Source organism: Salmo salar, chromosome 11, assembly GCF_965601325.2.
Source record: "Salmo salar chromosome 11, fSalSal1, whole genome shotgun sequence".
NCBI classification, from domain to species: Eukaryota; Metazoa; Chordata; class Actinopteri; order Salmoniformes; family Salmonidae; genus Salmo; species Salmo salar.
This window is the reverse complement of record NC_138301.1, coordinates 103,372,556-103,506,503: the sequence shown is the minus strand read 5'-3', so window position 1 is coordinate 103,506,503 and position 133,948 is coordinate 103,372,556. Positions and strand designations below refer to the sequence as shown.

Sequence of the window (133,948 nt, the reverse complement as noted above, 5' to 3'; positions counted from 1 at the left end):
GCCCGACCAAGGGGCCAAACACAACCAGAACTGTTTGAACTACCGGTTGAACCAGCAGATACAGCAATAAGAGACCAGCTGACTGAAGGAGCAGTTGGGGGACCAGAACCACACCCAACCATGGTAGCCCTTTTCCAGCAACTTTTCACCTGCCTTGAGAAGAGGGACGAAGACCTCAAGCAGGAGTTCCGGGTCCTACGCCAATCTATCCTCACAGCTCCTCACCAAGCGGAACTCGTCAGTGAGAGCCCAAGATTGGGTCTGCCAACACCAGGACGACAAAGGCTTGACGCAGCAGGGACTTCAACTCCACAGCAGGATCCCCAAGCAGTAATGAGGCCAGCCCCAGCACCAGGAGACCAGTCCAGCAGTGTTAACGTTCATCTTCCAGCATTCTTGAGGAAGGAGCCAAAGATGCCCTCATACCAGCAGGGGGAGGACATTGAAAACTACTTGCTGAGGTTTGAGCGAATGGCCAAGACGTGGCAGTGGCTGGAGGCAGAGTGGGCCTGCAGGCTTGTCCCATTGCTCACGGGCAAGGCCTTAGAGGCTTACACAGCAATGGATGAGGGGCTGTCCAACGTCTACAAGGGCTTGAAGGAAGCGCTGCTGGTGAAGTTTGACATCTCCCCGGAGACCTACCGTCAACGCTTTAGAGCTGCATCGACGCCATCGGGTGAGTCACCGACAGAGACGTACCACCGCCTCAAGGGTCTCTACCGACGATGCGTTCGACCAGAGGAGAAGACACAGGACGAGATCGGTGAGGTCATCATCCTCGAGCAACTTCTACTAGTTCTACACACGACATTCGAACCTGGGTTCGAGAGCACGAGCCCAAGGACGGGCTTATGGCGGCCAAGCTTGCGCTGCGGTACCTTAATGCACGTAAAGGGGGCCCACCACGACCTGCAGCACCCGCTCCAAGGAGTCTCCGAGACACAAGGGACATCAGAGATACCCGAGATGGTGGAGGTAACTCTGGGGGTTATGTGTCTGGGAGGAGGGAGGTAAGGGATCATGCAGTTCGCTCTGATGGGAGGGGTCTGACCTGTTTTTACTGCCGACAGCAGGGGCACAAGGCTTCAATGTGTCCGCTACGTAAATCCAAGCTCTCAGGTTACTGTTATGTGCCCAGAGAGGGGGATGGTGTTCAGAATAGACAGACTGGGGAAGGGTCAGTCTTGCTACCTGTAAAAGTGAATGGTAAAAGTCTTACTGCAATGATTGACACCGGCAGTTCCCTGTCGTTGATCAGAAAATGTAATGTACCTGTTAATGACATTGATTACGGTCACCAGACACTGATCCAATGTGTCCATGGTGACCAGTCACAGCAGCCCACAGCTGAACTCACAGTGGAGATTCAGGGTCAGAAATACCTCCTCAAAGTTGGGGTAATGGAGAAGCTACCTTTTGAGATGATTTTGGGGAGGGATGTGCCTGTACTCTCTGATCTGTTGGGAAGTGTGGGGGGTCAGCTATATGAGCAGTCAGTTTGCCAGTCTGATGTTCAGGTGTCATGTTCAGTTGTCACTCGTGCCCAGGCCAAAGCTGGTTTACAACCTCTGCCTGACTTGTGTGATAGTCTGTGTGAGGGGAGAACCAAAGGGCCCAGAAAGTCACGCCGCAAGCGGCGTCTTGAGAAGTATGTGGGAACCCCTGTACCTGTTGCTGATGTGTCTGGGTTAGAAGTGCAATGGGAAGTTCCACAAAATTTTGCTACACTGCAGAAGTCTGATGAAACCTTGAAAGGTTTATTTGATAAGGCCTTAGCTGGGGACAGCCAATCTTCATGTGGGGGAATATACACAGTAGACAACCACATACTGTACCTTGGGTCAGAAGCAGATAGCAGGAAGTTAGTGGTGCCATCTACATGTAGACCACTTGTTCTCAACCTTGCACATACAGTTCCATGGGCAGGCCATCTAGGGCAACATAAGACCTATCTTAGGCTAGGCTCCCGTTTCTTTTGGCCCTCCATGTATACTGATGTACAAACATGCTGCAAAACATGCCCCACGTGCCAGAAAACCAGTGCTGTCCGTAGGTCTGACCGGGCTCCTCTATGTTCACTGCCAGTTATCTCTACCCCATTCAAGAGAATTGCAATGGACATTGTTGGACCCTTGGAGAAGAGTAGTGCAGGTTACCAGTATATATTGGTGATCTGTGACTATGCCACCCGGTTCCCAGAAGCCTTCCCACTCCGTTCCATAACCACTCCAAAAATAATCAGTGCTCTTGTTCAGCTCTTTTCTCGTGTAGGAATCCCTGATGAAATCCTGACGGACCAAGGCACAAACTTCACTTCACGACTGATGGTTCAACTCCACCGACAGCTGGGCATTAAAGGCTTGAGGACCACTCCCTACCATCCCCAAACGGATGGGCTCGTAGAGAGATTCACTCAAACGTTCAAGAACATGCTGAGGAAGTTTGTGGCTGACACTGGTAAAGACTGGGATAAGTGGTTACCCTTTCTGCTTTTTGCTTACAGGGAGGTGCCTCAGGCATCGACAGGTTTCTCGCCATTCGAACTCCTCTATGGATGGCCAGTGCAGGGACCACTGAACCTGCTGAAGTGCTGGGAAGGTTCCCCAGTAGCTACCTCAGGACAGGGGATTGTCCAGTACGTTCTCCAGATGCGAGACAGGCTGGAGCGGTACCGAGAGGAAGCTAGGGCAAAACTTCAGAAGGCCCAGAAGCGAGGTTATGACCAGCACGCTCGCCACAGAGAGTTTAAGCCAGGACAGAAAGTCCTGCTCCTCCTTCCCTCGTCTACCAGCAAGCTCCTTGCGCAGTGGCAAGGGCCGTACCTAATCGGGAGGAAGATGGGTCCGGTGACCTACGAGGTGCTGCACCCGGACAAGGGTAAGGAGAAGCAAACCTACCATGTGAACCTCCTCAAGGCCTGGGAGGAGAAAGAGGAACTCTCCAAGGTAAAATCCTTTCTGGTCCGCAGAGTAGAAGAAGAGGACGAATCAGATGGGGTCACAGAGGCATGGAAAGGACGAGCAGAGGTCATATTGGCTCACCTAGAAGACACGCAAGATGAGCTGAAGCAGCTGTTTGGCAAGTATCCGGCCCTCTTCAGTCAGAGGCCAGGAAGAACCAAAGTCCTGGAACACGTCATTCGTTTGAAGCCTGGCCAGAACCCTGTCCGCCAGCATCCTTACCGTGTGCCTGAGAGGCTGGTGGTAGCCCTCAAAGAAGAGGTCCACACCATGATAGAGATGGATGTTGTCGAGCCATCATCAAGTGAATGGAGCAGCCCTATTGTCATTGTCCCAAAGAAGGATGGCTCTTTGTGTGTCTGCATGGACTTCCGTAAGGTGAATGCCATCTCCCAGTTTGATGCCTACCCCATGCCCCGCATTGACGACTTACTGGAGAGAATCGGTAGAGCTCATTACATCACCACATTGGATCTCTGCAAAGGGTACTGGCAGGTGCCCCTGGACGAACAATCCAAGGCCTACACTGCGTTCCGGACACCGATGGGCCTGTTCCAGTTCAAGGTCATGCCGTTTGGCCTTCATGGGGCCCCTGCGACTTTCCAGAGGCTGATGGACAAGGTCCTCCAGGACTGTGATGATTACTGTGCTGCTTACTTGGACGACGTGGTGATCTACAGCCACTCCTGGGAGAAGCACATACAGCATCTTAGCAGAGTCCTGGGGAAGATCCATGATGTAGGCCTCACGCTTAACCTCCTGAAGTGTGAGTGGGCAAAACAGGAGACAAAGTACCTGGGTTACCAGCTGGGTAAGGGTGAAGTTCGACCTCAGGTGGACAAAGTGGAGTCCATCAGGAACAGCCCTCAACCCAGAACCAAGACACAGGTGAAGTCCTTCCTAGGTCTGGCAGGATGGTACCGGAGATTCATTCCGCAGTTTTCGACCATCGCTGTCCCTCTGACCAACCTCACTTCAAAGGTGGCCAGCAACCCTGTGAAGTGGACTGAGGAGTGTGAGGAAGCCTTCATGATACTGAAAAAAACGACTGTGCTCATTCCCTGTTCTCCAGACCCCTGATTTTCAGAAGAGGTTTCTTGTGCAGGTGGACGCTTCGGCTGTGGGAATTGGAGCTGAACTGGCCCAAGGGGAGCCAGGAGAAGAGCTTCCTGTACTGTACCTGAGTTGGAAGCTGTTGCCGAGGGAAACCAGGTATTCAACAATCGAGAAGGAGTGCCTGGCTATAAAGTGGGCCCTAGATAGCCTCCGTTACTACCTTCTTGGGAGGGAATTTGACCTGCACACAGACCACAGAGCACTGACCTGGATCCAGACCATGAAGGACCGGAATTCTCGTGTGACCAGGTGGTATCTGGAGCTCCAGCCTTTCAGGTTCTGTGTCCGTCATAAGGCAGGAAAAGAAAATGTCACGGCAGACTACCTATCCAGGCTCCCGAACCTGGTCGCTTCAGGAGAGGAGGAAGGTAATGTGACGTAGAAGTCTGTCACTGGCCGCGGGCAGCATTTGGTACTTTAACGCACGCACACATTCATCACTCCTCCCTGCTCCGTTATCAGATAAGTTAACAATGTGGGTCGACACACAAGTTAACGTATCTATCTTAGTACATACATTTCACACTTACTTCAGTAACCAGTTAGGGTATAAAGAAATAAAGACAGGTGTTCATATTTAATATAAACAATATTTAGTATACTTATCGATGTTATGGATGAGCGCGGTTGTTTGTTCTGTTCCTCTCTCTCTCCATCTCTATAGCTTACGGGTAAGCTGGATAAGGACCCGAGCTAAGGGAATTGGGCTTACTTTGTAGTGCCTGTCCGGAATGGCTCATTAATGTAAATGGGAATACTGGAAGACACTGTCAGTAGTGATGTCATTTTGTAAATGTTATATTGTGATGTTCCATAAACGTGTTGCAATGTATATATTTTGGTATGTTTAGATAAATGGAAACTGTAGGTTGAATAGGTAATTGCTTAATTAATTAGTGTTAATTGTTCTGAGGGGAGGGGCTACCCCTACAAAAGGAGCCTCTCTTTCAGTTCATAGAGAGGCATTTTTGGATTGAGCTGTGGGTGGGGCAGCATTGTTTTTAAGCTGTCCCATAAGGTATATGTTTGATGGCAGTACTGTTGTTTTTGTTCCGGAATCACTATGTAAATAAACACCTTTGCACAGAAGAAATTTTGCGGCTCCGCCATCTTTTTATTTTTTATAGAGGTTAGGTTTTCCAGTTTAGCCTTCTGGCCTACTCTACGTGACACAATACAGAAATACACTACGGGAAAAGAAGGAACAGCATGTCAGAAATCAGCTCAATGTAACTGAAGAATCCATAGAATCTAACCACTTCTGGGAAAACTCTAAACAAACAACAACACAAAGAGTTAACTATCCAAAATGGAGATGGATGAACCACTTCTCCAATCTTTTGGGCTCTATAACAAAGAATAAACAGAAAACACATATACATGATCAAATACAAATCTTGGAATGAACAATTAAAGACTACCAGAACCCACTGGATTCTCCAATAACATTGAATGAACTGCAGGACAAAATACAAGCCCTCCAACCCAAAAAGGCCTTTGGGGTTAATGAAATCCTAAATTGAATGATCAAATATACAGACCACAAATTCCAATTAGCTATACTTAAACTCTTTAACATCATCCTCAACTCTGGCATCTTCCCTAATACAGTGAGGGAAAAAAGTATTTGATCCTCTGCTGATTTTGTACGTTTGCCCACTGACAAAGAAATGATCAGTCTATAATTTTAATGGTAGGTTTATTTGAACAGTGAGAGACAGAATAACAACAACAAAATCCAGAAAAACGCATGTCAAAAATGTTATAAATTGATTTGCATTTTAATGAGGGAAATAAGTATTTGACCCCCTCTCAATCAGAAAGATTTCTGGCTCCCAGGTGTCTTTTATACAGGTAACGAGCTGAGATTAGGAGCACACTCTTAAAGGGAGTGCTCCTAATCTCAGTTTGTTACCTGTAAAAAAGACACCTGTCCACAGAAGCAATCAATCAATCAGATTCCAAACTCTCCACCATGGCCAAGACCAAAGAGCTCTCCAAGGATGTCAGGGACAAGATTGTAGACCTACACAAGGCTGGAATGGGCTACAAGACCATGGTCAAGCAGCTTGGTGAGAAGCTGACAACAGTTGGTGCGATTATTCGCAAATGGAAGAAACACAAAAGAACTGTCAATCTCCCTCGGCCTGGGGCTCCATGCAAGATCTCACCTCGTGGAGTTGCAATGATCATGAGAATAGTGGGGAATCAGCCCAGAACTACACGGGAGGATCTTGTCAATGATCTCAAGGCAGCTGGGACCATAGTCACCAAGAAAACAATTGGTAACACACTACGCCGTGAAGGACTGAAATCCTGCAGCGCCCGCAAGGTCCCCCTGCTCAAGAAAGCACACATACATGCCTGTCTGAAGTTTGCCAATGAAAATCTGAATGATTTCAGAGGACAACTGGGTGAAAGTGTTGTGGTCAGATAAGACCAAAATTGAGCTCTTTGGCATCAACTCAACTTGCCATGTTTGGAGGAGGAGGAATGCTGCCTATGACCCCAAGAACACCATCCCCACCGTCAAACATGGAGGTGGAAACATTATGCTTTGGGGGTGTTTTTCTGCTAAGGGGACAGGGACTTCAACCGCATCAAAGGTACGATGGATGGGGCCATGTACCGTCAAATCTTGGGTGAAAACCTCCTTCCCTCAGCCAGGGCATTGAAAATGGGTCGTGGATGGGTATTCCAGCATAACAATGACCCAAACCACACGGCCAAGGCAACAAAGGAGTGGCTTAAGAAGAAGCACATTAACCTCTTGGGGCTAGGTGGGACGCTAGCGTGCCACCCGTGGTGCACTCCATCAACAGCAGGTGCATTTCAAGAGCGGCAAATTTGAATCCAAATAAATGTCAAAATTCAAATTTTTCAAAAATACAACTATTTTACACCATTTGAAAGATAAACATCTCCTTAATCTAACCACGTTTTACGATTTCAAAAAGGTTTTACGGCGAAAGCATAAATTTAGAGTATGTTAGGACAGTACATTTACAAGAGTTGTGTGTAATGTTTTGTCAAGTCAAAGACAGGGTCACCAAAACCATAAAACCAGCTAAAATGATGCACTAACCTTTTACAATCTCCATCAGATGACTCTCCTAGGACATTATGTTAGGCAATGCATGCATTTTTAGTTCTATCAAGTTCATATTTATATCCAAAAACAGCGTTTTACTATGGCATTGATGTTGAGGAAATCGTTTCCCTCCAATAACCGGCAGTCAAGTCAGCGTCACAAATTAAATAATTAAAATTAGAAAACATTGGTAAAATATTATATTGTCATTTAAAGAATTATAGATTTACATCTCTTGAACGCAATCAACTTGCCAGATTTAAAAATAACCTTACTGGGAAATCACACTTTGCAATAATCTGAGCACTGCGCCCAGAAAAATACGCGTTGCGATACAGACTAGACGTCATGTTGGGGAGATCTAAAATCGAAAATACTATGTAAATAATCCATTACCTTTGATTCTCTTCATCAGATGTCACTTCCAGGTATCACAGGTCCATAACGAATGTAGTTTTGTTCAAAAAAGCTCATCATTTATGTCCAAAAATCTCCGTCTCGTTAGCACATGATGTAAGCCAGCCGGACTTCTCGTCATGAACGAGGGGAAAAAATATATTTCCGTTCGTTCAAACATGTCAAACGTTGTATAGCATAAATCATTAGGGCCTTTTTTAACCAGAACATGAATAATATTCAAGGTGGACGAATGCATACTCTTTTATAACGTATTGGAACGAGGGTACCCAACATGAACTCGCGCGCCAGGTGTCTAATGGGACATCATCGTTCCATGGCTCTTGTTCGGTCAGATCTCCCTCCAGAAGACTCAAAACACTTTGTAAAGGCTGGTGACATCTAGTGGAAGCAATAGGAAGTGCCAAAATATTCCTCAGCCCCTGTGTTTTTCAATGGGATAGGTTTAAAGTCAATACAACACATCAGGTATCCACTTCCTGTCAGAAAATGTCTCAGGGTTTTGCCTGCCAAATGAGTTCTGTTATACTCACAGACACCATTCAAACAGTTTTAGAAACTTTAGAGTGTTTTCTATCCATATATAATAAGTATATGCATATTCTAGTTACTGGGTAGGATTAGTAACCAGATTAAATCGGGTACATTTTTTTTATCCAGACGGGCAAATGCTGCCCCCTTGACCCAACAGGTTAAGGTCCTGGAGTGGCCTAGCCAGTCTCCAGACCTTAATCCCATAGAAAATCTGTGGAGGGAGCTGAAGGTTCGAGTTGCCAAACGTCGGCCTCGAAACCTTAATGACTTGCAGAAGATCTGCAAAGAGGAGTGGGACAAAATCCCTCCTGAGATGTGTGCAAACCTGGTGGCCAACTACAAGAAACGTCTGACCTCTGTGATTGCCAACAAGGGTTTTGCCACCAAGTACTAAGTCATGTTTGCAGAGGGGTCAAATACTTATTTCCCTCATTAAAATGCAAATCATTTTAGAAAATTTTTGACATGTGTTTTTCTGGATTTTTTTGTTGTTATTCTGTCTCTCACTGTTCAAATAAACCTACCATTAAAATTATAGACTGATCATTTCTTTGTCAGTGGGCAAACGTTCAAAATCAGCAGTGGATCAAATACTTTTTTCCCTCACTGTATTTGGAACCAAGTACTGATCACCCCAATCCACAAAAGTGGAGACAAATTTAACCCCAATAACTACTGGGGGATATGGATCAACAGCAACCTTGGGAAAATCCGCTTAATTATCATAAACAGCAGACACTTACATTTCCGAAGTGCAAACAATGTACTGAGCAAATGTCAAATTGGCTTTTTACCAAATTACCATATGACAGACCACATATTCACCCTGCACACTCTAATTGACAAACAATCAAACCAAAACAAAGGCAAAGTATTCTCTTGCTTTGTTGATTTCAAAAAAGCTTTTGACTCAATTTGGCATGAGGGTCTGCAATACAAATTGATGGAAAGTGGTGTTGGGGGAAAAGCATATGACATTCTAAAATCCATGTACACAAACAACAGTGTGCAGTTAAAATTGGCAAAAACACACATTTCTTTCCACAGGGGTGTGAGACAGGGATGCAGCTTAAGCCCCATCCGCTTCAACATATATACTGCTCAAAAAAATAAAGGGAACACTTAAACAACACAATGTAACTCCAAGTCAATCACACTTCTGTGAAATCAAATTGTCCACTTAGGAAGCAACCCTGATTGACAATACATTTCACATGCTGTTGTGCAAATGGAATAGACAACAGGTGGAAATTATAGGCAATAAGCAAGACACCCCCAATAAAAGAGAGGTTCTGCAGGTAGAGACCACAGACCACTTCTCAGTTCCTATGCTTCCTGGCTGATGTTTTGGTCACTTTTGAATGCTGGCGGTGCTTTCACTCTAGTGGTAGCATGAAATGGAGTCTACAACCCACACAAGTGGCTCAGGTAGTGCAGCTCATCCAGGATGGCACATCAATGCGAGCTGTGGCAAGAAGGTTTGCTGTGTCTGTCAGCGTAGTGTCCAGAGCATGGAGGTGCTACCAGGAGACAGGCCAGTACACCAGGAGATGTGGAGGAGGCCGTAGGAGCGCAACAACCCAGCAGCAGGACCGCTACCTCCGCCTTTGTGCAAGGAGGAGCAGGAGAAGCACTGCCAGAGCCCTGCAAAATGACCTCCAGCAGGCCACAAATGTGCATGTGTCTGCTCAAACGGTCAGAAACAGACTCCATGAGGGTGGTATGAGGGCCCGACATCCACAGGTGGGGGTTGTGCTTACAGCCCAACACCGTGCAAGACGTTTGGCATTTGCCAGAGAACACCAAGATTGGCAAATTCGCCACTGGCACCCTGTGCTCTTCACAGATGAAAGCAGGTTCACACTGAGCCCGTGACAGATGTGACAGAGTCTGGAGACGCCGTGGAGAACGTTCTGCTGCCTGCAACATCCTCCAGCATGACCGGTTTGGCGGTGGGTCAGTCATGGTGTGGGGTGGCATTTCTTTGGGGGGCCGCACAGCCCTCCATGTGCTCGCCAGAGGTAGCCTGACTGCCATTAGGTACCGAGATGAGATCCTCAGACCCCTTGTGAGACCATATGCTGGTGCGGTTGGCCCTGGGTTCCTCCTAATGCAAGACAATGCTAGACCTCATGTGGCTGGAGTGTGTCAGCAGTTCCTGCAAGAGGAAGGCATTGATGCTATGGACTGGCCCGCCCGTTCCCCAGACCTGAATCCAATTGAGCACATCTGGAACATCATGTCTCGCTCCATCCACCAACGCCACGTTGCACCACAGACTGTCCAGGAGTTGGCGGATGCTTTAGTCCAGGTCTGGGAGGAGATCCCTCAGGAGACCATCCGCCACCTCATCAGGAGCATGCCCAGGCGTTGTAGGGAGGTCATACAGGCACGTGGAGGAGAAACACACTACTGAGCCTCATTTTGACTTGTTTTAAGGACATTACATCAAAGTTGGATCAGCCTGTAGTGTGGTTTTCCACTTTAATTTTGAGTGTGACTCCAAATCCAGACCTCCATGGGTTGATAAATTGGATTTCCATTGATTATTTTTGTGTGATTTTGTTGTCAGCACATTCAACTATGTAAAGAAAAAAGTATTTAATAAGATTATTTCTTTCATTCAGATCTAGGATGTCTTGTTTAAGTGTTCCCTTTATTTTTTGGAGCAGTGTATATCAACGAAATTGCGAGGGCACTAGAATAGTCTGCAGCACCCGTCCTCACCCTACTAGAATCTGAAGTCAAATGTCTACTGTTTGCTGATGATCTGGTGCTTCTGTCCCCAACCAAGGACAGATTCAGTCAGACCTGGGCCCTGATAGTAAATCTCAGTAAGACAAAAATAATGATGTTCCAAAAAAGGTCCAGTTGCCAGGACCACAAATACAAATTCCATCTAGATACTGTTGTTCTAGAGCACACAAAAAGCTATTCATACCTCGGGCCCAAACATCAGCGCCACAGGTAACTTCCACAAAGCTGTGAACAATCTAAGAAACAAGGTAAAAAGGGCCTTCTTTGCCATCTAATGGAACATCAAATTTGACATACCAATTAGGATCTGGCTAACAATGCTTGAATCAATTATCGAACCCATTGTTCTACAACCACCTAAAATGATTCCCAAACCTTCCATAACAAAGCCATCACCTACAGAGAAATGAACCTGGAGAAGAGCCCCCTAAGCAAGATAGTGCTGTGGCTCTGTTCACAAACATAAACAGACATCACAGAGCCCCAGGACAGCAACACATTTTGACCCAACCAAAAATCATGAGAAAACAAAAAGATAATTACTTGTCACATTGGAAAGAATTTACAAAAAACAGAGCAAACTATAATGCTATTTGGCCCTAAACAGAGAGTATACAGTAGCAGAGTACCTGACCATTGTGACTGACCCAAAATGAAGGAAATCTTTGACTACGTACAGACTCAGTGAGCATAGCCTTGCTAATGAGAAAGGCCGCCAAAGGCAGACCTGGCTCTCAAGAGAATACAGGCTATGTGTACACTCATAAAATGAGGTGGAAACTGAGCTGCCTAACCTCCTGCCAAATGTATGACCATATTAGAGACACATATTTCCCTCAGATTACACAGACCCACAAAAATATTGAAAACAAATACAATTTTGATAAACTCCCATATCTATTGGGTGAAATACTACAGTGTGCAATCACAGCAAGAAGATTTGTGACCTGTTGCCACAAGAAATGGGCAACCAGTGGAGAACCAACACCATTTTAAATACAACCATTTTTGTTTATTTATTTTTCCTTTTGTACTTTAACTATTTGCACATAATATGACATTATTTTGGAACTTTTGTGAGTGTAATGTTTACTGTTCATTTTTGTTGTTTAGTTCACTTGCTTTGGCAATGTTAACATATTTCCCATGCCAATAAAGATCTTAAATTGAAAAAATGGAACTGAATTGATGGCGAAAGAGAAGAGAGTGTGAGACAGAGGGAGAGGGAGAGAGAGAGAAAGAGAGAGAGTTGTCAGGGAATGGAGAAGGAAAGAGGGTGGGGGAGAGATGTAGGAGAGACAGAGTCTCCAGAGAGAGAGAGAGAGAGTCAGCATGACATAATGTAAGGAAGATGTTGAATGACAGTTAGTGCATACACACCAAACAGAAGCACATACCGTATGCAGAGATGTTCCCCTACTTATACGACACACTCTCCTCACACAGAGATAAGTGAACGCTCTACAGTCCCAAAGGTGTGTGTGTTTGTGTGTACGCGTGCACGCACGTGTGTGTGACTCACAGCGCATGGCGAGGATGCTCCTCCCGAGGTGACAGCACATGCACCTTAAGCACTCTTTTTCCTCCATACAGACAAATACACTTCTCTCTCTCTCTCTCTCTCTCTCTCTCTCTCTCTCTCTCTCTCTCTCTCTCTCTCTCTCTCCACCTCTCTCTCCCCCACTCTCTGCCTCTGAAGGACAGTCAGATGGATGGGGCGTGAGCGCGACAGATACATTGTAGCTCATCTTAGAACATTAACTGAGGAGAGAGGTGGCTGCATGGTTTCTTTCTTCAGCTTCTCTCATTTTCTCTCCTGAGCCTCTCTCTGCTTCTCTGTTTCTTTCTCCTCAGCCTCTGTCTGCTTCTCTCTTTCTCTCTCCTCAGCCCCTCTCTGTTTCTCTCTTTCTCTCTATTCAGCCTCTCTCTGCTTCTCTGTTTCTCTCTCCTCAGCCTTTCTCTGCTTCTCACTTTCTCTCCTCAGCCTCTCTCCGCTTCTCTCTTTCTCTCTTCTTCATCTTCCCTTTCCCAGTCGATCTCATTCCCTCCCTCCCTCCCTCCCTCCCTCCCCCCTCCCTCCCTCCCTCCCTCCCTCCCTCCCTCCCTCCCTCCCTCCCTCTCTTTTCCTCTCTCTCTTTTCCTCTCTCTCTCTCTCTCTCTCTCTCTCTCATGAATGTCACCTCTGCTGATGGTTGCTACTGGAATTCACAGACCACTCTCACACTCTCACACTCACCCGTGGGGGGCGGCGGGGGGTTAGTTGAGGGCTGTGTGGAGAGAGAGAATGCCAGAAGAGGAGGAAGATAAATCTTTCTCTGTCCATCCCTCTGTTCCGTTCCCGGATTCATTCTTGGGAGTCCGTCACCATCCCGCCTGCTGTGCTGCCTCTGGATCTAAGTCTGCTGGATTACGGCTCCATTTCTCCGCTCATTATTCCTGACGCTTGCATTTCCATGGCAGGCAAAGTTGGGCATCCAGAGACTATATGTTGACTGCCTGTTCATTTCCTCTTGACTTTGTATGCTGTTTGAGCTTCAAAATGATTTCACTCTTCACTGGAAGAAGTGTGATTTTTATATGACAGAGAAAAGAGCTCCGTCTCTTTTTTGGGGATTGTTTACTTATAGGATAGGCTAGTGATTTTGCTATATTTTGAACTTCGTTGTTGCTGGTGATTTGGTGGGGAGGGAGGTTAGAAATGTAGGAAATGTCGATGTCTTTACATGTTTTATTTTTATCAAACAGACATTCTAACCTCACTCACCCGTCTTTCTTTTTTACTGAAGATGTGACCTTAGTGGTCTCTGTTTTTCAGTGTTTTTTAGTGTTGGTGCATTTATTTCTCGTCACACTGGAGGGTCCGCTTTGGATGTGTGACTGCACTTGAACTCTCACCTCCCTTGCTCTTCCCTTTTCCAGGGAGCTCTTAACCTAGACCCTCTCTTTTAACCCTGAGTAAAACCCCTCTCCCCTCTCTGGGGGCTCTCTCTGGACCTTCCGACCATTTTCTGTTGCTTGAGGACACAGACAGCCCCGCCTGAAGAGGGGCTGTTGGGTAGGAAGACACCCCCCTCCCAAAGGTGAGAGGGGGGGGGAAGATGGCAGCTCTCGCCAGCTCTCTCATCAGACAGAAACGGGCAGTCAAGGACGACAGACAAAACCGACCGGTAGCCAACAAGAGGAAGCCTTGTCCCAAGAGCAACAAGTCTCTGTGCCAGAAACAGATCCTAGTCCTTATCTCTAAAGTGCGGCTATGTGGGGGTCGAAAAAGTCGAAAAGAAAAGAGACCGGGTGAGTCATCTCTCTCTTCTTCCTCTTCCTCCATCTCCTCCTCTTCCTCTCTGCCAAGTCATTGATTAGTTGTTGGAATGGTGGTCACATGAAAACACAATATATACTTTGAGGGGTAAACTTTTTTAAATGTATTTTTTATTCATAATTTATATAATGTAAAATTTGTGGATGTTCCTGTTGGAATTAATTGGCAGAATGTTAATGCATGATTGATTTGAGAATGAGAAGATATGCAAGAATATAGAATTTGTTTGTTTGGATCAGTTCATGTCAGAATAAAAAGGAGTGCCTTATTCTGAGCCCCTCGTTGTATTATGTATTCCCTAGTCCTAGAGAGGGAGGATGCATAGAGAGACAACAGAGCTTAATGAGGAGTAGTTAGAAGGACTCTCCCCTCACACTGCAGTCAGCCTTCCTCTAAGCCTTAGTGTTCCCATCCTGGGTAGTACACAGCTGCTGGGTTCCCATAGAGACAGCATTAGAGTTCCCATCCTGGGTAGTACACAGCTGCTGGGTTCCCATAGACACAGCATTAGAGTTCCCATCCTGGGTAGTACACAGCTGCTGGGTTCCCATAGACACAGCATTAGAGTTCCCATCCTGGGTAGTACACAGCTGCTGGGTTCCCATAGAGACAGCATTAGAGTTCCCATCCTGGGTAGTACACAGCTGCTGGGTTCCCATAGACACAGCATTAGAGTTCCCATCCTGGGTAGTACACAGCTGCTGGGTTCCCATAGACACAGCATTAGAGTTCCCATCCTGGGTAGTACACAGCTGCTGGGTTCCCATAGACACAGCATTAGAGTTCCCATCTTGGGTAGTACACAGCTGCTGGGTTCCCATAGACATAGCATTAGAGTTCCCATCCTGGGTAGTACACAGCTGCTGGGTTCCCATAGACACAGCATTAGAGTTCCCATCCTGGGTAGTGGCTAGTTGGGTAGTGGGTATGTCCTGTGAGGTGGATTTTTACTCTGTCTGACCATGACCACATGTTGTAGTAGACAACATAGAGAAAGCACACATCCCACATGCATACACTATTCTGAGTTCTTTGCACCTTTTAGACCTGTCTTTGGGGAGGTAATTAGAGCCACTTATTACTGTGTGTGTGTGTGTGTGTGTGTGTGTGTGTGTTTTGTGTATATTCCAGGTGTGTTGGTAATGTGCACTGTAACTACACCTACTGTTAATATTCAATTAGGTTGAAGATCCTTCAACCCTTTCCTCCCACACTCCAGATGATTAATGCATTTTAGATTGAGACCAATCTAACCTGTGTTCTAATCTACGTAACCTTGCCACTGGCAAAAAATACAATGTTAACAACATTGTTCTTTTCCATATCCATTTGATGGCCTTTAAAATGTCTGGTTTCTATGAATTCTTCTGTGCTTCTGGATAGTGAAGAGTTGAATGTAAAGGATAATAGCAGCCGCCATATTGAAAATATAACCTGTAGTGTAATTTCTATTTTAGTCTCTCTGTTTGGAGAATCATACATTTTCTACCAAGACTATAATGTCTCCAACGTGATAATGCTGTCTACCAGATGTTGTTGTATGGTGTTGCAGAGTCAACAGGTGTAGCTTTGGGACACAGTTAGGAAATGTCAGACAGGGCTCACAATAGAAAGCTCTATGTAATCCTTGTTACTTCCTGTGGCCATTGGCGTTGCATTATGAGAGACATTGATTTTGCTATGGCATCTCATCTGTTGTGTCAGCTATAAGTTATTATACATGACATGCATTTCCTGTGTGTCTTGGTGATTGTTTGTAGATCAGAATTGACATACAAGTGTGTTGAAGACTGCTTGTGTGTGTGTGTGTATGTGTGCGCACGTCTGTGTATATACTGAGTGTGCAAAACATTTACCTTCCTAATGGTGAGTGCACCCCCCCTTTTTGCTCACAGAACAGCCTCCGTTTGTTGGGGCATGGACTACAAGGTCTCAAAAGCGTTCCACAGGGATGCTGGGCCATGTTGACTCCAATGCTTCCCACAGTAGTGTCAAGTTGGCTGGATGTCCTTTGGGTGGTGGACCATTCTTTATACACATGAGAAACTATTGTGGATCGAGAAAAACACAGCAGCGTTGCAGTTCTTGACACAAACCGGTGCGCCTGGCACCTACTACCATACCCCGTTCAAAGGCATTTCAATATTTTGTCTTGCTCATTCACCCTCTGAATGGCACACATACACAATCCATGTCTCAATTGTCTCAAGGCTTAAAAATAATTATTTAACCTGTCTCCTCCCCTTCATCTACACTGATTTAAGTGGATTTAACAAGTGACATCAATAAGGGATCATAGCTTTCACCTGGGCTGTGTATGTCATGGAAAGAGTAAGTGTTCTTAATGTTTTGTTCACTCAGTGTACTGTATATGTACATGTGTGTGCATGCGTGTGCGTGTGTGTGAGTGAGTGCTTTCCTACCATATGTATTTGTATGAGTTTATGTGTGTGTTTATGTCTCTGTGTGCCAGTGTGTGAAAGCCCCTGAGTAATGGATGATAACAACCTCTCTATGAGCCTGAAATAGCACAGTGCTGTATGCCTATTCCTTCAGTAGCTACAGAGTGCACTGCCATGCCTCAAAGCTTTGTTATGTTAATGTACATTGATGTTGCAACTGTGTGTGACAAAACAACAGTGAAAAACAACAGGAAAGCTCCGATGCTCTCACATATTTCGGAGTATTTGCGTAACACAGCTTCAGGCCCCTAAATGTCTCATAGTTGGGTTCACTTTAAGGTACTCACTTTGTTCAGTGTTTGTGTCTTTCATTTTGGGGGTGTGAGGAGAGTATTATATAAGTGATCCTTCGTCACTTCCCTTTTTTTAAATGCATATTCGTTTATTCTTCTCTCAAGCCATCAGTATCGTCATGGTAATACTTTTATCTTTTATAATCACATAAGCAGCTATATTTACTAGGGTCATGACAACAAATATTTTCAGTATACAAATGTCCTATAATGGTGGTAGGTGTCTAGTGCTAGGGATGTCATGTTACCATCAACCATATGTGATAGTTGCAGAATGCAGCATCAGCCTCTGTTCCCACTTTGCCTCCACCTCTTCCTGTCCTGGTCCCTTTTAAGATGGCCGCCGCCGGCCCACTAGATGAAAGCGATGAAAGCTCGCTCCCACTGTCAGTGATCTGCAGCGATTCTCCCTTCTCCAATCGATCCAGCTCACTAATTTATACTGATTAATCAATAATCACCCTCTTAGTTTGTCCAAGGAGGAATTCGACCTGGGAAGGGTGGGATATCGAGTAGTGACGCCGTTCTCCCCTCACACACCCCCTCTAACATTCTCTCTCTCACTCACACACACGCACATGCGCTCTCTCTCTCTCTCTCGCTCTCTCGCTCTCTCGCTCTCTCGCTCTCTCGCTCACACACACACACACACACACACACACACACACACACACACACACACACACACACACACACACACACACACACACACACACACACACACACACACACACACACACACACACACAAACATGCACGCATTCACACACGCATGAATATGCACGTAAACACACACCTACAACCCGGCCAAATGACACCTGGGCAAGATGAGAATGAGACAGTATAATGAACCGAAGCCAAAGAGAAGTGTTTGATCTGCAGTTAGCATTTAATGACAGTCACACAGACAGGAAGTGTAGTATAGTCCCAGACGTCTTCTAGTGCAGAGGTGGTAGGGTATGAGCAGGCATCATTAGGGCCAATCGGCTGCACTCGGGAAAAGTTCTTTGGGTCACAAATCTGGGCCCCTATCGGTGAGCAGGAGACCAGGTCACGAGATGAGATCCAGATGAGGATAGCATTAAGCTGACCACAAGAGATCAGGGCCCTAAAGTCGCTTACTAGACAACATCTGATCACACTGTGCAGTGTTAGGTAGCCCTGCGACAGGGGTCAGAGAGAGAGAGAGAGAGAGAGGAGGGAGGAAGACAGAGAGAGAGAGGGAGAAGGAGGGGGGAAGACAGAGAGAGAGGGAGAAGGAGGGAGGAAGACACAGAGAGAGAGAGAGATAAACAGAAGAAATAAAAATGGCAGTACAGATACAGAGCAAAGAAGAGACTGAGTTAGACCAGGGGAGGATGGAGGATATGGCGATGGTGATCTGAGATAGACCAGGGGAGGATATGGGGATGGTGATCTGAGATAGACCAGGGGAGGATGGAGGATATGGGGATGGTGATCTGAGTTAGACCAGGGGAGGATATGGGGATGGTGATCTGCGATAGACCAGGGGAGGATGGAGGATATGGGGATGGTGATCTGAGTTAGACCAGGGGAGGATAGAGGATATGGGGATGGTGATCTGAGATAGACCAGGGGAGGATGGAGGATATGGGGATGGTGATCTGAGTTAGACCAGGGGAGGATATGGGGATGGTGATCTGAGATAGACCAGGGGAGGATGGAGGATATGGGGATGGTGATCTGAGTTAGACCAGGGGAAGATATATGGGGATGGTGATCTGAGATAGACCAGGGGAGGATGGAGGATATGGGGATGGTGATCTGAGTTAGACCAGGGGAGGATATGGGGATGGTGATCTGAGATAGACCAGGGGAGGATGGAGGATATGGGGATGGTGATCTGAGTTAGACCAGGGGAGGATATGGGGATGGTGATCTGAGTTAGACCAGGGGAGGATGGAGGATATGGGGATGGTGATCTGAGATAGACCAGGGGAGGATATGGGGATGGTGATCTGAGATGGATATGGGGATGGTGATCTGCGATAGACCAGGGGAGGATGGAGGATATGGGGATGGTGATCTGAGTTAGACCAGGGGAGGATAGAGGATATGGGGATGGTGATCTGAGATAGACCAGGGGAGGATGGAGGATATGGGGATGGTGATCTGAGTTAGACCAGGGGAGGATATGGGGATGGTGATCTGAGATAGACCAGGGGAGGATGGAGGATATGGGGATGGTGATCTGAGTTAGACCAGGGGAGGATATATGGGGATGGTGATCTGAGATAGACCAGGGGAGGATGGAGGATATGGGGATGGTGATCTGAGTTAGACCAGGGGAGATATATGGGGATGGTGATCTGAGATTGACCAGGGGAGGATGGAGGATATGGGGATGGTGATCTGAGTTAGACCAGGGGAGGATGGAGGATATGGGGATGGTGATCTGAGTTAGACCAGGGGAGATATATGGGGATGGTGATCTGAGATTGACCAGGGGAGGATGGAGGATATGGGGATGGTGATCTGAGTTAGACCAGGGGAGGATGGAGGATATGGGGATGGTGATAGATAAAGAGGGAATCGACAATGGAGAGAAGGAGAGAGAGAGTTTGATAAAGGAGGAGGGGGATGAGAGAGATGTGAGTGATCCTGTTACTGAGACCATGACGTTGAAGGACCACTGTCAATAGCAAAATGATGTATTTCTACAAGCTAAGTCCTTCTTTTCCATTTTGACAGACTAAAGCATTACAACAAATACTATCACATAGCATCTGACAGCACTATAGTCTACTGTACTTCCAACAGGCTGTTGTGATAGCCATCACATCTGCACACTGATTAAAACGATTACGTGCTTATATCACCAGTAGACCATATGCAATCCTGACTTTAAGCTTGGTGTTTTGTTTGAGATAAAAAATGTATTTAGCCATGAGAAACCAGGTTTAAAAATAACATTTTGTATCTATTTTTAGAGTATGGAATAAAACCCATCAAATTAACTGTATTGGTCACATACACATGTTTAGCAGATGTTATTGCAGGTGTAGCGAAATGCTTGTGCTTCTAGCTCCGACAGTGCAGTAATATCTAACAACTAATATCTAACATTTTTACAACATACAGTTGAAGTCGGAAGTTTACATACACTTAGGTTGGAGTCAATAAAACTTGTTTTTCAACCACTCCACACATTTCTTGTTAACAAACTATAGTTTTGGCAAGTCAGTTAGGACATCTACTTTGTGCATGATACAAGTAATTTTTCCAACAATTGTTTACAGAAAGATTATTTCACTTATAATTCACTGCATCACAATTCCAGTGGGTCAGAAGTTTACATACACTAAGTTGTCTGTGCCTTTAAACAACTTGGAAAATTCCAGAAAATGATGTCATGGCTTTAGAAGCTTCTGATAGGCTAACTGACATAATTTGAGTCAATTGAAGGTGTACCTGTGGATGGATTTCAAGGCCTGCCTTCAAACTCAGTGCCTCTTTGCTTGACATAATGGGAAAATCAAAAGCCAGACCTCAGAAAAACACATTGCAGACCTCCACAAGTTTTGTTCATCCTTGGGACCAATTTCCAAATGCCTGAAGGTACCACATTAATTTCTACAAACAATAGTACGCAATTATAAACACCATGGGACCACGCAGCCGTCCTACCGCTCTCCTAGAGATGAACGTACTTTGGAGGGAAAAGTGCAAATAAATCCCAGAACAACAGCAAAGGACTTTGTGAAGATTCTGGAGGAAACAAAAGTATCTATATCCACAGTAAAATGAGTCCTATAACGACATAACCTGAAAGGCCGCTCAGCAAGGAAGAAGCCACTGCTCCAAATCTGCCATAAAAAAAAGCTACACTATGGTTTGCAACTGCATATGGGGACAAAGATCGTACTTTTTGGAGAAATGTCCTCTGGTCTGATGAAACAAAAATAGAACAGTTTGGCCATAATGACCATCGTTATGATTGGAGGAAAAAGGGGGAGGCTTTCAAGCCGAAGAACACCATCCCAACCATGAAGCACGGGGGTGGCAGCATGGGGTGCTTTGTTGCAGGAGGGACTGGTGCACTTCACAAAATAGATGGCATCATGAGGCAGGAAAATTATGTGGCTATATTGAAGCAACATCTCAAGACATCAGTCAGGAAGTTAAATCTTGGTGGCAAATGGGTCTTCCAAATGGACAATGACCCCAAGCATACTTCCAAAGTTGTGGCAAAATGGCTTAAGGACAACAAAGTCAAGGTATTGGAGTGGCCATCACAAAGCCCTGACCTCAATCCCATAGAAGATTTGTGGGCAAAACTGAAAAAGTGTGAGCGAGCAAGGATGCCTACAAACCTGACTCAGTTACACCAGCTATGTCAGTAGGAATGGGCCAAAATTCACCCAACTTATTGTGGGAAGCTTGTGGAAGGCTACCCAAAACGTTTGACCCAAGTTAAACAATTTAAAGGCAATGCTACCAAATACTAATTGAGTGTATGTAAACTTCTAACCCACTGGGAATGTGATCTCAGAAATAAAAGCTGGAATAAATCATCCTCTCTACTTTTATTCTGACCTTTCACATTCTTAAAATGAAGTGGTGATCCTAACTGACCTAAGACAGGGAATTTTTACCAGGATTAAATGTCAGGAATTGTGAAAAACTGAGTTTAAATGTATTTGGCTAAGGTGTATGTAAACTTCCGACTACAACTGTGTACCCAAAATACACGTAAATCTAAGTAAGAAATGGATTAAGAGTATATACATATACGTCAGAGCGGCATTGGACTAAGATAGAGAGGCATAGTATAGAATACAGTATATACACATATGAAATGGGTGATGCAATATTTACACACAATTAAAGTGACTAAGATACCGTAAAATAGTATAGAGTACAGTTTACACATATGAGATGAGTAATGCAAGATACAGAGACATTATTAAAGTGGCTAGTATTTAATTTCCTTAAAGTGGCCAGTGATTCCTAATCAATGTCTATAGGCAGCAGCCTCTGATGTGCTGGAGATGGCTGTTTAACAGTCAGTGGTGTAGTATAGAATACAATACAGTATATACATATGAGATGGGTGATGCAATATGTAAACAGAATTTAAAAGTGACTAAGATACCGTAGAATAGTCTGGAGTGCAGTTTATACCTATGAGATGAGTAATGCTAGATACGAAAACATTATTCAATTGGCTATTAATCCATTTCTAAAAGTGGCCAGTGATTCCTAATCTACAGTGGCAAGAAAATGTGAACCCTTTGGAATTACCTGGATTTCTGCTTAAATTTGTCATACAAATTGATCTGATCTTTATCTAAGTCACAACAATAGGCAAACTGTCACGTCCTGACCAGTAAAGAGGTTATTTGTTAGTGTAGTTTGGTCAGGACGTGGCAGGAGGTGTTTGTTTAATGTGTTTCAGGGTTTGTTGGGCAATGTTCTATGTTAGTCTATTTCTATGTCTGTCTAGTTTATCTAGTTCTGTGCTTAGTTTATTGGTTTGACCTTCAATTGGAGGCAGCTGTTTCTCGTTGCCTCTAATTGAAGGTCCTATTTAGTAGGGGTGTTTTTTCATGGGTTTTTGTGGGTAGTTGTTCCTTGTGTAGTTGTGTTCCTTACAGGACTGTTTCTCGTCGTTGTTTTTTTTGTATTAAGTGTTTTGTTTCGTTTTCTTCTCATTAAATAAAGAAGATGAGCAGACACATTCCCGCTGCGCCTTGGTCCAATCCTTACGACGCCCGTGACAGCAAACATAGTCTGCTTAAATTAATAACACACAAACAATTCTACGTTTTCATATCTTTATTGAACACACCATGTAAACATTCACAGTGTGGAGGGGGGGGGGGGGAGTATGTGAACCCTTGGATTTACTAATTGGTTGACCCTCCTTTGAAAGCAATAACCTCAAGCAAACGTTTTCTGTAGTTGCGGATCAGACCTGCGGTCAGGAGGAATTTTGGATCATTCCTCTTTACAAAACTGTTTCAGTTCAGCACTATTCTTGTGATGTCTGGTATTGTTGAGCAGTATTGTGCGGCAGTATTGTGCGGCAGAATTGTGCAGTAGTATTGTGCAGTTCTAAGAGTTCACACTGTGGCTATGCTGTGTGTCCCTGAGTGTGCACTGGGGGTGAGGGTGTTTGTGTTGCCACTGTTTGTGTTGCCACTTATTAACTGTCACCCATCTCAGCTGAGGCAATATGTATGCACAGGAAGCACCTTTTTGCCTTCTCTCTCCCTAAAGATATCGCAAATGACAAAGAACGCTATCATAGCCTCCCAAATATAACAGCTGAAATTGAATTTGTGGATACTTTGATTAAACCTGACAAGGACAGATTGAGTTTAACCTCTAACAAGAGAAAGACAGAGAGAGGTGGGTGGGGGTGGATGACAGACAGAGAGATAAAGATGGAGGGTATGTGAAAGAGAGAGAGGGGTGTAGAGAGAGAGAGCAGGAAACAGAGGGGGTGTAAAGACATATGGGACAGTTACACAACCCTCCTATGACTGCATCCAGGTATCATTCCTGTCCATCTGGATTACGTTAATCTAGGTGTATAAGCAATGTGTAAATGTGCTTGTATTTGTCTGTGTGTGCAATTTTGTGTGTGTGTGTGTGTGTGTGTGTGTGTGTGTGTGTGTGTGTGTGTGTGTGTGTGTGTGTGTGTGTGTGTGTGTGTGTGTGTGTGTGTGTGTGTGTGTGTGTGTGTGTGTGTGTGTGTGTGTGTGTGTGTGTGTGGGAGTACATACGTATGCCCATGCGCGTCTGTGTGTGTGAACTGTACTTCTGTGTGGTTAGTATTTATTGACTTTGTGTCAGCTGTACTCTATCTCAGGCAATGTTGTGTCCCCCAGGGATCCATGGCAACACAAAAACAACACAAAACCCATTTTATATCACAACACTAGCGCTATCACCATGTTGTCACACTACTTCAGTTCCTCTACGCTTCAACAATCTACCCCTAGAAAACTATATACCAACTCTAGTACCAACCTGCATTCTTCATAATGTTCATTTAATGTACACTACACCATATACACTGGCCTGTTAGCATGATATTGTGCTTCGAACACTAAGGCCCAAACTCCTGACTGAACACAGTCCTCCAGGCCACCAAGGTTAACGCAACTCCTCAGTTCTCCAGGTTGACAGATTGTTCCCCTTACACACCACGCTAAGCACTGCTGTAGAGGGACGAAAACCTTCCTTTTGTAGTGAGTAGGAACACCCATGGGACAGCGTTTCTCTTCTCTGGTACATCAAACAGAGGCTGAACTTGTGTGGGAATGCACACGTGTGTGTGTGTTTGTGTGTGTGTGTGTGTATGCGTCCACGTGTGTGTGTATGTGCATGCGTCCACGTGTGTGTGCATGCGTCCATGTGTGTGTGTGTGTGTGTTGGGCGGTTCAAGGGAATGCACACAGTAGATGAGGTTTGAGGGTCATTGGAAGCTGTTTGATAGGACTCAAGGGAGAGTGAAGAGTGTGTATGATGTTGGACAGTTCTCCTGCTGCTTAGAATGGGTTCTCTTCACCTGCCTCTGGTCCTTATTTCTCCAAGTAAGCAGGGTGGAGGCATTAGAGTCTACAGCTAGTTGTTATGGAGAAAGGAGGTATGGATGTAGTAAGAGCGGTCCGTGGGGTGCAGTAAGCTGCTCCCTTTCTTTCTGAGCTGACAGCACCTCAGACTGTCTTCAGATGACAACTTTATTGCTAATTACTAATGACACAGACCTGTCAGAATGCCAATGAGGCAGATATTAAATATGTGCATATTTAATGTGTGTCAACTAGGGAATAGGTAGGGGATCTGTTTGGGCTGCTGTGTGTTTGACATGTCCTTGTCAACATCATTAATAAGCAGTAACTCTCGCCTGTCTGGCTGGCTTAGCTGGCTGGATGGTTGGATGCCTTGCTGCCTTGCTGCCTGGCTGGCTGGATGGCTGGCTTGATGGCTGGCTGGCTGCCTGGGTGGCTGGATGCCTGGCTGGATAGCTGGATGCCTGGCTGGATGGCTGCCTGGATGGCTGGATGCCTGGCTGGATAGCTGGATGCCTGGCTGGCTGCCTGGATGGCTGGATGCCTGGCTGGATAGCTGGATGCCTGGCTGGCTGCCTGGATGGCTGGATGCCTGGCTGGATAGCTGGATGCCTGGCTGGCTGCCTGGATGGCTGGATGCCTGGCTGGCTGCCTGGGTGGCTGGATGCCTGGCTGGATAGCTGGATGCCTGGCTGGATGGCTGCCTGGATGGCTGCCTGGATGGATGGCTGGCTAGATGGCTGGCTACTGTGTAACCATTTTACTGTGGTATAAGTGACAGTGAGAGAGGAGTGTTTGATTGGCAGATGAAAAGGTCATTAACAATGCCTTTCTCACACTAATACCGTATGATTTACCCAATCTACCTCTCTCTTCCTCCTAATGTTTCATCCTTTCTGTTATCCCATTCTCATATCATACACACATCCTTCTTCTTCTCATCTTCTCTCTGTCCTCTATCTTTTACTTTCTTCATCATCCTCTTCCCTGCTTCCTTATTGTTATCTGGTTTTTTCTTTCTCACACACTTTCTCTCTCTCTCGCTCTCTCTCGCTCTCCCCACGTAGCATTGATAATTACTAGCGATACTCCAGAGCGCATGGCCCAGTTTGGAGGAAAAAAAGATAGAACCTTTTTCTCTTTTCATTTGAAGTAGGATTTAATACTCCAGCACACACACACACACACACACACACTCACAAATTCACTCCCAATCTGGTTGAAAGAGGAAGACCGAGAGCGAGGACTTGAAAGAGAGAGGGAGAATGATGAGAGGGAAGAGGTCGGGAGTCCATCAAATGAAAGGAGAGGGAAGCCCCTGCAGTTTGGCCTCGGTCACAGAGCAGAATGCCCTTGGCTGCTCAGTCAAGCAGTGCTTGTGATTACCCTCCACATTTATCAAGATGAGGTAAGCCACAGAGAACCCCAGAAACCTACAGCTCCCAGGGAGCAAGACAGTAAAACAGCATGGCAGACACACTCACTAACATACACACACACACGCATGAAGACACACAAAAAGACACTTGCACACACACACTCGAACACACACACACGAACACATACAGTACACACACAAGCAAACACCCCAATCTATACACTACAGTAGTTAAGAAGCACATAGAACAAACATGTTAGTTCTACAGGGGTTCATTAATCCACATTACGTGGAAATTGCTTTGCTACCTCACTGCACCCTATCCAACTTGACTTCAGCACAATGTGTTTTTCTGAGTAATAACATTCCTGTACTGCCAGTGATTAAAGTGCCCTTTATGTCCTCTATTTGTGCTGGTGTTTGGCGGCGGTGTGAGTGTGTCTGTGTTTATAAAGGATCATCTTGTGGTTGGGTTGCAGTGTCTCAGGCTTGGGTCATGAGCCAGAAAGATGCTATATCTATAAGAAAGCTTCTCCACACTATGCAGAGCTTCAAGTTCCTCGGTGTCCACATCACTAAGGATCTATAATGGTCCAAACACACCCACACAGACGTGAAGAGGGCATGACAACGCCTCTTCCCCCTCAGGAGCTGAACAGATTTGACATGGGCCCGTTAGATCCTCAAAAAGTTCTACAGCTGCACCACTGAGAGCATCTTGACTGGCTGCATCCCCACTTAGTATGGCAACTGCTTGGCATCTGACCGTAAGACGTTTTAGAGGGTAATACGTACGACCCAGTACATCATTGGGGCCGAGTCTCCCTGCCATCCAGGACCTCTATACCAGGCGTTGTCAGACGAAGACCCTAAAAATGATCAAAGACTCCAGCCACCCAAGTCATAGACGGTTCTCTCTGCTACAGCACGGCAAGAACCCTGAACATCTTCTACCCCCAAGCCATAAGGCTGCTATATAGTTAGTCCGGATAGCTATTGGTTAACTATTTAACAATCGGCATTGACCCTTTTTACACTCCGTTCTTTGACTCATCACATACGCCGCTGCTACTGTTTACTATCTGTCACTTTCTTTTGAGTTATTTGTACATATCTACCTCAATTATCTCATACCCCTGCACATCATACAGGTACTTCTTGTAAATAGCCAAGTTATCCTTACTCATTGTGTATCTATTATTACTTGTATTTTATTTCTCTATTTTCTTTCGCTCTGCTTTATTGGGTAAGTACACACCTCTTGTTTACGAAGCATGTGACGAGTAACATTTGATTTGAACATACAGCTGCAGAACCATAGAGATCCTACTGATATTCCATCATATGTGTGGAACACACTGGGAGTTCTGCAATGTACATGATAGTCAGCCTGGGGTCTGTTTAGCTCGGACGTCACACTGGCATCCATGTTTGATGACGGCACATGCTCTGTATGACTGCCCTCACCCTGGACTGGTGTGGAATGGTGATGAAATAGTGATGGCTCAGCCTATTGGTGCCAACGAGGGGAGCAGTGTGAGGAACATGCATCCGAAGTGTTGGTTTCCTCTTTAATTGGCTCACACTGGGGAAGCAGCGAGAAGGAAGCAAAATGAAACAGCAAGGAAATAATATTATATTAATTAAAGGGTATTGATGCGGGAGAGTAAATTAGACAGAGCTAGTGATGAAAAGAAGATTATTGTGGGTAGAGAGTGTGTTTGTGTATGTAGGTGAGTGTTACCCTGTCTGATGAATGAAATTAGCATGGATCTGTTACCGTGGTGATTCTGGCTGTGTTCCAAATATCCATACTTGCATTTTAAATAGTAGGCAACTTGAGTATGCAAACATAGAACCTTTTAAAGTGTGTGAAATTTCAAAATTAAGTATACTTTAAATGCCAGGATGTCATACTCGTTTCATCTTTTCATGTAGTACAAATTCGCTGCATGCTATTGAGGAAGAGAATCATAATTTCAGAGCCACGTGTGTATGACAGCAGCTGATAATCAGGCTTGTATGTTAATATTTGATGCTTATTGCGTACATATTTACAAAACAGTATGTTCTAAATAGCATGTAGTATGACTAGAACATAGTAGGAAGTTTTAGGAAGTAGTAGGCAAGACAGATTTCGGACACAGCCAGTGTGACTTGTCTGTTGTGGCACCGAGGCTCTCACACCTACCCGTATGCTACCACAGCATTAGCTAGGATGACAGTGTGTGTGTGTGTGTGTGTGTGTGTGTGTGTGTGTGTGTGTGTGTGTGTGTGTGTGTGTGTGTGTGTGTGTGTGTGTGTGATGTATGTAGTGGTAATGTAGTGCATGGCTGCAGTATCTTGTGACAGGGAGTCAGTGTTATGATTCTGCACTATATAGTCTGCTGTCTGTTTGACTCTCACGTCAATGTCATTGCGCAATATGTCCAATCAAATGTGTGTGTGCTCATATGCCTTTGCTGATGCTGGATGAAGTTTTGAGGGGAGCTCGTAAAATGGCTAATGAGCCATTCAGGGACGGCTAGTCCATATTCAGGGACGGCTAGTCTTTCAAGGGCCCTAAGCGAGATTTGGTTGCGAGGCCTCCCCAGTAAGCGGCAATTTTGTTTTTGTAGTCCCCCTTTTGATGGTGGAGAGAATAATGCAAGTTTTATTAGAGTACATTTTCTGTATTTTACACATTTTGCCATGGGGCGTAGAGAAAATGTTGCAGTGTTTAAGCACGTTTTCTACAGTTCTACACATTTTGCCATGGGGCAGAGAGAAAATGTTGGAGTGACTAACAACATCAGTGGTGGGCCCCTGGAGGTCAGGGTCCCTGCGTATTTGGCCATTTTCACCACAAGTTTAGATAACTGACTTGACTAACTTACCAATCAAAACATTGTTAGCTGTACTTCTGATGCACAACCAAACTTCAAACTTACAACTTGTGTATTCTAGTATTCTAACTTTCAACAGTATGTTGAGATCCTGACTGAGGTCCAAAAAAATATATGTTGGGGGGGGGGGGGCCCTAAGCGACCGGAGGACCTAAGCGACCGGAGGCCCTAAGCGACCGCTTATGTCGCTTATGCCTGGAGCTGGCCCTGCCTATATTGGTGAACATATCGGTAGATGGTAATTGGGAAAATAACATTTGTGCCTACACTGAGATAAACTAAGAACTATCCTAGCCATCCCTTCTGGTCCTGCAGCCTCCCAGCCATCCCCTCTCCCCTCTGGGCCTGCTGCCTCCAAGCCATCCCCTCTACCCTCTGGTCCTGCTACCTACGAGACATCCACTCTCCCCTCTGGCCCTGCTGCCTCGCAGACATCCCGTCTCCCCTCTGGTCCTGCTGCTTCGCAGACATCCCCTCTCCCCTCTAGTCCTGCTGCCTCCCAGCCATCCCCTCTCCCCTCTCCCCTCTGGTCCTGCTGCCTCCCAGCCATCCTCTCTAGTGTCTCTCCAGGGTTGCTCTGCTCTGGGGGAGAGTGAGTTGTGACATAATGGCCATCTGTAACAGGCCTGTCTGGGATTGGACGCTCACCTCGACACAGCCTACCCCACACTCATCTCTCTCTCTCAGTAAAGAGCTCCCCTGGGACAGCTTTTTCTCTCTTTCTCTAGCCCTAACTCTCCCTCTCTCTTCAGCTCTCTCTTCTCTAGCCCTAACTCTCCCTCTCTCTTCAGCTCTTTCTCTCTTTCTCTAGCCCTAACTCTCCCTCTCTCTTCAGCTCTTTCTCTCTTTCTCTAGCCCTAACGCTCCCTCTCTCTTCAGCTCTTTCTTCTCTAGCCCTAACTCTCCCTCTCTCTTCAGCTCTTTCTCCTCTTTCTCTAGCCCTAACTCTCCCTCTCTCTTCAGCTCTTTCTCTCTTTCTCTAGCCCTAACGCTCCCTCTCTCTTCAGCTCTTTCTTCTCTAGCCCTAACTCTCCCTCTCTCTTTCTCTCTTCTCTAGCCCTAACTCTCCCTCTCTCTTCAGCTCTTTCTCTAGCCCTAACTCTCCCTCTCTCTTCAGCTCTTTATTTTTCTCTCTCTCTCTCTCTCTCTCTCTCTCTCTCTCTCTCTCTCTCTCTCTCGGACATGCAGGGGCAGATGTATTTTCTCTCTTTCTCGCTTTCACTCTCATGCCCTAACTCTCTCTCTCGCTAGCTATAGTATAAAGAGGCCACGAGAGCTGCCATGCTATTTCCATTGATGGATGTAGAAAATTAACAGAACAACACTGGAGACTTAATGGCGCCTGGGAGATTCTCAGTGAGAGATACCCAGTGGTACTTCTGATGCTTGCTAGAGTTGGTAAAGGCCACAGTGGCAAGTCTGGTACTCAGTCTGGTAAACAGTGAGTTTACAAAACATCAGGAACACCTTCCTAATATTGAGTTGCACCCACTTTTGCCCTTAGAACAGCCTCAATTCGACAGGGTATGGACTCTACAAGGTCTCGAAAGTGTTCCACAGGGATGCTAGGTCATGTTGACTTCAATGTCATGTTGACTTCCCACAGTTGTGTCAAGTAGGCTGGATGTCCTTTGGGTGGTGGAGCATTCTTGATACACACAGGAAACTGTTGCGTGTGAGTCAACATGGCCCAGCATCCCTGTGGAACGCTTTCAACACCTTGTAGAGTCCATGCCCTGACAAACTGAAGCTGTTCTGAGGGCAAACTCAATACTGGGAAGGTGTTCCTAATGTTTAGTACACTCAGTGTATTTCTGGTACAATGAGGAGTTGTTCTGGCTCTTGTCTTCCATTTGTTAACAGCAGCCTTTGTGTACATTACAGTATGTTTGGACAGTGGACCCTGTTCAGTGTGGGAGTGAAACATCAGATCTATTGGCCAAGACAGACATCAAGCAGTGGTGTTGATTAGTCCCATCTTGCATGAGCTGTCTATTGAACGTCTGTCTAATGAACATCTGTTTCTTCAGCACACATACAGCCAACTGTCCTAATAAAATGACACTGTCATCTCTCTCGCTCTACAATCCCTTGTTGTTTCTCTGATTTCCTTGTCGTCACCCCCCCCCTCCATTCTCACACATCCGCAGGGACATGTAATAAACGGCCTCACTTCTCTGATTGGGTGATGTATGGTGTTATTGGATAGGATGAAAGCCCACATAACTCAAAGGATATGGGATAGAGAGAGAGAGAGGGGATAGAGAGAGAGTGATAAAGAAAAAAAGGGAGACATTAGAGGGAGAGAGGGAGAAAGAGAGAGCCTTGTAGCTACACAATTGTAACCATGGGAGTCTCTGTCACATTGTTACTGATGTCCTGACCCTGGCTCTGTTCCTATGGGAAATAATAGCCCTTCAAATCACATACCCAATCACATACCCGCATCATGAGCACACACACACACACACACACACACACACACACACACACACACACACACACACACACACACACACACACACACACACACACACACACACACACACACACACACACACACACACACACACACACACACACACACACACACACACACAGTCCTGAGTGTGAGGAAAAAGGCGAGCAGATTGCGCAGTGCCCTGCCTGCCTGGCTCTCAGGGGAGGCTGGCGGAGGAGGAGGAGGTTAGAAACATGGGAACTCCCATCTGACCCTCAGTCCTCCAAAGGTTTCCTCACAAACCCCTCACTCATCTATGTTTCATCCCTCTTATTAAAGCTGCATTGTGGAGCAGAGGCAGCCTGCTAGCTGGTCCAGGCTGTTCCCTCTAACTGAGAGTGACTGAGCATTAAGGCACGGCACCACGGCACCTGCAGACTCCTGCTGGGGGATTGTCAACTAGGAGCCCCACAGAGCAGGGGGAGGGTAAGTGAGGAGGGGAACTTAGATTTGGAAAGGAAGAGGTTGATGGAGTGAACCGGACCAGACTCAGCTGGCTGGATGCCTCTGAGCTGCAAGGATTATCTTTCTGTCGGTTTCTTAAATGAACACAAAGTAGACTGCAGGGATCCTGCTCATGAAACATTGAGTTGTTCTATTTCTCCTCCTCCTCCTCCTCCTCTTCTCTTGCCCATCACAAATACATGTGTGATGCTGATGTATATTTTATGGAGCAGAAGACAGGCTCGTTCTCTCACTTGACTTAATCCTCCAATGACCCAAAACCTTGCTGAAAACAGCACTGGCAAAGACAATGGGCAGAGAGAGATAAGGTGCTGGCGGGGGCTCTGTTCATGCCATCAGTTTGTCTATTTTTGTCTTTAGCTTTTATTAAACTTTTATTCATCATTATTAGATGTTGCAAATATTTCAAATCAAAGTTCATTGGTTGCGTATTCAGTTTACAAGATACTTTAGTGGGTGAAGCAAAATACTTCTGTTACTATCTCTAAACATTACAGTACAATGCTTCTATTAGTATCTCTAAACATTACAGTAAAATGCTTTTGTTAATATCTCTAAACATTGCAGTGAAATGCTTCTGTTACTAGTCTTAACATTGCAGCAAAATGCTTCTGTTACCATCTCTAAACATTGCAGTAAAATGCTTCTGTTACTATCTCTAAACATTACAGTACACTGCTTCTGTTACTATCTCTTAACATTGCAGCAAAATGCTTCTGTTACTAGCTCTTGACATTGCAGTAAAATGCTTCTGTTTCTATCTCTAAACTTTGAAGTAAAATGCTTTTCTTACTAGCACTTGACATTGAGGTAAAATGCTTCTGTAACTAGCGCTTGACATTGCAGCAAAATACTTCTGTTACTAGCTCTAAACATTGCAGTAAAATGCTTCTGTTACTATCTCTTAACATTGCAGTAAAATACTTCTGTTACCAGCTCCAAACATTGCAGTAAAAGGCTTCTGTTACTATCGCTTAACATTGCAGTAAAATGCTTCTGTTACCAGCTCTTAACATAGTAACATAATCATTTTGCTGCAATCTCTAAATATTGCAGTAAAATGCTTCTGTTACTTGCTCTTAACATTGCAGTAAAAGGCTTCTGTTACTATCTCTTAACATTGCAGTAAAATGCTTCTGTTACCAGCTCTTAACATAGTAACAGAATCATTTTGCTGCAATCTCTAAACATTACAGTAAAATGCTTTGTTACTATCTCTAAACATTGCAGTAAAATACTTCTGTTACTAGCTCTTGACATTGCAGTAAAATGCTTGTTACTAGCTCTTAACATTGCAGTAAAATGCTTCTGTTGCTATCTCTAAACATTGCAATTAAAATGTTCTGTTACTAACTCTAAACATTGCAGTAAAATGCTTCTGTTACTAGCTCTTGACATTGTAGTAAAATGCTTATGTTACTATCTCTAAACATTGCAGTGAAATGCTTCTGTTAATAGTCTTAACATTGCAGCAAAATGGTTCTGTTACGATCTCTAAACATTGCAGTAAAATGCTTCTGTTACTAGCTCTAAACATTGCAGTAAAATGGTTCTGTTACTAGCTCTAAACATTGCAGTAAAAGGCTTCTGTTACTATCTCTAAACATTGCAGTAAAAGGCTTCTGTTACTATCGCTTAACATTGCAGTAAAATGGTTCTGTTACTAGCTCTTATTAACACAGTAACAGAAGCATTTTGCTGCAATCTCTAAACATTGCAGTAAAATGCTTCTTTTACTAGCTCTAAACATTACAGTAAAATGCTTCTGTTACTATCTCTTAACATTGCAGTAAAATGCTTCTGTTACTAGCTCTAAACATTGCAATAAAAATGTTCTGTTACTAACTCTAAACATTGCAGGAAAATACTTCTGTTACTAAGTCTTAACATTGCAGTAAAAGGCTTCTGTTACTAGGTCTTAACATTGCAGTAAAAGGCTTCTGTTACTATCTCTAAACATTGCAATAAAAATGTTCTGTTACTAACTCTAAACATTGCAGTAAAATGCTTCTGTTACTAACTCTAAACATTGCAGTAAAATGCTTCTGTTACTATCTCTAAACATTGCAATAAAAATGTTCTGTTACTAACTCTAAACGTTGCAGTAAAATACTTCTGTTACTAACTCTAAACATTGCAGTAAAATACTTATGTTACTATCTCTAAACATTGCAGCTAAATGCTTCTGTTACTATCTCTTGACATTGCAGTAAAATGCTTATGTTACTATCTCTAAACATTACAGTAAAATGCTTATGTTACTAGCTCTAAACATTGCAGTAAAATGCTTATGTTACTAGCTCTTGACATTGCAGTAAAATGCTTATGTTACTATCTCTAAACATTACAGTAAAATGCTTCTGTTACTAGCTCTTAACATATTAACAGAAGCATTTTGCTGCCATCTCTAAACATTGCAGTAAAATGCTTCTGTTACTAGCTCTTAACATTGCAGTAAAATGTAAAACAAGTACATAAATAATTGACCCCCGACAAAATAAAAAATAAGCAATGAAATGTCGTAACGAATCTAATTAACAACTCAAATAGCACTGTAACAGTAATTCAATTGCAAAATCTATATGTATATACACCTGATACATATATATGTATAGTATGTGAATGGTGTGTATAGACAGCATGAATAGAAAAGGTGTGGATGGTAGTAGTTTTATAGGATTAGTCATGAATAGATTACAGTATTTACATATAAAGTGGATAAAAAAGTATGTAAACATTATTAAAGTGACCAGTTTTCGTTGACTCTATGTACATAGGGCAGTAGTCTCTAAGGTGCAGGGTAGGGTAGCTAGTGGTAGCTGGCTAGTAACAGTGTCTAATGTTCAGGGCAGGGTACTGGGTGGAGGCTTGCTAGTGATGAATGTTTAACAGTGTGATGGCCTGGGGACAGAAGCTGTTCATCAGTCTCTTGGTCCCAGCGTTGATGCACCTGTACTGTCTCCGCTTTGTAGATGGTAGCGGGGTGAACAGGCAGTGGCTCGGGTGGCTGAGGTCCTTGATGATCTTCTTGGCCTTCCTGTGACACCGGGTGCTGTAGATGTCCTGGAGGGCAGGCAGTGTGCCCCCGATGATACGTTGGGCTGACAGCACCATACTCTGGAGAACCCTGCGGTTGTCGGCGGTGCAGTTGCCGTACCAGGCAGTGATACAGCCCGACAGAATGCTACATTCTTAGAAAAAAGGTTATTTGGGATTCTATATAGAACCGTTTGGTTCTTTGGATGAGATTAAAGAACACTTTACTAAAAAAGGTTCTGACTGTACATGCTCTTTCCATGACATAGACTGACCAGGTGAATCCAGGTGAAAGCTATGATCCTATGATTTGCATTTGATTAAGGATCCCCCATTAGTTTCTGCCAAGGCAGCACCTACTCTTCCTGGGGTCCAGCAACATTAAGGCAGTTATATACAATTTAAAATATTACATTTCATAACACTTTTCACAACATACTAAGTGTGTGCCTGTAACGGGCGTCATAAGGATTGGACCAAGGTGCAGCGGGAACGTGTATACTCATCCTCTTTATTAAATCAAAAGAAGGAAAAACAAACAAATCACGTATACAAAACAACGAATGACACTAAACAGTCCTGTCAGGTGCACAGACACAAAACAGGAAACAACTACCCACAAACCCCCATAGCACAAACACCCCTATACATAGGACCTTCAATCAGAGGCAACGAGGAACAGCTGCCTCCAATTGAAGGTCAATCCTAAACATAGAAATAGAAAGACTAGACAGAACATAGAAGTACACTAACATAGAACATAGACCAAAAAACCCCGAACCACATAAAACAAACACCCCCTGCCACGTCCTGACCAAACTACAATAACCCCTTTACTGGTCAGGACGTGACAATGCCTCCCATAGTCTGTTCTGGACTTGGGGATTGTGAGGAGTGGGGTCTTGTGGGGTATGGATGGGTGTCCCAGCTGTATGCCAGTATTTTAAACAGACACCTCCTGCTGCTCTTCATTGTTTGTTACTTTTATTTCTTCTTTTTTGGGGGCTATTTTTCTTAAAACTGCATTTTTGGTTAAGGGCTTTTAATTAAGTATTTTACTCTACTCCTGTTGTATTCGGCGCATGTGACCAATACTATTTTATTTTATTTTATTCAGCATATCAACCCTTCTTACAAAAACAAGTAGTGATTAATTATATATCTCCTTCACTTTGAGCCATGAGAGATTTGCATGATTATTATTGTTAACACTTCGTGTACATTTAAGGGCCAGCCGTGCTGCCCTGTTCTGAGCCAATTGTAATTTTCGGAGGTCCCTCTTTGTGGCACCTGACCACACGACTGAATAGTAGTCCAGGTGCGACAAAACTAGGCCTGTAGGACCTGCCTTGTTGATAGTGTTGTTATAAAGGCAGAGCAGCGCTTTATTATGGACAAACTTACATTTACATTTACATTTAAGTCATTTAGCAGACGCTCTTATCCAGAGCGACTTACAAAATGGTGCATTCACCTTATGATATCCAGTGGAACAACCACTTTACAATAGTGCATCTAAATCTTTTAAGGGGGGGGGGGGGGGGGGTTAGAAGGATTACTTTATCCTATCCTAGGTATTCCTTAAAGAGGTGGGGTTTCAGGTGTCTCCGGAAGGTGGTGATTGACTCCGCTGTCCTGGCGTCGTGAGGGAGCTTGTTCCACCATTGGGGTGCCAGAGCAGCGAACAGTTTTGACTGGGCTGAGCGGGAACTGTGCTTCCTCAGAGGTAGGGGGGCCAGCAGGCCAGTGGTGGATGAACGCAGTGCCCTTGTTTGGGTGTAGGGCCTGATCAGAGCCTGAAGGTATGGAGGTGCCGTTCCCTTCACAGCTCCGTAGGCAATCACCATGGTCTTGTAGCGGATGCGAGCTTCAACTGGAAGCCAGTGGAGAGAGCGGAGGAGCGGGGTGACGTGAGAGAACTTGGGAAGGTTGAACACCAGACGGGCTGCGGCGTTCTGGATGAGTTGTAGGGGTTTAATGGCACAGGCAGGGAGCCCAGCCAACAGCGAGTTGCAGTAATCCAGACGGGAGATGACAAGTGCCTGGATTAGGACCTGCGCCGCTTCCTGTGTGAGGCAGGGTCGTACTCTGCGAATGTTGTAGAGCATGAACCTACAGGATCGGGTCACCGCCTTGATGTTAGTGGAGAACGACAGGGTGTTGTCCAGGATCACGCCAAGGTTCTTAGCACTCTGGGAGGAGGACACAAGGGAGTTGTCAACCGTGATGGCGAGATCATCGAAGGGGCAGTCCTTCCCCGGGAGGAAGAGCAGCTCCGTCTTGCCGAGGTTCAGCTTGAGCTGGTGATCCGTCATCCACACTGATATGTCTGACAGACATGCAGAGATGCGATTCGCCGCCTGGTTATCAGAAGGGGGAAAGGAGAAGATTAATTGTGTGTCGTCTGCATAGCAATGATAGGAGAGACCATGTGAGGATATGACAGAGCCAAGTGACTTGGTGTATAGCGAGAATAGGAGAGGGCCTAGAACAGAGCCCTGGGGGACACCAGTGGTGAGAGCGCATGGTGCGGAGACAGATTCTCGCCACGCCACCTGGTAGGAGCGACCTGTCAGGTAGGATGCAATCCAAGTGTGGGCCGCGCCGGAGATGCCCAACTCGGAGAGGGTGGAGAGGAGGATCTGATGGTTCATAGTATCAAAGGCAGCAGATAGGTCTAGAAGGATGAGAGCAGAGGAGAGAGAGTTAGCTTTAGCAGTGCGGAGAGCCTCCGTGACACAGAGAAGAGCAGTCTCAGTTGAATGCCCAGTCTTGAAACCTGACTGATTAGGATCAAGAAGGTCATTCTGAGAGAGATAGCAGGAGAGCTGGCCAAGGACGGCACGTTCAAGAGTTTTGGAGAGAAAAGAAAGAAGGGATACTGGTCTGTAGTTGTTGACATCGGAGGGATCGAGTGTAGGTTTTTTCAGAAGGGGTGCAACTCTCGCTCTCTTGAAGACGGAAGGGACGTAGCCAGCGGTCAAGGATGAGTTGATGAGCGAGGTGAGGAAGGGGAGAAGGTCTCCGGAAATGGTCTGGAGAAGAGAGGAGGGGATAGGGTCAAGTGGGCAGGTTGTTGGGCGGCCGGCCGTCACAAGACGCGAGATTTCATCTGGAGAGAGAGGGGAGAAAGAGGTCAAAGCACAGGGTAGGGCAGTGTGAGCAGGACCAGCGGTGTCGTTTGACTTAGCAAACGAGGATCGGATATCGTCAACCTTCTTTTCAAAATGGTTGACGAAGTCATCCGCAGAGAGGGAGGAGGGGGGGGGGAGGGGGAGGAGGATTCAGGAGGGAGGAGAAGGTAGCAAAGAGCTTCCTAGGGTTAGAGGCAGATGCTTGGAATTTAGAGTGGTAGAAAGTGGCTTTAGCAGCAGAGACAGAAGAGGAGAATGTAGAGAGGAGTGAGTGAAAGGATGCCAGGTCCGCAGGGAGGCGAGTTTTCCTCCATTTCCGCTCGGCTGCCCGGAGCCTTGTTCTGTGAGCTCGTAGTGAGTCGTCGAGCCACGGAGCAGGAGTGGAGGACCGAGCCGGCCTGGAGGATAGGGGACAGAGAAAATCAAAGGATGCAGAAAGGGAGGAGAGGAGGGTTGAGGAGGCAGAATCAGGAGATAGGTTGGAGAAGGTTTGAGCAGAGGGAAGAGATGATAGGATGGAAGAGGAGAGAGTAGCGGGAGAGAGAGAGCGAAGGTTGGGACGGCGCAATACCATCCGAGTAGGGGCAGAGTGAGAAGTGTTGGATGAGAGCAAGAGGGAAAAGGATACAAGGTAGTGGTCGGAGATTTGGAGGGGAGTTGCAATGAGATTAGTGGAAGAACAGCATCTAGTAAAGATGAGGTCAAGCGTATTGCCTGCCTTGTGAGTAGGGGGGGAAGGTGAGAGGGTGAGGTCAAAAGAGGAGAGGAGTGGAAAGAAGGAGGCAGAGAGGAATGAGTCAAAGGTAGACGTGGGGAGGTTAAAGTCACCCAGAACTGTGAGAGGTGAGCCATCCTCAGGAAAGGAACTTATCAAGGCGTCAAGCTCATTGATGAACTCTCCAAGGGAACCTGGAGGGCGATAAATGATAAGGATGTTAAGCTTGAAAGGGCTGGTAACTGTGACAGCATGGAATTCAAATGAGGAGATAGACAGATGGGTCAGGGGAGAAAGCGAGAATGTCCACTTGGGAGAGATGAGGATTCCAGTGCCACCACCCCGCTGGCTCGATGCTCTAGGGGTATGCGAGAACACGTGGGCAGACGAAGAGAGAGCAGTAGGAGTAGCAGTGTTATCTGTGGTAATCCATGTTTCCGTCAGCGCCAGGAAGTCTAGGGACTGGAGGGTAGCATAGGCTGAGATGAACTCAGCCTTGTACTCAACTTCTCCCCATCTTAGCTACTGCTGTATTAACATGTTTTGACCATGACAGTTTACAATCCAGGGTTAACCTAAACAGTTTAGTGACCCCAACTTGCTCAACTTACACATGATTTATTGCAAGATTTAGTTGAGGTTTAGGGTTTAGTGAATGATTTGTCCCAAATACAATGATTTAATTTTTGAAATATTTAGAACTATCTTATTCCTTGCCACCCATTCTGAAACTAGTGTTGCAGTGATTTAACTTGTTGTAGTAGCTGACGTGTTGAGTCATCCACATACATAGACACACTTTACTCAAAGCCAGTAGCATGTCATTAGTAAAGATTGAAAAAAGTAAAGGGCCTAGACAACTGCCCTGAGTAATTACTAATTCTACCTGAATTATGTTGGAGAGGCTCTGTGTTCTGTTAGACAGGTAACTCTTTATTCACAATATAGCAAAACAACCATTAGTAAACGTTTGGAAAAAATTGTGTTTGACCAGATACAATGCCATTTTACTGTAAACATATTAGCAACAGACTTTACGGATGCTTATATGGGAGGACATTCAACTAGCACGGCACTTGCACAAATGCCTGATGATTGGCTGAGAGAAATTGATGATAAATGCTAATTAGAAGCATGAGGAAATAATGTTTAATTAAAGTGTACACTCTTAGATAAAAAAAGGGGTTCTATATAGAGCTTTTTGGTTAATTCAAAAGGTAACTGCCATTCCGATTCAAAAAACAACTGCCAATCCATTCCAGCATGACGACACAAGAGGACAGTGGCTGAACTAACTTGCAACTAGCCTATGAGCATGTTATTTTTCAACGTATTAAGGTAATCAAAGAGTATCATTTAATTGAAATACATGAAGCCAAAGTTGTATGATAGGCTATAACGTTATTAGAATTTGAGCATTTTTGTAAGGTAACTTAGCTAGCTAAACATAAAAAGCTAGGCTACTTTAATTAGCCCCTTTACAAGCCAGCCAGCTACAGTAACCCTTTCAAATAAACATTATTTTCTATTATGGGATATGTCAAATAGAGCTACAGACCCAGCCTGACGTTGGCAAATAGCAAATTGTTTATTTTATTTCAGTCTGGAGTCAATTGAGGGGACTAACCTATATTTCATGAAGCCAATAGAAGACTGTTGCTGACTGAGAGGAGGTAAGTTATGTATAAATGATTTATAATAAATTATGTATTAGAAGTCTTGGTGATTCAATAGCCTTGTTAATCATTACATTACTTTTAACACACTATTTATCTTTTTCTCAAGTCTGGCAGTATCCCAGAACTATCAGAGGATCTCTCTTTCTGTCACAACTGTCGAAAAGATCGGACCAAAGTGCAGCGTGGTTGTAGTTCCACATTTTATTAAATCCATGAAACTTTGCAAAACATAAATACATAAACTGAATTTACAAAACAAACCGTGACGCAGAGAGAAACAAACACTACTCAAAAGATAATCACCCACAAAACCCAGGAAGAAAAACCGCTACTTAAATATGATCTCCAATCAGAGGTAACGAGGACCAGCTGCCTCCAATTGGAGATCAACCCCAAAAAAACAGAAATAGAAAAACTAGAACTTAAACATAGAAAAACACAAAACACCCCCTGTCACACCCTGACCTACTCTACCATAGAAAATCACATCTTACTATGGTCAAGACGTGACAGTACCCCCCCCCCCCCCCCCCCCCAAAGGTGCAGACTCCGAATGCACCTAAAACAAATAGAACCACAAAACAAAAGGGAGGGTAGGGAGGGTGACAATTGTCCATGGCGGCTCAAATGCAGTCCACATAACCTTAACCTCCAAAAGAGGAGGCGGCGCCGGTTTGGGGCGTACTCCCCGCTCCACCCGCTGATCCTTCTGCTTTATTACCACCTGACCGTGGATCGTCGTCGAAAGAACTGGACTGTAGACCACTGCTGGAGGTTCGGGGCTGCAGGCCACCACTGGAGGCTCCGGGCTGGGGAGCGTTGCTGGAGGCTCCAGAATTGGTTTGTGCAAGATTGGTTACACGCACCTCAGGTCAGGGGCGGGGAGGAGGCACAGGACGAATTGGGCTGTGGAGGCGCACTGGAGGCCTGATGCATGGGACCGGTACAGGTGGCACCGGGCTGATGACATGCACCTCAGGGCGAGTGCGGAGAGGAGGCACAGGGTATACTGACCGTGGAGGCGCACTGGAGATCTGGAACTTATGGCTGGCACAACCCGTCCTGGCTGGATAACCTCCGTAGCCCGACAAGCGCGAGGCGTTGTGACAGATCGCACAGGTTTGTGTTGGCGAACTGGGGTTACCGTGCGTAGAGCTGGCGCAGGATAACCTGGGCCGAGAAGACGCACTGGAGACCAGGAACGCTGAGCAGGCATACTCCTTCCTGGCTGAATGCCAACTCTAGCACTGCAACGGTGGGGAGCTTGCACCGAGCGCACTGGGCTGTATCTGCGCACTGGCGACACAGTGTGCATCTCCGCATATCATGGTGCTTGCACGATCACTCGCCCCCCCACGGTAAGCACGGGGAGTTGGCTCAGGTCTCCAACCTGACTCTGCCAATCTCCCCGTGTGCCCCCCCCCCCCCCAATTTCTTGGGGGGGGCTGTCTCTCGCACTTGCCTAGTGGTTTGTACAGCGCCTCATAATAATGCCGCTCCGCTTTAGCTGCCTCAATCTCCTCCCTCGGATGGCGATACTCCCCAGCCTGCCTCGAGGGTCCTTTTCCGTCCAGAATTTCCTCCCAGGTCCATCTCTGTTGCTCCTGGGCACGCTGCTTGGTCCTTTGATGGTGGGTGATTCTGTCATGGCTGTCAAAAGGATTGGACCAAAGTGCAGCGTGGTTGTAGTTCCACATTTTATTAAATCCGTGAAACTTTGCAAAACATAAATAACTGAATTTCCAAAACAACAAACCGTGACGCAGAGAGAAACAAACACTACTCAAAAGATAATCACCCACCAAACCCAGGAAGAAAAACCCCTACTTAAATATGATCTCCAATCAGAGGTAACGAGGACCAGCTGCTTCCAATTGGAGATCAACCCCCCCAAAAAACAACAAAGAAATAGAAAAACTAGAACTTAAACATAGAAATAGAAAACATAGAAAAACACAAAACATCCCCTGTCACGCCCTGACCTACTCTACCATAGAAAATCACGTCTTACTATGGTCAGGACGTGACACTTTCGGCTGCTGCTGACATCAACTGCATGTAAATTGTTATTCTACATCATAATAATTATATGTCTGCACGGTATTTTTTGTGCAGATTAACTTGTTTATTTCTGAATATTAACTTGTTTTTGCTCCTTTGGACCTGTGGCAGGAGTTGGGACCTGTGGCAGGAGTTGGGACCAGTGGCAGGAGCTGGGATTTGTGGCCAAAAGGTGGCCGGTTCAAATTCAGGGGTGTGTGCTGTGATATAAATGGGCGGAATTGATCTGACAACTTGAAGGCTGCTGGGTTCACATCCTCAAAATATTCCCTTACTGTTGGGGCCTTGAGCAAGGCAATTAACTACACAACATGCTCTTAAACCAGGGGCGTGGCATGCATCTTGAACCTGTACTTGTCTCAACTGTATGTGTGAGGTCTGCTGTATGGGAGGGTGGTTGAGAACGGAGAAGAAGACACATTTCTGTTGTTCACTGTAACCAATGGACAAAGTATTGTATTGTATTCTGAAGAAGTCAGCCAGAGTTGACGTGGGCCATCATTCAAACAAAGAGATGCCTCCATAGCCACCAGCGCATATTTCCAAACTATGTATGCATATAATGACAATAAATTCTCAAAACTATGCTGTTATTCTTCTGTCCATTATTTAATTGTTTATTAATTATATTCTTAGATCAAAATATTACTATTTAAAAGTAGTAGCCATAAATCTTAAATAGCACCATGCAGGGTTCTATATGGAACCAATTTGGTTCAGTGAAGAAGAACCTCCAGGGTTCTGATCAAAGAACCCTATTAAAGGGTTCTATATATGAAGCAAGCGATAGACCATTTTTGCTTCTATAAGGAAATTATTTTTCTAAGAGTGTATCAATGGTGCATCTGTAGAAGTTTGTGAGGGTCTTAGGGGCCAAGCCAAATGTCTTCAGCCTCCTGAGGTTGAAGAGGCCGTGTTCCACCTTTTCACCATGCTGTAGGTGTGAAGGGACCTCATTGATGTGCATGCCATACTGTAGATCTTGAAGATTTTTACCCTCTCGACTACGTCCCCGTTGATGTAGATGGGGGCGTGCTCTCTCTGCTGTCTCCTGTAGTCCACAATCAGCTCCTTAATTTTATTGAGGAAAAGGTTATTTTCCTGGCACCACTCCGCCAGGGCTCTCACCTCCTCCCTGTAGGCGGCCTCGTCGTTGTTGTTAATCAGGCCTACTACTGTTGTGTCGTCAGCAAACTTGGTGATTGATTTGGAGATGTGCGTGGCTACTCAGTCATGGGTGAACAGGGAGGGGGCTGAGCACTCACCCCTGTGGGGCCCCCGTGTTGAGGATCAGTGTGGCGGAGGTTTTGTTGCCTACCTTCACCAACTTGGATTGGTCCATCAGGAAGTCTAGGACCCAGTCGCACAGACACAGGGCCCTGAGCTTAGTGATGAGCTTGGAGGACACAATGGTGTTGAAGTCTGAGCTGTAGTCAATGAACAGCATTCTTAAATAGATATTCCTCTTGTCCAGGTGGGATAGGGCAGTGTGCAGTGCAATGGCGATTACGTTGTCCGTGGATCTGTTGGGGCGGTATGTGAATTGTAGTGGGTCTAGGGTGTCGGGTAAGCTGGAGGTGGTATGATCCTTAACTAGCCTCTCAAAGCACTTCATGATGACAGAAGTGAGTGCTACAGAGCGATAGTCATTTAGTTGAGTTACCTTCACTTTGTTGGGTACAGGAACAATAGTTGACATCTTGAAGCAAGCGGAGACAACAGACTGGGATAGGAAAAGATTGAATATGTCTGTAAACACTCCATTCAGCTGGTTTGCACATGCTCTGAGGATTGTCAGTAAGGAAGCAGAACAATTATTTTGATAGTCTGAGTTTACAACACACACAACCAAATATGGCCTTTAACCTCTCTAGGGTAGGTGGCACCAAATCGTCCCACCTACGTAACAGCCAGTGTAATCCCGTGGCGTGTTATTCAAAAACCTAAAAAATGCAAAAACTTCAATTTTTCAAACATATGACTATTTTACACCATTTTAAAGACAAGACTCTCATTAATCTAACCACACTGTCCGATTTCAAAAAGGCTTTACAACGAAAGCAAAACATTAGATTATGTCAGCAGAGTACCCAGCCAGAAATAATCAGACACCCATTTTTCAAGCTAGCATATAATGTCACATAAACCCAAACCACAGCTAAATGCAGCACTAACCGTTGATGATCTTCATCAGATGACAACCCTAGGACATTATGTTATACAATACATGCATGTTTTGTTCAATCAAGTTTATATTTATATCAAAAAACAGCTTTTTACATTAGCATGTGACTAGCATGTGACTAGCATTCCCACCGAACACTGCCGGTGAATTTACTAAATTACTCACGATAAACGTTCACAAAAAGCATAACAATTATTTTAAGAATTATAGATACAGAACTCCTCTATGCACTCGATATGTCCGATTTTCAAATAGCTTTTCGGTGAAAGCACATTTTGCAATATTCTCAGTAGATAGCCCGGCATCACAGGGCTAGCTATTTAGACACCCAGCAAGTTTTGCACTCACCAAAGTCAGATTTACTATAAGAAAAATGTTATTACCTTTGCTGTCTTCGTCAGAATGCACTCCCAGGACTACTACTTCAATAACAAATGTTGGTTTGGTTCAAAATAATCCATAGTTATATCCAAACAGCGGCGTTTTGTTCGTGCGTTCAAGACACTATCCGAAAGGGTAAATAAGTGTGACGAGCATAGCGCAATTCGTGACAAAAAAATTCTAAATATTCCATTACCGTACTTCGAAGCATGTCAACCGCTGTTTAAAATAAATTTTTATGCCATTTTTCTCATAAAAAAGCGATAATATTCCGACCGGGAATCTGCGTTTAGGTAAACAGATGAAAGAAAATAAAGCATTCGGTCGACTCGGACACGCGCCTATGCCCATAGTACTCTGATCGGCCACTTGCCAAACGCGATAAAGTGTTTCAGCCAGAGCCTGCCTCGATATCGTTCAGCTTTTTCCCGGGCTCTGAGAGCCTATGGGAGCCGTAGGAAGTGTCACGTTATTGCAAAGATCCTCAGTCTTCAATAAAAAGAGCCAAGATGAAACACAACTTGTCAGACAGGCCACTTCCTGCATGGAATCTTCTCAGGTTTTGGCCTGCCATATGAGTTCTGTTATACTCACAGACACCATTCAAACCGTTTTAGAAACTTTAGGGTGTTTCTATCCAAAGCCAATAATTATATGCATATTCTAGTTACTGGGCAGGAGTAGTAACCAGATTAAATCGGGTACGTTTTTTATCCGGCCGTGTCAATACTGCCCCCTAGCCCTAACAGGTTAAAAGGGTATATAAATGACTTAGTTTTCAATGCAATAAAGCACACACACAGATTATAAAGGGAAAGACAGACACGTCTGGGCCAGCAGTCTTGTGAGGGTTAACACGCATAACACGCTTGTCTTACACACGTCAGCCGCGGAGATCAGGAGCACACAGTCCTCGTGAGCGGCGGGGGCACACATCGGTGTTGTTTTCCTTGAAGAGGGCGAAGAAGGTGTTTACCTTGTCCGGAAGAGAGGTGTGTCCGTTATTTGCCTGTCTTTCCCTTTATAATCTGTGTGTGTGCTCTATTGCATTGGCAACTTAATCATTTATATACCCTTTTAAAAGCCATATTTGGTTGTGTGTGTTGTAAACTCAGACTATCAAAATAATTGTTCTGCCTTCCATACTGACACGCTTCGATTAACCCTTTCTATGCAATTTCAAGTTCCTCTCGCCCCTAAATATCTATTACACTACTATTCTATCGGCCCCTGTCCATGGGCCCTATCTGTCTCTGTCCACGGGCCCTATCTGTCTCTGTCCACGGGCCCTGTCTGTCTCTGTCCACGGGCCCTTTCTGTCTCTGTCCACGGACCCCGTCTGTCCCTGTCCACGGGCCCCATATGTCCCTGTCCACGGGCCCCGTCTGTCCCTGTCCACGTCCATGGGCCCCGTCTGTCCCTGTCCACAGGCCCCGTCTGTCCCTGTCCACGGGCCCTGTCTGTCCCTGTCCACGGGCCCTGTCTGTCCCTGTCCACGGGCCCTGTATGTCTCTGTCCACGGGCCCGGTCTAATAAAGCTGTGTGTTAACTGTTTTCACTGCAGAGCCCCAGTTGAAAGGCATCGTGACCAGGCTATACAGTCAGCACGGATACTACCTGCATATGCATCCGGATGGCACCATGGACGGCACAAGGGACGAAAGCAGCTCCTTCTGTAAGTGTGTGTAGCATGGTTGGTGTGTGTGTGTGTGTGTGGCATTGTTAGTGTGTAGTGTGTGTGTGTGTGTAGCATGGTTGGTGTGTAGTGTGTGTGTGTAGCAGGGCTAGTGTGTAGTGTGTGTGTGTTTGTGTGGCATTGTTAGTGTGTAGTGTGTGTGTAGTGTGTGTGTGTAGCATTGTTGGTGTGTAGTGTGTAGCATGGTTGGTGTGTGGTGTGTGTGTGTGTGTGTAGGATGGTTGGTGTGTGGTGTGTGTGTAGGATGGTTGGTGTGTGGTGTGTGTGTGTGTGTAGGATGGTTGGTGTGTGGTGTGTGTGTGTGTGTGTGTGTGTAGGATGGTTGGTGTGTGGTGTGTGTGTGTTGGATGGTTGGTGTGTGTGGTGTGTAGTGAATTAAATAATGAAAGAGTGAATAAATTACATTTTATTTTCATTTCAAATTGCCAATTGGCAACCGATCCCTTAAAGATTAAAACTTCTTCAGGATTGGTGGGTCCCCTGCAGGACGGTTGAGCTAACATATGCTAATCGCATTAGCCTGAGGTTGTAAGTAAAATTTCCCAGGACATAGACATGTCTGATGTTGGCAGAACGCTTAAATTCTTGTTAATCTAACTGCGCTGTCCCGTTTACAGTAGCTACTACAGTGAAAGAATACCATGCTATTGTTTGATGAGAATGCACAGTATTGAACATGGAAAGTTAATAATAAACAATTTAGGCACATTTGGGGGGGCTTGATACAACGTTTTGAACAGAAATGCAATGGTTCATTGGATCAGTATAAAACTTTGCCCATACGCTGCTGCCATCTAGTGGCCAAAATCTAAATTGCACCTGGGCTGGATTAATACATTATGGCCTTTCTCTTGCATTTCAAACAGGATGGTACAAAGAAATACAAAAAAAAACAGTTGGTTTTTTTCCTCTATTATCTTTTACCAGATCTAATGTGTTACATTCTCCTACATTTCCACAAACTTCAAAGTGTTTCCTTTCAAATGGTACCAAGAATATGCATATCCTTGCTTCAGGGCCTGAGCTACATGCAGTTAGATTTGGGTATGTCATTTTAGGCGAAAATTGAAAAAAGGGGCCCATCCTTTTAAACCCGCTCTGGTACAAAGAGAAGATTAAAGCGTGAGACATATTGGCCTTCACTCAATTTATATACATACGTGCACTTTGCTATATGTCTGGATTTAATTAAATGTAATTATAGGTCACCCTTTTTCTTTTATTCCAGGCTTTATAAAAAATTAAGCAAACAGAAATACACAATGGACAAAAAACCATTTCAATTTCTCCTCATGGCTCAGCCACATAATACCAGGGCATATCTGGTTGGCTTTCTGGAAAAAGGATAAGCGTATATATCGTGATAGAAAGGGCAATAGAGGATGAAATTAATTTAATTCTCTATCTCCTCGAAGTCACAATAGTTAGTTACATAGTATTTCCTCTTCCATTTAACCATTATACTGACCTGTTTCAATAAGCAGGGTTAATATCCCTGATCTTACTTACCTGTGCACATAGTGATCTCTTGCTTTTAGGTAGGTTATACATAATATATCCCTCAAACACAAATTCACCCTTAATCAAACAAAAGGTTCTCAATTTGGGTTTATGTTTAATATCCTCCACCCATTTATTTTAATATGGCATCATCAGTTGTCTTTTAATAGCATCTATGTCTCCCTTAATTTGGTTTTCGTACAAATGTTCACAGTCAGACTGTTGGAAAAGGTCAGACATTTCAGTTCTCAGGCTCCCCCGATGGAGAGATCCCATTGAAAACTTTGCTGGCTGTTCTGACAGTTGGCATATCAGTCTATTCAAAAGTCTCACCATACATACCTTCCATCTCATCTCACAGGGTTCCCAGCCAATGTCTTCAGTTATTGCCAATATAGGTGCAAACTTGTGGATGCCTAAAACAATAACGTACTGCTCTGTTATGTTTTTGAGATACCTCACAGCACCACACACTCATGCTGAGTAGTCCAAAACAGGACACTCGCATGTCTGATACAATTTGGAATATGTGGCATAGCCAATATATTTCAGTGTTTTGTTTTTCCTATAACTTCCCCAAGAGCTCTATTTACTGCGTCGTCCAGGGCAGATGTACTGTATAGAAAGGTCAAATGTTCAAAAATAAAGACCCAAATATTTATAATTGCTAGTAAACTCAAGAATTTCTTTACCAAAACCGAAAAACATGAGAATGGCTGACCAACAAAAACTTCCAAAACGACTAATTCGAAGTAAAAAGGAGGTGGTGAACTCGACAAAAAAAGGCAGTGTGATTTATTTTTGCTCACTTTAATCAATTGTACAGGATGTGAACAGATGACTAACGTTTTTACATTTTGTCTTCCTCAGAATTAGCCTTGTTGGTAAGCCATTCTCATTGTTAAGCACCCTTCATTTATTTTGTTTGCTGATTCACGAAGGCCCACTTGAAAACTGATAAACACTTCTCCTAGTACCAGGTTTACTAAAATGCATTGTGTTTTTTCTATTCACACCAATTGACTGCAAATAACATTTTCTGCAGGCCTTGTTCAGTTTCTGCCATCAAAATAATATCAGCATATAAGAGTATACTTAACATTTCATCATCATAGCTTATTCCAATATTTAACTGTTTAATTTATTTCGCCAAATCATTAATAAACATAGCAAACAGAGTGGGTGATAATGTGTCTCCTTGTTTACACTCGGGGGCGTGGGAAACCAATCTGTACGATATTTTTAACACGCACACAGGCATTTGGTGCTTTGTAGAGAGACTAGATTAGGTGATAAAATTTCATCAACCCCTGTCTTTATCAATCTATAGGCTAAAATACTTATTTTCTGGAAATCAATGCAACATGCAAAAGTAGGCTTATTTTCCTGTAATCTATTTCTGACTATTGTGCAGACCGAGAAGATACGGTTGATACAGACTCTGGATTTATGACAACCATTTTGTTCTTCCACCAGAATGTTTAGATCTGCCAAAAATGTATTAACCTGCTGAATATAATTTAGAGACTGTATTTAGTAAACTCATGTGTTACGAATCCCTTTGGCCCTGCAGTCTAGGGGGGATGGAAACGAGACCCGTAACATAACTCATGCAAATCATAATAGTGAAAAGAAACAGTGAGAACTAATAACCACAGACAACTTAAATTTATCATCAAACACTATTGGTTTATTTTTAAGTGTATTTAGACACTGTTTTCCTACGTGTAAGGTAGGCCCATGGGCGACTGGTCTTGGTACCCCTTTTTGCCACCATCAAACAAACAGTCAACACTTTAACAAAACTCACAGGTACCGGACAAATGTCACATGTAGGTGCAAAACAAAAGAGAGATCTCTGCATACAAAGAGAGCAATTGAATGACAGAGATTGAGCCACAGAGAGATCGAGCTCCAGAGAAAACAACTGACTAGGTTTTTAAACCAAGGGAAAGGGATGTGATAGGGTAATGGAAAAGGAGCAGGTGTCTTCTGATTGATGACTGATTGGTGACTGATTGGGGAATGATGATTGTCACCTGTGAGGGGAGAAGGAGAGAAAAGAAATACACACTGTCATGACGTTGGCCTCTTTTGGTACAGGGAGGACAGTTGACTCCCCCCCAATCCACCCTGTGTGTAAAGGGTTGTAAAAACTCTCAAATTCCAGGAGAGTCTCTGGCCACATGGCCCATAGAGAGACACAGGAAATTCTTCCAACTCATAGAATTGGAGAGCCAAGCGACATTTTGTGTGTGCTGGAGAAGGTATAGAAGATTGGTGAAGAATCCAGCTACGAACTGATCCGCTTGGTACAATTTTGTGATACTCAGAAGAGACAATATAGCCATATTACCATAAAACTGTTTATATAATAGCATCATAATGGTTGTATAGAATGTATTAATAAGGATAAAGCTTTTGTAAGACATTGAGATGCTATGTACTGATGTAATGTGATAGAATTGTATTTCTGTAACCAAATCTAACTCAGTCATAGGCACGGCCCCAGGGACCCATACAGGACCAGGCGTCATTTGACAAGCCTGTTCTATGGGCACTATAAAACACCCCCTGATTTACATTTCTTCAGACCAGGCCTACACTCTATGGCCAGAGGTTTGACCAAGTACTCTACTGAAAGTGAACTATACCACGTGGTTAACTTTTAGACTATCGAGACCGACAGAATAAGAACAAGTCTTTGATATTAATTATTAGTCTGCAGTTAAGTAAATTATATCATCGAACGCGAAGACCAACGAAACAACCATTCTATGACGACATTAATGAATGTCGCTCTGAAAGATCCATTCTAACCGAGAGAGAGAGAGAGAACGCGGACAAAACTCCCCAACAGAACAGAACTCTCGAACAAGGATCACGACGACACACTGAGCGTAAATATATATTGATTGCAATTGTTCCCGAATGAGTGAGCCTTCAACTGTCAATTGTTAATATTAATGAACTCTGTGCAACTTCTCAGCTGACCGTTTATGACCCATTGTTCAACAGGCCGACCTGCCTGTTTAGCCCACAAGGGCACATTCCTCTACCAATCCTTTGTGACGATAATTACTGTTTGTATGTTTTTCTGTTAATTACTTAGTGTAGTAAATAAATGATTTTAAGACAATTGATGTATGGATGATTTTAGTAAAGACTGGGTTCGTGCAGATACAACAATTTACGACGTTTGGAATGAGACTGGACTCGAGGTAAAATACACCATTTAAACCAGAAGATAATCGGCCTATACTATAATAGAATATAATATTATAGTACAGGAAAGTTATATTAGGAAAATTATAGCTTTGTAATCTGAATATTCTCCTTGGTGCCCCGATCTCCTAGTTAATTACAATTAAACGATTAATCAGTTTAATCGCGTGATAATAATTACAGGGAGCTAATTGATAAACATATCTTCCGTTTAATGGTACCCCAAAGACACGACAACACACACACAGGATACACACTCAGGATACCTGTATCCGTAACATCATGCCTTTATAGTTCAGTTGCACTCTCTTTTGAAGATTTGGGAATGGGATTCACTATAGACTAACTCTATACCAAGTGGATGGCAGTATACTGTATTCAAAACACATTTGGAGCAAGCAATTTATAACTTCAATTAATTGAGTGGCTTTTAAAACATCATTAAGCAGTTCAACAATGCCAAAAGCTTTCCCATTTTTTGCAGCATCAATCGCCTTCTTAACTTCTACCAAAGACAACTCCTCACTTAGGTATGGGTTGCATATATTTTGTTTTCAAGTTTAGTTTTCAGGGAGCATGTCTTTATAAAAGTATTCCTTAATAAAATATGCCATATTTTCCTTACCTGACAACAAACTTGCAAACCCCTTCCCCCACTCATGAAGTATCTGTGTGATATCGGAGTTCAACCCCTGATGCTCTTCCCTGACTTCCATTGGAATTGTCTTATGACGTTTTGGCCCCAACTTATTTATTTGGTTCCAGAACTTTGGAGGATTTCTTGTCTGTATCTCCTCTCTGATATCTCAGTTTGAATAGACCGTCTATTATCTTAAATAACTTTCTAAAATGTTATCTTGTATTCCAATCTTTACAATGTAGAAATAAGTGCTCAGCCTTGCGAATTACAGACCATAGGTCCCTTAAGTCATCATGTCCATGTCTAACAGAACACAGAGGGTGTTCTTTAATGGAAGAATCAGGAATTCCCTAAGGCAGCCTTCTAGGCCCATTACTTTTTCCAATCTTTACTAATGAATTGCCACTGGTTTTGAGGAAAGCCAGAGTGTCTATGTATGCGGAGGACTCAACACTATACATGTTAGCTACTACAGCGACTGAAATGACTGCAACACTTAACAAAGAGCTGCAGTTAGTTTCAGAGTGGGTGGCAAGGAATAAGTTAGTCCTAAATATTTCTAAAACTAAAAGCATTGTATTTGGGACAAATCAATCACTAAACCCTAAACCTCAACTAAATCTTGTAATAAATAATGTGGAAATTGAGCAAGTTGAGGTGACTAAACTGCTTGGACTTACCCTGGATTGTAAACCGTCATGGTCAAGACATACTGATACAACAATAGCTAAGATGGGGAGAAGTATTTTTATTAAATGTTTTATTTCACCTTTATTTAACCAGGTAAGCCAGTTGAGAACAAGTTCTCATTTACAACTGCGACCTGGCCAAGATAAAAGCAAAGCAGTGCGACAAAAACAACAACACAGAGTTACACATAATCAAACGTACTGTCAATAACACAATAGAAAAATCTATGTACAGTGTGTGGAAATGTAGAAGATTAGGGAGGTAAGGCAATAAATAGGCCATAGAGGCGAAATAATTACAATTTAGCATTAACACTGGAGTGATAGATGTGCAGATGATGATGGGCAAGTAGAGATACTGGGGTGCAAAAGAGCAAGATGTCCATGATAAGGCCCTGCTCTACCTTCTTGACAGCACAGTCAACAAGGCAGGTCCTACAGGCCCTAGTTTTGACTACTGTTCAGTCATGTGGTCAGGTGCCACAGAAAAGGATTTACCGTAAATTCCGGACTATAAGCCGCAACTTTTTTCCCACGCTTTCAACCCCGCGGCTTAAACAATGACGCGGCAAATATATGGATTTTTCCCGCTTTCAATTAAAAAAAAAAAAAAAAAACATTCTGTGACGTGCTCAGTTTTTTGGCGGCATGAAGCTTTCATTAGACCAATGAAATTGCCGAACGGGTTAAGGTCAAACAACTTTTTTGTTTACTGTTTAGATTAAATCGAGCGCTCTCAAACTTCCCATCATTCTGATTACAGTAGTCATTTTGTCACCCTCATCATGGCAAAGACATGGAGAAATGCATATGATGCAGCTTTCAAGTTGAAGGCGAGTAATCTGGCTGTTGGAAAAGGAAATAGAGCTGCTGCACGGGAGCTTGGTCTTAATGAGTCGATGATAAGACGTTGGAAACAGCAGCGTGAGGATTTGACTCAGTGCAAAAAGACAACTAAAGCTTACTGCTAATTTTTTATTTTTTGTTACAAGCCTTGTTTCGTTAAAGCCTATTTATTTTTGTTACAAGCCGTGTTTCGTTAAAGCCTATTTATTTTTGTTACAAGCCGTGTTTCGTTAAAGCCTGTGTAAAGTTAATTTGTTTCAATGTACCGGTAGGCACCTGCGGCTTATTTATGTTCCAAATAATTTTTTTTATTTAATTCAGTGGGTGCGGCTTATATTCAGGTGCGCTTAATAGTCCGGAAATTATGGTAGAAAAATTGCAATTGGTTCAGAACAGTGCAACACGGCTGGCCCTTGGATGCATACAGAGAGCTAATATTAAATATGCATGTCAATCTCTCCTGGCTCAAAGTGGAGGAGAGATTGACTTCATCACTGCTTGTATTTGTGAGAGGTATTGACATGTTGAATGCACTGAGCTGTCTGTTTGAACAACTGGCGCACAACTCGGACAACCATGCATACCCCACAAGACATGCCACAAGAGGTCTCTTCACAGTCCCCAAGTCCAGAGCAGACTATGAAAGGCGCACAGTACTACATAGAGCCATGACTACATGGAACTCTATTCCACATCAAGTAACTCATGCAAGCAGTAAAATTAGATTTAAAAAAACAGATAAAAAAATACCTTATGGAACAGCGGCGACTGTGAAGCAACACAAACACAGGCACAGACACATGCATACACACACGACACGATAGAATACGCACTATACACACACGTAAACATGGATTTTGTACTGTATATATGTGGTAGTGGTGGGGTAGGGGCCTGAGGGCACACAGTCTGTAAATGTATTGTAATGCTTTTAAAATTGTATAAACTGCCTTAATATTGCTGGACCCCAGGAAGAGTAGCTGCCTTGGCAGGAACTAATGGGGATCCATAATAAACCCCAGGAAGAGTACCTGCCTTGGCAGGAGCTAATGGGGATCCATAATAAACCCCAGGAGGGGAGTAGCTGCCTTGGCAGCAGCTAATGGGGATCCATAATAAACCCTAGGAGGGGAGTAGCTGCCTTGGCAGCAGCTAATGGGGATCCATAATAAACCCCAGGAAGAGTAGCTGCCTTGGCAGCAGCTAATGGGGATCCATAAAAATACAAATACAAAAATTCCAATAAGGCTTGTTCGGCTTGTAAACTTTCCTGGATTTCGGGGTGTAGTCTTTAGTCACATCCTTTTTTAACCATTTCAGAATATATGATATCACAAAATGTTTCATACCAGAAGTATATTACATTTTTGTCTCTTGACATTTTTGCAGAGTTTCTATGAGTTCTGACAGAGCTCTGCGTGACATTTCATAAAATAGAAAATCATTTGGCACAGTTATTTTCTTACATTTAGGCTTATATGGGGGTATGGATAATTTGCCCTGAGTGATGCACAGTAATACCTGTTTGTGAAAGTTCATGGCCAACAAAAAAAGGTCATAAATAAAAGAGAAGATCAGGTCATATTTTTATATTCAATTGTGTGTGTGTGTGTGTGTGTGTGTGTGGGGGTGTGTGTGTGTGTGTGTGATATGTAGTGGTGTGATGTATAGTGTCTGTGTTTTTTGGCACATTCTGACCAGCACCCACGTATTGTATATTTCTCTGTGTCTGGTCACTGGCACCAGTTGATTGCTCATTCAACAACTCCTGATCAAGGCTATAGGTGTCTGTGGCTGATGTACCTATTCTCTTACAGCGATACTAGATACTGGTATACTGCTGTGCCTGCGGACATATCTACACCTTACCCACAAAGACAACACACAACTCAATGTATCACCCATCACTCCATTCACCATTGACATCAATTCATGCAGTAGATATACTATTCTATCCATGTATTCTTCAGATATACTATATATTCTATACAAATACTGTCCATAATGTCTATACATCCCATCATGTACGAATACATGTCTTTACATACACTTAGGTTGGAGTCATTAAAACGTCTTTCAACCACTCCACAAATTTCTTGTTAACAAACTATAGTTTTGGCAAGTCGGTTAGGACATCTACTTTGTGCATGACACAAGTAATTTTTCCAACAATTGTTTACAGACAGATTATTTCACATATAGTTCACTGTATCACAATTCAAGTGGGTCAGAAGTTTACATACACTAAGTTGACTGTGCCATTAAACAGACAGGAAAATTCCAGAAAATTATGTCATGGCTTTAGTAGCCAATTGGAGGTGTACCTGTGGATGTATTTCAAGCCCTACCTTCAAACTCAGTGCCTCTTTGCTTGACAACATAGGAAAATCAAAAGAAATCAGCCAAGACCTCAGATGAAAATCTGTAGACCTCCACAAGTCTGGTTCATCCTTGGGAGCAATTTCCAAATGCCTGAAGGTACCACGTTCATCTGTACAAACAATAGTACGCAAGTATAAACACCATGGGACCACGCAGCCGTCATACCGCTCAGGAAGGAGACGCTTTCTGTCTCCTAGAGATGAAAAGTGCAAATCAATCCCAGAAGAACAGCAAAGGACCTTGTGAAGATGCTGGAGGAAACAGGCACAAAAGTATCGATATCCACAGTAAAACAAGTACTATATCGACATAACCTGAAAGGCCGCTCAGCAAGGAAGAAGCCACTGCTCCAAAACCGCCATAAAAAAAGCCAGTCTACGGTTTGCAGCTGCACATGGGGACAAAGATCGTACTTTTTGGAGAAATGTCCTCTGGTCTGTTGAAACAAAAATAGAACAGTTTGGCCATAATGACCATCGTTATGTTTGGAGGAAAAAGGAGGAGGCTTGCAAGCCGAAGAACACCATCCAAACCGTGAAGCACGGGGGTGGCAGCATCATGTTGTGGGGGTGCTTTGCTGCAGGAGGGACTGGTGCACTTCACAAAATAGATGCCATCATAAGGAAGGAAAATTATATGGATATATTGAAGCAACATCTCAAGACATCAGTCAGGAAGTTAAAGCTTGGTCGCAAATGGGTCTTCCAAATGGACAATGACCCCAAGCATACTTCGAAAGTTGTCGCAAAATGGCTTAAGGACAACAAAGTCAAGGTATTGGAGTGGCCATCACAAAGCCTTGACCTCAATCCTATAGAACATTTGTGGGCAGAACTGAAAAAGCATGTGCGAGCAAGGAGGCCTACAAACCAGTTACACTAGCTCTGTCAGGAGGAATGGGCCAAAATTCCCCCAACTTATTGTGGGAAGCTTGTGGAAGGCTACTTGAAATGTTTGACCCAAGTTAAACCATTTAAAGGCAATGCTACCAAATACTAATTGAGTGTATGTAAACTTCTGACCCACTGGGAATGTGATGAAAGAAATAAAAAGCTGAAATAAATCATTCTCTCTACTATTATTCTGACATTTCACATTCTTAAAATAAAGTGGTGATCCTATCTGACCTAAGACAGGGAATTTTTACTAGGATTAAATGTCAGGAATTGTGAAAAACTGAGTTTATGTAAGGGCTGTCTTCAGGAATGGACCAAAATGCAGCGGAGTTAGTATTCATCTTTCAATTTAATTAGAAAGAACACTATACAAAACAAAAACAAGGAAACTGACAGCCAATAGTCCTGTCAGGTGCAACCACACTAAACAAGAAACAATTACCCACAAACCCCAGTGACAAACAACTCCTACATATGTGACTCCCAATCAGGAACAACGATTCCCAGCTGTTCCTGATCAGGAGTCACAAGACACACACCAGACTGCCACGTCCTGACCCCCAAACTACTACACCAGCTCCATCTGCTGGTCAGGACGTGACAGTTTAACCTCTTGGGGCTAGGTGGGACGCTAGCGTGCCACCCGTGGTGCACTCCATCAACAGCAGGTGCATTTCAAGAGCGGCAAATTTGAATCCAAATAAATGTCAAAATTCAAATTTTTCAAAAATACAACTATGTTACACCATTTGAAAGATAAACATCTCCTTAATCTAACCACGTTTTACGATTTCAAAAAGGTTTTACGGCGAAAGCATAAATTTAGAGTATGTTAGGACAGTACATTTACAAGAGTTGTGTGTAATGTTTTGTCAAGTCAAAGACAGGGTCACCAAAACCATAAAACCAGCTAAAATGATACACTAACCTTTTACAATCTCCATCAGATGACACTCCTAGGACATTATGTTAGACAATGCATGCATTTTTAGTTCTATCAAGTTGATATTTATATCCAAAAACAGCGTTTTACTATGGCATTGATGTTGAGGAAATCGTTTCCCTCCAATAACCGGCAGTCAAGTCAGCGTCACAAATTAAATAATTAAAATTAGAAAACATTGGTAAAATATTATATTGTCATTTAAAGAATTATAGATTTACATCTTTTGAACGCAATCAACTTGCCAGATTTAAAAATAACCTTACTGGGAAATCACACTTTGCAATAATCTGAGCACTGTGCCCAGAAAAATACGCGTTGCGATACAGACTAGACGTCATGTTGGGGAGATCTAAAATCGAAAATACTATGTAAATAATCCATTACCTTTGATTCTCTTCATCAGATGTCACTTCCAGGTATCACAGGTCCATAACGAATGTAGTTTTGTTCAAAAAAGCTCATCATTTATGTCCAAAAATCTCCGTCTCGTTAGCACATGATGTAAGCCAGCCGGACTTCTCGTCATGAACGAGGGGAAAAAATATATTTCCGTTCGTTCAAACATGTCAAACGTTGTATAGCATAAATCATTAGGGCCTTTTTTAACCAGAACATGAATAATATTCAAGGTGGACGAATGCATAGTCTTTTATAACGTATTGGAACGAGGGTACCCAACATGAAGTAGCGCGCCAGGTGTCTAATGGGACATCACCGTTCCATGGCTCTTGTTCGGTCAGATCTCCCTCCAGAAGACTCAAAACACTTTGTAAAGGCTGGTGACATCTAGTGGAAGCAATAGGAAGTGCCAAAATATTCCTAAACCCCTGTGTTTTTCAATGGGATAGGTTTAAAGTCAATACAACACACCAGGTATCCACTTCCTGTCAGAAAATGTCTCAGGGTTTTGCCTGCCAAATGAGTTCTGTTATACTCACAGACACCATTCAAACAGTTTTGGAAACTTTAGAGTGTTTTCTATCCATATATAATAAGTATATGCATATTCTAGTTACTGGGTAGGATTAGTAACCAGATTAAATCGGGTACATTTTTTTTATCCAGACGTGCAAATGCTGCCCCCTAGACCCAACAGGTTAAATATCTTTGGCTAAGGTGTATGTAAACTTCCGACTTCAACTATATATATATATATTAAAAAAACAAAAAACAAATAATAGTCCCGCTGTCTAATGTCCATTGCTCATGTTTCTTGGCACAAGCAAGTTTCTTCTTGATTTTTGTGTCCTTTAGTAGTCGTTTCTTTGCAGCAATTTGACCATGAAGGCCTGATTCATGCAGTCTCCTCTTAACAGTTGATGTTGAGATGTGTCTGTTACTTGAACTCTGTGAAGCAGTTATTTGGGCTGCAATTTCTGAGGCTGGTAACTCTAATGAACTTATCCTCTGCAGCAGAGGTAACTCTGGGTCTTCCTTTTCCACGGCAGTCCTCATGAGAGCCAGTATCATAGCGTTTGATGGTTTTTGCGACTGCAGTTGAAGAAACTTTAAAAGTTCTTGACAGTTTCTGGATTGACTGACCATATCTTAAAACCTCTCTAGGGTACGTGGGACGGTAACGTCCCACCTGGCCAACATCCGGTGAAATTGCAGAGCGCAAAATTCAAAAATACTAAATTCAAATATTTAACATTCTTGAAAATATATGTGTTATACATCAAAATAAAGCTTAACTTTTTGTTAATCCAGCCGCCGTGTCAGATCAAAAAGGCTTTACGGCGAAAGCAAACAATGCAATTATCTGAGGACAGCGCCCAGCATACAAAAGCATGAAAATCATATTTCAACCATGCAGGTGCGACACAAAAGTCAGAAATAGCGATATAAAATATGCCTTACATTTGATGATCTTCTTCTGTTGGCACTCCAAAAGGTCCCAGTTACATCACAAATGGTCCTTTTGTTCGATAATGTCCTTCTTTATATCCATAAAAACTCAGTTTAGCTGGCGCGCTTCAGTCAATAATCCACTCAGTTTCCCTCCATCAAAATGCATACAAAATGAATCCCAAACATTACTAATAAACTTTTCCAAACAAGTCAAACAATGTTTATAATCAAACCTTAGGCATCCTAATAGCAAATAAACGATAAAATGTAAGACGGAGAATAGTATGTTCATTACCGGAGATAAATAAGAAAGAACGCGCTTTCCTCCACGCGCTTGGAAACACTACAGCCAAAATGGGAGCCACCTAGAAAAACTACAATATCTGGGTCATTTTTCCCAAAACCAGCCTGAAACTCTTTCTAAAGACTGTTGACATCTAGTGGAAGCCCTAGGAACTGCAATCTGGGAGGACTTGGCCTTATTATTAAAATACTAGCCATTGAAAATAGTGGTAAGCTGAATTTTTGGGGGGGATGGTTTGTCCTCGGGGTTTCGCCTGCCATATCAGTTCTGTTATACTCACAGACATTATTTTAACAGTTTTAGAAACTTTGTTTTCTATCCAAATCTACCAATTATATGCATATCCTAGCTTCTGGGCCTGAGTAACAGGCAGTTTACTTTGGGCACGCTTTTCATCCGGATGTCAAAATACTGCCCCCTACCCTAGAGAAGTTTAAGTATTGATGGACTGTCATTTCTCTTTACTTATTTTAGCTGTTCTTGCCATAATATGGACTTGGTCTTTTACCAAATAGGGCTATCTTCTGTATACCACCCATCCCTTTTCACAACACAACTGATTGGCTCAAACTTTTTAAGAAGGAAAGAAATTCCACAAATGAACTTTTAACAAGGCACACCTTTTAATTGAAAAGCATTCCAGGTGACTACCTCATGAATCTGGATTGAGAGAATGTCAAGAGTGTGCAAAGCTGTCAAGGCAAAGGGTGGCTACTTTGAAGAATCTAAAATCTAAAATATATTTAGATTTGTTTAACACTTTTTTGGTTACTACATGATTCCATATGTGTTATTTCATAGTTTTGATTTCTTCACTATTATTCTGTAGAAAATAGTACAAATTTAAAATAAAGAAAAACCCTTGAATGAGTAGGTGTTCTAAAACTTTGACCAGAATATATATATATATATATTATAATCAAGACTCTGACATTGCTCGTCCTAATGTCGTCCTAATATTTCTATATTTCTTAATTCCATTCTTTTACTTTTAGAGTCGTGTTCATTGTTGTGTATTGTTAGATATTACTGCATATTACTACATCCACAATAACATCTGTTAAATATGTGTATGCGACCAATAAAATTGTATTTTATTTTATTTGACGGTACATGGGCTATGGTAAAAGAACACAAAAAACACACTTCCCACTGAGCACAGACGTCATTTGATGTAATTTTGATGGAGTTGTCAACTCACATCAATTCAACGTGAAATCAACAAAGAACATTCACCATGTCATTGGATTTAGGTTAAAAGTTGGGTGAAAAAAACACAAAATTCTCTTCCGTTGATGACTATGCAAAATTCAACGTTATCACATAGATTTTTTGTTGTTGAAATGACGTGGAAACATCAATCAGTTTTTGCCCAGTGGGTTAGCACACAATTTGATACACTGAATCATTCAGTGTTACACTCTCAATTTGAAACACTGAAACATTCAATACTACACTTTCAATTTGAAACACAGACATTAAGTGTTACTCTCTCTCAATTTGAAACCCTGAAACAGTCAGTGTTACACTCTCGATTTGAATCACTGAAACATTCAGTGTTACACTCTCGATTTGAATCACTGAAACAGTTAGTGACAAGCTTAACATGACAAGGTGCAAATCACTCAACCATGAAATCCTACATACAGTGAGGTCATGTGCAGAGAAGACAGAGGGAAGTAGAGAAAGAAAGAGAGTGAAATGGAGCAATAGAGCAATAAAGAAATAGAGATGGAGGGGAGAGAATGGATCAGAAAGAGGGGGAAGGGAGGGGCTCAGAGAGGGATGTGTGTCTGTGTTCGAGATGACTGGGCCTGTCCTCAGCTCTCCTCCAGCCCAGCTGTCTGTCTGTGTGAGCCGAGTGGAGTGGAGCGTGTGGAGGAGATAGACTAGTCTTTGATTGGGCTGGAGGCTGTTATAGGGTTTTGGCCCGTGGCGACTACGACACCACAGAGTGATGAGTATGAAAGAGAGTGGACAGTAGCATGGCGAGGTAGAGATCCCAACAACAGAGACGTATAGATATGGCTACTTTGTTGATATACTATGACACCATTCTGCAAGAATATAGTGGTTATGCAATAGGTGAATAAATAACCACTTGAGACATCCTCAAGGACCACTCACTTTGCAAGTTTTCATTACTTGATTGTATTGTTTATTGACTTCTAATATGGATTTGAATTATTTAATGACTTTCAATATTAAGTATTTATTTGACAAAATTCTGTTCAAGTATATTTAGAGATTGGGAAGCCAGTTGCCCCCTCACACACAGCAAGATCTGCAAATAAACAGACAACCATCACATGTTGACAAAGACATTGTGCTCCTTATTGCAATAGGTATAGGTTTCAGAATAGGTGTGAATTTGATCATGATATTTAGGGGGAACATTTCAAAGTATATGGAAGCAATAATTGTTCCCTTTTCTCTCTCATCTCTACCTTCTGTTTTCCACCCTATCTGTCTTCTAATCTCTCCTCTCTGTTCTCCTGTTCTGATGGTTGCATTGGTCTCTTTGTAGAAGAGCTCAGTAACACTCCTGAAACCCAGCACACCTCAGAGAGAGTGAGAAGAGACAGGCTAGATAGAAGATAGGCTTGTCCTTTCTCTTCCTTCCTCGCTTCCTTCCTCCCGTCTCTGCCCCTTCCTGCGGTCTATTTCTGCCATCTGTCATTCAATCCTCTCTGTTGTTCACGCTCTCTTTCATCTTGGAGAGATTCTCTCTTGTTTTCTCTCGCCATCTCTCCCACACGCTTTCATTCTCTTCCTTTGTGTTTCCCTTGTCTTTCCTCTTAGCTGTCTTTAGTGAGGTGTTGCACCCTGAGTAAAGTTGGAGTATGGTAAAGCTGAGGTGATATGATGACAGCACCTCACTCCTATAACACTCCACATCAGCCACATAGCTCATGTCACTCTGGTTAAGGTTCAGTGAGGTTGCGACCTTTGTGCCTGGGAGGGTTATTTATATTTTTATATTTTTATTTCACCTTTATTTAACCAGGTAGGCAAGTTGAGAACAAGTTCTCATTTACAACTGCGACCTGGCCAAGATAAAGCAAAGTAGTTCAACACAAACAACAACACAGAGTTACACATGGAATAAACAAATGTACAGTCAATAACACAATAAAAATATAAACTGTGTGTGCAAATGGCGTGAGGAGGTAAGGCAATAAATAGACCATAGTAGTGAAGTAATTACAATTTAGCAAATTAACACTGGAGTGATAGATGTGCAGATGATGATGGGCAAGTAGAAATACGGGTGTGCAAAAGAAGTAAATAAAAACAATATGGGGATGAGGTAGGTAGATTGGATGGGCTATTTACAGATGGGCTGTGTACAGCTGCAGTGATCGGTTAGCTGCTCAGATAGCTAATGTTTAAAGTTAGTGAGGGAGATATAAGTCTCCAACTTCAGCGATTTTTGCAATTCATTCCAGTCATTGGCAGCAGATAACTGGAAGGAAAAGTGGCCAAAGGAGGTGTTGGCTTTGGGGATGACCAGTGAGCTGAGATAAGGCGGAGCTTTACCTAGCAAAGACTTATAGATGACCTGGAGCCAGTGGGTCTGGCGACAAATATGTAGCGAGGGCCAGCCGACGAGAGCATACAGGTCTCAGTGTTGGGTGGTATATGGGGCTTTGGTGACAAAACGGATGGCACTGTGATAGACTGCATCCAGTTTACTGAGTAGAGTGTTAGAGACTATTTTGTAAATGACATCGCCGAAGTCGAGGATCGGTAGGATAGTCAGTTTTACGAAGGTATGTTTGGCGGCGTGAGTGAAGGAGGATTTGTTGCGAAATAGGAAGCCGATTCTAGATTTAATTTTGTATTGGAGATGTTTAATATGAGTCTGGAAGGAGATTTTGCAGTCTAGCCAGACACCTAGGTATTTGTAGTTATCCACATATTCTAAGTCAGAACCGTCCAGAGTAGTGATGCTAGTCAGGTGGGCGGGTGCGGGCAGCGATCGGTTGAAAAGCATGCATTTCCTTTTACTAGCATTTAAGAGCAGTTGGAGGCCACGGAATGAGTGTTGTATGGCATTGAAGCTCGTTTGGAGGTTTGCTAACACAGTGTCCAAAGAAGGGCCAGATGTATACAGAATGGTGTCATCTGTGTAGAGGTGGATCAGGGAATCACCCGTAGCAAGAGCGGGTTATCCAGAGGTGACACATATTACTTCCTATAGAAGCTCTGTTTGATTCTCTCTGGATCGGTCTAATCTCCGTATCATGTTCTAACGTTTATATCTCCTCCCTCCCTCTTTCTGTCCCTCTGCAGCACAGTTCAACTTGATTCCTGTGGGTCTGAGGATCGTAGCGATCCAGGGGGCGAAGACAGGGCTTTACCTGGGCATGAACAGCGACGGGTACCTTTATACCTCTGTGAGTCCACATGCTCAACAATACATAAACCAAAAGCAATACTGGACAATACATCTCCTATAGTTATGTTCAGGAAATGACTGTGTGGCAATGGGCCAGCGCCAGTAATAGAGACACTCCGTGAGGCTTTGAGTTGACTCTCTAAATGACAGTTATAATGACAATGTAACGGCTGGAACAGCCATATCAGGAGTCGACCGCTGTTGCTAAATCTCCTCAATTATTGTCTGTGTTGTTGCTGTCCGTGGTGCAGAACTCTGTTCCAGGAGAAATATGTTGCTGTCTATGGGGCTGAAATTGACTTCAATCTGGAGTTGCATATCCTGTGCCATGGGCTTGGATTCCATGGCGCAGTTAAGACACTTAGATATACTGTTGTTTTTTGTGCTTCATGTCCCTGTAGCCTGCAGGCGCACATTTGTGTTGAACCTGCGATGTGCAATTTTATGGGGTTGAGGACAGTGTGTATATCAGTGGAGGCTGCTGAGGGGAGGACGACTCATAATAATGGTTGGAACGGAGCAAATGGAATGGCATCAACCACATGGAAACCATGTGTTTAATGTACTTGATACCATTCCACTGATTCCGCTCCAAACATTACCAGGAGCCCGTCCTCCCCAACCTCCTGTGGTGTATAGTACAGGGTCTGTGTACACGCTGGAGATGTAATGTTCAGTGTTGTCTCTTTACCAAGCTGAGTACTTGGGTAATAGGTTATACTGTAAGCTCTGTGTGTATTTAAGGATGGAAGGATCCTGTGCTTTGAGTGTCTAGACAACATAAAAACATCTGAATAATAACAAGAAAGTAGCCAATTACAGTACCTACACTGTGTTTGGTGCTACTTTAAGGGGCGGCAGGTAGCCTTGTGGTTAGAGTGTTGGGCCAGTAACTGAAAGGTTGCTGGATCGAATCCCCGAGCTGACAAGGTAAAAATCTGTCATTCTGCCCCTGAGCAAGGCAGTTAACCTACTGTTCCCCGAGCACTGAAGACGTGGATGTTGATTATGGCAGCCCCCTGCACCATTCTGATTCAGAGGGGTTTGGTTAAATGCGGAAGACACATTTCAGTTGAAGGCATTCAGTTGTACAACTGACTAGGTATCTTTCCCTTTAATGGACATAGAGTAATAGTATTAGCACACAGAGTAGGTGGAACATTCACTTTCTCGCTGCGTGTTTGTTTGTGTGAGCATGTACATAAGTATTTTTTTTTACCCTGCCATACTTCATACATAAAGTCTGTCAGCATACAGTGCATATAGGGCAGAAACATGAAAGTGTGGTGTCACGGTGTCACGTCCTGACCAGTAAAAGGGGTTATTTGTCATTATAGTTGGGGGGTGTTTGTTTTGTGTGTTTGGGTATTGTGGGTTTAGGTTCTAGTTTTCTTATTTCTATGTTTAAATCTAGCTTTTCTATTTCTATGTGAGTTTTGTCAATGACCTCCAATTAGAGGCAGCTGGTTGTTGTTGTCTGTAATTGGAGGCCATATTTAGTTGTGTTTGTTTTCATTGGTGTTTGTGGGTGGTTGTTTCTAGTATAGTCTGTGCATCTTACTGGACTGTTTTTGTCGTTTGTTTATTTTGATTAAGTGTTTTCTTTAATAAAAAAGAAGATGAGCACTTTACCCGCTGCGTTTTGGTCCACTCAATACGACAGTTGTGACACACGGAAAACAATAATTTGTTAGTTGTTGGAGCATTGGATGTGTAAGGGTGTAACAGCTACGCCACAGTGTGAGTGTGAGAGAGAGAGAGAGAGAGAGAGAGAGAGTGAGTGTGAGAGAGAGAGTGTGAGTGAGTGAGTGAGTGAGTGAGTGAGTGAGTGAGTGAGTGAGTGAGTGAGTGAGTGAGTGAGTGAGTGAGTGAGTGAGTGAGTGAGTGAGTGAGTGAGTGAGAGAGAATATCCCAGAGCTGGCAATGAGAAGGCTTTTGTCTCTTGTCTCTGTGTGAACAGAGAAGATTTCGAAGGGAAACTATGAGATCTTATTGCTGTACTTCCATGCAAACATCCAGTCAGTGTCTTCCCTTAAAATCCACACACAGACACACAGATGTCTATTTAACCTTGAGTTGACTGGGTGTCTTTTATATGAGTAGTGTTTTCATGCAACATTTTCATGAGTGTGTGATGTTATGCTGATGATGTGTAACCTTATATGTATGTGTGGGGTGTGTTACAGTCACACACTGGTAAGCTGATGTGTGTGAGTGAGGATGAATATGTCATGTATTCTGTTGAGTGATTGTGTGTGTGTGTGTGTGTGTGTGTGTGTGTGTGTGTGTGTGTGTGTGTGTGTGTGTGTGTGTGTGTGTGTGTGTGTGTGTGTGTGTGTGTGTGTGTGTGTGTGTGTGTGTGTGTGTGTGTGTGTGTGTATGTACAGGTGCCTGCACATGTCTGTCTGTCTGTCTGTCTGTCTGTCTGTCTGTCTGTCTGGTCTGTCTGTCTGTCTGTCTGTCTGTCTGTCTGTCTGTCTGTCTGTCTGTCTGTCTGTCTGTCTGTCTGTCTGTCTGTCTGTCTGTGTTGTAACAGCTGGAGATAGAGGGGGGATGGCACCTCAGGAGAGTGCATGACAGTGCAGACAAATGTTCTGACCGGTGACAAACAAGCTCATCACTGTCACAGAGGCTGAGGTGAGTGACAGCAAGAGACACAGAGGACACTGCTATTGGGGAAAACCTCTGCAGGGCTCTTCCTCTCTCTCTCTCTCTCTATCTCTCTTTCTCTCACCTTCTCTCTCCTGCTGTCCCTCTCTCTACGGTTGTCCCTCCCGTTCTCCCTGTCCCTCTCCCTTTACCTCTCTCTCTCTATCTCACCCTCTCTCTCCCTAATCCTCTCTCTCTCCCTCTCCCCATCCTCTCTCTTTCCCTCTCCCTCTCTTTCTCTCCCTCCACCCTCTCTCTCTGACTTTGATTTGTTGTCCTCTTCAATTCAAGTCAGCTGTTCATTGCAGTAAAAGCGTAATCAGCCAGCCTTGTCAGACTAGTGAAGTGCACATAGAGCCCAGGAGAACAGTAAGGAGCTAATGACAAGGAACTCCATGACACTGCTCTGTTGTCTCAGCTATGAGCCTCAGCCTCAGCTTCCCTATACCTGTAGGAGACTCCAGGAAAATGGCTTCTTTTTTTGTAAAAAATAGTACTCAGCTCTGTCCTGACCCATTTTATTGTCTGTGTGCTCTGGAAAACCCTCCTGGGCCATGAGAGGGGGGAGATGTGTGTGTAAATGGGGCAATGGTGCGTGCGTGCGTGCGTGCGTGACAGACAGACAGACAGACAGACAGACAGACAGACAGACAGACAGACAGACAGACAGACAGACAGACAGACAGACAGACAGACAGACAGACAGACAGACAGACAGACAGACAGACAGACAGACAGACAGACAGACAGACAGACAGACAGAGATGGTGGGTGGGATTGAGAGATTCTAGATTTTACAGATGCAGGTTCCATGCATGCCAATCAGGCCTCTGAAATTAACCGCGATGATTGCCTTTTTAATGGGTGTGTTGATGTGTGCATAGTATACAGTAAATTGCTTGTGCACACCTTGAATTATAATGCCTATGATACTATAGTACACTATGGTACAAATACTATAGTATTCACTGTACTGTTTTTGCAGACTAAATAATGTAGTATTTACTGTAGTGTACTGTAGTATACTGAAGTATTTACAGTTAACTATAGTATAAATACTTCAGTAAAAGAAAACTGTAGTATATGCTATAGTAATTAATGTAATGTTTTTTTTCGGACTGTAGTATTTACTGTAATGTTTTTGTTTAATTATCTTTGACATAGAAGAGGAGGTAGGTAGGTAGGTAGGTAGGTAGGTAGGTAGGTAGGTAGGTAGGTAGGTAGGTAGGTAGGTAGGTAGGTAGGTAGGTAGGTAGGTAGGTAGGTAGGTAGGTAGGTAGGTAGGTAGGTAGGTAGGTAGGTAGGTAGGTAGGTAGGTAGGTAGGTAGGTAGGTAGGTAGGTAGGTAGGTAGGTAGGTAGGTAGGTAGGTAGGTAGGACTGAGGTCTAAACGGATAGTTCAGACCTTCTGCTCTTTTCTATAACCTGTAGGGAACACAATATATGGTCTATACTTGACATGTAAGTTTCTCACATTTGGGTGGGACCAATTGGGATATTGGGGAGGGGAATGGGCAGGGTATATGCAAATTAAATACTGTAGTAGTTACTAAAGTAAAAAAAAAAAAGGGTTGTGTTTTTGCGGACTGTAGTGTTTTTGCGGATATTACCGTAGTCTTTACTACAGTGTTTTTTTTGCAGATAATACTGTAGTATTAAGTATAGTATTCTACAGTATACTACAACATTCTACAGTAAGTACTACACATGATCGAGGGATACTACAGTGTGTAGTATAGTATTCTTGTCACGGTTGTCGTAGGATGAAGGAGCGGACCAAAGCGCAGCGTGTGTATCGTTCCACATATTTTATTGAACTGTGAAACTATGCAAGATACACAAATAAACTAAAGAACAAAAACAACAAACCGTGATGAAGAGGTGCAACATACACTAACTCAAAAACAATCTCCCACAAACCCAGGTGGGAAAAACACCTACTTAAGTATGATCTCCAATTAGAGACAACGATGACCAACTGCCTCTAATTGGAAATCATCCCAAACAAAGCCCAACATAGAAATACAAAACTCGAACATAACAACATAGAAAATCTAAACTAGAATAAATACCTGTCACGCCCTGACCTACTCTACCATAGAAAATAACAGCTTTCTATGGTCAGGACGTGACAATTCTACAGTATACTACAGTTTACTATAGAATTCTATAGTAAGTACTGTAGTATTATATAGTAAAATGTAGTTTTTTTTCATGTGGGGTAATTTACACTGAGTGTACAAAACATTAAGAACACCTTCCTAATATTGAGTTGCACCCCCTTTTGCCCTTAGAACAGCCTCAATTCATCAGGGCATGGACTCTACAAGGTGTCGAAAGCGTTCCACAGGGATGCTGGCCCATGTTGACTCCAATGCTTCCCACAGTTGTGTCAAGTTGGCTGGATGTCCTTTGGGTTGTGGACCATTCTTGATACACACAGGAAACTGTTGACTGAAAAACCCTGCAGCGTTGCAGTTCTTGACACAAACTGGTGCGCCTGGCACCTACTACCATACCCCGTTCAAAGGCATTTAAATATTTTGTTTTAGCGATTCACCCTCTGAATGGCACACATACACAATCCATGCTTCAATTGTCTCAAGGCTTAAAAATCCTTCTTTAACCTGTCTCCTCCCCTTCATCTACACTGACTGAAGTGGATTTAACAAATGACATCAATAAAGGATCATAGCTTTCACCTGGTCTGGCTATGTCATGGAAAGAGTAAGTGTTCTTAAATCACACGTTATCAGAGTGCGCAGCTGAACACTGTATGCTGGAAAACACCCTTTTTGTAATTTTTGATTAAAACAAAACCGCTATTGATTAAATGAAATAAGAATACCAAACTTGTTTTCGCGTGGATTCCACAACTCGTTTAGCTTTTAATAGCTAGGAAACACCGCTAACCAAACAACAGTGCTAGGTGGCTGTACTACAGACACTGGTTGTTGTCGTTTGATAGACGCATTGTTAAAAACTTTTGAAAAACAACTGGTTGCAGTAAAGAGCAAAACTGGAGACTAAGGAGGGAAATCGAAGAGTACCAACAGCTTTACGCTATGGAGGAACAACATACTCCATCATGGAAAGATCCGACTACCTCACAAAATAACTTTAACCCTACAAAGAAAATTAAAACAGATTAATCTACAGACACGGACGACTTACTTACCGTTGAAGTAGAGGCTAGTGCTCTGGCTGGAATCCATGCAACACTGGAAAAGTTGTGTGAGGAGGTAGCAGGGCTGAGGGGGAGTTTGGAATTTAGCCAGAGTGAAATTCTCACGCTCCAAGGAGAGAACAAGGCACTCACAGCAAAGGTAAAAATCCACGATTCTAAAATGGATTATCTACTCAGGGAAAACAGGGTGATGAAGGAGTCGCTGCTAGACATACAAAGACGTAGCATGTGTGAAAATCGAATATTTCTGGGATTCCTGAGGACGCATCCAATAATCCAGAGGGAGCGATCAGAGAATTCATGCAATCCGCCTTGAAACTTCCTCTAGATAATGTAAACAAGGTGGCTTTCCACCGTGCACACAGACTTGGAGCTCAGAGCGACAAGACCAAGGGTCCCCAACCGATCACCGCAAAATTTGAACAATACCAACAAAAGGAGCTGATCAAAAGCAGGCGAAAGGAGCTTAAAGGGACCAAATTCGGGCTCAATGACCAATTTCCACAGGAGATAAATGAACATCGCAAGAGACTGTATGCTGTACAGAGGCAACAGAGGGAGAGGGGTAAGCGTGCCTTTCTCATTGTGGACAAACTCTTTATAGATGGACAGTTATTCCGAGACAGCTCCATAACACCATGGCTTTACTAAATTCTACGATTGGAACTGTAAAAATATCTGAACACTATGAAGTGGATATGAACACACATGTACTCAGTTACATGTTCACTTACACATACAGACTAATACATACACATACACACTTGATCTCGCGCTCTTCTCTCACTCTCTCTTTCTCTCTTTTCTCTTCTCTCCCTCTCTCACCTCTCTCTCTATTGTCGAGAACTGTTCTATAATTTTATATGTTTCTTGTTTGTTTGTCTTTTCTATGTATTTGTCTACGTGTTTATATATGTTTATAACAAGCAAGGGGAAGATATCAGAATAGGGACATTGGGGAATAATAACATATTGTACGGGACACATTTGTACTGTAGTGAAGCCGTCTCTATAGTAATGCAATGTCTCTTTCATGATCACGTGAAACGTCAATTGCTAGGGACATGCTGGGATGTGTTTTTCAATTATGTTAAAGGTAATTATGAATCAACTATGATGGTGATATGATATGGATTACAATTATCATCATGAATATTAAGGCTATACGCACTACATGTTACACACATAGACACTCAACCATGCAAATTGGCGGGGTTATTATTTATTTGGACATCACACATTACAGTCTTACTCTTATACAGACAATGTACACACTCTCACTAAATCACATCCAATATCATACACATTAACTTACTCAGATTTACTACACACATAATATCTTGTCTCTATTTTCAAACATCTGTGGCATTGGCTCACAGGTAAACAGGCAAGGGAATAAAACATATATTGCTTGAAACTATTTATTCAATCCTAAATAATAGACGTTTGAAAGCTCTAGTTTTGACCGTCATTAATACCTCTGATGGCAGTAGCTTTACAAGCACTAATTATGGTAAATTTAGACTGAGAATAGTATCTAGTTATGGTAAGGGGTGAAATAAGTATAGCCAGTTATAATTGTATCAGTTTAGCAGATTATAAAAAAAGATCAGTGTTTACGTGGCTAAAGGAAAAGGAATATAACATACAGTTGAAGTCAGAAGTTTAGATACACTTAGGTTGGAGTCATTAAAACTCATTTTTCAACCACTCCACAAATTTCTTGTTAACAAACTATAGTTTTGGCAAGTTGGTTAGGACATCTACTTTGTGCATGACACAAGTCATTTTTCCACAATTGTTTACAGACAGATTATTTTACTTATAATTCACTGTATCACAATTCCAGTGGGTCAGAAGTTTACATACACTAAGTTGACAGTGCCTTTAAACAGCTTGGAAAATTCCAGAAAATGATGTCATGGCTTTAGAAGCTTCTGATAGGCAAATTGACATCATTTGAGTCAATTGGAGGTGTACCTGTGGATGTATTTCAAACTCAGTGCCTCTTTGCTTGACAACAAAGGAAAATCAAAAGAAAAAAAAATTGTAGACCTCCACAAGTCTGGTTCATCCTTGGGAGCAATTTCCAAATGCCTGAAGGTACCACGTTCATCTGTACAAACAATAGTACGCAAGTATAAACACCATGGGACCACGCAGCCGTCATACCGCTCAGGAAGGAGACGGGTTCTGTCTCCTAGAGATGAACGTACGTTGGTGCGAAAAGTGCAAATCAATCCCAGAACAACAGCAAATGACCTTGTGAAGATGCAGGAGGAAACAGGTACAAAATAATCTATATCCACAGTATAAACAAGTCCTATATCGGCATAACCTGAAAGGCCGCTCAGCACGGAAGAAGCCACTGCTCCAAAAACCGTCATAAAAAAAGCCAGACTACGGTTTGCAACTGCACATGTGGACAAAGATCATACTTTTGGAGAAATGCCCTCTGGTCTGATGAAACAAAAATAGAACTGTTTGGCCATAATGACCATCATTATATTTGGAGGACAAATGGGGAGGATTTCAAGCCGAAGAACACCATCCCAACCGTGAAGCATGGGGGTGGCAGCATCATGTTGTGGGGGTGCTTTGCTGCAGGAGGGACTGGTGCACTTCACAAAATAGATAGCATCATGAGGTAGGAAAATTATGTGGATATATTGAAGCAACATCTCAAGACATCAGTCAGGAAGTTAAAGCTTGGTCGCAAATGGGTCTTCCAAATGGACAATGACCCCAAGCATACTTCCAAAGTTGTGGCAAAATGGCTTAAGGACAATAAAGTCAAGGTATTGGAGTGGCCATCACAAAGCCCTGACCTCAATGTTTTTGGCTAAGGTGTATGTAAACTTCCAACTGTATACTGTTTACAGGAAACTCACTCTACATCCTAAGATGAAGTTGCATGGAAAAAGCAATGGGGTGGTGAAATCATTTTCTGTCATCGACAAAGGAAGTCAAAAAGTGTGATGATATTAATTAACAAAAATTTCGATCTGAATGTGCAAGTAGTTAGGAATGATTCTCAAGGAAGATGGATCTTTTTGAATATGAAATTGGACAAGAAAGAGATTTGGCTCATTAATATTTATGGTCCAAATCAGGATGATCCACACTTCTTTGAAAATATTTATATCAATTTATTGAACCTACAGGCAACAAATGATCAAATCATTATGGTAGGAGACTATAACACAGTGTTAAGTACCTCAATGGAATGTAAAGGAAATCACTCTACAAACTATCATCACACAAATATTATTGACACATTAGTGGATATTTGGAGACTAAAAAATCCCGACCTAGTGAGATATACATGGAGGAGATTTAATCAAGCTAGTCGTCTTGACTACTTTCTTGTCTCTTTCTCTCTTGCGTCAATGGTTAAAAAAGTTTCAATAAGAGACAGAATGTAATCGGATCATCATCTAATTGGCCTTCACATAACTCTTATTGAATTTCCACGTGGATGGGGATATTGGAAATTTTATCAAAGTTTACTCGAGGACAACTTATTTTTAACTAAGACAAAAGAATTTATGACTGAATTTTTCAAGTATAATATAGGAACAGCAAATCCAGTTATTGTTTGGCATACCTTTAAATGTACCTTCAGAGGTCATTCAATTCAATATTCATCAATAATAAAAAAGCAGTTTCTGGCTAAAGAGACAGGACTAACAAGGGAAATACATGATAAAACAGGTAGATAGCAATAAAAACTATACTACAGAGATACAAAATAAGTTAGTGGAAAAACAAAAAGAACTTGAGAAACTTATTCAAGAACGATCTAATGTAATCTATTACAAAAATAAAGCAAACAGGATGGAATATGGAGAAAAATGCACAAAATTCTTCCTGAAACTCCAACACAGGAACGCTAACAAAAAGAATTTGCGAAAACTCATTACTGAAGACGGAGTCATCTATGATTCTCCTAATTATACACTGCTCAAAAAAATAAAGGGATCACTTAAACAACACATCCTAGATCTGAATGAAAGAAATAATCTTATTAAATACTTTTTTCTTTACATAGTTGAATGTGCTGACAACAAAATCACACAAAAATAATCTATGGAAATCCAATTTATCAACCCATGGAGGTCTGGATTTGGAGTCACACTCAAAATTAAAGTGGAAAACCACACTACAGGCTGATCCAACTTTGATGTAATGTCCTTAAAACAAGTCAAAATGAGGCTCGGTAGTGTGTGTGGCCTCCACGTGCCTGTATGACCTCCCTACAATGCCTGGGCATGCTCCTCATGAGGTGGCAGATGGTCTCCTGAGGGATCTCCTCCCAGACCTGGACTAAAGCATCCGCCAACTCCTGGACAGTCTGTGGTGCAACGTGGTGTTGGTGGATGGAGCGAGACATGATGTCCCAGATGTGCTCAATTGGATTCAGGTCTGGGGAACGGGCGGGCCAGTCCATAGCATCAATGCCTTCCTCTTGCAGGAACTGCTGACACACTCCAGCCACATGAGGTCTAGCATTGTCTTGCATTAGGAGGAACCCAGGGCCAACCGCACGAGCATATGGTCTCACAATTGGTCTGAGGATCTCATCTCGGTACCTAATGGCAGTCAGGCTACCTCTGGCGAGTACATTGAGGGCTGTGCGGCCCCCCAAAGAAATTCCACCCCACACCATGACTGACCCACCGCCAAACCGGTCATGCTGGAGGATGTTGCAGGCAGCAGAAAGTTCTCCACGGCGTCTCCAGACTCTGTCACGTCTGTCACATGTGCTCAGTGTGAACCTGCTTTCATCTGTGAAGAGCACAGGTGAAAGCAGGTTCACTGCCTGCAACATCCTCCAGCATGACCGGTTTGGCGGTGGGTCAGTCATGGTGTGGGGTGGCATTTCTTTGGGGGGCCGCACAGCCCTCCATGTGCTCGCCAGAGGTAGCCTGACTGCCATTCAGCATTCAAAAGTGACCAAAACATCAGCCAGGAAGCATAGGAACTGAGAAGTGGTCTGTGGTCTCCACCTGCAGAACCACTCCTTTATTGGGGGTATCTTGCTTATTGCCTATAATTTCCACCTGTTGTCTATTCCATTTGCACAACAGCATGTGAAATTTATTGTCAATCAGTGTTGCTTCCTAAGTGGACAGTTTGATTTCACAGAAGTGTGATTGACTTGGATTTACATTGTGTTGTTTAAGTGTTCCCTTTATTTTTTGAGCAGTATATTTTAAAAGAGGAAGCTAAATATTTTAAGTAGGTGTTCCCTTTTCCGTCTCATCCTCTCCCACTGAATGAAGATTACGGTAAGGAATTCTTTCGAAATAATAAAAAAATAGAAAATTAACAAATGTACAGAAAGATCAGTGCGAAGGCCAAATTACAGAGGAATATCTTTTTGAGGCTATTAAATCCTTTCAGTCTGGAAAAACTCCTGGGCTTGATGGCTTACCGGTAGAGGTATATCAAGCATTTTTGGATATACTAAAAACTCCATTGTTAGATTGTTTTAACTACTCCTATAGAAATGGTAGTCTGTCAGGTACTCAGCAGGAAGGTCTGATTTCACTATTATTAAAACAAGACCAAGATGGAAAATATAAACATCCAGTCTATCTAAAAAACTGGAGGCCCCTTACACTTCAATGTTGTGATGCAACAATACTAGCAAAATGCATAGCACTCAGAATTAACCTGTTGGGGCTAGGGGGCAGTATTTTCACGGCTGGATAAAAAACGTACCCGATTTAATCTGGTTACTAATCCTACCCAGTAACTAGAATATGCATATACTTATTATATATGGATAGAAAACACCCTAAAGTTTCTAAAACTGTTTGAATGGTGTCTGTGAGTATAACAGAACTCAAATGGCAGGTCAAAACCTGAGAGATTCCTTTACAGGAAGTGGCCTGTCTGACCATTTCTGGAACTTCTTTGCCATCTCTATCTTTTACAAAGGATCTCTGCTCTAACGTGACACTTCCTACGTCTTCCATAGGCGCTCAGAGCCCGGGAAAAAACATAATGTCGTCATCCCAGCCCCAGGCTGAAACACATTATCGCCTTTCTCAAGTGGCCGATCAAGGGACTGTGGGCTTAGGCGCGTGACCTGGCCGCCCCCGTCTTTGTGATTTTTTCCTCTGTTTGCCGAAAAGGAGATTCCCTGTCGGAATATTATCGCTTTTCTACGAGAAAAATGGCATAAAAATTTATTTTAAACAGCGGTTGACACGCTTCGAAGTACGGTAAAGGAATATTTAGAATTTTTTTGTCACGAAATGTGCCATGCGTGCGACCGTTATTTACCATTTCGGATAGTTTCTTGAACGCACGAACAAAACGCCACTATTCGGATATAACGATGGATTATTTGGGACCAAACCAACATTTGTTATTGAAGTAGAAGTCCTGGGAGTGCATTCTGACGAAGAACAGGAAAGGTAAGACCATTTTTCTTATAGTAAATCTGATTATGGTGAATGCTAAACTTGCTGGGTGTCTAAATAGCTAGCCCTGTGATGCCGGGCTATGTACTTAGAATATTGCAAAATGTGCTTCATCCGAAAAGCTATTTTAAAACTGGACATATCGAGTGCATAGAGGAGTTCTGTATCTATAATTCTTAAAATAATTGTTATGCTTTTTGTGAACGTTTATCGTGAGTAATTTAGTAAATTGTTAGCGAATTCCCCGGAAGTTTGCGGGGGGTATGCTAGTTCTGAACGTCACATGCTAATGTAAAAAGCTGGTTTTTGATATAAATATGAACTTGATTGAACAAAACATGCATGTATTGTATAACATCATGTCCTAGGGTTGTCATCTGATGAAGATCATCAAAGGTTAGTGCTGCATTTAGCTGTCTTCTGGGTTTTTGTGACATTATATGCTAGCTTGAAAAATGGGTGTCTGATTATTTCTGGCTTGGTACTCTGCTGACATAATCTAATGTTTTGCTTTCGTTGTAAAGCCTTTTTGAAATCGGACAGTGTGGTTAGATTAACGAGAGTCTTGTCTTTAAATAGCTGTAAAATAGTCATATGTTTGAGAAATTGAAGTAATAGCATTTCAAAGGTTTTGAAAATCACGCCACAGGATTCAACTGGCTGTTACGTAGGTGGGACGAATTCGTCCCGCCTAGCCCAGAGAGGTTATAAGGGTTTTACCAGATATTGTTCATCCTGATCAGACAGTTTTTTTTACATGAACAATACATTGGAGATAAAATACAACAACTTCAAGAAATAATAGGACAACATGAAACATCTAAGAAGCCAGGCCTGGCATTTACGGATTTTGAAAAGGCATTTGATAAAGTAAGACTGGATTTTATTTATAAATGGCAATTTTGGTGATTCTCTTTTAAAATGGGTAAAAGTAATATATAGCAACCCCAGGTGTAAAATAGTAAATAACAGCTACTTCTCAGAGAGTTTTGAATTTTCAAGCGGAGTTAAACAAGGGTGTCCGCTTTCACCATATCTATTCGTTATGCCCATTGAAATGCTTGCTATTAAAATCAGATCCAATAACAACAGAGGATTAGAAATCCAAGGCTTAAAAACAAAGGTGTCCATATATGCCGATGATTCAAGTTTTATATTAAGTCCACAAGCTAGATCCCTGCAATGTCTCATTGAAGATCTAGATAACTTTTATGGACTCTCTGGACTAAAACCTAATTATGATTAAGTTTACAATATTACGTATTGGATGTTTAAAATTTACACATTTTACATTACCCTGCAGTTTACCCATAAAATGGGCTGACTTGGTATTCATATCACAAAATATATAAATAAGCTCTCCACAATGAATTTCAATAGAAAACCTGTAAAAATAGACAAGATCCTGCAACCATGAAGAGGTAAATACCTGTCATCTATTTATGGCAAAAAATGCCCTGATTAACTCCTTAGTCATATCTCAGTTTACTCACTTACTTATGGTGCTGCCTACTCCTGATGATTCATTTTTCAAATCATATGAGCAAAAAATATTTATCTTTATCTGGGACGCTAAACCAGACAAAATAAAGCATGCCTATCTATATACTGTAATGAATATGAATTGGGTGGGTTGAGATGATTAAATAATAAAGCACTAACGTCTCTCTAAAAGCTTCACTTATTCAAATGTTTTACTTGAACCCTAAATGGTTCTCAAGTGAATTACTATGAAAAGCTCATCCATTGTTCAAAAATTGCCTTTTTGCCTTTGTGCAGATTGCCATGTCTCATTTTCGATTAATTGAAAATGATACTTTTTTCAAAGTATTTATCTTTTTCAAACATGCATTGCAGAGCTGGCTACAATTTCTATTTCATCCCCTTGAAAAGATAGAGCAAATATTACAACAAATATTATGGCTGAACTCAAATGTGCTGGTTGATAAAATACCTGCATTTATGGGAAAGATTTTTGAAAAGGGTATTTTATCATTTTTTAAATGATATTGTAAATTGGAATGGTTAAGTCTTTTATGGACTTATCAAAATTGTACAGGAAGGTCTGCTCAATCCAAGAGTACAACCAATTGATTACAGCAGGTGGCAGTGGAGGAGGTAGGGAACAGGTCTGTCTGCCCAATATAAAGGATCAAAACTGATGGAGGAATAAAAATAGCATAAATTGGAAAGTATACCAGTTTCATTTGAGGACCAGTATGTTGACAACTGTGCCATACAGATTGCAAAATAGTTGGGAAGAGATTTTTGATGTACCGATTCCATGGTACAGGGTGTATGAGTTGATGTATAAAATGACACAAGATTCAAGACTTTGTGCTTTTCAGCTAAAATTATTATGTAGAATTCTTGCCACCAACAAAATGTTGAATATTTGGGGCATAAAATCATCGAAGCGCCACAGATTTTGATGTGAGGATGCAGAATCAATAGACAATTTATTCTGATATTGCCCTCAGGTTTCCTGTCTCTGGTCTCAGGTTCAGCAATGGCTAAAAATGCATAACATTGATCTAAAATTGACCCCAGCAATAGTACTGTTAGGAGATCTGGAGAGACTGGGTCAGTCAATTATCTTCAACTCGCAATCTATGGATTCTATTCGATTAAATAGACTGAAAGTGTACGTTAAACATCACAGCATAGTTGAAAGATATATGTTGTTTAGAAATCCGAAGAGGGTGGCCTACAGAGATAGGTGGGATGGGCTGAGGGAAGCTGAGGGTTGGGATGTGGAATTGGAGACAAGTGGGAGTGGAGTTGCTGGGCAGGAGATAGAATGATGGTCAAAGATAAAGTATAAAAAATAAATTCAAATAAAACAGAATAAAAAGTAAGTTTGAATGACACTGAGGGGCAGGGTTTTTACAGCTAATGCCGGTTTGCCTGAGGCTGATGCTGGTGTTTGTACACATGCATATACACACACTTTCATTCAAATACAGACATACACGGACACACACATATGTAAATAGTGCCAGACATACACTCAAACATTGCTGTTATGATTTTAGTTGTCCTTGATGTCTTTGTTTTTTTTGCATTGTTGTTTTCTGTTTTCTTTTGTCTTTTTCTTTTTTGTCATGAGTTCATTTTCTTGGTTCATTTTCGGGTTCTTGGGTATGGGGAATGGAGTTAATTATCTTTTTAAATATTTTATTTTCTTTCAAAAATATTGGGGGGGTGACTGTGGGATGGGTCTCAGATGGTTGAGGGACAGCTATGAGGAACTGTGGGGGGGGATCTTGGAGGGTTCGCGTTCTCGTTTTTGAGGGGGGGCCTTGTGGGAGATCTTTCGATGTGCCTATGAGCAGTGCGTTGACCCTGGATACTTCTGTGTGTTGCTCTGAATGAGAGTCTGTTGGATGATTGCTGTGATGTAGTTGTTGAGCGGCTTCATTGCACGTTTTGGATATTCCATAAAAACATTTTTTTAAAGTGTTCTTAATGTTTTGTACACTCAGTGTATATTTAGTGCTTTTGTGTATTTGTGTAGTGGTTGTTGTTGTGTGTGGGTTAATAGTGTTTGTGTATGGTGTGTGTGTTTGTGCTTGTATGAGTAATTGTTATTGTGTTTGTAAATATAAATCACTGTGTTATGTGGTGTTCGTGTTCGGGCATGTGGACGTTTGTTTGTATGTGTGTGTTCGTGATAGAGAGACAGAGAGAGAGAGAGAGGGAGGGAGAAGGAAAGGCGGAGAGAGAGAGAGAGAGAGAGAGACCTTTCCTGATAAATGGCTGTGTAGTACATTCGTCACCTGTGAGGGTTGCATTGAGATGCAGGACAACACAGCCAGCCAGATAGCATCATCTCCATCACAATGGAGGAGAAAGAACAGGAGAGAGAAGAGAAGAGTAATCGGGCAAAACTGCAGGGATAGAGAAAGAAGGGATGAGGTAGAGAGAAATGGAAGGGAATAATACAGAGGGAGACATGTTGCCAGCCAGGCAATTAAGTGCACTTTGCTAGAAGTAATACTGTCTGCAGGCAGGGTTCCTTCTTTCTAGTCATTTATCATTAGTCCAGCACCAAGGCTCTCTGCTAAGATAGTAAGTACAAAGTAAGAGATGTAGACTTGCCTGCAGCACCAGTGACAGCCATTGTTCTAGTCTTTGTGATAGTCTTAGGTAAATTCCACAGCCCTGATACATTTGTCAGCAATGCTCTTTGTTCACAACACACACGCACACACACACACATACACACATACACTTAAAAACCCAATACACATGCAGAGAAGTACACCCTTTTTTATGAAACACAGAAACGTCACAATTACAATATCTCTCTATCTTAATCCCGCTCTCAATCTCCCTCCGCTCTCTCTCTCCCATAAACGGGACATTGAGCAGGGGATGACAAATGGAGGAATAAAGGGATGAGAGGTCGGTGCGTGGTCACAGCTGCCACCCCCCTCCCACGTGAATCACATCAACAGATTCTCCACATGTCAACCAACCCAGAGACGGCTGTACAGTAGATAAGCCAGTAGACATCACTACACATCCCCTAGACCCCACCCACGCTGCTCAGTTGTCACACACACATCATAAACCATTAGAGAAGGGCCATGTGGTTAAGCCCTTAGACCACAATATCTACTAAGCTAACATATGGAATTGTTTTAAGACGGTCATAAAATGTATCATTTAGCTATTTTATTTGGAATTTTAGGACCCTGTAGGTATATAAAGCATTTATATAAAAAAATGTGGCCTTTACTGCTATAGCCCTTAGAAACGCATTGAATAACACATTTGTACATGGCAAAGCAGACAGTCCAAAAGGAAGAAGGTTTTGAAGTGTCTGTCCTATATATGAACGATATAAGAAAACTGAAGATGTTTGGTCACGTTATTCGTGGAACTTTTTACCTCCTATGCACGTTCTGCCATTTTTACAGCCCGTTACTGGGTTACCTTCAGATGACTCCCCTGAAACTTGTGTGCGTCGTGGAACAAAACAACTGATAGTCTCTCGATGGTGGTGACTTACTCGTTTGTAGCTCTAATGGTTTGGGTTTTACAGACATTGTTGTGACGATTTTCTTGTCCAGATCCTCTTGTGTAGAACGGGGAGCTATTCAATATTCAAAATGGCTTAACCGTGTGACGCACGGGTGCATCAAACAACTCTAGGTGTTAAAAGTGCCTTATTGACTTATGTAATGTGCCATGTCACAGAACATCTGCACCTGGTTCTAAACAACATCAACAACATGTGCAGGTGTCCCCCGCTTCTGCACACTTCGAAACACACACACACACACACACACACACACACACACACACACACACACACACACACACACACACACACACACACACACACACACACACACACACACACACACACACACACACACACACACACAGCCAGAGGAAAGACCCATTAGGAGAGTCAGTGAAAGTTGCGATCTGAAGGGGGTTGCTGCTGCAGCGTTAATGCAGCAGCATGGAAACATGGCGGGATTACTGCAGATAGGCAGATTTCACAGCATATCCTAGGCCTTTTCTTAATTGGATTTGCTCAACTCCTGTGTCCTCTACTCCATCCTCTCTCTTTCCTCTTTTTGAAAAATGTCAAAGGTAATCGAGGAGAGCCGGCACGGAGAGAGAGAATGTGGACGAAAATGTGCTTGTATGAAATCAGGCAGTTGAAGTTTACATTGGTGGAGCCCAAAATAAATGTGTAAAGTGATAAAAGCAAATTAATTAGCTGTGCAAAAACATTTTCTAGATCAAACTATAAGTAGCATATTGTTTTTAAACGTATGCTTTTCTCCTCTGACAAAACACAAGCTGATTCAGAGGGATTTTAAAAACTCTTCCGCGAAGGACCTAGGTAGGATACACATGACTATCCTCGATGAAAGATGGCTATGGAGGAGGACACTCTTCCGTTCACCTACTAACGAATTGACACTCTCCTCGACCACTTGACCAATTATCGATTTCCGGGTTGCAGAGGATGGAGGAGACAGGGAAAGGGAAAAGGCCCTAGATTACCCAGGGACTGCTGGGAGTGGTCAACAGACACAGGCAGGACTGCCTAATGTGTCACCAAGACCCCTGGTGGCAATGTAGAGGACTACGCCAAGGAAACAGTACCTCAGTCTAACTATTTGCTAGGGAACAGGCATTTGAATAATTTCACTATTCGAACAGTATCATACATTTTTGTTGGATATCTAGATATTCAAAATACATATGTTTTTTTAGGTACGGTTTTAACTTGAGCACTGCTGTGCGAGGGAGAGAGGCTGACGCTCTATTGCTGCAGCTGTGAAGGGGCCGGTGTGTGTGAGATGGGAGGAGCAGACAGAGGGAGAGATGCAGTAGCCAAGGCAACTTGGCTACAGCCAAGACTAGCTAACTTTGTATCATCCCATACAGTATAACAGTGCCTGTCTTGACTCTTTGATTGGCAAACATAAACAACAAGCTACACATGTGAAGGCTACCGGGCGGCTACCGGTCTTTTAATGGGGCGCATGTCATAAAACCTACATAGAAAAGTTTGTTGTTTTATTACATTTATAATTTTAAATGTCATGGTATATCTTTGTATGTAATAATGTCACATTGACATTTTAACTTAATTTAGAAACAGCTTTTTCAGTGTTAAAATAGGCCTCAAATTAACCTCTTACATCTAGACGTTCCGCTAGCGGAACACCTGCTCCAATATCCAATGATGGGCGTGGCGCAAACTCCTCTAAAATCCGAAAACTTCCATTTTTCAAACATATGACTATTTTACAGCATTTTAAAGACAAGACTCTCGTTAATCTAACCACACTGTCCGATTTCAAAAAGGCTTTACAGCGAAAGCAAAACATTAGATTATGTCAGCAGAGTACCCAGCCAGAAATAATCAGACACCCATTTTTCAAGCTAGCATATAATGTCACAAAAAACAAAACCACAGCTAAATGCAGCACTAACCTTTGATGATCTTCATCAGATGACAACCCTAGGACATTATGTTATACAATGCATGCATGTTTTGTTCAATCAAGTTCATATTTATATCAAAAACCAGCTTTTTTACATTAGCATGTGACGTTCAGAACTAGCATACCCCCCGCAAACATCCGGTGAATTTACTAAATTACTCACGATAAACGTTCACAAAAAACATAACAATTATTTTAAGAATTATAGATACAGAACTCCTCTATGCACTCGATATGTCCGATTTTAAAATAGCTTTTCGGTGAAAGCACATTTTGCAATATTCTCAGTAGATAGCCCAGCCATCACGGCTAGCCATTTAGACACCGACCAAGTTTAGCCCTGACCAAACTCCAATTTACTATTACAAAAGTTTGATTACCTTTGGTGTTCTTCGTCAGAATGCACTCCCAGGACTGCTACTTCAATAACAAATGTTGGTTTGGTTCAAAATAATCCATAGTTATATCCAAACAGCGGCGTTTTGTTCGTGCGTTCAAGACACTATCCGAAGTGTAAATAAGGGTCACGAGCATGGCGCAATTCGTGACAAAAGATTTCTAAATATTCCATTAATGTACTTCGAAGCATGTCAACCGCTGTTTAAAATCAATTTTTATGGCATTTTTCTCGTAAAAAAGCGATAATATTCCGACCGGGAATCTGCGTTTAGGTAAACAGACGAAAGAAAACAAAGCATTCGGTCGACGCAGGCACGAGCCTGAGTCTCACAGTACTGTAACCAGCCACTACCCAAACGCGCTACTTTTTTTTCAGCCAGAGCCTGCAAAGCCACGATTCAGCTTTTTGCCGCCTTCTGAGAGCCCATGGGAGCCGTAGGAAGTGTCACGTAACAGCAGAGATCCTCTGTAATGGATAGAGATAATCAAGAAGGGCAAGAAATTGTCAGACAGGGCACTTCCTGCAAGGAATCTTCTCAGGTTTTGGCCTGCCAAATGAGTTCTGTTATACTCACAGACACCATTCAAACAGTTTTAGAAACTTTGGAGTGTTTTCTATCCAAAGCTAATAATTATATGCATATTCTAGTTTCTGGGCAGGAGTAATAATCAGATTAAATCGGGTACGTTTTTTATCCGGCTGTGAAAATACTGCCCCCTAGCCATAACAGGTTAAAAGCGGGATAGAACTCTCACACTATGAACCTGCATGAATGGACCTCGGCTGGAGAAGAGGTACCAGTTACACCAATTGATCTGAAAGGTTGTGTAAACATTGTTAGGTGTAGCTAGTAGCTACCTGGTGTGCTAGCCCCTGGTCTGAGTCCCTGGTGTTAGGAGTTAAGCTTCCTGGAACAGGTAGAATAGATGTAATCAGACACAAGGGCTGGCTGAGGGAGAAGGAGGTAGAGGAGGAGAGAGGGGGAGGGGAAGGTAGGGATACTGCTTTGCATGATAAAGAGGTTCTACCCATCCTCAGGATTCTCTGCACGGACGCTGGATATTACCTCTCTCGCAGGCTTTCATTAGAATTCATTCTGGCTGGTGATGAAGGGAAAGGAACCCGCCTGAGTCAGTCAATAAGTCACCAGTGAAGGATGAGATTTTTATTTCATTTTATACTTTAGTCCAGGCACACATCTTTAAATGAAAATGTCCCCCTTCTGCACTTAAAAAGGGTGACCCTCCCTGTCAGGTTCCACACACACCCAGGAGTTATTTACTCAACTGGTTCTTAAGGTGGGCTCAAAGGTAGAGGCTAAATCAGTGGAAGTTTGAAGGTCAAGTCGTGGGGAGTCCTCTACCATCCTGCAAAGATAGATAGTGGGTTACCTTGAGGCTGAGTCATGGATTAAAGGCATGGTAATTACAGAAACTAGGCTGTGTGAGTTAGATATACTGTAGCAGCCATGGTAGCTGAGTTGGGGGTTATCAGGATGATTAGTTCAGGGGTTTAGCAGTCAGTTATGATCAGGGTAATTCCTCTCTGCTGACATCTTGCCAGGAATCCTCAGGAGACGCCTGGCTAAAGAATGCTGTTAGATAGATGTTATAATGAGGAAGTGGGTTATCATAAGGATCATTCCACAGAATTCATCAAGGATTATCAACATGGTAATGTTCAGAAGTTGCCTTGTGGGTTTTTCTGAAGGTATAATTTCCGAGAGCGAAGTTTGTTACCATGAGGGTCATTTCAGAATTGAAAGTAATCTAGTTCTTCGTGATGGGTTATAATGCCTGGTGATGATCAGAGGTTTAGTTTTGGGTTATGGTGACACAGAGGTCAGTGGTGGGGTCCTGGGTTATGGTGATTGGAGACTCATTGAAAATTCCTTCGTGCACTGCTTTCCCCTGCAGGTCCAGGGGAGCAGGCCTCTCTTGCCCAGACATTCTCTCTCCCTACCTCTCCTTCTCTCCTTACCTCTCCCGCTCTCTCTCCCTACCTCCCTACATCGCTCTCCCTCTCTTCCTACCTCTCCCTCTCTCTCCCTACCTCCCTACATCCCTCTCTCTCTCTCCCTCTCTCCCTATCTCTCCCTCTCTCTCCCTACCTCCCTACATCTCACTCTCTCTTCCTCTCTCCCTACCTCTCTACCTCTCCCTCTCTCGTTTCCTCTCTCCCTCTCCTCCAGCCTGATTAATAATGAATGAAGCAGATCATGTATTGATCTCCTCTGGTGTGTGTGAGTGCAGCTGAAGATATCAGACTTGTCAGAAGATCTATAAATAACTCTGTGATGTAGAGGTGGAATGTGCCTATAGGTAAGCAGGGCTGGGATGGTACCGGGGTACGATAGAGAACAGGGGTGGGGCTGGGGTGGTCTGGAGGTACGATAGAGAACAGGGGTGGGGCTGGGGTGGTCTGGAGGTACGATAGAGAACAGGGGTGGGGCTGGGGTGGTCTGGAGGTACGATAGAGAACAGGGGTGGGGCTGGGGTGGTCTGGAGGTACGATAGAGAACAGGGGTGGGGCTGGGGTGGTCCTCGAGGTACGATAGAGAACAGGGGTGGGGCTGGGGTGGTCTGGAGGATACGATAGAGAACAGGGTGGGGCTGGGATGGTACCGGGGTACAATAGAGAACAGGGGTGGGGCTGGGGTGGTCTGGAGGTACGATAGAGAACAGGGGTGGGGCTGGGGTGGTCTGGAGGTACGATAGAGAACAGGGGAGGGCTGGGGTGGTACCGGGGTACGATAGAGGACAGGGGTGGGGCTGGGGTGGTCTGGAGGTACGATAGAGAACAGGGGTGGGGCTGGGGTGGTCTGGAGGTACGATAGAGAACAGGGGTGGGGCTGAGGTGGTACAGGGGGTACGATAGAGAACAGGGGTGGGGCTGGGGTGGTCTGGAGGTACGACAGAGAAGAGGGGTGGGGCTGGGGTGGTACAGGGGGTACGACAGAGAAGAGGGGTGGGGCTGGGGTGGTACAGGGGGTACGATTGAGAAGAGGGGTGGGGCTGGGGTGGTACAGGGGGTACGATAGAGAAGAGGGGTGGGGCTGGGGTGGTACAGGGGGTACGATAGAGAAGAGGGGTGGGGCTGGGGTGGTACAGGGGGTACGATAGAGAAGAGGGGTGGGGCTGAGGTGGTACAGGGAGTACGATAGAGAAGAGGGGTGGGGCTGGGGTGGTACAGGGGGTACGACAGAGAATAGGGGTGGGGCTGAGGTGGTACAGGGGGTACGATAGAGAATAAGGGTGGGGGGGGGGGGGGGGGGGGTATGGTACCATGTGTAGACGCAGCACGTGATTGGCTTTCCCAGACATGCATGCCACAGCACCTTGAAGGTGAGGGGTGATGATCTGTGTATGTGTGACCATGGAGCTCCTTCATCCCTGATGAGTCCTCCATCTCCACCAGTCTCCCTAAGTCACAGAGAAAGTATCCAGTCAGCTGTTTCTGCCCTGCTGCTCTCACTAAATCAATCATGCAGATTGGGTTTGCTCTCTGACAGGGGAAGGACCCTGATGGTGACTAAGAGAGATGTATACCTGTCGCTAGTGGTTACAATCACCAGGCAACATTCTGCAGGGTTTAATGGTCCTTATGTCAGTGCTAGAGGTAGGAGGGTTAAGCACTGGTGTGGGTACTGGAGATATGTGCTAACAGCCAATAACTGGGTTCTAACTGTTGGAAAGATTTAACTTTGGAGGGCGTGGGTGCTGCTGTGTGTTCACTGTCACCTAGTAGGACAGTGTGAATGCTCTGGGTTGAATTTTGGAATTTGAAGGTTGAAAGTGACTTCCATTTCTTCTGCCTCTGAACTTTCATGTACTTCCAAAATAACTTAATGTGTGTATATTTGTTAATTTGCATACTATGTGTTTGTATTTGTAGGTGGATTTTCCAGTGGTTTCTCTCTTCCTCTGTACCTTAGGGGGCTGTGTTAAGTTTGTACCACTGATGCTATCATTTCATGCCTCACTATGAGTGAAATCACTCCACAATCTTCTTCCCAAAGACCAGGATGTTCTTGCTTTCAAAGAAACATGAATACACATAGAATCCCAGCTTTCCCTTCGATTCCCCTTAGACACAACTTTCATAATTCATCTGTTTTTCACTGAGCTTGTGCGTGCATGCGTACAGTATGTGTGAGCACATACTATGCATACATTTGTATAAACGTCTGTTTGTGTTTCAGGGTTGGCTGAATGTGTACAGCAGTTCCTCTCATGATGTTTGTTTTAGTTTGCTTGTTTGTTTGTTAATGTGACAGTCTCTTTCTCTCTCTCTATCCTTCTCTTTAGGAACACTTCACTCCAGAGTGTAAGTTCAAAGAGAGTGTGTTTGAGAACTACTACGTGACGTACTCCTCCATGCTCTACAGACAGAGCCAGTCGGGCCGCTCCTGGTATATCGGTATCAACCGCGACGGACAAGTCATGAAGGGCAATCGGGTGAAGAAGACCAAAGGTGCTGCACACTTCCTGCCTAAGGTTCTAGAAGGTTGGTCACATGCCCTCCTGTCCACGCTGTGCTGAATGTTTTACTAAACAGGGATATATCAGAAACGTATAAAGTTATTATAGACGTTGCATGATGCTTATGTTCACCATTGGACACTTCAACTGTTTCTCTTATCTGCCCCACAGTTGCCATGTATAAGGAGCCATCGCTACACGAGCTAGTCAACGAAGAGAAAGAGAAAGAGCAAGAAAAAGAGAAAGAGAAAGAAGGCCCTGCCCGGAAGACAGTGAAGACGTCAGAAGAACGTCATGAAAGAACTTTCTCCATCAAGATCTGCAGGAAAGAAAAAAAAGCCCCCAAGGCTGATGCCTCGTAGCACAGGGGACTGATGGTGGGGGAGGGGCAGCAGTGACACTGAGAACTTAATAGGGACTTAATCGCCCATCATGCACTTGGGCTGGCTGGAGGAATGGCCCCCTTTCGCTAGAAGTGCACTGGGCTACACCATGATGAAGTGTCAGGGGTCAACAGCCCATCAGGTCTGGGTCTCGGAGGAATTCCTCTCACCTGCCACCAGAGAGGAAGATGGATTAGGGCCCAAGTCAGCACCACCACCCTTCCTCCCTGTCAATCACCTTTACCCCTTCTCCTCTAGCACAGTCACTACCAAAGGCACAGCCTGTATAATCTCTCTGTCATTCATCTACTGCCTTCCCATCACCTGTCCTAGTGTCCAGAAATCCCCTCCACTCGCGCTCACACTTTAATTTCTAATTGTTATATTTTCATGTGCGAGTGTGATTGTGTCTGTGTGTAAGAGAGAGGTGTGTAACAATAATCACTTCATGTCATCATAATTACTATTCTCGAGTCCACTCTTCTAATTAATGGCAATCACCGTGATGAAAGTGTGACTATGCCAGGCCTCCACCATCTGCCCACCTGCAAATCACACACCTCACAGCTGGAGGCGGGACATCAAAATGATGTTTTATTGGACAACATTGGGGGGATCTATTTCTATATGATAGCAGGGCTGTCTGTTGAACTGCAGTCAGCAAATCAATTTCAAAAAAGCCAAATCATCTGTTGAAAGAGACAAGTCAAGCAAGCCCTTTTGGGATCAGAGTTATATCTACAGGCTACAAGATTACCTTTTCTATCTCCCTCTTTCAAAGGTCATTTCTCTAACGATCAATCACAATGAGGAAGGTAATGATGGAGGGAACTGAAGAAGTTTATGATAATAAATCATGAGGATGATGATGATGATAATAATAATAATGAAAATTACAATGGTTACAGTGATTATGGTGATAATGATGATTCAACTACTGTATAACTTTGCAATAATCTCACAGACAGAAATTTCAGGGTATTCCATTATCTGAAGTGAATAGCCATTTGCCCTTCTGGAGCCATGAAAGCACCATGTCCAAAATACTATGAGAGCCCCGACTCGTACATGACTGCCATGTCTGGCCCACATAACAGTAGCCTGACAGAGATGATTTCAGTTTGTGTGCAGCAGGCTGACTCTGAGCATGTGAGAGAGTGATGGAGCTAAATACCCTCTGGGCCCAAAATGAGGCTATGTTATTATGATGTAACTCTTTGAAGGTTCTTTCCAGGGGTTTTTATGGAATACATCCATCATTGCTTGAATTATTCACCTACATTTATGTAAAATGTTCTAACTAGTCTCTGCAATATTTGTACAGTTTTGAGTCTCTTTAAGAGCTGGGCTGTGTTAAAAGAGAAAGTCAGCTTTTTTGCAAGTGTGTGAGATAGTTACTGAGTGAGTGGTTATGAATGCACCTGCTTAAAAATCTCCCAATTTGCCAGCCTCCCTAACTCAGCTTGTGGTGCTCTTTTTTGTTGACCATAATGCACCAAAATACAGTATTTCAGAGAAATGTTAAGGATTGGATTTAAAGGAATGCTACTGTGTTAAATTGATTAGATTCTCTGTCACCTGAAAGGTAATGCTAGTGATTGTTCAGTGTATCCTTTGCTTGGCAACTGTTGTCGACATAAAGCCGAGTTTAAAGCTGACATCAAAGCCTGAGGAGGCTCTGAGCTGGAGCACCTACTTACTATTCTACAGACGTCTCACTCCTTATCCACTCACCAGCCTTATCAAATCACCACAGAGGAATCCACTCGCAAATATGGATTTCTTTGTGTGCGTGGCTGTGTGTGATTGTGTTCTTCCCCCAGTGTAGCGATGTTTGTGGGAATGTGTGAGTTTATTTTGGGAGTGCATTGTGTGTGTATGCCTGTGTGCATGTGTGGGTTTGTGTGCGTGCGTGCGTTTGTTTGTTTGTTTGTTTGTTTGTTTGTTTGTTTGTTTGTTTGTTTGTTTGTGTGTGTGTGTGTGTGTGTGTGTGTGTGTGTGTGTGTGTGTGTGTGTGTGTGTGGTGTGTGTGTGTGTGTGTGTGTGTGTGTTGAGTGGGAGGTGACTTCTGCAATGTACTTCATCCTGGACATAGGGCACTGGGAGGGGTCTCTTTGTGATGTCCTTCTCTGGGGAGGTGACATTTGTGGGGCAAATGGCCACCTTTCAAACACAGCACTGTCACGGTATTGTTATTGGCCTGAGAGTGCTGCAGGTATCACTGGGCAATAACATCTAAAACAAATTGTGGACAACAGCACAGCACAACATACACAGGAACAGCCCAGTGCACAGAAGGTTGCTTTCTAGGCATGGGGATATGTACAGTAAAATGCCGAAAGGCATTTCTGACCTTGTACATAGCAGCGTAGCATGTTCCTGCCATGGCGACTATGCTGTTAGAGTGAGCTAGCATGCCATTGTATATTACAGAGCAACACTGCACTGACCTTCTTTAATATCCAGCCAACGTGGAGACTTATACCACTGTCTCTTGGAGAATTCCGCTTAGAAAAAGCCAGTCGCAGTGGACTGCCTTTAAATATGTTGACCAACATTACAGAAGATGAAGAATGCACACAGAGAGGGAGAATAGATACAAATGTTCCAGAATGTACAGACTGTGAGATGGATGTTTTCTGCATGTTATTAAGGATGAGAGTATGTCTGAGATGGTCAAGAGCAGTGGATCCCAAACCTTTTATAGTCCCGTACCCCTTCAAACATTCAACCTCCAGCTGCGTCAGGGTCAGCGCACTCTCAAATGTTGTTTTTTGCCATCATTGTAAGCCTGAAACACACAAACTATACGATACATTTATTAAACATAAGAATGAGTGTGAGTTTTTGTCACAACCCGGCTCGTGGGAAGAGACAAAGAGCTCTTATAGGACCAGGGCACAAATAATAATAATCTATCATTTTGCTCTTTATTTAACCATCTTACATAAAACCTTATTTGTTAATGTAAAATTGTGAATAACTCACCACAGGTTAATGAGAAAGGATGCACATAACTCTGCAATGTTGGGTTGTATTGGAAAGAGTCTCAGTCTTAAATCATATCCCACACTGTGCCTGTATTTAGTTTAGTTTTCATGCTAGTGAGGGCTGAGTATCCACTCTCACATTAGGTACATGGTTGCAAAGGGCATCAGTGTCTTAACAGCGCGATTTGCCAAGGCAGGATACTCTGAGCGCAGCCAAATCCAGAAATCTGACAGTGGCTTCTGATTTAAATTAAATTTTCACAGAACCGCTTGTTGCAATTTCGGTGAGGCTCTCTTGTTCAGATATCAGTAAGTGGACTGGAGGCAGGGCATGAAAGGGAATAATGAATCCAGTTGTTTGTGTCATTCGTTTCAGGAAGGTACCTGTTTAATTGCTCACCCAACTCACTCAGGTGCTTCGCTATATCACATTTGACATTGTTCGTAAGCTTGAGTTCATTTGCACACAACAAATCATACAATGATGGAAAGATCTGTGTGTTGTCCTTGTTATTGCAGACAGAGAAGAGCTCCAACTTCTTAATCATAGTCTCAATTTTGTCCTGCACAATGAATATAGTTGTGGAGAGTCCCTGTAATCCTAGATTCAGATCATTCAGACAAGAAAAAAACAACACCCAGACAGGCTAGTCGTGTGAGAAACTCGTCATCATGCACGAGGTCAGACAAGTGAAAATTATGGTCAGTATAGAAAACTTTAAGCTTGTCACTCAATTAAAAAAAACGTGTCAATACTTTGCCCCTTAATTACCAGTGTACTTCTGTATGCTGTAAAAGCGTTACATTGTCGCTGCCCATATCATTGCATAGTGCAGAAAATACACAAGACAAAGTTTTAACAAAGTTAAACATTTTCACTGTAGTGTCCAAAACGTCTTTCAAGCTGTCAGGCATTCCCGTGGCAGCTGGAGCCTCTCGCTGGTTGCTGCAGTGTACCCAAGTGGCGTCGGGAGCAACTGATTGCACGCCCGTTACCACTCCACTATGTCTCCCTGTCATGGCTTTTGCACCATCAGTACAGATACCAACACATCTTGATCACCAAAGTCCATTTGATGTCACAAAGCTGTCCAGTACTTTAAAAATATCCTCTCCTGTTGTCCTGCTTTCCAGTGGTTTGCAGAAGAGGATGTCTCCTTAATTGACCCCCCATAAACATAAAGGACATATTCCAGGAGCTGTGCCAGGCCCACCCACATCTGTTAACTCATCCAGCTGTAATGCATAGAATTTCACTGGCTTGTATGTGAAGCAGTAATTGTTTCAAAACATCTCCTGCCATGTCACTGATGCGTCATGAAACAGTGTTGTTTGATGAAGTAATTGTCTGTATAGTTTTTTTTTGCCTTTTCCCCCAGCATTGTCCCAGCCATATCCGTGGCTGCAGGAAGAATTAAGTCCTCCACAATAGTATGGGGCTTGCCTGTCCTAGCCACTCGGTAGCTCACTGTTTTAATTCTCGCTCAAAAAACTCTTGTGGCTTATTTTTCAAATTGGCATGTTTGCGCAAGTGTGAAGGTTTCATCGAGTTGTGAGATAGTACTTTTGCACATATAACACACTGTGGCTGAGGAATGGCACTACACCCAATATATGTGAACCCCAAATCAATGTAGTTCTCATCATATTTGTGCCTCTTCGATGGTCCAACGTCACTGTCTGTTGTTCGGTGCTTTTCCGGGTAAGGGTGCAGTAGCTCTTCGGGTACATCAGATTCACAACTGTCAGTGTCCATGCTAGCTGGGCTAACAACAAATGTAGAATTACTGATGCTAACATTGGATGTGCTCGTGGAAGCTTTTTTTTAACCATTTATCCATTTTCGTTCAAACGGAATGAGCAGCAGCTACATTTGGCTACATTTGGCTACATACGGACCGTTAGTGGAATTCCCACGAGAGAGTAACGGTTAATGTGATTGGATGTTAATTATTTGACTAGGCTACCTGTATTTGCAGTGAAAAAAATCCCACCGAAATGTATAGCCCCGTTGGAAAATATAAATGGACTGTTTGAAAATGTGAAGCTCGCTTTTCATTTTTTTATTAAAATATGTATATATATTTATTTATAAATATATTGCCCCAGTTTGGGAATACCTGGTCTAGAGAATGTTCTAAGAGGATCAGAGTATGTAGGCAGTCGTTGAGATATAGTCATGTTCTAAAATATCAAGCTTGTTTTGGTCGTGATGTTCATTATCGGAGAAGGTTCTGTGGTTAGGCTTAATATTAGGGACTGAGCGTTCTTTGCTGATTTATAATGTATGAGGAAGAAACTGTATTAGTTCGGAGATAGAATGTGAGACAGAAAGTTCAATAGTTCTGAGATAGAATGTGAGACAGAGAAAGTAATGTGAGACAGAGAAAGTTCAATAGTTCTGAGATAGAATGTGAGACAGAGAAAGTTCAATAGTTCTGAGATAAAATGTGAGACAGAGAAAGTTCAATAGTTCTGAGATAAAATGTGAGACAGAGAAAGTTCAATAGTTCTGAGATAGAATGTGAGACAGAAAGTTCAATAGTTCTGAGATAGAATGTGAGACAGAAAGTTCAATAGTTCTGAGATAAAATGTGAGACAGTGAAAGTTCAATAGTTCTGAGACAGAATGTGAGACAGAGAAAGTTCAATAGTTCTGAGATAGAATGTGAGACAGAGAAAGTTCAATAGTTCTGAGATAGAATGTGAGACAGAGAAAGTTCAATAGTTCTGAGATAGAATGTGAGACAGAGGAAGTTCAGTTGTTCTGAGATAGAATGTGAGACAGAGAAAGTAGTGAGAAAGTAAGACAAAGTTGTGAGTTAGAATGTGAGACAGAGAAAGTCCACTAGTTCTGAGAATAAGAAGCAAAGAAAGGTCACTAGTTCTGATATAGAATGTGAGATGGAGAAAGTTCAATAGTTCTGAAATATAATGTGAGGCAGGGCTCTTAGGTTCTGATATTGAGAGTATGCCAGAGAGATCTTTACCTGGTTGAGGCAAAAATAAAAACACTGGTAGCGTTCGCCAGCTTAGAGTACTTAGCACCTCTGAACAGACTGCCAGCTGTAATTTTCAAACAGAGTGCAAACATGTAGAATCGCTGACTGCCGCCCACCATCAAGTGGTCCCTAAAACCAACCCGGCAAATGAACGGCAGATCAATATTTGGTGAGGTGTATGCCTAAGACAGAGCAGGTCCCATGAAGGGAGGGGTAGTGACATTGAGAATGTGGTTCACACATGCCCTCTCATATGTGCTTGGAAGTCACGCTTCATTTCCTGCTCAATCTCTCTGTTCTATGTGTCTACTGCCCAGTACCCTTCCCTCTAGCACACTATGTGTGTGTGTGTGTTTGTACATGTAGGTGTGTGTAAGAGTGACTGAGTGAGTGTAATGACCTACCTGTATGTGTGTGTGAGTGTGTGAGAGAGAAAAAGGAGAGAAAGAGAGAAGAAAAGATAGAAAAAGAGGGCATGAGAGTGACGATCAATAGACTCAATAAAAGCCAAGCTGGAGAGCAATAGCCTAGCGTTGAGAGCAATAATTTCCCTTAGGTGCAGAGGGGGGAGCAAACCATGTTTGTTGATAATGAACTCAGAGCAGTGTTGTCCGATTCCAACCTGTAAACTGGACAAAGTGGCCTCTTTCACAACAGCTGTGGAGGGAGATATTCTTCCATCTTATGGAACACTTTAGAGACCAACAGCCCAATAGAACTGGACCATTACCACTGGCCAGTGTGATCTGGCCATGCATTGAGCTGCCTGGTTTTTCTATACTTTACCGTCCTTTTCTGAGACAGTGGGGCCTTTGGTTGCAAAGTTCCAGGCACTTTGGTCCAAGTTTCTGGTTGGGAAAATCAGGGAATGTTTTCAAAGTTCACTGCTATAGAACTTCACTAGAGTGCACTCTAGATGTTTGAAGGACCTTGGTCTTAGGTTCTAATCAAAACTGGGGTCAAACGGGGAACACCACTCTCATAATACAAAGACAAAAGAGTGGCTAAACGTTATAATAATAATGAATGCTTATAGGGCTCTTCTGAAGGACTTGACTGTACTGCCAAGACCAAAGTCTGGCTTAACCATTGTGATTTAACAGGGATGTTTAAGGTATAGGGGCTGTCAGTCTACTGTACACAAATTGGATTTAGAACAAACTTACCCTTTGAATGGTGCTCTCCTGGCTCATTGTTTCATATAAATATTACTATATAGCTATGTCTGTATATAAAACAATATCTGTGAAATGTGAGGTCTTGTGTTGATATATTTTCAGAAAATATCTTGAAGAATGAATGTGATGAAAATGTTTCTTGTTGTGTTTTCTTTTGTTCTGCTTTGTCATGTTTTTCTGATTGAGACTTAAGGGAGGGAGGTTTTTGCAATCCTCCCTTCAGTGTGGTTTTGTAGGTGAACAAAAGTTTTGTGGTGGGGTGAAGTGGTAAGGACACTGGTTCATCATTCCCACAGAATGCTAAATGATGCACTCACTGAATCCTACAGTGTGATTGAGTTACACAGGGTGCAAGAGATTTAACACTAAACTGTAAATGTAGTCAGAGCAAAACAGTGCGTGGAAACATGCAAAGGGCCAGATAGATCTGGCCTCCTAAAGCCAGCACCTGTCTGTCAGTCCCTCCCGGATTCCGTGATCGCAAATCTTTTTGCAAAATCAAGAATTCCCTGCATATTATTTGACCAATCACAGCACAATTTCCTCATAAAAGAGTCAAATCATTGCATTATCGCATAAAACAGACTTTTTCCCTCGTTAGCGCATTTTCACAACAAATTGGACAAAATCACTGCATATTGCCATGCAAAATATCAGAATTGCCACAGCGAAATAAAACATTTCCCCCACAAAAATATCATAAAACATCCCTGCGAAATCCTGGAGAGACTGGTCTGTCAGTCAGTTATGACCATTCCCAGCAATGACCAGACTGTCCCAACACCCACTGGGCTCAGGGTTAGGGTGACACAAGTCTTCCAAAAACGAACCACGCCATCTCCTTTCTCCTCTCGGCTCTTGGTTGATCTCAATCCTTTCCTCTTGTCTTCCAAAAGTTACAGACGTCTTCCAACAAGAGCCATACGTAATAAGATGCCTTGGCACAGATGGAGCCAATGAAAGAAGGGCTGACTCCTTTGACCCCTCCCACTGTTCCCAGGGGACAATGAACACAGGTGCGACTCTACATGGCGATAGAGCGGAGATGGATCTACTAACTCTACAGCCACAACAAAAAGACTAGAGTGTAATAACAATGCAACGAGGACTAACAATCTGCCATGGGGACAACCAACTTGCAAGGACGACAAACAGTCTTCAGCAAGGATTAACAGCCAGCAAGGAGGACTAACAGGCTGCTAAGTCCAGAAGTCTGCAATAAGGACAACAAGTCCAGGTTGACATGATCATTTTTTCATAACATGCATGCACCACCATTTATCAACTCCCACGATAAGGGATGACTCATCCTCTTCAGTAACTAGAGACACACAGGCCCCTCTCCTCGCCCTCTCTGAGTTTACCATCAGACCTGTGTACATTTCTATAGTATGTCACACCTGACTGGAGGAGAGGTGCTTATCAGACCTGTGTATATTTCTATAGTAACTCACACCTGACTCAAGGGGAGATGTCTTACTATAGAATATTATTCAATAAAACAAACAGAAATATTTGTATGATTGTACGTATTGTCCCTTGGAGATTATTGTTGTGTGACGTGCAACATTACTTACAGCTTAAAGCTAAGTGATTACAGGTACTAGTTGTGTGACTGCTGACCAGTGAGACTTCAAGACCTCAAAGTGAAGAAAACACAAATATGTCTCTCTCTCTGTGTGTGTGTATATATATATGTGTGTGTGTATATGTATATATATGTGTGTGTGTATATGTATATATATGTGTGTGCGTGAGTCAGATGGTAATGACAGCTGCAGGTGATTGGAGAGAGACAGGTGACAGAAGCTCCTCCTGGCTGAGCACTGAGCAGGGCAGCCCTGGAAACTACGCGGCCCATCATCACAGCCACATAACCCTGCTGTGTCTCGTTCTCTCTTTCACACACACACACACACACACACACACACACACACACACACACACACACACACACACACACACACACACACACACACACACACACACACACACACTTTAAACGCCCTATAGACAAAACAGATTGGATTGGCTTAGACTGTTGACAACATGTAAACTACATTTCAGTGTTCAAATGATTATTGAAAACATAAATACATTTGCACAATCAGCTCATGTTGTCTCTCTCTCACACACACACACACACACACACACTCACAGCCTCATTCATGTATTTTTTATGTATTATCTTTATTTAACCTTTATTTAAGCAGGGAATTGTGCTGAGACAACAGTCTCTTTATCAGATGAGCTCTGCATGAGCACATCAATAAACAACAATTATACCATACATACAGTGCTTTCAGAAAGTATTCAGACCCCTTTACTTTTTCACATTTTGTTACGTTACAGCCTTATTCTAAAATTGATGAAATTGTTTTTTCCCCTCATCAATCTACACACAATAGCCCATATTTACAAAGCAAAAACAGGTTTTTAGAAATGTTTGCCAATTTATTAAAAATAAAAAACTGAAATGTCACATTTACATAAGTATTCAGACCGTTTACTCAGTACTTTGTTGAAGCACCTTTGGCAGCGATTACAGCATCGAGTCTTCTTGGGTATGACGATACAAGCTTGGCACACCTGTATTTGAGGAGTTTCTCCCATTCTTCTCTAACAATCCTCTCAAGCTCTGTCAGGTTGGATGAGGAGCGTTGCTGCACATGGTCTCTCCAGAGATGTTCGATCGGGTTCAAGTCCAGGCTCTGGCTGGGCCACTCAAGGACAATCATAGACCTGTCCGGATGTCACTCCTGCCTAGTCTTGGCTGTGTGCTCAGGGTCGTTTTCCTGTTGGAAGGTGAACCTTCGCCCCAGTCTGAGATCATCCCCACAGCATGCTGCATGCTGCCACCACCATGCTTCACCGTAGGGATTGTGCCAGGTTTCCTCCAGATGTGACGCATGGAATTCAGGCCAAAGAGTTCAATCTTGGTTTCATCAGACCAGACAATCATGGTCTGAGAGTCTTAGGTGCCTTTTTGGCAATCTCCAAGCAGGCTGTTATGTGCCTTTTACTGAGGAGTGGCTTCTGTCTGGCCACTCTTCCATAAAGGCCTGATTGGTGGAGAGCTGCAGAGATTGTTGCCCTTCTGGAAGGTTCCCCCATCTCCACAGAGGAACTCTGGAGCTCTGTCAGAGTGACCATTGGGTCATTGGTCACCCCTCTAACCAAGGCCCTTCTCCCCCGATTGCTCAGTTTGGCCAGGTGGCCAGCTCTAGGAAGAGTCCTGGTGGTTCCAAACTTCTTCCATTTAAGAATGACGGAGGCCACTTGTCATGCCTGCTCCCGCTCTCCCTCTCTGGCGCTCGAGGGCACCAGGCTGCCCTTCATTACGCACACCTGTCACCACCATTTTCCGCAGCTGCGCAATATTGGACTAACCTGGACTCCATTACTTTGGTGATTGCCCTTCTTCATCTGTCTGTTCCTCAGTTGGTTCCCTGTGTCAGCATTATTGTCATTATGTCATTTTGTTCCCCCTGTCCGGACACTGTTCTTGTTTTGGTTTGATGTCCGTTTTCCTGTAAATGTTCACTCCCTGTACTTGCTTCTCGTCTCCAGCGTCGATCCTTACACCACTGTGTTCTTAGGGACCTTCAACGCTGCAGAAATGTTTTGGTACCCTTCCCCAGATCTGTGCCTCGACACAATCCTGTCTCGGAGCTCTACGGTCATATTGCTCATGGTTTGGTTTTTGCTCTGATATGCAGTGTCAACTTATACAGACAGGTGTGTGCCTTTCCAAATCATGTCCAATCAATTGAATTTACCACAGGTGGAGTCCAATCAAGCTGTAGAAACATCTTAAGGATGATCAATGCAAACAGGATGCATCTGAGCTCAATTTCGAGTCTCATACCAAAGGGTCTGAATCATTATGTATATAAGCTATTTCTGTTTTTATTTTTAATAAACCTGTTTGTGCTTCGTCATTATGGGGTATTGTGTGTAGATTGCAGATTTAAAAAAAAACAATTTTAGAATAAGGCTGTAACATAACTAAATGTGGAAAAAGTCAAGGGATCTGAATACTTTCAGAAGGCACTGTATCTACGGTATATACACATCAATTACACAATACATGAAAAGCAAACACAAAACACTAAACACAAAACAAAATCATATGAAACAAACACATTTTTTAGAAAAAAGTATGCCAAACATCCTCCTGTGTTGCCCTAGAGGGGTGGTTCCCAAACTTTTTATAGTCCCATACCCCTTCAAACATTCAACCTCCAGCTGCGTACCCCCTCTAGCACCAGGGTCAGAGCACTCTCAAATGTTGTTTTTTGCCATCATTGTAAGCCTGCCACACACACAGTATACAATACATTTATTAAACATAAGAATGAGTGAGTTTTTGTCACAACCCGGCGCGTGGGAATTGACAAAGAGCTCTTGTAAAACCAGGGCACAAATAATAATATAATAATAATCAATCATTTTGCTCTTAATTTAACCATCTTACATAAAACCTTATTTGTTCATGTAAAATTGTGAATAACTCACCACAGATTAATGAGAAAGGATGCAAATAACTCTGCAATGTTGGGTTGTATTGGAAAGAGTCTCAGTCTTAAATCATATCCCACACTGTGCCTGTATTTAGTTTAGTTTTCATGCTAGTGAGGGCTGAGTATCCACTCTCACATAGGTACCTGGTTACAAAGTGTATCAGTGTCTTAACAGCCCGATTTGCCAAGGCAGGATACTCTGAGCGCAGCCAAATCCAGAAATCTGGCAATGGCTTCTGATTAAATTCAATTTTCACAGAACCGCTTGTTGCAATTTCGATGAAGCTCTCTTGTTCAGATATCGATAAGTGGACTGGAGGCAGGGCATGAAAGGGAATAACAAATCCAGTTGTTTGTGTCATCCGTTTCAGGAAGGTACCTGCGTAATTGCTCACCCAACTCACTCAGGTGCTTCGCTATATCACATTTGACATTGTTCGTAAGCTTGAGTTCATTTGCACACAACAAATCATACAATGACGGAAGACCTGTGTGTTGTCCTTGTTAATGCAGACAGAGAAGAGCTCCAACTTCTTAATCATAGCCTCAATTTTGTCCCGCACATTGAATATTGTTGCGGAGAGTCCCTGTAATCCAAGATTCAGATCATTCAGGTGAGAAAAAACATCACCCAGATAAACCAGTCGTGTGAGAAACTTGTCATCATGCAAGAGGTCAGACAAGTGAAAATTATGGTCAGTATAGAAAAATTTAAGCTCATCTCTCAATGTAAAAAAACGTGTCAATATTTTGCCCCTTGATAACCAGCGCACTTCTGTATGTTGTGAAAGCGTTACATGGTCGCTGCCCATATCATTGCATAGTGCAGAAAATACACGAGAGTTCAGGGGCCTTGCTTTAACCTCTCTGGGAAATGTGGGACGCTAGCGTCCCACCCGCAGGACAAACTATTGAACAGCCAGTGAAATAGCAGGGCGCCAAATTAAAAACAACAAAAATCTCATAATTCAAATTTCTCAAACATACAACTATTTTACACCATTTTAAAGATAAACTTCTCATTAATCCAACCACATTGTCCGATTTCAAAAAGGCTTTATGGCAAAAGCATAGAATTAGATTATGTTAGGACAGCACCTAGACAAGAAAAACCACACAGCCATTTTCCAATCAAGGAGAGGCATCACAAAAAACAGAAATACAGCTAAAATGAATCACTAACCTTTGATGATCTTCATCAGATGGCACTCATAGGACTTCATGTTACACAATACATGTATGTTTTGCTCGATAAAGTTCATATTTATATCCAAAAACCCCATTTTACATTGGTGTGTAATGTTCAGAAATGTTTTGCCTCCCAAAACTTCCGGTGAATGAGCACATCAATTTACAGAAATACTCATCATAAACGTTGATAAAATATTAAACTGTTATTCAAAGAGTTATAGATACACTTCTCCTTAATGCAACCGCTGTGTCAGATTTCAAAAAAACTTTACAGCGAAACCACACTTTGCAATAATCTGACTACAGCGCTGAGACGAAACCAAACCCGCCATTTTGTGGAGTCAACAAAACTCTGAAATAACATTATAAATATTCACTTACCTTTGATGATCTTCATCGGAATGCACTCCCAGGAATCCCAGTTCCCCAATAAATGTTCATTTGTTTCGATAAATTCCATATATATGTCCAAATACCTCCTTTTTGTTCGCGCGTTCGGTAGAGTACTCCAAATGCACTGTGCACGCGCAGTTAACCTCTATGGGCTAGGTGGGACGCTTGCGTCCCACCTACTCAACAGCCAGTGTAATCCCGTGGCGCGATATTCAAATACCTAAAAAATGCAAAAACTTCAATTTTTCAAACATATGACTATTTTACACCATTTTAAAGACAAGACTCTCGTTAATCTAACCACACTGTCCAATTTCAAAAAGGCTTTACAACGAAAGCAAAACATTAGATTATGTCAGCAGAGTACCCAGCCAGAAATAATCAGACACCCATTTTTCAAGCTAGCATATAATGTCACATAAACCCAAACCACAGCTAAATGCAGCACTAACCTTTGATGATCTTCATCAGATGACAACCCTAGGACATTATGTTATACAATACATGCATGTTTTGTTCAATCAAGTTCATATTTATATCAAAAACCAGCTTTTTACATTAGCATGTGACTAGCATGTGACTAGCATTCCGACCGAACACTGCCGGTGAATTTACTAAATTACTCACGATAAATGTTCACAAAAAACATAACAATTATTTTAAGAATTATAGATACAGAACTCCTCTATGCACTCGATATGTCCGATTTTAAAATAGCTTTTCGGTGAAAGCACATTTTGCAATATTCTAAGTAGATAGCCCGGCATCACAGGGCTAGCTATTTAGACACCCAGCAAGTTTAGCACTCACCAAAGTCAGATTTACTATAAGAAAAATGTTATTACCTTTGCTGTTCTTCGTCAGAATGCACTCCCAGGACTTCTACTTCAATAACAAATGTTGGTTTGGTCCCAAATAATCCATTGTTATATCCAAATAGCGGCGTTTTGTTCGTGCGTTCAAGACACTATCCGAAAGGGTAAATAAGGGTGACGAGCATGGCGCATTTCGTGACAAAAAAATTCTAAATATTCCATTACCGTACTTTGAAGCATGTCAACCGCTGTTTAAAATCAATTTTTATGCCATTTTTCTCGTAAAAAAGCGATAATATTCCGACCGGGAAATCGTTTTTTATTACAAAGAGAGTGAAAGTAAAAGCATGCTATCCCCTCATGCACGAGCCTCAGTCTAATGGCCCTCTGATAGAGCACTTGCCAAACGCGCTAATGTGTTTCAGCCTGGGGATGGAATTACATCGTTCAGCTTTTTCCCGCCTTCTGAGAGCCCATGGGAGCCGTAGGAAGTGTCACGTCATGCCAGAGATCCCCTGTATTTGTTAGAGATGATCAAGGAGGGCAAGAAATGGTCAGACAGGCCACTTCCTGTAAGGAACCTTCTCAGGTTTTGGCCTGCCAAATGAGTTCTGTTATACTCACAGACACCATTCAAACAGTTTTAGAAACTTTAGGGTGTTTTCTATCCAAAGCCAATAATTATATGCATATTCTAGTTACTGAGCAGGAGTAGTAACCAGATTAAATCGGGTACGTTTTTTATCCGGCCGTGCAAATACTGCCCCCTAGCCCCAACAGGTTAAGTTCAGACAAAAAGTCAAAAAAGTTATATTACAGTTCATAGAAACATGTCAAACGATGTATAGAATCAATCTTTAGGATGTTTTTATCATAAATCTTCGATAATATTCCAACCGGACGATTCCTTTGGCTTCAAAAAAGAAAAGGAACACAGCTAACTCTCACGGGAGCGCGCGCCACTGAGCTCATGTCATTTTCTCAGTCATCTGACTCCAGGACCTCTTATTCTCTTCCCATTCACAGTAGAAGCATGAAACAACGTTCTAAAGACTGTTGACATCTAGTGGAAGCCTTAGGAAATGCAAAATGACCCCACAGACACTGTATACTCGATAGGGAATCACTTGAAAAACTACAAACCTCAGATTTCCACACTTCCTGGTTGGATTTTCTCAGGTTTTTGCCTGCCATATGAGTTATGTTATACTCACAGACATCATTCAAACAGTTTTAGAAACTTCAGAGTGTTTTCTATCCAAATCTACTAATGATATGCATATCCTACCTTCTGGGCCCAAGTAGCAGGCAGTTTAACTTGGGCAAGTCATTCATCTGAATTTCCGAATACTGCCCCGTGTCACTAAAAAGTTAACAAAGTTAAACATTTTCACTGTAGTGTTCAAAACGTCTTTCAAGCTGTCAGTCATTCCCGTGGCAGCAGGAGCCTCTTGCTGGATGCTGCAGTGTACCCAAGTGGCGTCGGGAGCAACTGCTTGCACGCCAGTTACCACTCCACTATGTCTCACTGTCATGGCTTTTGGTAAGGACATCTACTTTGTGCATGACACAAGTAATTTTTCCAACAATTGTTTTACAGACAGATTATTTCACTTATAATTCACTTTTTCACAATTCCAGTGGACCAGAAGTTTACATACACTAAGTTGACTGTGCCTTTAAACAGCTTGGAAAATTCCAGAAAATGATGTCATGGCTTTAGAAGCTTCTGATAGGCTAACTGACATCATTTGAGTCAATTGAAGGTGTACCTGTGGATGTATTTCAAGGCCTACCTTCAAACTCAGTGCCTCTTTGCTTGACATCATGGGAAAATCAAAAGAAATCAGCCAAGACCTCAGAAAAAAAATTGTAGACCTCCACAAGTCTGGTTCATTCTTGGGAGCAATTTCCAAATGCCTGAAGGTACCATGTTCATCTATACAAAGAATAGTATGCAAGTATAAACACCATGGGACCACGCGGCCATCATACCGCTCAGGAAGGAGACATATTCTGTCTCCTAGAGATGAACGTACTTTGGTGCGAAAAGTGCAAATCAATCCCAGAACAACAACAAAGGACCTTGTGAAGATGCTGGAGGAAACAAGTACAAAAGTATCACACAATAAATGGCATCATGAGGTAGGAAAATACGTGGATATATTGAAGCAACATGTCAAGACATCAGTCAGGAAGTTAAAGCTTGGTCGCAAATGGGTCTTCCAAATGGACAATGACCCCAAGCATACTTCCAAAGTTGTGGCAAAATGGCTTAAGGACAAGGTATTATAGTGGCCATTACAACGTCCTGACCTCAATCCCATAGAAAATTTGTGGGCGGAACTGAAAAAGAGTGTGCGAGCAAGGAGGCCTACAAACCTGACTCAGTTACACCAGCTCTGTCAGGAAGAATGGGCCAAAATTCTCCCAACTTATTGTGGGAAGCTTGTGGAAGGCTACCTGAAATGTTTGACCCAAGTTAAACAATTTAAAGGCAATGCTACCAAATAATAATTGAGTGTATGTAAACCTCTGACCCACTGGGAATGTGATGAAAGATATAAAAGCTGAAATAAATCATTCTCTCTATTGTTATTCTGACATTTCACATTCTTAAAATAAAGTGCTGATCCTAACTGACCTAAAACAGGGATTTTTTTCTTGGATTAAACGTCAGGAATTGTGAAAAACTGAGTTTAAATGTATTTGCTTAAGGTGTATGTAAACTTCCGACTTCAACTATATCCTCTCCTGTTTGCAGAAGAGGATATTTTCCCCCATAAACATAAAGGACATATACCAGGAGCTGTGCCAGGCCCGCCACGTCTGTTGACTCATCCAGCTGTAACGCATAGAATTCACTGGCTTGTATGCAAAGCAGTAATTGTTTCAAAACATTCTCTGCCATGTCACTGATGCGTCGTGAAACAGTGTTGTTTGATGAAGGCATTGTCTCTATAGTTTTTGGGGCTTTTTCCCCCAGCATTGTCCCAGCCATATCCGTCGCTGCAGGAAGAATTAAGTCCTTCAAAATAGTATGGGGCTTGCCTGTCCTAGCCACTCGGTAGCTCACCATATAAGAGTCTTCTAGCCCCTTCTTATTAATGGTATCTGTTGCTTTTTTACATGTCTTACTACTCGAAAGTTGTCTTAATTCTCGCTCCAAAAAGTCCTGTGGCTTATTTTTCAAATTGGCATGTTTTGTTTCTAAATGTCTGTGCATGAGTGAAGGTTTCATCGAGTTGTGAGATAGTACTTTTGCACATATGTGGCTGAGGAATGGCACTACTCCCAATATAAGTGAACCCCAAATCAATGTAGTTCTCATCATATTTGCGCATCTTCGATGGTACAACATCCCTGTCTGTTGTTCGGTGCTTTTCCGGGTAAGGGGGCAGTAGCTCTTTAGCTTCATCAGATTCACAACTGTCAGTGTCCATGCTAGCTGGGCTAACAACAAATGTAGAATTACTGATGCTAGCATTGGATGTGCTTGTGGAAGCAGAACATCTTGTGTCATCGACAGGTGCAGGTGTAGTTACTGCTGGTAGTAGCAGTACTACCAGTAGAGCTGGTATGTGTCTCTATGGACGTGGGCCTTCATTTTTTTAACCATTTATCCATTTTCGAGCAAACATAATGATCAAAAAAGCCCTGTGGCTTTGGGCGTACCCCCGTTTGGGAATACCTGCCCTAGAGGCACCAACTCCACCAACTTTAAGGACTTTGAGTACATTCCACATGTGAGGCGCAAAAAAAATTAAAGCAGGTTTACCTAACTTGGTGGAGATTGAAGGGATCTCCAGGGTTAGTCATCCCTGAGTCCTAGTCTGGTATCTTATTGGCGTGGTAAACCATGTTTGTTTTGGATGTGACTGACTTTTTAAGTTAACGATTCAGAGTGAGAATGTTTTGTGACACACAACATCATTCAGAGTTTAATGCATGAGAGATTAGTAAATTAGCAGTAATCCGTTGTGGTAAAAAAAAAAAAGCTGTGAAAGTTCGAGATTATCCTCAGGGCTGAGATTACACACACTCATCTCCGTCTGATCAACTTTATAAATCAGCCTGCATTTCAAAAGCCAGCAGATGATTAAGAAACACATTAGAGAGATGAATAGCAGCAATTATTTATCTTTGGCTACTCCAGGGTTGGTGAGACGTCCCAGTCTCTCAGCTATAACTGTGGTAACCAGATGACGGATTAGAAGCAGTGGGAGAAACATGAATTCTGTTTCTAGACGTCTGGCACCCCAAGTTGGGGATCTAGACAGAATATTCCGATGGACTATCTCAAGTCATGCCCTGAAGAAGGCACATTGATGCCAAAATGTTGGTGTTTTTTTACCCAATAAATTACTGGGAGGTTATACATATGGAGTATGTGACTCTCTTTGTTTTAATAGTCAATGATTTTCTAAAATACTGAAAATGGCCTCTGACCTTTTGAGCTCTGTCAAGGTCAGCTGTCCTCTGGTGACAGCTACCCAGGTGACTGTTGGGTAGATCATAGGCATAATTTTTTCCCCCAATGCAGTAGCCATGTTTCAACGGGTTTAATCAAGCTGTGCTACGGTTGATTAATACAGTGAATATGGATTCAAGCATTTCAATATGAATATGAGGCTATGGTCATTGGTCATATTTGAGGTAACCCATCACCAGAAATATTAATCTGCAGATAACACGTAAGCTTCAAAGCAAAGCCATGACAAACATGCTATTCAGGCTTTAAGTCATACATTTCATCTTCATAAATGCACACGCTGAGACATAAATACGTAGTGTTTTTTTCTTACCGCTGGCTTCGTATTCACTGTAGAGAAGCGATCTGTTAAAAGTAATGATTCATTCATAAATGATTGATAATTCCTCCCTGGAGGAGGGGAGAGTGGGGGAGGGGGACGTTGGTGTCAGGAGACACACCTTGCATGCTGCTGAGTTTCCTCATTACGTTAACCATCTGGACCCAGAGCTGGGGTTTCCCTTACAAACCATTCATTACACACACACACACACACACACACACACACACACACACACACACACCTATTCCTGCACACACACACACACATTCTTACACTCAAATCGTTTACACACATCTCCACCTCTCCCCTCACATATGTCCTTATCTCTTGACCTTGACGAACACTCACTGAGGCTGAAGACCCAGACCTTCTTTCTCAGATGGGTATTATCACTCCATGTAACACACACTTACACACTAACACACACACACACACACACACACACACACACACACACACACACACACACACACACACACACACACACACACACATGGTTAGCATGCAGCACTCATCCCATGAGGTCCATACTGCAGTTGCTCATCCTTTTAATGAGATTGATTGCCTTCTATATTGCTGTCTTCTGCTGCCCTCTTCTGGATTTATAAACACACCATCCGTTTCCTCAGAAACCAGCACTTTGGGTCAATCACAGCCGTCAAGGTTTAAAGATGTTGAACTTAATTGGAAACTTATGCATTAAGAGGCATGAAAGGCCATGCCCCAAGAGTCCATGGGGAGGAGATAGCAAGATACATTGTATCTCAGGTCAGCAACAAAGACAAAGAGACAATAAATCTGAGAATCCTATATAACATCTGTTGTTTGGATTCAAAATCTGAGTTGTTGACCAATAGCATTACTGTTGAGTTAACTTCCAATCAGATATCAGACCTACAGGATGTTATCACAACAGAACCTCACAGATGTGTGACAGAATGGGGGACGTGGAGAGAAGCACAGAGAAGGCTCAATTCCTGAGAAGACAATAAAACGTATTGCATACAGTTGATAAGAGTCACACACACACACACACACACACACACACACACACACACACACACACACACACACACACACACACACACACACACACACACACACACACACACACACACACACACAGTTTTTCCCTGACAAATGTGTCACTGTTCATTTCCCCTTTATCGCTCTCCTCTCCTCTCCTATCATATCATATCCGTTCTGCTCTCCTCTCCAGTCTCATTCTCCCTATTTCAGCTCATGTTCTCATTAGGATGTAAATGTGCTTTATTGTTGAGCCCAGAGTGACTGACAGAGGGGAAAGAGTGAGGGAGAAGAGAGAAAGGGGAGGGGGAGAGGGGGGGTTACAGCTCATGGACACCGTAATGATGTTCGGCATTCAGAGACATGATAACAGCAGCAGTTTTACAAAAGACGGAGCATCTCTCCCTCCCTCCCTCCCTCCCTCCCCCCTCCCTCCCTCCCTCCCTCCCTTGAAGCTGGGTTGTCCCTCCTACCATTTCATTCACTCTTCCGACTGTCCATCAACTCCTGGCTGAACCCTATGTCACAGCCACTGCTTACAATCGTTACATCATAGCACAGCATGAGAGAGTGGTTTCACTACCGTAGCACATTTGGAGATCGATTTATAGCCATTAATCTAAAATAATGAATAGATTTGAAACATAAACATTTTTCTGTTTGTCATAGACACACAATATTAATGAAATGAAAGGCAAGTTCATAACTAGTTCAGGAAGCCAATCTAGAGCTCTGTGAGACGTTCACAGCAATGGAGGCAGGCATTTTGATCAAGAGAGACCTTTTGAAAATAGGCACATTTTCTCTTACACTAAACATACAAGTATGTACTGTATTTTACAGTTATAAGGAAGGTGAAATCTTATATTTAGTCATTTTATAATTTATCATAATACTATATTTAAAAAGCATATAAGTTATTTCAAACCTTATTCATCCAGTTTTGTTGATTAGGAAATACATCAGATCAAATATTTCATATTTTCACCATATTTGTACTGTGTACTTGAGCTTGTGTCCTCAAAAGTGGCTATACCTCAGCATTTTATCCTTATACATTATAATAGCCAATCTAATGACTTATATTGTAAATTAGTGCCTGTCATATGTGTTCCCCTGAATCAACACCTACCCAACAGTAAGTGTTAATTACTGTTACAGGGCTCCAGACTAACATTTTCCCCTGGTGTCACTGGTGCCGCTAACTTTTACAGTTGGTAGCACCAGCTGATGATATCGTCAGTAATCATCTTTTAAAGTTATTCATAGCACTTTATTAAAAAATTTAATAAATAGACTACTGAGGTTTAAGAAACATGTTGTTTCATCTAACACGTCCCAAGTAAGAATGTATGACAATATATTTTGATGTGCAACTTAATCCAGTGACTGACATGAATTTTGGGTTGACAAAAAAAAAAAAAGACTATAGTTTCTATATTTTACTGTCGAAATAGGACTCTAAAATGTCCTTTATTTTAAATTTTATAGAGATTAATTACATACAGTACCAGTCAAAAGTTTGGACACATCTACTCATTCAAGGGTTTTTCTTTATTTTTACTATTTTCTACATTTTAGAATAATAGTGAAGACCTCAACACTATGAAATAACACACATGGAATCATGGAGTAACCAAAAAAGTGTTAACCTCTCTGGGCTAGGCGGGACAAAATCGTCCCACCTACGCAACAGCCAGTGTAATCCCGTGGCGCGATTTTCAAATACCTTAGAAATGCTATTACTTCAATTTCTCAAACATATGACTATTTTACACCATTTTAAAGACAAGACTCTCGTTAATCTAACCACACTGTCCGATTTCAAAAAGGCTTTACAACGAAAGCAAAACATTAGATTATGTCAGCAGAGTACCAAGCCAGAAATAATCAGACACCCATTTTTCAAGCTAGCATATAATGTCACAAAAACCCAGAAGACAGCTAAATGCAGCACTAACCTTTGATGATCTTCATCAGATGACACACCTAGGACATTATGTTATACAATACATGCATGTTTTGTTCAATCAAGTTCATATTTATATCAAAAACCAGCTTTTTACATTAGCATGTGACGTTCAGAACTAGCATACCCCCCGCAAACCTCCGGTGAATTTACTAAATTACTCACGATAAACGTTCACAAAAAACATAACAATTATTTTAAGAATTATAGATACAGCACTCCTTTGTGCAATCGAGGTGTCCGATTTTAAAATAGCTTTTCGGTGAAAGCACATTTTGCAATATTCTGAGTACATAGCCCAGCCATCACGGCTAGCTATTTAGACACCCACCAAGTTTAGCCCTGACCAAAGTCAGATTTACTATTACAAAAGTTTGATTACCTTTGATGTTCTTCGTCAGAATGCACTCCCAGGACTGCTACTTCAATAACAAATGTTGGTTTGGTCCAAAATAATCCATCGTTATATCCAAATAGCGGTGTTTTGTTCGTGCGTTCAAGACACTATCCGAAGTGTAAATAAGGGTCACGAGCATGGCGCAATTCGTGACAAAAAATTCTAAATATTCCATTACCGTACTTCAAAGCATGTCAACCGCTGTTTAAAATCAATTTTTATGCCATTTTTCTCGTAAAAAAGCGATAATATTCCGACCGGGAATCTGCGTTTAGGTAAACAGAGGAAAGAAAACAAAGCATTCGGTCGATGCGGGCATGCACCTGAGTCTCACAGTACTGTAACCAGCCACTACCCAAACACGCTACTTTTTTTCAGCCAGAGCCTGCAAAGCCACGATTCAGCTTTTTGCCGCCTTCTGAGAGCCTATGGGAGCCGTAGGAAGTGTCACGTTATAGCAGAGATCCTCAGTCTTCAATAAACAGAGGCAAGAAGAACGAGACCTTGTCAGACAGGCCACTTCCTGCATGAAATCTTCTCAGGTTTTTGCCTGCCATATGAGTTCTGTTATACTCACAGACACCATTCAAACAGTTTTAGAAACTTTAGGGTGTTTTCTATCCAAAGCCAATAATTATATGCATATTCTAGTTACTGGGCAGGAGTAGTAACCAGATTAAATCGGGTACGTTTTTTATCCAGCCGTGTCAATACTGCCCCCTAGCCCTAACAGGTTAAACAAATCAAAATATATTTTATATTTGAGATTTTTCAAAGCAGCCACCCTTTGCCTTGATTACAGCTTTGCACATTCTTGGTATTCTCTCAACCAGCTTCACCTGGAAGGCTTTTCCAACAGTCTTGAAGGAGTTCCCACATACGTTGAGCACTTGTTGGCTGCTTTTCCTTCACTCTGCGGTCCAACTCATCCAAAACCATCTCAATTGGGTTGAGGTTGGGTGTTTGTGGAGGCCAGGTCATCTTATGCAACACTCCATCACTCTCCTTCTTGGTCAAATAGCCCTTACACAGCCTGGAGGTGTGTTGAGTCATTATCCCACTGGGATGGTGTATTGCTGCAGAATGCTGTGGTAGCCATGCTGGTTAAGTACGCCTTGAATTCTAAATAAATCACTGACAGTGTCACCAGCAAAGCACCCCCACACCATCACACCTCCTCCATGCTTCACAGTGGGAAGAACACACACGGAGATCCGTTCATGTACTCTGTGTCTCACAAAGACACGGCGGTTGGAACCAAAATTCTAAAATTTTGACTCATCAGACCAAAGGACAGATTTCCACCGGTCTAAAGTTCATTGCTTGTGTTTCTTGGCCCAAGAAAGTCTCGTCTTCTTATTGGTGTCCTTTAGTAGTGGTTTCTTTGCAGCAATTCGACCATGAATGTCTGATTCCCACAGTCTACACTGAACAGTTGATGTTGAGATGTGTCTGTTACTTGAACTCTGTGAAGCATTCATTTGGGCTGCAATTTCTGAGGCTGATAACTCTAATGAACTTAACTCTGGGTCTTCCTTTCCTGTGGAAAATGAGAGCCAGTTTCATCATAGCGCTTGATAGATTTTGCAAATGCACTTGAAGAAACTTTAGGAGTTCTTTAAATTTTCCGGATTTCCTGACCTTCATGTCTTAAATTAATGATGGACTGTCATTTCTCTTTGCTTATTTGAGCTGTTCTTGCCATAATATGGCTTGGTCTTTTACTAATTGGCTCAAATGCATTAAGAAGGAAAGAAATTCCACAAATGTACTTTTAACAAGGCACACCTGTTAATTGAAATAGCCTTCCCTGTAGCTCAGTTGGTAGAGCATGGTGTTTGCAACACCAGGGTTGTGGGTTCGATTCCCACGGGGGGCCAGCACAGAAAAAATAAAAAAAAATGTATGAAATGTATGCATTCACTACTGTAAGTCGCTCTGGATAAGAGCGTCTGCTAAATGACTAAAATGTAAATGTAAATTCCAGGTGACTACCTCATGAAGCTGGTTGAGAGAATTCCACGAGTATGCAAAGCTGTCATAAAGGCAAAGGGTGGCTACTATAAAGAATCTCAAATATAAAATATATATTTGATTTGTTTAAAGATTCCATATGTGTTATTTCATAGTTATGATGTCTTCACTATTATTCTACAATGTAGAAAATAGTAAAAATAAAGAAAAACTCTGGAATGAGAAGGTGTGTCCAAACTTTTGACTGGTACGGTACATCTTTATGTGCACTAACTAATATCATAGGCGAATTCATTTGGGGTTAAACACCTGAGAAAGTAGAAACTCAAAACACATTAACTAGATCGCTAAGTCTAAGTATAATAAGCTACCCACTACTAGTAGCCATGAATTCATCCAACAGTAAATCTAATCAACAACATTGTAGTTTTACTACTACCCATGAGACCTACAGGCCTATGCCCTCGCAATGGGAAACTGACAACAACCTAATCAGTTGTACAACTGAATGCCTTCAACTGAAATGTGTCTTCTGCATTTAACCAAACCCCTCTGAATCAGAGAGGTGCAGGTGGCTGCCAATATCGACATCCACACCTTTAGCGCCCGGGGAACAGTGGGTTAACTGCCTTGCTAATGGGCAGAATGATAGAGTTTTACCTTGTCAGCTCAGAGATTCAATCCAGCAACCTTTCGGTTACTAGCCCAACGCTCTAACCACTAAGCTACCTGCTGCCCAATGGCTGGTGCAAGAGTGGATAGCTCATCACAGGAAACAGGCACAAGGGTCAGGGAAGACACTTTCATTACAGGAATCATGAGGATAATGAACTTTACTGTTTGACCAAATCATGGTTTTAGTAAGGTGACAATGTAGAATGTGGTCTTTCTACGTTTATAGGCACGCTTTTCGTTTTTCACAATCCATGATCTTGGCTGTTGCCCACTGATCAAGAAGGGTCTATTGCACTGATCAGCCAAAGGCTCAATATAGATTAGTATAACAGAGATATTGAGCAAAAATCTTTTTAAAAAATAGGCCATGTCATGTTTTTTAAATAAAAAATGTGTTTTGCTGTGTGTCAATTTTGACCATCTGTATCACACACACCCCTCTTCAAAATGATGTACCTCTAAAGTGACTCCGAGAGTAAATGTGTGAGTGTGTGTGTGTGTGTGTGTGTGTGTGTGTGTGTGTGTGTGTGTGTGTGTGTGTGTGTGTGTGTGTGTGTGTGTGTGTGTGTGTGTGTGTGTGTGTGTGTGTGTGTGTGTGTGTTGTGTGTAAGCTCGAGTGCAAAATGTCTCACATGACTGAATAAACCTGTTTGACTGGTAACACCACTCCCTCCGTAAGAGAGTAGGCTAGCAAAAGGGGAAATGGCAGGTGCATAAAACCACAGTTGAGTATGTAAACATGTCACAGAATGAATCATTTTCCCTATTCATCTTTTTTATTTAACCTTTATTAACTAGGCAAGCCAGTTAAGAACAAATTCTTGTTTACAATGACGGCCTACCAAAAGGCAAAAGGCCTCCTGCGGGGACAGGGGCTGGGATTAAAAATACAAAATAAATACAATATAAATATAGGAAAAAACACACATCATGACAAGAGAGACAACAGAACACTACATAAATAGTGACCTAAGACAACAACATAGCAAGACAGCAACACATGACAACACAGCATGGTAGCAACACAACATGGTAGAAGCACAAAACATGGTACAAACATTATTTGGCACAGACAACAGCACAAAGGGCAAGAAGGTAGAGACAACAATACATCACACAAAGCAGCCACAACTGTCAGTAAGGGTTTCCATGATTGAGTCTTTCAATGAAGAGATTGAGATAAAACTGTCCAGTTTGAGTGTTTGATTGCAGCTTGTTCCAGTCGCTACCTGCAGCGAACTGAAAAGAGGAGTGTCCCAGGGATGTGTGTGCTTTGGGGACCTTTAACAGAATGTGACTGGCAGAACTGGTGTTGTATGTGGAGGATGAGGGCTGCAGTAGATATCTCTGAAGGGGGGAGTGAGGCCTAAGAGGGTTTTATAAATAAGCATCAACCAGTGGGTCTTGCAACAGGTATACAGAGATGACCAGTTTACAGAGGAGTATAGAGTGCAGTGATGTGTCCTATAAGGAGCATTGGTGGCAAATCTGATGGCCGAATGGTAAAGAACATCTAGCCACTCGAGAGCACCCTTACCTGCCGATCTATAAATCACGTCTCCGTAATTTAGCATGGGTAGGATGGTCATCTGAATTCAGGGTTAGTTTGGCAGCTGGGGTGAAAGAGGAGCGATTATGATACAGGAAACCAAGTCTAGATTTAACTTTAGCCTGCAGCTTTGATATGTGCTGAGAGAAGGACAGTGTACAGTCTAGCCATTCTCCCAAGTACTTGTATGAGGTAACTACCTCAAGCTCTAAACCCTCAGAAGTAGTAATCACACCTGTGGGGAGAGGGGCTTTCTTCTTACCAAACCACATTACCTTTGTTTTGGAGGTGTTCAGAACAAGGTTAAGGGTAGAGAAAGCTTGTTGGACACTAAGAAAGCTTTGTTGCAGAGCGTTTAACGCAAAACCCAGGAAGGGTCCAGCTGAATATAAGACTGTGTCATCTGCATATAAATGGATGAGAGAGCTTCCTACTGCCTGAGCTGTGTGGTTGATGTAAATTGAGAAGAGCGTGGGGCCTAGTATCGAGCCTTGGGGTACTCCCTTGGTGACAGGCAGTGGCTGAGACAGCAGATTTTCTGACTTTATACACTGCACTCTTTGAAAGAGGTAGTTAGCAAACCAGGCCAAAGACCCCTCAGAGACACCAATACTCCTTAGCCGGCCCACAAGAATGTAATGGTCTACCGTATCAAAATCTTTGGCCAAGTCAATAAAAATAGCAGCACAATATTGCTTACAATCCAGGGCAATGGTGACATCATTGAGGACCTTTAAGGTTGCAGTGACACATACATAACCTGAGCGGACACCAAATTGCATACCCAAGAGAATACTATAGACATTAAGAAAGCCAGTCAGTTGATTATTGACAAGTTTTTCCAACACTTTTGATAAACAGGGCAAAATAAAAATAGGCCTATGACAGTTAGGATCAGCTTGATCTCCCCCTTTAAATAAAGGATGGACCGTGGCTGCCTTTCAAGCAGTGGGAACCTCCCCAGAAAGGAGAGACAGGTTAAAAAGGTTGGAGATGGCGATGATAGGGGCAGCAACCTTAAAGAAGAAAGGGTCTAAACCATCTGACACACACCTGTCTATATAAGGTCCCACAGTTGACTGTGCATGTCAGAGCAAAAACCAAGCCATGAGGTCGAAAGAATTGTCCGTAGAGCTGCGAGACAGGATTGTGTCGAGACAGATCTGGGGAAGGGTACCAAAAATGTCTGCTACATTGAAGGTCCCCAAGAACACAGTGGCCTCCTTAAATGGAAGAAGTTTGTAACCTCCAAGACTCTTCCTAGAGCTGGCCACCCGGTCAAACTGAGCAATCGGGGGAGAAGGGCCTTGATCAGGGAGGTGACCAAGAACCCGATGGTCACTCTGACAGTTCCTCTGTGGAGATGGGAGAAACTTCCAGAAGGACAAACATCTCTGCATAGACAAAGGAAGGGAAGACCAAATGCCTTCATCACCACTTTGAAAAGAAAGAGGAACAGGAAGTAGAAAAGAGTCTAACTTCCCACTGCTATTCCACACTGTTCTCCCTCTGCACCAAACACAATGCTGAGCACAGAGCAGTGATTGCAAGCTAGGGAATCTCCAAAAATTAAACATAAACTGTGACTCCTGATTCCTGACTTGGGGTAGCACATTTTTAGGGCTATTGTGTTGTAACCCCCTGTGTGTTTGCCTGCTAAATTCTTGTGCTTTGGATGGCAGTCGCTGCCATGGTCTCTGCCTTTACAAAGAGCTCTTTGTTGCCTCAGACTTCACCAAGCTCATGTTATGAGTATATAAGATGTGAAGACACAAAACACCTTGTCACACTGAGTCAGGGAGAACCAGAACATCCTTTATGGTGAAGAACACTATTGTTATGATAAAACAGCTCAGCCAGTGACATCAGAAAGTAATTGACAATAGTAAACTGTAGGCATTGCCTAATCTTAAATGCAAATAACCAGCCTAGTCTCATAGACAAGATGTAACATACTAAATGTAAATCCAGGAAACTTAAATTAGTATGATATGTGGTTACATAAGACAGAAGGTTACTTAAGGCAAAAACAAAAGAAGGGTGGTTGGTCGGGATGGATAATGTGAGTGTCTAGCAACCCAAAGATGTGTGTTCAAATCTAATCATGGACAACTTTAGCATTTTAGCTAATTAGCAACTTTTCAACTACTTACAAATGTGTAAGCTACTTTGCAACTACTTAGCATGTTAGCTAACCTTTCCCCTACCTCTAACCTTAACCATGTTTTTTTACAGCCTTTAATCTAACTTAACCGTCACCCGTAGCCTAGATATCATTAGCCAGCTGGCTAACGTTAGCCACAACAAATTGGAATTCGTAACATATCATACGTTTTGCGATTTCATAAGATGTCGTACATTTTGCAAATTCGTAACATTTACAAAAGTCGTAACATATCATGCAAATTGTTATTCGTAACTTATAATACGAAATGGATGACGGACAGCCAAAAATGAATACATACCATACGAAACGTGACATATCATACTAAATTGCGTGTCTAGCATTTACATAAGAACTAATACGAAATGCTCTGAGACCAGGTTGAAATAACACACATTGCATTTGAATGTTGCGTTTGCTAGGTATTATTACTACACTGTTGGAGCTAGAAACACAAGCATTTCACTGCACCTGCGATAACATCTGCAAATCTGTGTACACGACCAATAAAGATTGATGTAATTTGATTGGATTTAACATGTACTAAAAAAGGAGATTGTGGTATGCTAATGAGAAAGAGAGACATACAGTAATGACAACAACCCCAATTACACACCATGGTCAAACTAAACTAAACCAAACATAATAAGGGCTAGGCTACTATTTAACTCTTGTCCACCATTTCCATAGAGACCATATCAACAATCTTGAGAACAGGATATGCCTATACAGTGGCATGCGAATGTATTCACCCCACTTGGCATTTTTCCTATTTTGCTGCCTTACAACCTGGAATTAAAATGGATTTTGGGGGGGTGGGGGGGTTGTATCATTTGATTTACACAACATGCCTACCACGTTGAAGATGCAAAATATTTTTGGGGTGAAACAAGAAATAAGACTAAACAACAGAAAACTTGAGCATGCATAACTATTCACCCCCACAAAGTCAATACTTTGTAGAGTCACCTTTTGCCGCAATTACAGCTGCAAGTCTCTTGGGGTATGTCTCTATAAGCTTGGCACATCTAGCCACTGGGATTTTTGCCCATTCTTCAAGGCAAAACTGCTTCAGCTCCTTCAAGTTGTATGGGTTCCGCTGGTGTACAGCAATCTTTAAGACATACCATAGATTCTCAATTGGATTGAGGTCTAGGCTTTGACTAGGCCATTCCAAGACATTTAAATGTTTTCCCTTAAACCACTCGAGTGTTGCTTTAGCAGTAAGGTAAACCTCCATCCCAGTCTCAAATCTCTGGAAGACTGAAACAGGTTTCCCTCAAGAATTTCCCTTTATTGTTAACCCAGTTTCCCAGTCCCTGCTGATGAAAAACATCCCCACAGCATGATGCTGCCACCACCATGCTTCACTGTGGGGATGTTGTTCTCGGGGTGATGAGCGGTGTTGGGTTTGCACCAGACATAGCATTTTCCTTGATGGCCAAAAAGCTAAATTTTAGTCTCATCTGACCAGAGCACCATCTTCCATGTGTTTGGGGAGTCTCCCCACATGCCTTTTGGCAAACACCAAACGTGTTTGCTTATTTCTTTCTTGAAGCAATTGCTTTTTTCTGGCCACTCTTCTGTACAGCCCAGCTCTGTGGAGTGTACGGCTTAAAGTGGTCCTATGGACAGATACTCCAATCTCCGCTGTGGAGCTTTGCAGCTCCTCCAGGGTTATCTTTGGTCTGTTTGTTGCCTCTCTGATTAATGCCCCTTGCCTGGTCCATGAGTTTTGGTGGGCAGCCCTCTCTTGGCAGGTTTGTTGTGGTGCCATATTCTTTCAATTTTTTAATGGTGTTCCATGGGATGTTCAAAATTTCTGATATTTTTTTATAACCCAACCCTGACCTGTTTGTAGAGATCATTGGTGCCGCTTGCTTGGTGGTGCCACTTGCTTAGTGGTGTTGCAGACTCTGGGCCTTTCAGAACAGGTGTATATATACTGAGATCATGTGACAGATCATGTGAGATTGCACACATGTGGACTTTATTTAACTAATTATGTGACTTCTGAAGGTAATTGGTTACGCCAGATCTTATTTAGGGGCTTCATAGCAAAGGGGATGAATACATATGCACGCACCACTTTTCTGTTTTTTTTTTTTTCATTTCACTTCACCAATTTGGACTATTTTGTGTATGTCCATTACATGAAATCCAAATAAAAATCTATCTAAATTACAGGTTGTAATACAACAAAATAGGAAAAACGCCAAGGGGGATGAATACTTTTGCAAGGCACTGTAAATTCACCATCTCCATGCATGTCGCTGACTTGGATAGCTGGAGTCTTTGACAACTTTTTGGGCCTTCCTCTGTCACCACCTAGCATAGAGGTCCTGGATGGCAGAAAGCTACCCTCTGTTGCGGCTTACAGTCGGATGCCGAGCAGTTGCCATACCAGGCGGTGATGCAACCAGTCACGATGCTCTCGATGGTGCAGCTGTAGAACTTTTTGAGGATCTGGGGACCAATCCCAAATCTTTTCAGTCTCTCTAGGGGGAATAGGCATAGTCGTGCCCTCTTCACAACTGCCTTGGCGTGTATGGACCATGATTGTTTGTTGGTGATGTGGACACCAAGGAACTTGAAGCTCTCACCCTGCTCCACTTCTGCCCTGTTGTTGTGAATGGGGGCATGTTCAGCCCTCCTTTTCTTGTAGTCCACAATCAGCTCCTTTGTCTTGCTCACGTTGTGGGAGAGGTTGTTGTCTTGGCACCACACTGCCAGGTCTCTGACCTCCTCCCTATAGGCTGTCTCATCATTCTCGGTGATCAGGCCTACCACCATTGTGTAGTCAGCAAACTTAATGATGGTGTTGGAGTCGTGCTTGGCCACACAGTCGTTGGTGAACAGGGAGAACAGGAGGGGACTAAGCACGCACCCCAGAGGGGGGCCGCCTTGTTGAGGATCAGTGTGGCAGATGTGTTGTTGCCTACCCTTACCACCTGGGGGCGGCCCGTCAGGAAGTCCAGGATCCAGTTGCAGAGGGAGGTGCTGAGTCCCAGGATCCTTAGCTTAGTGATGCGCTTTGTGAGCGCTACGGTGTTGAATGCTGAGCTGTAGTCAATGAACAACATTCTCACATAGGTGTTCATTTTGTCCAGGTGGGAAAGGGCAGTGTAGAGTGCAATTGAGATTGCGTCATCGTGGATCTTTTGGGGCGGTATACAAATTGGAGTGGTTCTAGCGTTTCCGGGATGATGGTGTTGATGTGAGCCATGACCAGCACATGTGAGTGCTAGGAGGGCGGTAGTCATTTAGGCAGGTTACCTTGGCGTTCTTGGGCACAGGGACTATGGGGGTCTGCTTGAAACATGTACTGTAGGTATCACAGACTCGGTCAGTGAAAGGTTGAAAATCTCAGTGAAGACACTTGACAGTTGGTCCACGTATGCTCTGAGGACACATCCTGGTAATCCACCTGGACCCGCGGCCTTGTGAATGTTGATCTGTTTAAAGGTCTTACTCACATCGGCTACGGAGAGAGTGATCACGCAGTCGTTCTGGAACAGCTGGTGTTCTCATGCTTGCTTCAGTCTTGCTTGCCTTAAAGCAAACATAAAAGGCATTTAGCCTGTCTGGTTGGCTCACGTCACTGGGCAGCTCGTGGCTGGGTTTCCCTTTGTAGTCCGTAATAGTTTGCAATCCCTATCACATCCGACGAGCATCAGAGCTGGTGTAGTAGGTTTCAATCTTAGTCCTGTGTCATGACTGTGAGGATCCAAAGGATCAGGTTACAGTTGATCAGCTCTACAGATCTCTCGCTCTCTTCTGCAGACGGGGAGATGGATGGATGTGGGGGTTTTATGACACCTCACTCGATCGTAAACCATAGGCAGCGACGATTCCTTTTGGGGCCTAGTTTTGGTGATTGGAATGTCTGTGTGCCTTATGAAGGGTTTACCGCCCAAAACTACAACATCAAACAATGGATACCGGGACAATATATTTCATCCTCCGAATGTTGGTAATTATGAGAGATGGAATATGGAAAATGAATGTCTATTTTGTAAAGTTGCATGAAGACGTTATAACGAAAACATTGTAACTTGAAGATTTTTCACATGGTGTATGTCATGTTTACATGCTTTGTGTTGTGTGGAAAATATCCAGGATAAAGAGAATGTTTTGTGACAATAAGATTGTGATTTTAGTTTTCTAATGACATCACAGCAAATTGTGATACCTTGCCTAGTAACTAGCTATGCCCCAGGGAACCCAGAGAGCGTGTCAGCAAGACATAAATGTCCCCTTTCTACCCGAGGGTATAAAGAATTTGAGTTAAGAATTAACATATCAGACTAGAAGGGCCACAAGCTGCAGCTGAGGCCTACGATTAGTCACGACCCTGAAACGCAACACGGGGTTCAAGAAGATAAAGGAACCTCTTAACAATCAATGCTACTGTTGAGTAGCAGTTCTAAGTACTGTATCTAAGAAAGGCGCATTTAAGCAGGACCATCCGGTTATTCTCTTCAAATCATTGTTTGTCTACACGGCTTTCATCACCACTCTGGGATCATCTATGCGGCTGATTAGCCGTCCTCGGGAGACCACTCTTCCAGAACGAGTGCAAGTAAACAGACAACTAAGAAGGACAGTGTGACATCTTGTGGACAATCAGAGACTTACACCTGAGAAAAAAGTAGAAGGACATCCAAAGAACGAGGCCTCTGTCAAACCCTTCTCATCAAGCGGTACCCGGCCCACGAAGGCCTGGGCCCAACAGAGATACCCGACGGAGACCTTCAACACGTAAATACATACATGACTTCTTACCCATAAGAGCGGCAGTTTGGGGCAGGGTATTAGGGCTAAACTAAGCGTAGTTTACAAATGTATCCAAGTGTTGCTTCTCTTTCTCTCTCATTCTCTCTCTCTTTAAATCTCCATCTTGTGTAACACGTGTCATATTGTGTTGGTCCGCTAGGGAGCTGTTGTCGTCATATTAAGTTTCTAATCACTAACCTATACCGTGTGTGTATGTGTATCTTATGTTATCATTTAGCTTGTTAGTAAATAAATAATCAAATCAATTTGTGTGGTACGGAATGATCAGTGAGACCCAGGTTTGTGCAGATTTATGGAGTCTACAACGTTCAGAAGGAGACTGATATGAGGAAATGATTAATTGATGACTGGTATGATATCTATATATTCTTGTGTTAATTCTGGAAACGGTAACTCATTAAACAAACTTTTCCCATGGTGCCCCAAATTCCTAATGAGTTAATTGTTACATGATTCATTTAATTAAATATAATTATTCGATATATAGCAGTCATCACATTAATGATAGTCACGTCACCTGTATTGACGCTTTGCCTGTTTGATGGTTCGCCTGATGTCACAGGCGTCAAAGTGAGTAGACCAAGGTGCAGCGTGGAATATGTTCATCTTGTCGTTTAATGCAAAAGAATGAACACTTTACAAATTAAACAAAAAACGACAGCAGACAGTTCCGTCAGGTACTTACAACTAAACGGAAAATAACTACCGTAATTTCCGGACTATTAAGCACACCTGAATATAAGCCGCACCCACTGAATTTAAAAAATATATATATTTTGAACATAAATAAGCCGCACATGTCTATAAGCCGCAGTTGCCTACCGGTACCTTGAAACAAATGAACTTTACACAGGCTTTAACGAAACACGGCTTGTAACAAAAATAAATAGGCTTTAACGAAACACGGCTTGTAACAAAAATAAATAGGCTTTAACGAAACACGGCTTGTAACAAAAAATAAAAAATTTGCAGTAAGCTTTAGTTGTCTTTTTGCACTGAGTCAATTCCTCACGCTGCTGTTTCCAACGTCTTATCGACTCATTAAGACCAAGCTCCCGTGCAGCAGCTCTATTTCCTTTTCCAACAGCCAGATCAATCGCCTTCAACTTGAAAGCTGCATCATATGCATTTCTCCGTGTCTTTGCCATGATGAGGGTGACAAAATGACTACCGTAATCAGAATGATGGGAAGTTTGAGAGCGCTCGATTTAATCTAAACAGTAAACAAAAAAGTTGTTTGACCTTAACCCGTTCGGCAATTTCATTGGTCTAATGAAAGCTTCATGCCGCCAAAAAACTGAGCACGTCACAGAATGTGTTTTTTGGGGAGAAAAAAATTTGAAAGCGGGAAAAATCCATATATTAGCCGCATCATTGTTTAAGCCGCGAGGTTCAAAGCCTGGGAAAAAAGTTGCGGCTTATAGTCCGGAATTTACGGTACCCACAAAACCCAAAGGAAAAACAGGCTGCCTAAGTATGGTTCCTAATCAGAGACAATGATAGACAGCTGCTTCTGGTTAGGAACCATACTCGGCCCAACACAAAGAAATACAAAACATAGAATGCCCACCCCACACCCTGACCTAACCACATAGAGAAACAAACCCTCTCTCTCAGGTCAGGGCGTGACACCTGAAGGCACAGCAGGATTTCTTATAATGTCCCGCTCATTGAAAGCTGCAGCTCTAGCCTTTAGCTCAGTGCGGATGTTGCCTGTAATCCATAACTTCAACAGATGCACCATTGACAGCATTCTTTCGGGCTGCATTACCGCCTGTATGGCAACTGCACCACCCTCAATCGCATGGCTCTCCAGAGGATGGTGCAGTCAGCCCAACGCATCACTGGGGGCACACTGCCTGCCCTCCAGGAAATGTACAGTACTCTGTGTTAAAGAAAGGCCAAGAAGATTATTAAAGGCAAACTCCACCCACAAACTATCTTTTGGTATGTTTCATTAGTCCATTGTTGATGTAGTCCCTAAATGTTTTGCATGTCAGCAATCAAGTTTTCAAGATACATAACTTTCAAGATGCAGAAATACAGCCGGTATGATGCATTTTGCATCAGCCACCTGAGCTATGGGGAAGCAGTGCCACAACGCGTTATATTTGATTATGAATGCTGCTCCTTCATGGAACTACCTGTCAGCAAAGTTTTTCGTTCTCACGCGCCTCTCGCACCAATGCACCAGCCACCCCCAATGCACCAGCTGATGAAACTGGGTTTGCACAACTCAAGAAATTCTGCACAAACTGTCAGATTCTGACTCAGGGAAGCTCATCTGCGTGCAGTTCGGTGTCATAAACGACTTCAGTGGGCAAATACTCACCTTCGATGACCAATGGCAAGCTGGAAAAGTGTGTTCTTCAAGGATGAATCCCGGTTTCAACTGTACCGGGCAGATGGCAGAAAGCGTGTATGGCGTTGTGTGGGCGAGCGGTTTGCTGATGTCAATGTTGTGAACAGAGTGCCCCATGGTGGCGTTGGGGTTATGGTATGGGCAGGCATAAGCTATGGACAATGAACACAACTGCATTTTATTGATGACGATTTGAATGCAGAGATACCGGGATGAGATCCTGAGGCCCATTGTCGTGCCATTCATCCACTGCCATCACCTCATGTTTCAGCATGATAATGCACGGCCCCGTGTTTTAAGGATCTGTACACATTTCCTTGAAGCTGAAAATGTCCCAGTCCTTCCATGGCCTGCATACTCACCACACATCACCCATTGAACATGTTTGGGATGCTCTGGATCGATGTGTAGGACAGCATGTTCCAGTTCCCGCCAATATCCAGCAACTTCACACAGCCATTGAAGAGGAATGGGACAACATTCCACAGGCCACAATCAACAGCCTGATCAACTCTATGTGAAGGGGATGTGTCGAGCTGCATGAGGTGGTCACACCAGATACTGACTGGTTTTCTGAGCCACACCTTTTTTTTAAGGTATCTGTGACCAACAGATGCATATCTGTATTCCCAGTCATGTGAAATCCATAGATTAGGGGCTAATGAATATTTTCAATTGACTGATTTCCTTATATGAACTGTAACTCAGTAAAATCTTAGAAATTGTTGAATGTGGCATTTATATTTTTGTTCAGTGTATATAGGCAGGTTGGCACATTCACAAAGTCATAAAATCTGATTTGAAACCTAATCCTAACCTTAACCTTAACAACACTGCTCACCCTTATGCCTAGCCCTAACCTTAAATTAATACCAAAAAGCTTATTTTTGATTTCATACATTTTTACTAGCCAATTTTGACTTTGCAGCTGGCCCATCTAGTGGAAAACGCTCAGTGCTGCCTCCAGGTCAAGATTCATGAAAATAAACGTCAACATGCCATATACACTGAGTGTACAAAACATTAGGAACACCTGCTCTTTCCATGACATAGACTGACCAGGTGAATCCAGGTGAAAGCTTTGATCCCTTATTGATGTCACTTGTTAAATCCGCTTCAATCAGTGTAGATGAAGGGGAGGAGACAGGTTAATGAATAATTTTTAAGCCTTGAGACAATTGAGATGTGGCTTGTGTATTTGTGAATGGGCAAGACAAAATATTTAAGTGCCTTTGAATGGGGTATGGTAGTGGGTGCCAGGTACACCGGTTTGAGTATGTCAAGAACTGCAACGCTTCTGGGTTTTTCACGCTCAACAGTTTCTCGTTTGCATCAAGAATGGTCCACCACCCAAAGGACATCCAACCAACTTGACACAACTGTGGGAAGCATTGGAGTCAACATGGGCCAGCATCCCTGTGGAACACTTTTGACACCATGCAAAGTCCATGCCCGAAGAATTGTGGTTGTTATGAGGGCAAAAGAGGGTGTAACTCAATATTAGGAAGGTGTTCAATCAGTGGATATTCTATGCGTCACACTTTGTTCAATATTAAGAGTTGATAAATAAAATCCAGACCTACAGAAAGCTGGGACTCTCTTCTTTTCTACAGTAACAACAGTGGTTTCTTTCAAGACAGCGTTTTTCCTGCAGTTACATTTGTTTTTTTATTGAGCAATCAGAAAGCATTTTTCTCTCCCGCTATGAGAGAAAGTGCACTGCATCAAAGCAGCAAGAAGGAACTCTGTGGAGCACAGATGACTGTCTGATTGACCAGAAGGCTAGGTGAAAATGATTTGGAAATGTTGCCTATTCATTCAACCAGTTTGAATACAAAAGAAGCCATCCACCCTTGATGGGCAATCAACAGAAAAATAGCATCTTTGAGAGCATGTGAGAAGTCTTGAGGGTTTGGTAAATGACAACAATGCAGACAAAGTTTTATAAGTTTTTCTTCTTGATATTCGATGAAGTAATCTCAAATTTAATCAGCTGTTTTTAAGAATGTAACTGCAATTGATTGCCATTTTTTTCCTAAGTAATCCGGGCTGATTACAGTTACTTCATATTTGTAATCAGATTAAGAAATCCCTGTTAAATGTAATCCATTACTAGATGCCTTGCTCAAAAGCACATCGGCTGCTTTTTCATCTTGTCAGCTGAGGTATTCGAAACCAGCAACCAAGGCCAAAGCTCTATTTGATAGGCTACCTGCTGCCTTCTCAGTAACGGTTACAGAACAGTTTTTCTTGCTATGGCTGCAATATGTGGTTGTTTATCTAGTTTACAGCAGCCACCTTAAGTTGCTCTGGATAAGAGCCTCTGCTAAAAGGCCAAAATGTAAATGTAAATAGAAAGCATGCCCCTGTATTACTCTAATGAGCTCTGCCCCCCAAACAAGCCCACATTTGGTCGGTCCCGACAGGACCAAATCTAAACCAATCATAGACATCGATGTTTTACAAGTTTGGACAGCACAGTATAGTACAGCACAGTACAGTAGAAAACAGTAGAGTTAGTTCATACAGTACAGTACAGTACAGTACAGTACAGTACAGTACAGTTTAGTTCAGTAGAGTGGAGTAGAATGAAGTAGAGTTTAGTTCAGTGGAGTGGAATACAGAAAAGTAGAGTAAAGTACAGTATAGTACAGCAGTGTACAGTACTGTAACGGTTACAGAAAAGTATTTATTGCTGTGACTGTGATATGTGGTTATCTACCTTAGTTGAATGCACTGACTGTAAATTAATCTGGATAAGTACATTAGAACACAGTAGAGTTAGTTCATACAGTGGAGTAGAGTACAATACAGTACAGTACAGTAGAGTTTAGTTCAGTAGAGTGGAGTAGAATACAGAACAGTACAGTAACGTATAGTAAAGTACAGTAACAGTTACAGAAAATGATTTATTGCTATGACTGTGATATGTGGTTATCTACCTTAGTTGAATGCACTGACTGTAAGTCGCTCTGGATAAGAGTGTGTGCTAAAAGCCCAAAATATAAATGTAAAAAGGAACACTTGTAAAGCATGCTAGGTATTATTTGAATGAGCTCCGCCCCCCAAACAAGACCAAATTTTGTCGGTCCGGACCGAACCAAATCTGAACCAATCATAGACATCTATGGTTTACAAGTTTGGACAGCACAGTACAGCATGGTACAGTACAGTAGAGCACAGTAGAGTTAGTTCAGGACAGTAGATTAGAGTAGAGTTTAGGTCAGTAGGGTGGAGTAGAGTTCAGTACACTAGATAACAGTACAGTAATGTACATTAAAGTACAGTAAAGCACAGTAGGGTACAGTACAGTACAATATAGTACATTACACTGTACTTTACTCTGCTGTGCTCTACTATGCTATCCAAACATGTGAAACATAGACATCTATGACTGGGCCAAATCGAGGCCTTTCCAGACCGGACCAAGTCTAAACCAATCAAAGATGTCTATGTTGGGCCAAATCGAAACCGGTCAGACAAGACATCTGTGGATGTTGAAATCAAAGACGGTCCAGACCGGACAAAATCTGAACCGATCATAGATGTTTATGTTTGGGCGAAATCAAGGCCAGTCCGGACGGATCAAATTTGAACCAGTCATAGACGTCTATGGATGGACCAAATTTCAACATCATTTCAACATCCATGGACATCGGTGTGGGACGGTGCTCACTGGGTTGCATTTACCATTTACTTTCCACTACTGTACCCCTGACTGTATCCCTGCACATTGATATGATGGTAGTGATCTTGATATGATGGTAGTAAGCCTACCTTCTTATGTTTTTTTATTCTTAGATTTGTTGGAAATTCGTTAAAAAAAAGAAAGATATTTGACCTAGTTATTGAACATTGCATTGTTGAAAAAGAGATCGTAAGTAATAATTTCGCTGGATGGTTTTACACCTGTTGTATCCTTGTATCCTGTAAACTTTGATTTGATTTTTCAAAGTAAGCCTGGGATGATATGATAATTCACAGTAAACCTGGGATAGTCTGAGGACATTTGAGGGTTGGAACTAAGATTGGAGTGATTGGTTGATTGGCAAATACACTTGGAGTTCAGCGCAATTAGGAAATACACTTGTTTGTATATTTTCTCCCTACATCAATAGCCGATCTCTTTTTAATCCATTTTTTAAATATATATATATTTATTCTGCCCCTATCCTCCATTCCCCTGGTCAGAGTACTTGGTGGAAACATAAAAATGAAATATATATACTGAACAAAAATATAAACGTAACATACAACAATTTAAAATATTTTACTGAGTTACAGTTCATATAAGGAAATCAGTCAATTTAAATAAACGTGTTAGGCCTTGATCTATGGATTTCACATGACCGGGCAGGTGAAGAAGGCGGATGTGGAAAGTGGGGTAGGAGCATAATAAAACATTATTCAAAATATAAATAAAAAAGTTGATTATACATGATGCAAGTAATGTTATTTGATAGACTTAATTATATCTGCTAACGCCATAGCTGATCTATCCCCTAGAAAAATAAACGGAACACCTGGGATAGGCCCCTATGCCTGAGCACAAGAGATCCGCCATTGATTTAGGGAGATTTTTTTTAAACAATTTTAAACTTCACCAAATGATTTGTGAACGATTAGTCACAGCATCACATTCGGGATTTTATTGAAGTTGAACGGTTTGGTTCCATTATACTGCGGCAGAAACGGTGACATCATGAAACCTCAGGTCTATCGAACGTGAATGACTCGAAACTGTGCGCGTTCCCGCCCCTTGTGAGGAAGAGACCTTAAAAACGCTCGTCCCCGACCGACCCTCATTATAATAATCAAGGTGCGGCTTGGCAACAGGTGCTGAGAAATTCTACCGTTTGCATTTTAGAGGTGAAGCTGCCAAGTTGTTTTTATAGTTTGCAGAAAGCAGCCGCTACTTTCTAAAACAATTTGACAAAAGAGAGCTCTTTTTGAAGACATTCATTGTGTGAACGCGTGAAGGGCTACTTTTCTCAACCAGGTGGACAGTAATTTCCTCTTCGTGCCAATTAAACTATTTGTTGCCTTTATTCTACTACAAAGATTTTTCAAGGTCAGTGACATTCCTAAAACTCAGTTTGATTCAAGGAGTTGAAAATGGCCAACTCGGGACTCCAGATTTTGGGGTTTGCCCTGTCGCTACTGGGTCTGATCGGGTTAATTGTCGGCACAATCCTTCCCCAGTGGAAAATGTCCGCCTATGTCGGGGACAACATCATCACAGCGGTGTCTATGTACCAGGGATTATGGATGTCTTGTGCATTTCAGAGCACCGGCCAGATCCAATGCAAAGTCTACGACTCAATTCTGCAACTAGACAGTAAGTAGGCTAATGCATTTTTTTATATATAAAATGAGTTTCATTTTCCAGTATGAAATGATTAGTGTCATGAATACAATGTCAAAAGTTATGTTGAGAACATATTGTTTGAATTTGCTAGGCGAGGGAATTAACGCGCGCCCCTGCTATAGATGACGCATGCGCCGGGTATTATTGGAAACCTGGTAATTTTCTATGGAACTGCCACACCTACCTTGTGTGCGATTTACGACTCATACTTAGTGTCCATCTTCTATGTACATTTTTTATTGCTTTGTTATCCATTTGATATTCATTAACTTAGCCCCTACATTTTGTATTTGCCCCATATGAGGTTACTCCTGTTTCATATCTCTCCATCGGTTCACGGTATCAGGGGATATAACCAAACAGGCTACTGGAGGAATGCTTTGTATTCACGTTGGTTCGTGGACATGGCTGTGTTGCGCTGTTACCAATAGGGTAATGGTTATCCAGACAGCCATTGTCCTGTACCGTGACCGTGTCATGCCCTCATCCGCCTGTTGGAAAAACCCTAATTAGCTAGCTGCAGGCAGTATCGAGGGGGGACGAGTTTCTGGCATGGGGGTAAATAAAGCCTTTATCTCTGCTGTTTAGTCAACACGCCAATGAATGGACTCAGATGGTGACACTGTGCGTGCACCGAGCACAGTCAGCAAAAGGCACAGATGCATTCCTAATCTAGCCTATTACTGAATAAAATTGGCAGCGATGTTCTCCTGTTTAGCTTCCTACCCCACTGAAAACAAAGATTGGTCTGAAAATGACCTGTTGTATTAACTATAAAGAGTATAAGACTACTCAGGTTCCAGGGCCAATTGAAGGCCGATTAGACCATATAGGCTGCTCACCTTCAGCCTTTCCTGTGCCCTATTTTTAATGGTATCTCAGATAAATGTTTGAAGGTGTTATTAGAGTACAATATTAGCCTAAATCAACAAATCACTAAATCATGACATTGCATAAATGTAGGCATGGCCCAAACGTTAGCCTCTGACTTCACTCCCTGCCAACTGCCCCCTGATTTAAATTGCTTGATCCTGTATCTCATCAAGTAGTTTAAGTAGTGATTTCTGTCCACTACATCCTACTCTGTGAAATTTATTTTATAAAGCCCTTTTTAGATCAGCTGTTGTCACAAAGTGCTTATACAGAAAGCCAGCCTAAAACCCCAAATGCAGATGTAGAAGCATGGGGTCTAAAACTCTGGTCTTAATCAGCAGACACACTGCGGTGTCTAGATTTAGAGTTAAGTGTAGCTTGCCTTCCATTCATATTTTCACACTTTGGCAAAAATTCACCTGTAAAGACTATGCTCTCAGACATTGAGAGCATAGACTTGACTGAGCTGCTTGAGCTCCTTGATTGTATGGTAGTTTTAGTGGCTGTAAAACCACTGTTTGACTTGTGTATCAACTCTTTTGATAAGGAGTCTATAAAACGATATAGCTTTATCTCTTACTCTTTTGCTTGTATGCTTTATCATATCTGCAAACATGAACACAAGCCAGGTCTGATAAACGCATTGTAATCCAACCAGTGGTCAATGTAAATAAATAATAGCTTAATGTCAATTTCATTGCACTGATAGCAGGAAGGTGGCGAATTACCAGATATGAGGAACTGTAGAAATTCATTAGGTTGTGCCAACTGCTTATTTAAAGTTCCTCATGCGTTCCTGGTAAGCAAGGATTGCGGCGTACTGTTTTTCTCGTGCAAATTGTGATCTGTGGAACTGGAGCTTTTCAGGAATGCATAGTTTCAGACGTTGGTATGTTGTCTAAATGCTTCCTGACTTGTTTGTGGGTGTTGTGAGGCCATATTAAATAACTTTGCTTGTCAAGACCATTTTGATTTGGGATCTTTTGAATGTCACTTGTAACCTAAAGCGAGCTCTACCTGCAGTGGGAGGGTCTAGCTAGCCAATGGAGAGGAAGGGAATGTTTTGAGTGGTGTGGAGAGGAAGTGTCCCTCATAGTGAAACCCAACTCCCCGTCTGTCTCATGACTGGTCCGACTGGTTCCTGACTTGCCAACTGAGCCAGAGGGGGAGGGGTGGCGCACACTTCACCCTCATGGGGGTTTCCGGTTGAAGCCGGTTTCTGTTGCACCTGACTAGAGGTGCATTGGGAGAGGGAGTGGTTCAGGGAAAGATGGAAAATATCAGTGTTTAATTTGCATGTATTGTTTGTGGCTACATTGCTCTCAGGTTTCAATAACCTGGCTATGAAAGCTTAATACACCTATAACTGAGTTAAAAACATTTTATTCCTATAACTGAAACTTGTGGTGAAGTTCAAATTATTTGGTTGGATAAACCAAACATTTGTTAATTAACATGGTTATTTATTCACTCAACCATCCACATTGACTTCCCCTATCAAACTAAGTTATCTCAGTTGGAGAAAAACAGAAAAGGAGGGCCATGTCCTTTTGTAATGCCCCATAAATGATTTGTTTGCCACCCTAAAGGGATATCCTGGTGTATTAACCCTGTCCTCCCCCAACTCTCCAGGTGCACTCCAGGCAACACGTGCCCTGATGATCGTGGGCATCATTGTGACTGTGGCTGGACTGGGTGTGGCCACCATGGGAATGAAGTGCACCAACTGTGGAGGAGATGACAAAAACAAGAAGTCTCGCATCGCCATGACCGGCGGCATCGTCCTGCTGATTGGATGTGAGTTACCTTGAAATTGGCACATGTCACTGGCTCTTGTTTCTCTGTATGCTCTGATGGTTTAACCTGTTATGTATAGGGGGCAGTATTTTCACGGCCGGATAAAAAAACGTACCCGATTTTAAATCTGATTATTACTCCTGCCCAGAAACTAGAATATGCATATACTTATTATATATGGATAGAAAACACTCCAAAGTTTCTAAAACTGTTTGAATGGTGTCTGAGTATAACAGAACTCATTTGGCAGGCCAAAACCTGAGAAGATTCCAAACAGGAAGTACCCTGTCTGACCATTTCTTGCCCTCCTTGATCATCTCTATCCAAAACAGGGGATCTCTGCTGTTACGTGACACTTCCTACAGCTCCCATGGGCTCTCAGAAGGCGGCAAAAAGCTGAATGGTTGCTTTGCAGGCCCTGGCTGAAAAACATTAGCGCGTTTGGATAGTGGCCGGTCAGAGTACTGAGACTGAGGCTTGTGCACGAGGGGACACCATTTTTTAAATTTTCTCTCTCTTTGTACTAAAACACGATTTCCCGGTCGGAATATTATCGCTTTTTTTACGAGAAAAATGGCATAAAAATTGATTTTAAACAGCGGTTGACATGCTTCGAAGTACGGTAATGGAATATTTAGAATTTTTTTTGTCACGAAACGCGTCGGGCGCGTAACCCTTATTTACCCTTTCGGATAGTGTCTTGAACGCACGAACAAAACGCCGCTATTTGGATATAACTATGGATTATTTTGAACCAAACCAACATTTGTTATTGAAGTAGAAGTCCTGGGAGTGCATTCTGACAAAGAACAGCAAAGGTAATAACATTATTCTTATAGTAAATCGGACTTTGGTGGGTGTCTAAATGGCTAGCCCTGTGATGCCGGGCTATCTACTTAGAATATTGCAAAATGTGCTTTCACCGAAAAGCTATTTTAACCTCTATGGGCTAGGTGGGACGCAGGCGTCCCCCCCGTGGTGCACTCCATCAACAGCAGGTGCATTTCAAGAGCGGCAAATTTGAATCCAAATAAATGTCAAAATTCAAATTTTTCAAACATACAACTATTTTACACCCTTTGAAAGATAAACATCTCCTTAATCTAACCACGTTTTACGATTTCAAAAAGGTTTTACGGCGAAAGCATAAATTTAGAGTATGTTAGGACAGTACATTTACAAGAGTTGTGTGTAATGTTTTGTCAATTCAAAGACAGGGTCACCAAAACCATAAAACCAGCTAAAATGATGCACTAACCTTTTACAATCTCCATCAGATGACACTCCTA

The 133,948-nt window shown here is 42.7% G+C and overlaps 2 protein-coding genes across 2 annotated transcripts in view; both read left to right on the top strand.

Annotated features, from left to right (window-relative positions):
- Nucleotides 1-13,049: 13,049 nt before the first annotated feature.
- On the top strand, nucleotides 13,050-90,812 carry LOC106563170 (fibroblast growth factor 11). Its single transcript, XM_014128475.3, has 5 exons — nucleotides 13,050-14,166; nucleotides 46,477-46,587; nucleotides 64,184-64,287; nucleotides 88,246-88,444; nucleotides 88,591-90,812. Exons 1-5 carry the CDS (start codon nucleotides 13,974-13,976, stop codon nucleotides 88,779-88,781), a joined length of 798 nt encoding a protein of 265 aa, XP_013983950.1. The 5' UTR covers nucleotides 13,050-13,973; the 3' UTR covers nucleotides 88,782-90,812.
- A 38,704-nt stretch (nucleotides 90,813-129,516) lies between these two features.
- The window catches only part of cldx (Claudin-like protein ZF4A22), a 7,207-nt gene continuing 2,775 nt past the window's right edge, over nucleotides 129,517-133,948 (top strand). Inside the window, 2 exon segments of the mRNA NM_001165280.1 lie at nucleotides 129,517-129,959; nucleotides 132,495-132,659. Coding sequence (NP_001158752.1) covers nucleotides 129,737-129,959; nucleotides 132,495-132,659 — 388 coding nt within the window. The 5' untranslated portion in view covers nucleotides 129,517-129,736.

Bases quoted from the DNA above. Each gene is read 5' to 3' on its own strand.
- LOC106563170 (XM_014128475.3), top strand. From the start codon at position 13,974: ATGGCAGCTCTCGCCAGCTCTCTCATCAGACAGAAACGGGCAGTCAAG. The intron at 46,588-64,183 runs GTAAGTGTGTGT...GTCCCTCTGCAG, and splicing joins GGACGAAAGCAGCTCCTTCT to CACAGTTCAACTTGATTCCT. The intron at 64,288-88,245 runs GTGAGTCCACAT...CCTTCTCTTTAG, and splicing joins ACGGGTACCTTTATACCTCT to GAACACTTCACTCCAGAGTG.